The following is a 144179-nucleotide window of genomic DNA, read 5'->3' as shown; positions in this document are numbered from 1 at the left end:
ACACCTCCCACTGGATCCGGTTGCTTCAAGATGCATCGAACCTGGCCTTGAACACCTCCAGGGATGGGGCAGCCACCACTGCTCTGGGCCACCTGGGCCAGGGCCTCCCCACCCTCACAGGAAAACATTTCTCCCTAAGATCTCATCTCAATCTCCCCTCTTTCAGCTGAAAACAGTTTCCCCTCATCCTATCCCTGCCCTCCCTCATAAAGAGATAAAAAGATAGTCACGACGGGCCATCATCTTCTAAAGCTGGCAAGCAGAAGAGCTCCGTTATCCTTTGCCAAGGAGAAAACAGGCTCTGGGAAGATCAAGGAAAAGAGCCGGTGGAACTGGGGCTCCATATAGAAATCTGTAGGTCAAAGGAACAAGGACTGTCTTGGGCTGGAGAACAAGGTCTGGCTGGGGAACAGTAGTCATAAGAGTGCCTCAAAAGCTGGGGCTGGTGTGGGAAGGAAGCCAGAGAGGCTGTTATATAATTCTATCTGCTCCAGGAAAATCTCTGTGTGCTCGGAAGGGAAAAGCTTTAAATCAACGTATACATTATCACCAGATGCTGCACAGATCTTCCCATTCAAAGAGGTGTGTGATCCTGGCAATGGACTGAAATCAGATTTGTACAATATAAAAGAAATTTCCGAATGAAGAACACCGCTTAGACCCAGCGAAGCATGTGAAATGTCACTTTGCAGAAGATAGCTGTGTGAAATAAAACCAATTGCCAATGGAAACAGTAAGCTAAAGTTGCAGCAATAAATTCAGGCAGGGCGATGCAGAGGTCAGGTATCAAGCACAGTCTCTTGGAGAGAAACTCTTCAACTAAATCGGCGCTACCCTCAACTCTCTACATCTCTCCCTGCTACAGTGGTGAGGAGAACAGGTATCAATGCTTTGACTTGCCTCTGAGGAGGAGTTCTGGGCTGTTGTGAAACAGGAATGATGGAAGAATCCGAAATAGTGGGACCGGCTCCACACTAGCGGGCTGCAGAGATGAGACAGAGCCTGGGAAGGACAGGGCAGGAGAACATGGAGTCTTCTCCATCTTGCCCAGACTTGCTGCATCCCATCATGGGACCCAGGGGAATGGCAGAAAGATGTGCCAGGAGAGGTTTGGGTTGGGTATTAGGAAAAGGTTCTTCATCCAGAGGGTGGTGGAGCACTGGAAGGGGCTTATCAGGGAAGCAGTCATGGTTCCAAGACTAACAATATTCCTGAGGCATTTAGACAACGCCCACAGACACATAGTGTGAATACCGGGGTTGTCCTATGCAGGGACAGCAGTTGGACTTGACGGTCCTTATGGGTCCCTTCCAACTCGGGACATTCTATGATGCCATGTTGGTTAATGCATCCCAGTGGCCGCCCTTCCTGCATCCTCCTCGTAGTGCTGCCTTTAGACAAGACGAAGGGCCACAAGGTTGTTGTTTGAAGGAAAGATGACACAAGAAAGCTTTCACTGTGACTAGAATTTGGCAAAGAGGTCCCTCATTATATGGTTAAAAAGGCCAGATCCTTAGTACTAGGATCAGATGGATGGGATCCTGGCTTTGGACAAGGAATAAAGCATGCAGGAGTCTCTCAAGCAAACAAGAAAAGCAAGTACGATGCATGATAACTCCATCAAGGTGACCTAATAAGTTGACAGTTGATTTGACAGCACCTAAAGAGCAGACAAGGCCAGGGAGGGCTTGCTCCTCTCTCCCGGACCTGAGAAGGATGGAAACAGACCTCTCTTTCCAGATCCAGCCTGAGCTGCTATGCCCCCCCAGCCACTGGTCACTCGCAGCAGTTAAAGTCACCGGCACCAGATTTCTGCCCGCTGAGGAGTCCTGCATCATCACTCCCCGTTCTGCTTTGGGGAAAACTCAGCGTGGTTCATTTGTAGAGGTTCATTTGTAGGGTGAGGGTGGGGATTCTGTCCCTCAACTCTGCTCTCGTGAGACCTCACCTGGAGCGCTGCCTTCTGTTCTGGAGTCCTCAGCACAGAAAGGACATGGAGCTGTTGGAGTGAGTCCAGAGGAGGCCACGGAGATGATCCAAGGGCTGGAGCACCTCCTGTATGAGGACAAGCTGAGAGAGCTAAGAGTTGTTCGGCATGGAGAAGAGACGCTCTGGGGAGACTATACAGCAGCCTTCCAGTACTGAAAGGGGCTACGGGAAAGCTGGGGAAGGGCTCTTGATCAGGGGAGTGCAGGCACAGGACAAGGGGGAATGGGTTTCAGCTGAAGGAGGGGAGATTGAGATGAGATCTTAGGGAGAAACGTTCTCCTGTGAGGGTGGGGAGGCCCTGGCCCAGGTTGCCCAGAGCAGTGGTGGCTGCCTCATCCCTGAAGGTGTTCAAGGCCAGGTTGGATGGGGCTTGGAGCCCCTGATCCAGTGGGAGGTGTCCCTGCCCATGGCAGGGAGTGGAACTGGATGGGCTTTGAGGTCCTTTCCAACCACAGCTGTTCTGTGATTGTATCAATTGTGCTACCTTGGATGATGTTGCCTGAACCAGATGAGAGACTGCACACCCCAGCTTCTCCCCAGCCAGCGTTGGGTAGCAGAGTTCCAACGTGTCAGCATTTTAATAGAGCACCATGCCACCCTGAAGCACAACATTGAGGCAGTCACACAAGGGAGTAGAAATCTCTTTACAGTGAGGAGCATCAGGCTGATTTATACAATTAGACTGTAATTTTTGTAATTAAATATTTGGGATTTTTTTCCACCAGAACTTTGTGTTGAATTGGAAGGACAAAAGCATACATTTACCATTTAACTTTCTTAATTGCTTTAAATGTCACTGTGTTTATTTGCAGCATAATTGACAAGCAGCACTAACACGTCACCACTCCACCTGAGCAGGAAGGGAATAGCACAGAAATACACATTTGCATTGCATCAAGTGATTTTATGCTCCCTGCCTCCCTCCCAGCCCCTCACTGTGTGTGTCTGTACCTTTGTGGCTCCGTGCTCCTGCCCTTCTTCCTGCGTGACTGTTGCAGCCAGTTCCCTATGGATCCAGCTGCTTCATGGCAAGGGGGTTGTCTCCTGCTCCATTGGAAGAGCAAAATGAAAAGCAGTTAAACAAAGCCCAGACACTGGTTGGGGTGTGTTCCTCTCAGCATCTGTCCCACCAGAGGCTGTGCTGGGGGGAGAAGGAGAACTTGGGGATCATTAAAATCACCTCAGAGCTGCACTCAGACCAAAAACCTCCCCAGAGCACTTGAGGGGCCATTTCAGATTGGTCAGTTTGGTCACTGCAAAAACAAAAACCAGGGAATTAAAGGCAGTTTTCTGTGCTTTCACGGTTTACACCAAAGCAAGGAAAGATTAAAAATTCTTGGTTTTGACACAGAATATTTTTAAATTAAACGGCAAGTCTTGTTTGGATCTTTCATGAAACGTCAGTGGCCAGAATCAATTTTTACAATGGTTGAATCTGGAAAATAAAAGCAACGTGTATTATTTTGAGCCTTCTTTAAAATACTGGGGGTCAGCACAGCCTGGGACAAAGAACCACAGAATCACTAGATTGGAAAAGATCCCCAAGATCATTGAGTCCATTCTTATCAAGCATTAAACCATGCCCCTCATCACCTCATCCACCCGTCTTTTAAATACCTGCAGGGAAGGTGACTCAACCACCTCCCTGGGCAGCCTCTGCCAGTGCCCAGTGACCCTTTCTGTGATTTTTTTTTCTGATGTCCAGCCTGAACCTCCCCTGGCGGAGCTTGAGGCCATTCCCTCTTGGCCTGTCCCCTGTCCCTTGGGAGAAGAGCCCAGCTCCCTCCTCTCCACAACCTCCTTTCAGGTAGTTGTAGAGAGCAATAAGGTCTCCCCTCAGCCTCCTCTTCTCCAGGCTAAACAACCCCAGCTTCATCATCCACTCCTCGTAAGACTTGTGAAAGTAAGAAGAAAGGCTGCCTCGTTGGGAAAACAAACTCCACAGAGTGAGATTGTGCCAAAGAAAAGGAGCAATATCTACAGGAAAGTGATTTTCCCTTTCTCATTAGAAATAATAGAAGCGTTAGAGATATTGGATCAAAACAATTGCATTCTCAAGCTTCTTATAGCAAGTCAATGTGCCCTGGCAGCCAAGGTGGCCAGCTGTGTCCTGGGGTGCATCAAGCACGGCCTTGCTCGCTGGTCGAGGGAGGGGATTGTCCCACTCCACTCCGCACTGGGGTGGCCCCACCTTGAGCGCTGGGTGCAGTTCTGGGCACCACAGTATAACAAGGACCTAAAGCTACTGGAGAGTGTCCAGAGGAGGCTGTGGATTTGACAAAGGTTTTAGAGGGGAAACCCGATGAGGAGCAGCTAAAGTCACTTGGTCTGTTCAGCTTGGAGAAGAGGAGGCTGAGGGGAGACCTCATCGTGGTCCCCAGCTTCCTCACACAGGAAGGAAGAGAAGCAGGTGTTGATCTCTTCTCTAAGATGACCAATGATAGGACCTGGGGGAATGGCAGGAAGATGCCAGGAGAGGTTTAGGTTGGACATTAGGAAAAGGTTCTTCACCCAGAGGGTGGTGGGGCACTGGAACAGCTCCGAGGGAAGCAGTCACGGCATCAAGCCTGACAATATTCCAAAAGTGTTTGGACAACGCCATCAGACACATGGTGTGAATGTCGGGGTTGTCCTGTGCAGGGACAGCACTTGGACGGGGTGGTGAAGCACCGGCACAGGTTGCCCAGAGACACCATGGATGTTCCATCCCTGGAGGTGTTCAAGGCCAGGTTGGATGGGGCTTTGAGCCCCCTGATCCAGCGGGAGGTGTCCCTGCCCATGGCAGTGGGTGGCATCTCAAGACACACTCCAAAGAACCAGAGAGTCAACTAAGTGGTTTGCAGCAAGAACAAGCTAAACACAGAGTAGTTGCTCTGCCTATTCAAAATGCACATTTACACTTCTTTTAACAGTAGTCCAGGCGGGAGGGGGAGTGATTAGAGCCCTGACCTTACCTCGGGGTGGAGCAGCTCCCTCCAATGGTTCTAGCTGTACAGAAGGAAGAGCTTTGGGAAACTCAACCCGTTACAGCGACGTTCTTTAGGTCTTGTAGAATATTCCTTATCATTATATTATATATTATATATATTATATATATACTATATATAATTATAATTATATATATATTATATATTATATTCCTATTTTGATAGGAACGGTTGGACTCAATGATCCGGTGGGTCTCTTCCAACCTAGTTATTCTATGATTCTATGATTATCTTTTTGGCAAGTGAGCTTTTCTGGGTTTAGCTACAGAACTTCTTTTTTTAAAAAAAATATTTCTAATAGAAGAAATTTTTTTGTTTCATTTTTTAATTTGGCTTAGAAAAAACATGAGACTTTTCACTAGAAAATTAAAAAAAGTTTTATGTAACAGAGGCCACAAAAGGAATCTAATTACTGGCTTATAGTGTCAGGAACAAGGCTCAGCAAGACCTGCAGAATGTCCCTCCACACGGCTCCACAGGGTGTCAGTGTTATTTCAGTTTTGGATCATTTTACACGGGAGTTGGACTAGTTTTCTCACCCCATCATTTTTGTGAGTCTGCTCCTTGGAGAACTGCTGCCATCCCAGCTCGCTTGTCAGAGCGTGTCCCCTTTCCTCCCGTGGTCAGCACAGGAATGAAATTTATTGAAACGAAGAGACGAACACCGTCACGGTGGTCGGAGGACAAGGGAAGGATTTCAGAGAGATTTGAATCAGTGTTTAAGTTCCCCACTCCATATCTGCTACCAGTTCACTGGTGGGATTCCCACCTCCTGCTCGGTGATGACCTTTCCACAGAGGATTCAGAGCTCCAAGGGCTTTCTTTGCCAGATCTGTAGCCACAACCATGAGCGCCACCAGGGCTTCAAGACTGCTCCAACACATTCTGTGTTTTAAAGCCTTTTGAGAGCCGGCTCTGAGGCAGAATAAAGCTGTTTCAACTGACCCTTGCCAAAAATTCTTCTCCAGACACGTTACTAATACGGCTGTGCTGGAACAAGGTCGCACTGTACTCTGGCAGCTGTGCCAGATGTGTGGTGTGACGACACACAGTGTCCCCACCGCCCCGTGTTCTCCAGGTGACTGCACAAGCCAAATTCAGTTTTTTTCTGCAGGATCTCTGCTAGGACGCTCTCCAAACCAGTGCTCCCATTCTCAGGGGCTTTCTTCAGTGTCCATCAGCCCAGTCTGCCTTCTTCAAGACTTCACCTCATTTGTATGGTAGTTTTCCCCCTAACCTGTAATTCTCGGAGGCAAAATTCAGTTTGTATGTCCAACAGGGATGAATCCTGGGTTAGGAACTTTCTGCTGTTATTAACTACTCAGCATTTCAGTTCCTTATCGTGTTCATAGAATCATAGAAACACCAGGTTGGAAAAGACCCACATGATCATCGAGTCCAACCATTCCTATCAAACACTAAACCATGTCCCTTAGCACCTCGTCCACCTGTGCCTTAAACCCCTCCAGGGAAGGTGAATCAACCACCTCCCTGGGCAGCCTCTGACAGTGCCCAATCACCCTTTCTGTGAAAATTTTTCTTCCTAATGTCCAGCCTGACCCTCCCCTGGTGGACCTTGAGGCCATTCCCTCTTGTCCTGTCCCCTGTCCCTTGGGAGAAGAGGCCAGCACCCTCCTCTCCACAACCTCCTTTCAGGTAGCTGGAGAGAGCAATGAGGTCTCCCCTCAACCTCCTCTTCTCCAGGCAAAACACCCCCAGCTCTCTCAGCCCCCTCACCAGCTTCGTTGCTCTTCTCTGGACTCACTCCAGAGCCTCAACATCCTTCTTGTGGTGAGGGGCCAGAACTGAACACAGGATTCGAGGAGCGGTCTCACCAGTGCCGAGTCCAGAGGGAGAAGAACCTCCCTGGACCTGCTGGTCACGCCGTTTCTGATCCAAGCCAAGATGCCATTGGCCTTCTTGGCCACCTGGGCCCCTGCTGGCTCATGTTCAGTCAGCTGTCAACCAACACCCCCAGGTCTTTCTCCTCCAGGCAGCTTTCCAGCTGTTATTCTAAAACAGGCCATTTCTTGTCAGTATTAAGGACACCATCCCAAAGAACTTTCCCCTCTACATGCTTGCAAAGGGACAGGGAGCAAACAGGCAGCGTGCTGGGTGCCCAGCCCTGCAGAGGACGAGCTCTGCCTTGGCTATTAGGCAGTAGTTTGACAAGCAGCAGTGTTTTTCAGCAAAACCATCAATTTAAAGTTGCCCCTCTGCCGAACTTGTCACTATTTATCCTCCCATCCCCGTGCCAGCCCTTCAGTTGTGCCAGGACAGTAGCCTGGGAGGCTGTGCAGTAAACTGAGCTGCAGAACTGACCTCAGTTAAAAATCATCTGGCAACGAAGTGAGTAAGTATATATTTAACCCTGATTAATTATCCCATCTAACTCACTAACTGGCTTCACAGTAGTTGTGCCATGAGGAACGTGCACGGGAGGAGCGGTGAATGGGAAGGAGGTGCTGGCTGCTTGAACCAGCACTGCTGGCAGCAGCGATGTTCAATCTATATCTTGGTGCCTGACCTGCATTAGAGAACCAAGAGATGAAGTCCTGGAGCTCAAAAAATACAGAGGGGTCTGGTTTCCCATAAATTTCAGGGTTCTTGTGTTCCTCCTACACAAGCAACCAGCTAGCTGCCTCTGATGAATCTGTCACAAGCTCTGCAGGCAGACAAGCCCAGAGGCTGGGAACAGGCAGTTGGACTCATCATCCTCAAGTCAATACTCACTTCACAAGCTCAGCAGCTCCCAGATGTTCATTCACAGGATTACAGTTAGTCAGAAGCTGGTCGATGGGTCCTCCACTCAGCAGCCAACGTTCCCAGCTATAGCCCTTCTCAGAGACCTTTCTGTAAGGATGACCACTACCTCTAATAAACGATGACTGCTTGTTCAGTTTGAAGCAGCTGGAGGGGTTGGGACATAATGGGAGCAGGACACTCAAGGGGATAAGGACCTTGCATGGGGCAGGTGACCCAGTGGAAGGCCAAGCTCTAGGACCTACGCCAACTACTTCCAGCACAGAGGCAGCTGAGGGGGATATTTTCCCTGGCTGCAATTCTCAGAGGGAAAGGGAGGAAGATCATATGCCCCCAGTATCATGGTTTAGCCCCAGCCCAGCCCAATTCGACAACCAAAATGTGAGCAGCTGGGCTCCCTATTCCCTTCCCTCCACCCCCAGGAAAAGGGAAATGAGAAGACAGACTTGTGGGTTGGAAACTAGAACAGCTTTAATGAAATAATAATGAAGAAAATATTATTTATAAGGAACTAATAAAATATATACAAATAAATGAAATGGCTCCCTCTCTCAATGATTAAATCACCAGAGATGCTGCAGAGAAGGCACAAGGAACAGCATCTGGACTGGACTCAGCAGCAGGAGGGAGCTGGATTCAGGAATACATGGGTCAAAAAGACAGACGAAGTCCTCACGGGATGTGAGCCATCAAAGAAGAGAGAGAGACATCCTCATGATCCCTCAGCTTTAACCTGAGTATGATGTATATGGGATGGGATCCTCTGTTGGTCAGTTTGGGGTCACCTGTCCTGTCTGCCCCTCCATGCAGGTGTGACTTTCTCCACCCCTTTCACTTACGGCTCCACCAGCTCAGGGATGGCCTTGGTTTTTATAGGAATAAGTCTAAGCAACAGCCTTTCTGCGTCCCAGTGCCCCGTGTGATCACTGCCAGAGAGAAACCCTGTCTGAAAAACACACGGTTACCTATCATAAAATTAAGTTACTTAGATGAGACTTGGCTGAAAGGTTAGAAAACTGATTCTACATCAGCTCAAATCAGAACACCCCCCAAAAAAAACCCTCCAGAATGAGGGAGCATCTTGCAGAGCTTCCCCAAGAGTCCAGAGCAGATGCTGCATTATGGGTTTGTCCTGCCTGGACACAGACAGCCGGACCTTTCTGCGTTCCCCCACCGCAGCAGAGCAGGGCACCGGGCGGGCTGCTGGCCCCACAGCAAGCCCTGCTCCTTCTTGAAGCTACCTGGTGGTCTGCAGAGCATAAAAAGATTTCAGAACAGCTGCTGTAGATGGTGGTAGAGAAGGAATATTGACTGGGACCACTGTGGCTGTTTCTTAAGTCTTTAAAAAAGAAACATCATGGCAGCTATTTAGTATGGTTTTGAAAATTCAAATATTGACAGAAGGAAGTTTTCCGAAGGATGCCAGCAGCTCTCGCAGCAGCCCCAGCAGCAGAAACACACAGCGGAGTCAGATGTGGGTTGTAGCACAGACCAAAGCCACAAGCTCCACGCCGGCGGGAGAGCAACCAGCTGAGCTCCAGCAGCTCCTCACCCGTCTCTAAGAGCTTTGACTGTACGCTGGAGCAAGGGGGTGGCGAGGGCTGGAGGGTGGAAGGCAGAGGCTGAAATGCCCTGAGGAACTACAATCACACTTGCCAAATTCTGCATTTTATTGGGAAAGGGAGAGAGTGACTTCACTTTTTACCTCCCCTTCCCCCCTTCCCCTGCCCCAAACAGACAGATGTGGCTTTGCAAGAAATTAATTACAGATGGAAGCTAAGAAAAAGGGGGAAAAAAATCCCCAAAACCCTCAACCACAAGGCTTTTTCCTCTGCAGACTCGAGGATGGATGGGGTGACGTGGGAAAACTGGCAGATGGAAAACCCATTACAAATGTGAGGTTTGGAGAATAAGGCTGAGGGACAATTTGAGAGTTGTAAATTTTAAGTTTGGGGGTATAAACGCATTGCTTAGCAACAGAAAACAAATAGGAAACAAGAAGCCTCACAAGAGGGACGCTTAAGTATTTTAGAATCCCTATTTGAAGTGAAGACTACATTACCAGAGACCAGAGCAGCTACTATTTTCAGCAGCTAGAGTCAAGATAGAAAGAAAATGAGGACTTCAATCTCATTTCCACACAGAAATGTATTTAACTTATTTGGGGCAAGACAAACAAGTATTTGTTTACTCCCACAGGTGTTTTGCACGCTGTGTATCTGACAAGACCAGAATATGTGGTGTTGCCTTGAAGCTCTTTGCTGCCCAGGGAAGATTTCTCATAATGTGTTCAATAGGTTAGAAAAGACCTTTAAAATCATCGAGTCCAATTGTACATAAATACATGCAGGTGAGCTGCTTTGCTGGGGTGTGCAATCATTGCTACCATATGCCTGACCTTTGCTGCATGGTCCAATGCCTTTTTATGCTGCTGCATAAATCTTCTCCTAAAATTCCTGACATCTCAAAGGATGGCAGGGGCCTCCGTCTCAAGGGAGAGAGGAGAAGGGTGAAAAAGAACAGATCATCTGGAAACAAATGCTGCATGTTTGACACTACTTCTTCATCATGAAAAGACAAGGATGAAGGGAAAGGGAAAAAAAAGAAAAGACATTGCCAGCTTCAGAAGGTCAAATGATACCACTTCTGCTTTTTTTTGACCCACTGAAATATTAGAAATACAAAGTAAAGTGAAGCACAAAGCTTCCGAACAAGCCTGTGACCAAAACCTCACCTTCTGCTGCAAAACACCAAGGGAACTCATTACAGATTAAAAAAGAAATCCACAAGAAACCAAAACTCCCTTTAAAAATTCTTTTTCTTCTAAGAGCCTGTAAAAGTAGTTCTTAAACGCACATATATAAGCATGCACACATTTATATACAAAAAAAGTAAGCAGCAGGTATTGTCTTATTATGGGGCATTAGCCCATAATTACCTCTGGGGCATGTGGCGTGGGTAGGAGCATGTTCCCATCCTCTCCTGCACTGCTGCACATGACATCATGCTCTTTCTTTCACGAGGGAGGTCCATATTAGTGGAGTTCAGAAATAACCCAGACATTCCTGCTTGGTTTTGCTGCTCGAGCTAAAAGGGATACTCCAGATCCAAGACTGGTGGGTTTTTTTCTATCTGAAACACAACCAAATAAAACTCTTGCAAGCGTTAGTTATTTCAAGAGTTAAAACCAGTAGGAAAGTTCCTTGGCAGCTTAGGACTTCAGGCCAGTAAAACCAGCTGCTCATATATGTATACTTTACTTTCAAAATTGATGACAAAAATAGAAGTGTAATGGACACATCTTGTTTAATCCAATGGCCAAGAATACAGACAGCAAACTGTACTTGGAGAAAAGGCTTTCTAATATAAGACAAAATAGTTTGTCACTTGCACATTTCTGATTTGGAGAACTAGAAGAGATTTAAAGTCCTCCAGAAAGGGAAGACAGACTCCAGTATCAAAGGTAACTGAAATATTTGCTCAGACAGGCAGTCAGATGCAGCCTTTGGGATACCAGTGAAACCAGTTCAGAGCTTTTTTAAAAAAACTAATCCAGGAAATCTGGATGATGATTACTCTTTACTTCAATTCAAGAGAGAAGGAAGCCTGTATGGACTGCCCTGGGTCGCTTCCTCTGGTCCTCTTGCCTGTCTTGGAATCACACGGTTGTTTTAAAGGAGGTTTTTTTGTTTGCCCTTCAAAAAAGGTGAAGTAGCAACATAGAGGCCACCTGAAACTAAAAATAAAAGAGCTAACATGACAAACATCAATAAATCGGCAAGATCCGTCAGAATACTACAAACTAAGGCTACCTTGAAAGATGAGGAAAATAGGTATTTCTATATAGACCCTTAGTGGTTTTATAAGTAGCTCTACATCAGCTGAAACTACCATGGACAAGATCCAAAGAACTGATTCCAACTGTGGTTAATCTCTTAGCATTAAGAGATGCTGAAAATCCAACTGAATACCATTTTGCAGGCATGCTACAAAGACGATGTAAATCAGAAAACAGTGTCCGCTGCTACACATCTGTACACCTGCCTGAAAGCCAACACCGAACTGTTCCTGGAAGAGAGACTTTGGGGAAACGGCTTGATCTTTGGCCAAGAGAGTCATGTAAGAAAAATTCATATAGGAAAGATTTCAGATAGATAGTTCGAGCTTGGCCTGAGGGAGGGACAGAGACCCTAAGCAAGCTGATGGTAGAAACGCAGCGTGCTGAACATACTCGAGCTTGTGTTCCCCTTCCCTGTCTCCCTATCTAAACCCACGCCATCTGGACTACCGAGATCTCTTCCCTCCAGTGTCCCTGCAAAATGTGAAGGGGCATCCTATCTCCAAGTTAAAGTCTAGGTTATTAAATCACCCCTGCTTCTCATTTACCACCGTAAATTTGAGGAGAAGAAAACGCCTGCTGCAAAACCCCACTTTGCAGATCAGCACCAGCAGATGACCTTAACAAACGAGGCCCTAGCAGCTCCCAGCGTTTTTTCTACATCAGTTAAAGCCATTTGACAAGACTGTGAATGCGTGCCAGAAAGTGATGGGCTCCCCTGAGCACAGACTCCCTGCCGCTGCTAACCCAGGGCTAACATTAGCTGAGGAGTTTTACCAAGTTCCCTCAGATAGCCAGGGTGCTAGATTTCTGGCATTAAAAAGGGAAGAAAACCTGGAGTCTTACACAAAAAAAAAAACAACCAAAAACAATCAAACCTCCCCTATCATTTCCTCTGTTGTCCTCTCTCCAAAATGTACATGGATCTTCACTGCACAATTCAAGAGAGCAGAATAAATCACAAACTCATCATTCCGCCTTTCCCAGCTGCCCTTCCTTGCACTGAAGCTTGTTTTTCCGTACTATTCCCATCACAGCTGCGTCGTGAGCCTGGCTGGCATTTTCTTTTGGGAGTGAGAAGGCATTGTGAGGAATAAGCCTCACTTTGTTGGATTCTTTCCTGGATAAAGGTAGGAACTCCTAATGAACCCCAGGCTCTTGCAGCCAAAAGCGCTCCCCCGGCCAAGGATGTGACACTAGGTCACTTGACATGGGGAGCTTAACAAAAGGAAAAAAAAAAAATACTCTGAGTTTTCTCGTGCTCCTGAGCGGAAATAGGCTGCTAAAAATTGCATTCAAATTGAAGAGCATTATAGAGTGGAAACTGAAATCTCATCAGATATTCCACTGGAAAACAGAAGGAGCGGCTTCTCCAAGCACAAGACAGAGCTGCTGCTTTTGGAGAGCGAGAGGGCGCGCGCAGCCAAGGGGCTGGATGGGTTTGCCCGGCTGAACAAGCCCCCACTTCTTTTGATGGTGCTGAAACGCTGGCTTTGATAGATGCTTCATGCAGAGGGGCTGGGGCAGGAGAGAGGATGGGGAAAGGGAGCACATGGAGAGATAGGAAGGGAAAGGGGCTGCTCTGTTCCCGAACACCCTGCCCACCCCATCCCTCGTGAAAAGGCCCCTTCAGCCAGACCTATCTGCCGGCCTCTGATCTGCCTTTCAAGATTATGATGCTCTTTGATTTTATTCATTCCTGCTGGAGGTTTTGCTTAAATATAAACAGCAGAGCATTTCAGCCGGAATTAAAAAAATACAAATAAAAGAAACAAGGAATTCCCCAAACCTCCAGGCACATTTTAAAACACATTAAAAAAGACACAACAGTAACAGCTTCATACATACCACGGCTGCAGTGAGTTGGAGCAAAAGTAAGGAACACTGAATGTGCTAGTGTTTTGTTTTAAAATATGGCCCATAGAGTTCACATTCACGACCCGCTATAACCCTAACATCTCCCCTTCTTCCCTCTGAAGGAGAGTGAGAAATTCAGCGATTCCCACTCTCCCCGCTTCCATTTCTGCTCCTCTGCGTGTCGGGCAGGCTGGATTCTGGGAGACCAGAAGCTTTTGGGAGGTCCCCAGGACTCAGGGAAACACAGGCAGCTTTGCCTTAGGATTTACAACCAGCAGTTGAAGAACAACTCAAGAGGTGTTTTATTACTTGTGACGAGGGACTATCAAAAGAAGCCACAGGGTACTTTGCCAGCCGTTTGGTGCTGTTTCCTCAGTTCTTATTGGCAGCAGTCTTGGTTATGGCTCTATTTTTCTTTCCCCTCCCACTCACTTATCTTTCATCTTACGGCCTCCAACATTGACTTAATTGTAACGCACCGTACATTAGAAATTACTCCACAGAAATGCTGACAAAATTTGAGCTGCTAAAAGAAAAAAGGCAGCAGTTTAAGCTCCTGAGGCTGAGATACTGCTCCAGCACTTTATCACAGCTCTGATTGTGCAAAGAGAAAAAGAAATCCCGGTCTTGAACTTCAGGGCTCCCAGCAACCTCGAGCCAAGGATGCTCAGTAGCGCTTCTCTTCGATTCTGCCCTGCCAGCATAAGGGTTACAGGAAGACAATACAGGAACCAGAGACAGGACTCTTTGATTGAACAGCCCACAAGATCCCCTTACTGTAAAAGGTGGCGGCGATCACAAACCCATGAGCTATAATATTCCCTTTTAACCTTAATGTAGGAGCTTTTCTTTTTCCTCTGCTCAGGAAAGAAGAGTGAAGTCAGCTCTGCAAGACCCTCAAGCTACCAGTAAAGGCTCTTCCATACAGAATCTGACATTTTGACTTTCAGAAAGAAAAGAAAGATGTTAGAAAGACGACCAAAGGATGAATACTACTTCTTCAATAAGCACGGGGCTTTAACAATGAGTCCCACCTTGTGAACAACAGCAATGACTTGGTTTCCTGACTTTTTTGACACAAAAAATGGAACTAGGCGATAAGTCAAATAGTATGTAGAAACTACACGTATATACTGTCATATTCTTGAGCTTTTTGCATATCCCAAACACTGCCCCAAGCCCTCCTTTCCTGAACTGTGGGGGGCCTGGGTACCATCTCTGTGAAGAACAAAGCAATCTACCAGTTTAAGAAATGAAGGTGAATATCTACTGACACTCATTTGCACTGTGTGCAAATAAAGGGGCCCAAACCAGACCGGTTATGCTTTATAGCACCACAAACGTCAATAGAGATGGACTAGCTGCCTGTGTAACTTGAACAAAAATGAAGAGAGAGAGGTGGTGCACACTGTTGATCTATGCTGGAGGACTTTGAAGCAAATAAACCTCTATAAATCTCTTCTGGCCCATATATTGTAAATCAATATTGTAAATCAAGCTGTGATGCTCATTAAAAATAATTATATATATATATAAAGACATTTCTTCCATCCCTTCTTCACTCCAAGCAGTTCAGCAGGGCAGAGCACCCACCTTCTGCAGGTAAGCCCAAGCAAACATTCATCTTTTTTTTTATTCCCAGTCCTACCGTTATTTTTGTATTTAATCCTGTTTTCTCTTGTTTTGCAATGCCTTTTCTTGACCTTACAACCACATTAACTCACTACTACAATCCTTTCTACGATCAAAATATTTAAAAATAGGAATGGTTGGACTCAATGATCCGGTGGGTCTCTTCCAACCTGGTTATTCTATGATTCTATGAAAAAAAAAACCCCCATGCTTTGATGTAATAAAACATGAGAAAAAACCGAAGGATGGAAAACTGCAGCCCAGTGTAAATCATGATGGGATGATGATAATAAAAGAAGCTTATTCATGCCAGATAAAGCAACAAATCCTCATTTAACACACAAAATAATTTATCCTTACCCAGAAAGTCACTCAGTCTGACATTCAAACAACCATCCTTGTAAGCAGAGAGAAGCTGCCAAGTCTCCATACTTGAATGATCTCATCGGCCCTGGAAAAAAAAAAAAAAAGAAAAACAAAACATTTTACCACATTGGCTGAAGACAGCGGAGCAAAGTATTGACTTTAAAGCATTTTACCATTTTGGGTCCTAGTAGCGATTTGTAGACAAGCTTAGGGACAAATTATAGCCACAAAGTCACAGAAAAATAAAAGACCTAAACAAAACCTTCCTTAAGTTTTCTCGCTTACAATAGTGCTATCAATGGCCACCCCTAAATATCTATTTTTGCTCTCGCATGTACTCATACCAACCACAATTCACACTTGTTTCACAAACAAGGAAAATGTACACAACAAATTAACCACTGTTGGTGAAGTTAATGTGTAAAGGCAGCAAGGTTTTTCTCTGAACCATCAGGCAAAGGTGATTGGTTTTCATCTGCGGTGCCTTTCCCCGCTGGTGCCAATGAGGCATTGCTTGATCAGAAGGGAAAGGAGACCAGGGGATGACATGGATACAAGCAAACAAGAGGACATTGATCCACGTGTGGCTACCTGGGAGAAATACCTGCGCGCAGCTCCCTTGGCTTGGGCTTCGTACCGAGCACACGCACCCAGCTCAGCGTGGTTCCCAGCTGTGTACACTGGACCTGGTCCTCTCCATGAGCAAATTTCCGTAGGTCAATCAGGCTGGGCATGATGACAATTTTACCAGCTGGAGACTGGCTATGTTTGAGGTTTCTGAAAACACTGCAGTGCCTTTCATCATGCAACTGCACATGTGAAACCAACTCCGAGAGAGCACACGAAGTACATTTTAGTGTGCTCAGGTGAGACAAAAGCGAGCAGAAACCTCAGGTTTCAATAGCAGCTGATAGGTTGGCATTTCTCCTTTGCCACTTGCTAGGTCAGGATGGGCAGAATTTCCAAACCTGACGCATACTTGATCTGCCAGTTGACAAGAGAATCACAGAATCACAGAATAACCAGGTTGGAAGAGACCCACCAGATCATCGAGTCCAAAAGAGACTCAAGCAGTCCATTATACCACTGAAAATTATGTCCCTTCAAATGTTAAGCCAGGCACCAAACATGCAGAACTGATCTTAAAAAAAAACCACGGGTATAAATCACTCACTTTGGCACTCAGTGTGTGTGAACTGCATAACATCGAGTAACAACAGGGAGAAACATGGAGAGATAAGGGGAATTTTCTTGAAGTTATCTACAGCTTAACTTACTATTTCACCATACTGTTTTGCTGCTGCTTTTCATAAATGAGGAAGGCAACGTGAGACCCCAGACTTAACTGTCTCAGCATCCCTCACTCCAGCTCAGCCTTGCTGTGCTGCTCCACGGCGTTTTACAAGGTTCCATCTGCACGATGGAAACGGCACTGATATGGCCTGGGTTTGTGCATTTGAAGGTGCAGGATACAATCTCAGCTCTGTCTGTGCATGGAGACTCACCAGCGTTGCCGTGTCTGCATGGACCGAGCCGTGCTGGGCTATCGCACCTGCAGGTAGCTCACACTTGGCATACAGCTCTGGAACCTCTCTCTTTCTCCTCCCCTCTGCATAAATCAAGCAGCGGGGAGGCTCAGAAACATGACGAATACGTTGGCTAGAGTAACTCCTGCTGTAAAGACACAGGGAGGAAGGGGGATACTAAACTAACCTTGCCTTGGATGGAAAAGCAGCTGGAATTTAATGTTCTTGGAAACCAGCCCTGGCTGCTCAGACGTGGATCTGCCAGGGAAGTCCCCAGTGGAGGCATTGCTCATTCTCCAAAACTAAAATGTCAAGAGAAAGCACTGGAAATCATTAAGCACTCTGTTCAGTATTTCTTGAACAATCTCAGGCAGGGGGCAGGGAAAAAGGCCTCTGAATTGCCAACAAAACTGAAACAAATTCTCAGCGTTAATACAAAACAGAGGGGGGATCATCAGGAATCTGAAGTGGGATTTTGCTTAATCGTGTCATTCTGAACTGACGAGACATCAAGGCAGCCTTAAAAAAAATAGTCAAGAAGGAAGAGAGCAAAAAGCAGAAAAATGAGAAAAAAGAAACAAGCAGGATTTTGTTGGGCCTGGGTTTTCAGAGACTTTGCTGCTAGAACCCACCTTGTGTGACAGCCACGTCACCCACCTGTGGTGCGCTCTGCTTGGTCACCCTGTGGAAGAGAATTGGTGACTGAACAGAGCAGAGAAAACCTTCTCCTGGAGAAGAGCCAGCAGATCCCACAAAAGCCACATCTCCCTGGCACAAATCCCATTGGGAAGGACATCACTACTTTTCCTAGAGTTCAAATTAAGGAAAAAAGGAGGTAATTTTGCTATCAAAATGCAGCTTTAGTAGAAGTGTGTGTGATAGGTTTAAGCCTATACTCATTCAGACACGTACCAACTGGCTCTTATGGAAACGCGTTTCTGGAGCTTCTAATTTCCCAGCCCTTCTAGGCTGGGGGAAGCTTCTCTGACAGATGTGCCTCTCCTCCAAACACTTCACTAGGGAAGCACCTTCCAAAAATCACTGACAGAAAGGCACAGCCGGCACTAAATTTTGAAGCTGTGCTATGGAAATACACACCATGGGAACGACCGCCTTTCAGCACAAAAATAAATGACTAAGTCGTGCCCACTGAAACAACCAAAAACCCATTGGCTGTTATTGCAATAACAGAGGCAAATTTGGCAAGTGACAGGTTAGCCTGGATTGGATTTTCTTTTGTTTAATAAGATTCGAACACGCTAACAAAATCAGATTCTGTTTTGTATGAGTTGTGTAAAGTGGTTGCTTACTGTTGGCTGATCCAGTAGGTGTTGGAAATGATTTCTCTTTTTTTTCCTGTACGATACGTAGAGCAGTTCACAATCCCTTTTTGATGAAAGCTGTATGAAGGGAAAAGGAAAAAAAAAATAAATCTCTGTTGTGCTCAACTGAAGTGTTACATTTTGGGAATCAACTGCTGCTCCAGAGCATTAGAGGGGACCGAGGATCCCCAACAGCAGTCACCAGGGCAGCCTGGCCCGGCCACGCGACTTCTTTGAGGGATGGGGAAGGAAACAAGAGAAGCAGAAGTCTGAAGTATGAGAGAGGGTTTCCCAGATTTGTTTATACACACGTATGAATGGAAACGTTCCAGCAGTGAAGAGAGATATTGCTCTAAAAATCAACAAAATGAGAAACAGCCTTTGTGCATTGGGATGAGACGCCCCTTCCCAGGCCAGGCTTCCAGGCAGAAACAGCCCACGCTTATTCCAATGTCTAGTAGAGTACACTGGATCTAGACTGACAGAATTAAAATGGAATTAAGATTTCTGCTCCCACAAGCTGACCGCTATAGCCATTTTCTTCTAAAGCAGCAGATCCCCAAGACAAACATATTCACAGGGATTTCCTGTCAAAAGTTACTCTAACACAAATGTATTTTTACTAGGAGAAAATAAAGCTCAGCAGTGGGATCAGCAGAACGCTATTTCCATTTAAAATGAAAAGTGTGGCAACTTCAATTTTAATGGAAATTAAAGCATGCTGGCATCTCAATGAACTATAAAACTACTCGAGGGCTTTGTTTCATTTTTAATATAAAAAAGATACTTCTGAACGGGTCATAGTGTCAATGCTTTTACAGATGCAATCCCATTTTCCGTGTGTGCTAATGGAACCCTTACGGTTCTCAGTGACGACTTAAACTTGGGTTACCGAAAGGAATGTGTTACGACTTCAAATCTTTAGCCTGATCCTTTAGCGAAAATTAAGAGAACATTTTTCCATAGCTTGTTATTACTTATGTACAGAATATCTGTTTTTCTGTTGTTCGGATTAATCTTCTAATGCTGATAAAGGAATCAGGGTCCATCTTTGGAGAAGCCACATCATAGAATCATATAGAATCATAGAATCCCCAGGTTGGAAGAGACCCACTGGATCATTGAGTCCAACCATTCCTATCAAACACTAAACCATGTCCCTCAGCACCTCGTCCACCCGTCCCTTAAACCCCTCCAGGGAAGGTGACTCAACCCCCTCCCTGGGCCTCCCAGATCAGTTAAATCAGTAGCCGAGACCTGCACAGTTTAAGACAAACAGAAGCTTGTAGGTATTTGAAACCTCAAGGTCTTTGATGTTCTGACATCATACCTTGATAATTTTCATCTAACACACTTGACTCCTGATTGAAGGCATAAACTAAGGAAATTCTGGGCTACCTGTGAGCTCCCAGAAAGCAGCAGATTTCAGTAAAGGTTGCACCACGCTAGTCAGGCACACTTGTCCCTTCGCCACAACTGGACTCCAATTACTTACAGACTAGAACTAACACAGATATGATGAGAAGCTCGGCATGAGCTGGCAATGTGCACTCACAGCCCAGAAGGCCAATCGTGTCCTGGGCTGCATCCAAAGCAGCGCGGCCAGCAAGGCGAGGGATGGGATTCTGCTCCTCTGTTGCTCTCCTGTGAGACCTTGTCTGGAGTCCTGTGTCCAGTTCTGGAACCCTCAACATAAGAAGGAGATGGAGCTGTTGGAACAGGCCCGGAGGAGGCTCCAGAGATGATCGAAGGGCTGGAGCACCTCCCATCTGAGGACAGGCTGAGAGAGTTGGGGTTGTTCAGCCTGGAGAAGAGGAGGCTCCAAGGAGATATTATAGCGACTTTCCAGTACCTGAAGGGGCTCCAAGAAAGCTGGGGAGGGGCTGTTCACAAAGGTCTGTGGTGACAGGACGAGGGGCAATGGGGATAAACTGGAGAGGGGCAGATTTGGACTAGACAGTAGGAAGAATTTCTTCACGATGAGAGTGGTGAGGCCCTGGAACAGGTTGCCCAGGGAAGCTGTGGCTGCCCCATCCCTGGAGGTGTCCAAGGCCAGGCTGGATGGGGCTTGGGCAGCCTGAGCCAGTGGGATGTCCCTGCCCAGGGCAGGGGGTTGGAACTGGATGATCTTTAAGGTCCCTTCCAACCCAAATCATTCTGTGATTCTGTGATTTTAAAAAGGACCTTTAGAGGATGACATTTCCTTCAATATTTCACAGCCTGAGACCATTCGTAAGAGCCCGCAGCCTGGAAGAGACCTCCTACACCACTCAGCGCTGTCTCCCGATACTGCAGACACCCAAGCAGCAGAACCAATTCTTTCATGGCCTGATGAAGCCCCACCTCCCACTGCCTACAGACAGGGTCTTGCTCCCCACTGTGCCTTAAAGAAGCTGCAACAGGAACTTTCCCTACCTGATGGCGTGAAATCTCTTTTATTTATAGCCAGTTTATACACCTTTGTTCATGTGACAATCTTCTACTTTGGGTGTTTCCTTCCATTTGTTGTGTTTCAGAATGTGGGTTTAAAGTCTCTTCAAGTTTCATAATGTGGGAATTACACATTTTTAAAATACTGAAGTGAATTACGAAGTAGATGTAAAACAGCAACTTAACCTTAAAATATGGAGTGCTGGGTGCCTAAACAGCTCTTTAAAGCAACCACAAGAACTTAAAATTCATCCAGTCACCAACATTGAAAACAGCACCGATGAGTTAATCCAATTTCTTCACCAGCAGCAGGGGCACTTTAATCTAACTGCCTGTGACATTTCTATTGCTTATCTTTGACACTAAAGGAACAATACTGGGTTGATATCATCAGAGCATTCAATGCCATTACCTAAATAGAAGTGACAGGCAGAGCAATGCGTTAATGAACTCGTGCTTAACTGAAGGACTTGATGAGCTCAAGGTGAACTGGTCTGATGGATCACAAAAGCCTCCTTTGGATGCTCTTCATACACATATGGTAGGAGGAGAAAACCCCTGAGGTATCCGTTTGTTTACACTCAGCACTGGAAAAGCGGCACTTCAAGGATCAAAAGGCAACACAAAGCACTGAGTTAGAGACAACAATAAATATATAAGCCTTGCAGCATTCTTTTACCTCCTTTCACTCCTGAAAAGGACCAAACTGGGGTGAATACAGGGGTTTATGTACTTTCCTTTTTGTACTTGGATCTAATCAATCATATTTTCCTTTACCTGTTCGGTTTGAAGAGAGTATTTCACTCCTATTTCCTCATGCCACTTCTGTGCGAACAAAACTGCAAGAGGACTGGTGGCTCACCCTTTCCAAGGCTGGCAGAAGACCTAAGAGGAGCAGCAGGCTATCTCCCAGTCATCCAAATGCATTATTCATCTTCAGTAAACCACTTTTAATAGAGCATTACCTGATGTGCTCCTGGAAAGCCTTCAGCTCAGTGAGCTTTGCCTAGAGATGGTTTTCTCACAGTGGTTTTGATATTATAAGCTCCTTTGAGTGAGAAAGATTACTTTGTCTGCATGGAGTCCCATCAAAATCTCTGGGGTTCGTTCCACTTCCAAGTACGCGCACTTAAAACCCTGGCATTTCATTTTTAAATGATTCAGCTTGCCCAGTATTTTTCTTGGTCTGACTGTGTGAGAGACACAGGCAGGTCACTGATGGCTTTACCTCCACACATCATCAGTGTCAAAAACTCTGAATTAAATCAGGACAACGGACACACTTTTACCAGGAACACTGGAGCAGATGTGCTCTGACAAGTTCTTCCTTGATTATTTTATGCCTTTGTGAGCCTTTGGAAAGCACACCGGACACAATCTCAGCAGAGCTGTGCTATATCTCCAGGCTGGCGCTGTGACTGCTGCACACCAAACAACACTCACTGCTGTGCCTCAGTTTCCCCATCTGCGGCACAAGGACAGGACGATTGCTATCAGTTTTCTCTGCAAGGCCCTGATGAATCCCATGGTGAGAGCAGAGGTATTAACTGCTTGCTGATGTAGAGAACTGGTCAGTAAGGCATCTCCACAACGTCCCCTGAAATCTTATAATCAAGTTACTTAATTTGACAGCTTTCACTCAGCCAAACGTGACTGGGAGAGCAGCAGCACAAGAAATCTGATTTAAGCAAGACGTTGTTTAGCAAACATTTATCAGATACCATAGTAGCAAGCGTGATCTGTCTTGGTTTGACAGCTAGCAGATATCCTCAGATAACTAACCGGCTGAGACATTTATCCTGAAATACTTTACTTATTCCAACACCTCACATATTAAATGTGAAGATGTGCGCAACAACTGTATGTGTAGACATTACATAAAGTATTTTACTCCTAAAAATAAGTAATAATAGACAGATGTGTCTGACACGATGAAAATCAAGATTTAACACAAAGCCCAGTGCATATTTCTCAGTGGCTCTATGTTCAGCATTCTGGCCACGTTGGTTCTGCTCTTTATCACCTTTCACACACAGCTCAAGCCCCTTTCTGGTAAACATTCTTTCCAGAAAAGGGACCAAAAGCACTCGATCTCCCCTCCCTCTGTTCACTCCCCAAACACACTTCCAGCTGACAGTCACAACACCCTCCCGCAGCTTTGGCAGTGCCTGTGCTGCAGGCAAGAGACATCCTGAACGGATTCACGTTTCTCTATGTCTGTGAAATTCATAGAATAGAATCATAGAATCACCAGGTTGGAAGAGACCCACCGGATCATCGAGTCCAACCGTTCCTACCAAACACTAAACCATGTCCCTCAGCACCTCGTCCACCCGTCCTTTAAACCCCTCCAGGGAAGGTGACTCAACCCCCTCCCTGGGCAGCCTCTGCCAGGGACCAATGACCCTTTCTGAGAAAAATTTTTTCCTAATGTCCAGCCTGAACCTCCCCTGGCAGAGCTTGTGGCCATTCCCTCTTGTCCTTTCCCCTGTCCCTTGGGAGAAGAGCGCAGCTCCCTCCTCTCCACAACCTCCTTTCAGGGAGTTGGAGAGAGCAATGAGGTCTCCCCTCAGCCTCCTCTTCTCCAAGCTAAACCCCCCAGCTATCTCAGCCCCCTCACCAGCTTCGTTGCTCTTCTCTGGACTCGCTCCAGAGCCTCAACATCCTTCTTGTGGTGAGGGGCCCAGAACTGAACACAGGATTCGAGGAGCGGTCTCACCAGTGCCAAGTCCAGAGGGAGAAGAACCTCCCTGGACCTGCTGGTCACGCCATTTCTGGTCCAAGCCAAGATGCCATTGGCCACTGCTGGCTCATGTTCAGTCGCTGTCAACCAACACCCCCAGGTCCCTCTCCTCCAGGCAGTTTCCAGCCAGACTCCTCCTAGTCTGGAGCTGCTCAGGGTTGTTGTGCCCCAAGTGCAGGACCCGGCACTTGGCCTTGTTAAACCTCATGCCATTGGACTCTGCCCAGCGGTCCAGCCTGTTCAGATCCCTTTGGAGCCTCCCTCCCCTCCAGCAGATCGACACTTCCACCCAGCTTAGTGTCGTCCGCAAACTTGCTAAGGAGATCAGTAGAAGCAAGACTGGGTTAAATTAAAACTCAGCAAGTATACAGAGGACATGACCCTTATTTTCTATCTAGCACTTTTCTAGTATGTGTCCAAGAGGTTCGGTACCAAAGGATGCCAAATGGGCTGCAGAAAAAGGTCTCTCCAAGCAATTACACCTGACACATCTCAAGACAAGCTACATGATGGCTATGAGTTATCTCTATGTATCTGATTCCTCGCAAATACACAGACCGGACCCTTTCCAAGATGATTCTCAAGCCATTCAGTTGCTGCCCACTCTTTGAGAGATTCATTCTCAATGGGAGGTGAGGCTGCTGAGAGCTCCCTGGTAATGCCTCACGCTGTCAACCAGAGGCTTATGGGTCAAAACAAGATTAGAAATTGTGTAGGTATGTGTTACTTTTTAAATTATTATTTACTCTTACCTGAGAATTCCCTAGAGCTGTGCTGACCGTGGGCCTGCTGAGCAACCCAGACTGCTGGATCCAGCAAGCTTCTGGAGGAGGGTTTTCAACAGAGATTGCAAAAGCTTTTTATCAGAGGTGCCTTAATTTTCATAATCCATCAAAACATACATTTCTATCTAGGAAACAAAGAGATTAACAGAAGCATTTCCATTATTACAGCCATCACCGTATTAAAAGAATAACACTACAAAGCTTTCAATACATAAGCCAGGCATCAAGTGTCAGGAGTTACTTACCCTGCTAGAAGCTGACTCCTCATCTGCACGCTGTGGGTTACTCTCTCCTCGGAAGCATCTGCAGAACAAGTCTTATGAGGAGGGGCCTGGGTTTGTTTAGCCTGGAGGAGGCTGAGGGGAGATGGTATCACTGTCTGCAAGTACCTGAAAGGAGGCTGTAGTGAGGTGGGTGTTGGTGATAGGATGAGAGGGAATGGTTTCAAGCTGCACCAGGGGAGTTTTAGATTGGATATTAGGAAAAACTTCTTCACTGAAAGGGTTCTCAGAGGCTGCCCAGGGCAGTGGTGTATTTAAAAGACAGGTGGATGAAGTGCTTGGGGATCTGGTTTAGTTGTGGGCAGGTATGGTTGGACTTGATGATCTCAAAAGGTCTTTTCCAACCTACAGATTCTATGATTCTGTGACACAGGGATGAGAGACAGGATATTAAAACAAAAGCAGCACTGGTGCAACACTCTGGATTTCATGCTGATGCGAAACCGATTACTGAGGTGGGAGTAACTTGGGTTTAAACTGCCTAGACACAGCACTTCAAATATGTAGCACAAGCTGAAATTTGTAAAATGCTTGCTCATACCAGATATCCCCCATCAATAAATATAAGAGATCACATTTAGACTGTCTTGCTCTTAATAAACCCTAGATACATGTTTATACTCATAACAGAGCTTACTGCTGTTTCAGCCTGGGAAACTTGGAATTTGCATACTCTTTTCCCGGTTCTATCGTATAACGCCACTGAGCTATTCACAATACCACACATTTTTCTCTAAGCCAGTGTTTTGAGATTGCTCCTGAGCAAGGCAATGGCTCCCTCTTCTCATGCTTGCTCACTGCATTTTCATACATCTCCGCCTACAGAATGAGCTGCTTTCTGTATTCCAGACAGTCGTGCTAAAACACTGAAGGAATTCTGCTCAGTCACATAGTGAGCAACATAAGCCACCATTTACCCTTGCCTGTAACACGCACCTTCTACCTAATTGTTTAGCCACATAATTTGACCTTAAAATAATTCAGCCCTCATCCCTTTCCGATAATCAAAGGAAAACGTTTTCCTACCTGAAAAGAAAATGGAAGTTGTATTAGCACTGGCTGCTGGCCATATTCTTATATGAGGTCTCTTTTTAGCTTAAAAACCAGCTTGGATTAGCTTTGTGTTTTGCTACCTATACACCTCCTCCACCCCCCGTGTTTTAATCTGAAAATACATTTTTTTCCTTTTGCAGATCTCCTTGCAGCAGGCCCTTTTGAATATTTCAGAATAAAAATCGCAGTACCGTACACGCTGGGACTTTTTACCAGGTCCCTGACACCCTCTATCATGCTAAACACTATGTACAAACCACTCTTTTAAAGGGCAAGATAAAGACACTCACTAAAAGCTGGTTTCGCAGAGTCTCTTGTACCGGTTCCAGGGGACAGGCAGCAGGTTTTACTCTGGATTTGTGTTTTAAGTACCAAATGGAACGAAAATAGGGAAAATCATTCTAGGATTCTATGACTTGTTCCATTAAGGCTCACAATCTGACAAGCAGTCCACAACCTCACCCCACAGCATCGCCCCTGCGCTGTGCGATCCTGGGCAGTAAGGCTTAACAGAAAGGCACAAGAAAGTGGAGAAAAAAGGCACAGAAGATAGAGGAGCAGCCCCAAGGAAAGGTGAATGCAGTTCAAGGCTTCAGACGCTATTCATTTGTTCTGCAATTTCGGTTTACGTTCCATGCAGCTGCTTAAGTTAAGAATGAATCGGCCTGACGACTGCTTTCAGTGAGTTTAGATTTATCACATCTTTAAGTACAGAGACAACAGAAAAAAAAAAATCTGATCCACTACCACGGAGTGAAACTCGCATCATTTAACAGAATGATCTCTGAAACCAAACATAAATCTCTTAAACGAACTGTATTTTGCTGCTAGTTTTTGGATTCCTTTCGTACCAACAGACAGTGATGTACTTCAGAGGCTCACTGGAAAAAGCTACTAAAATCCCAGCTGACTTCAGCATCATTCTGAAAGCTGCCCAAATTCCATGTTGCAAAACCTGGGTGCAGCATCAATGCAGTTTTCTTATGGGAAATTAAAACGTCAGACACAGGCCATCGTTTAAATCATTTATTTCAGTAGGAAAGTTTTTTGAAACCTGCACTTAAATTCATTTAAACTAGCTTATGCAAACACACAATTTTCACACGCACACAGAGAATAAAGTATTAAAAAAGTTGGAGAACAAAGGCTAGAGGACAGCCAAACTGCACGTCACTCCATGAGATCATAGTGCAATCTCTCTGCCATTGTGACGCCTCACACCTGCAGGGAATATTACAAATGGCTTGTGTTCACTGTGCAACAAACTTGACCCCCCTTCCAGTGATGGTTGGTCCTCAAAGGATTGCTATCAAGTATACACATGATTTCTTGGTGCTTTTCACACTTCAGCACAGTAGTATTGGAATGGATGCTCCCCTGAACGCAGGAGCCAGAAATGCCTGTAAACTAAGCACCCAGAATCCTTTCTTTCAAGATGTAGTTAATCAATTTACACACTGCTTTTCAGTTTTATGTGTGAACAGCTTAGGAATGGTAAGAAATGCCTTCAAGAAACATGTGAAGGCCAGAACCTACCCAAATACAGTGAAATAATAAGCTAATCAACCACAGAAAGGAAACAGAATACTCGGGATGCTTGAGTTGCTCCAGAGCAGGACCAGGTTAACAGCCACAACCACGTTTGAGCTGCAGGAACTTGCATTTCATTAACACCTTTTGTCTCAGCAACACGAACTTCAAGGAGTCGTCAGCTCTGTTCTGCAACAGGCACGGCTAAACGCAGTAATTTGTCTCTTCTCATTTGAGATAACCCTTATATTGTCTTTGAGGAGTCTTAAAAAGCATGAGATATAATTTGAAAATTATCCTTCCTTTTCCAACTTCCAAATTTAGAAACACTGCAGTAAAGCTGCTACGATTTTATAAGGATGTGTTTCAGGAAAACAAAATGAATTGCTTAAGAATAATACATTCTTTCTCTCCTTTCCATTTCCAAAATTTAGAAAGTCTTGCTACTAAAGCAACCTCTAGCAGTTGTTGCAGCGAGGTCAGTACTCTCTACATAGTGTTTGCACTAGAAATACAACATGCAAAACTGAGTTTATGGGATACTAGGAAGATTTATCCAAGCCTTTTCTTTCTCCAAATTGTTTTTTTTCCTGTAGTATTTATTTTACATTAACAAAAAGCTTGTAGGAAATAAATCTTCTCATAAGAATACTCTGCAATGTTTAAATCAAAGTGTGGGAAGAGCGAACTCCTTTCTAATAATGTGAGCTCTTAAGTTCATGGGGTCTAGACCATGATTCAGATGACCTTTTGCAATTTTCCTCCCTACTAAATCTATTTAGAGACACCCTAAAGTAAAAAAACCCTGATTTTGAAGAACTTTGAGCTACTTCTGATAAAAGCTGAACAGGTCCAACCTACCAAACACCTCTGTGGTTTTCCCAAGAGGCTACACAACTACTGAAAAAAAAAAAACTAAAGCAACTCAAGCCACAACTATTTCGCAATGGTCAAAACAACAAACTCCTGCAGAAATGTGATGACTGTAAGGAATGTCACCCCTCGGTACACCAAGGACGCCCCAGGTGACTCTGCTGCTGTCGTACTCTCAGCACAAAAATAAAGGAATTGGTCTTCAAGTGAATAAGGCACTGACAAAAAGTTCTCCTTAAATCCAAGTGCTCCTCCTCACAATACATGACAAATTACAATGATGGTTTTAAAAAAAGGATAACTCCTGCCAACCAGTTAACTGTCCACTCATATGGATTCTTCTAACGACAACTTTCCCAAGCCAAGTCACCTATGCAGAAGCCACTTTTAGAGAAAAAAATGAAAAAGGACAATACTTAAATAACGACACAAGTTTTCAAACTTGCCCTCTGTAGGGAGAATAAGCCGTTAATAAGTGTGGTTGAGTACCAGCCTCGGGGTGTCTTGATGCTTCCAACAGGCAGCAGACTACAGCCGGCCATGGAAAAGATTGCAACAACTAATGCTCGTGAGTTACTAAACCAAAAAAGGGACAAAGTGAAGAAAAACGCTGCTGCCAGAGCCAGAAGAAACAAGCATCCCACGCTTTATCTTATCTTGATTTGGACAAGCTTTGCTATGGTTAACCCAAACCACAAGATCACTTTGTTTCTTACCAAAAAAAGGACCTCGCCTCCTCAAGGGCCTCAGCAGCGCAGGAACCGCAGTTACTCCTGCTGGGAGGGGAAGCGTTTCCTTTCAACATCTGTTGTGTCTGACACTAACAGGAGACGACTGTTGCTGGAAACGTAGAAATGCAAACAGAGGAGGCTGAAGTTGCAAGAAATATTAGATTAGATGAATTTACTTCTAGTGTGGAAAAAATAACTCATAAAATCCTGCGGTGGGTTTTTAGGCTTTCTTTTCCTCTCTCTATTTTTTTCAAATATGCATACTGCTGTAAACACTTCTCTTGGTAAAAGTTCAAATGCTCTGCAGTTGCTTTTTTGTGAAGGGAACGTGAATCAGCTGTTTCTTCAGGAGAGACTCTGATTTCTCAAGCAGGAGGTAACACACCTGCATGACCCACGGGCTGCCGGTACGCCAGCTAACGATGCCTGCCACTCCAGTGCTCTCCTTTCAGGTCCTTCTTAAGGAGGGGACCGTTTCCACAGTCGTACAAAAGAGCTAACACCAACACGCTTTTAAAGGTGGGTGCTAAAGCTCATTCATTAAGTATTCGCGTCCATTCATTTAGTATTTGTAGTTTTAATACCTACAACTTGCACCTAAATACTCAATGAATCATAACAGCCCAAGTAAGGCTCCCCTGGCACAACCATTTCTACAAAATGAAATGTGTCTGGGATGAGCAATATTTACTCAAATGATCACTTTTAAAACCTAAATCTCCTTATTTCCTTTCTAGGAACAGTGGAATAGAAGTTCGGATTGGGAAACCTAGCCAAAACAAGCACAGATTAAGTCAGAGAGATATAAGTTAGCAGTAAGTTTGCAACAACCAGTGCAATGCTGTGTATTTCTAGTGCATCGCACCAGTTTCACGGACCAGGCAGCCCCTGTTGTTCCATCTTTCCTACCACAGCGGTTAGCAGTCAGCCAGGGATGAACATCTCCACGCGAAGTCTTGCTATGAAAATCTACTCCAAATGCTTTTTGCTCCCATCCCTCCAAATCAGGGGACTGTAAGGGGCATCTTTAGTTTAAAAATCAAAAAATTAAGAAATGAAGTGACAAATGTTAGCTGGAGTATTTCAGCAGGTACTAACAAGATAAAGAATTAGAGCAATACATAAAAATTAGAAATCAAAAAGAAGATGCCAACTATCATACGTCAGGATGAGTCTTACCTGAATACCATGAGCTTGTTCCTGTCCTTGTTTTCTCAGCATTGGCTTTAATTATTTATTAATTTTTTTTAACCCTCCTTTTTTTTAATAAAAAGGGCATAGCTACATTTCTTAACAGTGTTTTTCACCTGTCTGAGGCTTTGCAAAGCTTAGCTGAGGCAGCCTTCCCTCAGCGAACAAACCCACCACCTCTTTCTGAGCACCATTTATCTCAAAATACGTAACAATTGAGTATTTCTGTGTTGCCCTGTAAGACATGTGGCTAAACAGGAGATAAACAACAGGGAAGTACTGAACTGCTCATTGTAACAAGTACCAGTAACATTTTCCCTGTCGCCATCAATCACTCCAGCTATTCTGGCTACGCATTTTAAGGAACTCCTCCCACAATATTCAATCTCTCCCATGAAGACCAGCACATCTGAGGGTGGAAAACCAAGAAAGAGTAGGAGGCCTAGGAATAATGAAAGTTGGTAACAGCAGCAATTTACTACATGATGACTTGCAAACTGTTTCCCCCCATCATCTTCCTACCATAAAACTCTAACTCAAAGCAGCTGGAAAAATAAAATAAAACACAAATGACACCTCCTGACCTGGCTGTCTTAGGCAAAGCTGCGTGATATCAGGCTGTGGCTCCCAGTTATGTGTTTCCTTTCACTAGCAGAAGGACAGATACAGTTAAGCTGCAATGAACCTATAATAGCTTATTTAAAATTTCAAAATCCACAGGCTATTATCCACAATGCTTAAAAAAGTACACACACTGTTAAAAAACCACAGACATCAAGTAATTTTTAAAATAAAAAACCAAAACAAAACAAAAGTTGTGCAAAGTCTACGACAGTAACACTGCAGCTACAAAGATGCTGCTTTTACACTGCACCCAATGTGGTTAAACTTGGGAGACGTGTGAATTGCAGAGGGATTCAGCACCAGCAACCCCTTCCCAAAACAGGTGACTCTGAGCTCAGAACAGACCATGCGTTCCCCTTTAAAACCACAAAAGCAATTGCAAAGGGGTACAAATCCCTGCGGTGCTTGTGGTGCAATCCCGACAGAATCATCCTTCTACTGTTTTCTTTCTACCAAGAGCCAGTTCACAAGAACAATTCTTGGAAACACAAATCACCCCATTACCCTCTACGCCACCACGTGGTTGGGGCTGTGTTGTGTTTTGGATTTTCAGTGTAAGATTGGATGATCATTCTTTTTTTTGCCCACCCCACCCCCTCATAAATCAGAAATTATTCATTGCCTTTCAGAGATTGATTAGACTCTGGATAAAACCCCAAAAGTGGATTTATAGGCTTCTACTCAGATGCAATAAACAAACTGTACATTTTCAAAATAACCACTACTAGTAGAAACCTTTATTAGACAGAGAACTCGGCCACAGACTGGTAGGTAGCTTATTTCTTTTTAAAAAGGACTTTTCATGGCGGACTCTGCAAGCGTATTTACGGCCACTAAACCACAACGGCAATGGAACAGTTACTACTTTTTCACAGACTTCAAAGTTCTGATATCCGAGTCATATTTTGGACAATGTTTCCTTGCTTTACAAAGATCATACTTCCAAAGATTAAAGAAAGACTAATCATCCAGGAAACTACACCTAAGTGATGTCAAGGAAACCCAAATAAAGCAGGAATCAAAGCCTTAAGCAAAAAACACACATATAAAGCATGGCTCTCTTTTTACAACCATGTTTTTCTCTGTGAGTAATTTCAGTGACCAAGAACTATTCCCATCAAGGATGGAATTTTGATAGACCCACACCTTTTCTTTCCTTAGGTTATCCTACCTTCTAATAAATCACCTATTTGCCTGAAGATCAAAAGAGCTTCTGTATGTAAGGTCTGCTTTAGGCCATGTTATCAATACCACACAACGTCAACTATTTTGACCTAGACAGATACTAAAATCAATTATTGCCAAATGAGAATATGAAAGCTTGAAACTGTGCCTCTATCTTTGTATAATGTCGAACTTTTACGTGAAATTATGAAACACCATACACTGACAGTGGTCCCTAACTGATAATTAACAGATACCCAGAGAAGTAAAACATCTCTGTGAACTATACCCCCTGGTATTGGGTTTTTTTTGTCATTCAGCCTTCATATGCAGGAGACTGACAGGTGTAGAAACAAAGGGGAAGAAAACACTCAGTTCTGACCCAACAGTGCTTTCAGTTTTGTCTCTTCCACACACACACACCAACCACCCAAACCCCTTGAACTACATTTTTAACCAGGAATTAGGTAATAACGTACCAAAAAAGTGTTTGGTGTGTAAGTGCTCAGACTTGGTACCACTCTTGGGGAATATAGTACCAAGAGTTGCAAGCTTACTGCTGGTGGAAGCCTGCAGTTGTTCCACTTCTTTTACGTGTAGGTCTGAGAGAAATAACATTGCTCCAGGCTGCATGTGCCTGGGCCAAGCTCCCATCCAGCACTCTTGGTATAGTCTAAACAACATCTCTAGAACTTGTACCTCTTTCACCCGGTTCATATATAGCTTTTGATACAACTCTTAAATACCAGCCTACCTGTTTTCTTAAGAATACCTAAAAAGGTGAGTTATTTTCAAAATTAGTATAAAGTTAAAAGAAACTCAAACTAGCTACAATCTATTTAACTCACAGCACCGCCAGAAGTTTCACACACACTATTTGGTGTTTCATGTTGATTTTCCTTTCACTCTTTAAGGCAGTGGTTTCCACAGGTCAGTTCAGAGAATATAACGAAGCATGGTCCATGGCAACTCATGTTGCAACTCCATGTTTAGTTTGGGGGATTCCGCTCCCCAACCATTAGTGGTTTTGTTCAGGGCTCCAGAGTTCAGAGATCAAGTGGACAGGCTCTGTTCTGGCACAGAATACAGCTGGCACATTTTTCATCAGGACCTCGTTCTCAATTATGAGATGGTTCAAAGTGTTCTTTTGTTGTCTTGAATTAGCCTATTATTCAAAGGTCATCAAGTTGGCAGGAACCTGAAAACAAAAATATAACTGAGAATCAACGTTATGTTGTGTAGTAGCTATTTAGATTCAACTGCTCCACTGAGAAGCCACCTGTTTAAATACATATGGTTGATGCTCATTCTATCTCAAAAACAGGGGAGGAGGAACGCAACTGTCATTCAGCAGGACAAGTATTCTTAGAGCTGTAGAAAACCCAGGTATAACCAAATATTAAACTCCTATGCGGTTTATAATTTTATTATATGGCTTTAGATCTTATTAATTTTGATGACATTTAAGATTTAAGTTGTCAGCAATGCAACCTTAACATGATAAATCTCAGCACCAAACTACACAAGCAGAACCTTCTCGCTTGAGTCCCAGCTAGAGAATTTTTGGCACACGGCTCAGTGATTGATGTTGGCCCTCTCATACTTTTAAGACTAATTTGAAAAAACGAGGCATAAACACTTGCCTGGGCTTTTCCCATAGGAAACCTGAATGCCTGCTGCAGACATCGCTCTCTTTCATGAGGATTAAAGCTAGTTTGCATTACATTAGTTTATATCCTCATTTTCTCTCCAGCAGGAATTTGCCTGACAGCAACATCTCTTGTTTACTCAGGTTATTAAAGAGCCACCACATTCCTGATGACTGTCAATAAATACTCAGTTTGGTCAGATTTGAAGCAAGCACTACTTGCTTCGCATTCGCCAGTTACCTGTAGAAACAATAATGATCACTGGGCTAAAGTTCCACCGTTAAAATTAAAAATAAGACCTATTAAAACAGTTCCCAGTGTTATTCAGCTGGTACCTATATTCTGTTAAAAAGCACATTTAAACATGCCGTCTTTCTTAGGCAGCCACACTGTTAATAAGCAAACAACACCTTTGATTTTAAACAGTACCGTAAAGAATCTCTCTAGGGACAGCACTGTTCAGGAGTCAGATCACGACCCACAGAAAAATTTTACAGGATCTTTTTCCCCCTCCATCATTTTTACTCGTTATAAACTGACCTTTGTAACCTACGCTCGCGTGAAGCACCGCTTCTTCTCTGGGAGCAACTATGCTGCACGAACCCATATAGTACAACTACACAACACACCAGAAAACAGAAAATATGCAACAAATGACAGCAGTAGAGGTTTGGTCTTTTAGTGGTAGTTTTGGGTTTTTTTCATTAATCCTCCCCTCATTTTTTTCTTTTAAGATCTCCTACACTTATCTCTGCTTTGCTGTCTCATATTCCACAGAGGCCCTGCCAAGATCCCCAAGCCTGCTGCTTTTGCACAAGCCTGACTCCTTTAAACGGGTCTGCAGTAAATTGTATTGTTGATCCTTATTGAATAAAAGCTGTTCTCACAGGGCAGTTTTCAGGCTTGCCTGGAAGTCATCACATTTTTGCCATCTCTTTGCCACTACTCCCACCTTCTACAGCCAGGAACACAATCTCCTCTCCTTTGCACTGTCTCCAACCCTTTCAAGGGAGCTTGTGCAACCCTCCTTATTCCTTAGATTCCTCTCAGAAGCAGAGCTGAACAAGAAACCACAGAAGGATCTGGAAAGGTCTTCTTCACCTTCTTCCCCCTTGAAATTCAGTAGTACTTTTGCTTTCAGAACTCCATAAATGAATGTGCAAAGAAGAAAGGGAGATTTTGGGAAGATAAAGTGGTAACTTAAAAAGGATTTTGCCGACGATAAACGTCAGTAAGAATTTATAGAGGAACAGAATTTAATAGGGGTTGGTGTAGTCTTATCTTCCTTTACAATTCATGGAAAATTCCAATCTTGCTTTCAAAATCTGTCAAATGTATCCAGGACTAAACTATGTTTTTAAAACATTTCAGAAATACATATAAAACCACAGAAAACAGGCATGCCCAACACCTGAGAAAATGGCACAACAGGGGAGTTATCAGGCATTGATATTGAATGCCATGATTTACAGCTTTTTCTGTAACTGTAAAATAGCCTTTTTAAAGTGGGAATGACAAAAATCCTACCACTTGGGCAAATATTTTAAGAGTTTTTCTTCAACTTCCCCAAATGCTTTAAATTAGCCTCAGGATAGCCCCAAATCTTTCTTCATTATCAGAGAAGCTCTGAGGACTTGTTTGTAAAGTGACAAACAGAAAGGCTAAGGCAAATCAATAGGCACGTGAAATCGATGTGCAGGCTGCTCAGAGCAGATTGCTCTTCATTCAAAGCCATCAGTCACAGCTCGGTCATTCGGAAGCTCTGCCAGTCTGGAGATCTTGACAGCTCATGTTCCTTCTCAATATCTTGCTCTTACCTGTTGTCTGTTGCTTTGGCAGGCAGTGCTCAGGTGCTTAAACCAGAGCATTGCATTCATTCTGTTCCCAGCTTGAAATTTATACGAATTTCCTAAGTGAGAAAGACAGAGAAAAAAACTGATAAAGAAATGAAATAATATTATATATTTAAATCCTATCCGTATTCAAATAAGTCTAAATTAAAACCTTATGGAAAGACTTCATAGCAGAAGGTTCATATAACTTTACAATTTGTCTGGCACAGGTGCAACTGAATTGTTTCACCTAGTGCGAGAGAAGTTTCAGCTTGCCAGGCTCCCTTTCCAACATTCTAGATTTCAACTAACATGAGTGTCAACTAGGAAAGAACAAAATGTTTCTCAGAACTATACAACAAAACTGGTCTTGTTCATTGCCATTATTGCCATTTGTTTATAATATAATTTCATCAATTTTAATGAAGTGCAAGACAGCATTGAAACGAACTCTAGAAAGCTACGTTCAAAAATATTCGAAGATTTTTCCTAAACATCCATTCCACTCAACATAATCCATACCAGACCAGTATTTTCAGTGCCTGGTGTTACACAGCGCTTGCTTGGGTTCAGAAAGGCCAAGCATTAAAAAAAAACATTTAAGGTTGCTGTTGCTGAGTTTAAGCTGGCAAGCATCCGTAATTTACATGACTACATATATATATATATCAGTGGTACTAGAATAGATGCTCGGAAATAAAATCCACTAAGACTTGAAGCAAATAAACAATGTTAACCTCCTGTATCAGAACTCCTGAGGATGCTTTTCATGTATAATTTGAAGTACTATGGAAAAGTAGTAATTTCTTCACAGTTTAAACTGAAAGGAATGTGCTACGTTGCAATAAGGGAGATCAAAGTCTCTTAGATTTTGTTGGGTTTTTTTCCCTTCCCTAGTAAGAACACTACATTTGTTTCTCACTTGGAGAAGAGAGGGTACCTGTTAAGCACCTAACATGAATACTGAACTCTTTTTATTGTTACCTACATTTTCACATATGTGAAAATGCCTCTGAGTGGTCTAAATGTAATTTAAAAGAACGCGGATGAGTATTTCCAATAAAAATCACAAGTGGATTTTTAAGAATAAAGAGCACTCTTAGAACTTAAGGAAGGCTCTAAGAATTCTACACAGACAATTGTTCCCATAGCATTCTAAAGACAAACACGAGATGTTGGAGAGCAGCTGAATAAGTGAAAGGTAACATCCTTCTGGCTTCATTTAGCTGCTTATGAATACCTTGGCAAAGCAAATGTTTATTCTGCTGCGCTCCTGCTTACCCTTTTCAGAATCGGTCAACAAGAAGAGATCTGGATGTTCGGGGTCATCTGCCATCATCACCATCCAGCCCACCACCGACACGTTCTTACTCGGCGTGGATTTGAACTGAAAACAAGAAGGCACATAGACTAAAGGAGAGCAAGAAGCTTCAGCCATGCTACACTGAACAGAACAAGTATTCAAAAGGGCAGCACTTCTTAGTGACGCTGTTAAATACATAGAGTAACTGCAAAGGAAGCATAGCACTTCATAAACTTAAAGTTTATGAATTCTACGTGGAATTAGTGAAAACAGAACTTACCACAATGAACGATATTCAAAACAAATTAAAAGGAATACCACAATCCCCCCAAATGTGTGTCAGATATCTAAAGTGCACGATACGCATACTGTAGCATTCCTAGCCACAAGGCTGTGCATGTGCAGGAAAAAGGGCATTGACAAATGTGCAGCTAATCCCTCCACAGTTAACAAACAGAAGAACTAAACTTGTCTGTGTCACGTTTATTCAATGTTAACACACATTATATAATACAGTACCCTGTAGTTACACATTGCACAAGCTCTGTAGACAAGAGAATGCAACTACGTAATTATTACGATCTGACACACGAAATGGATCAAATGAGGGTATAGTTTCAATAAAGAATTGTGCAGAACATAACATGCTCATTTATTGACAAAATGTTCATAATGATATTTTCCTGTTTGAATTGTTGCTCACACATTAACATAGAACTCCAGCCTCTCCCAAAGACATTGCCTCTCTCCTACACTGGTCAATGTCTTGACAGCTCCTTGGTCACACTCTCCTTTTCAGTCTCCTGGCCAGTATTATTTTCTACTTCTCAGCCTTCTCTCAGTTCCAGGCTACCCGTCCATTAAACCCAATTAATTTCCAAACCACAGGCTTCCTTCTCCCAGATCCTCACAACTAAACTCTCACTGCTTGCTTTGGTAGTACCAACTCACTCCCCAACACCTCATTCACTCAGTTTCTCTCAAGTCTTTAGTTGCCAGATCTCCACTTCCCACATTTGAGTCTGAGGCATACTTCTCTCATCAATCCTAGCACTCCTGCCCTCTGTAGTGCTTCATCTCATTTCTCTGCCCAAAAGGTCTGCCCTCTGTAGTGCTTCATCTCATTTCTCTGCCCAAAAGGTCCAGCTCTGCTAGATACATCCTTATCAGATGTATCTTCCGCCTGTCTAGTGAAATCCCCCTTCTAACCTCTTTATTAGCACCTATTTTGACCGCTGCAGTTACCTTAAAAACAATAAAGCTGAAATGATCTCAAGGACATTTCAAGTCATAGAACCATAGAATCACCAGGTTGGAAAAGACCCACCGGATCATCGAGTCCAACCATTCCTATCAAACACTAAACCATGTCCCTCAGCACCTCATCCACCCGGCCCTTAAACCCCTCCAGGGAAGGTGACTCAACCCCCTCCCTGGGCAGCCTCTGACAGGGACCAATGACCCTTTCTGTGAAAATTTTTTTCCTAATGTCCAGCCTAAACCTCCCCTGGTGGAGCTTGAGGCCATTCCCTCTCGTCCTGTCCCCTGTCACGTGGGAGAAGAGGCCAGCACCCTCCTCTCCACAACCTCCTTTTAGGTAGTTGTAGAGAGCAATGAGGTCTCCCCTCAACCTCCTCTTCTCCAGGCTAAACACCCCCAGCTCTCTCAGCCGCTCCGCGTAAGGCCTGTTCTCCAGCCCCTTCACCAGCTTCGTTGCTCTTCTCTGGACTCGCTCCAGAGCCTCAACATCCTTCTTGTGGTGAGGGGCCCAGAACTGAACACAGGATTCGAGGAGCGGTCTCACCAGTGCCGAGTCCAGAGGGAGAAGAACCTCCCTGGACCTGCTGGTCACGCCGTTTCTGATCCAAGCCAAGATGCCATTGGCCTTCTTGGCCACCTGGGCCACTGCTGGCTCATGGTCAGTCCCTGACAACCAACACCCCCAGGTCCCTCTCCTCTGGGCAGCTTTCCAGCCAGACTTCTCCTAGTCTGGAGCTGCTCAGGGTTGTTGTGCCCCAAGTGCAGGACCTGGCACTTGGCCTTGTTAAACCTCATCCCATTGGTCTCAGCCCATGGATCCAGCCTGTTCAGATCCCTTTGGAGCCTCCCTACCCTCCAGCAGATCCACACTTCCACCCAGCTTAGTGTCGTCCGCAAACTTGCTAAGGGTGCACTCGATGCCTTCATCCAGGTCACTGATAAAGACATTGAACAGGGCTGGACCCAGCACTGAGCCCTGGGGACCCCACTTGTCACTGGCCTCCAGCTGGAGTTAACTCCATTTCTCACCACTCTCTGGGCCCGGCCAGCCAACCAGTTTTACACCAAGTCATTAATATTAATACACAGTTCTACAATACTTTTACTTTTTTCATGCCCCACAGCAGATTTACAACATTAAGCATCAAACGTCCTCTGCTTCATTTTAGAACCACAGCTTTACCATTACAAATTCAGAACTCTGGTTCAGCAAAAGGAAGCATTACTGCTGCTGAGTTTGAGGATATCGCAAGCAAAGCGAGAGTTTATAAGCATATTCTCTATATGGGAATATAATTCTTTATAAATAAAATTTCAGTGCAAATCTAGTGTCAGCTATTCTAATCTGTGCCATAGATTACCAGGAGACCTTCAATGTCCAGGCACGTTTATCTGTCTGGCACTTGTGCAACAGGCTGCATTTAAACCCTAGTTTAAAACACATAAGGACCTAAAATGAACAAATGTTAGACCAATATTTGAAGAAAAAAAAAAAAAAAAAGCACGTAATCAAGTTCAAAATAATTTAAGGGCCCAGTCTCTCTGTATTTCAGAAACTCCTGAACGCATCATGTGTGTACTGCCCCCTCCCTGTTGTGCTACAGTTATCCTTGCAGGAACCATCCATCGCAAGTTCCTACCAGTCATGTTCAACTGACGTTTGCATAACGTTAGTGGAAATATGAAGACCTGGAAGCTTGGAAGGGATGCCTGGACAGACAGCTTCAGCAGAGAAGTGATGATGACTGCTCTTAGGAAAGATCTGCCTGCCTGGCTTCAGAATCGATGCCCTTTATTCTGGTACTGCTATGGATAAAACTGTGGGAAAAGACCATTCCTCATAAAACCTGTAGAAGCACATATACTAAAGTTCAATTAGTCACTGTGTCTTGGAGGCAGACAGATTTGGTGACACCTCACAAGAGATGGGAGTAAATCATAAAGCTCTGTCAGACAACATTTCATTACAGTAGGGACTGGATAATGCAACTTCTTTCCAAACAGAAACTAAAAGCTCTTTGGAGGGTCCATTAAGGAATTTTATCTGAAAGAAGGGATAAAGACAGGGGAAGGGAACAAAATAAGGACATAGCTCATGAGTTCTTAAACGAAAAAAAAAGTACATATTCAGAATTTGGTGTAGACATCGCCTTGAAAAATAACCTTACACTTAGAAGGGACCTGCAAAAAGCAAACTTCCAAGTAGCACTACAAAGCCATAATAGGTGATTTTCAGAGAGGTGGGAACTTGAATCCCAAAGCAGTCCTAGTAGGTTACAGATCAACAATGCACCTCTTGAACTGCACTATTTCTAGAGTTTCATTAAAATAGCACATTTGTACTTTCCCATCTTGGTTCTATATCGTAACAGTAGGTGTACAATACGTGAAATTACCATCCAATCAAAACTGCCAGAGCTTGCTTGCTTTTCATTTTATTAAAAACATCTAGTTAATCATGGTACTTCTCCAAAAAGTAAAAAGCTCCACACAAGGGAAGTGTTTCCTGCCAGCATCAATCCATCATCACTTGAAACACATGTCAGTTTTCCATCCCTGTGCGCGGCTGGATTTGTGTTCCATGTTTATGTTGTCCCCCAGGGCAGTTCATTCTCCACCGATGCACAGAGCCTTGCTAACAGCAAGTCTGCTTTGTTAACATGAAGGGAATGAAAGCCTCATTGTAATTTCATGTTCCTGGTTCCTCTTTGCTTTTTTTCCTACAGGCAGCTAGAATGACACTCTTACTACGCACATTGAAAACTACACAGCGCTGACGCTAGGCTTCACATAACTGATTTTTGTTGTTGTTCGAAGCTCAAAGGCATTTATACATAAAACTTTGAATTAAAAAAAATGAATTAAACTGTGAACGGATTTTTCACTCCAACCTTTTAGCACCTACAAATCGCCGCCTCCTACAAATCTCCTGTTGAGATTGTACAGCTTTCTAATATTCAAATAATTTTCTCTGTGTCTGAACATACTTCCTAGAGTTATGGCTTTCTTTATCATGGTATTGCAGTGAAAGTGCCAGAACTACAGCTACAGAGTTTTCTGGAGTGCCAGGAAACGGGACTAATCCTTCCAAGCCAGTAGAAGGCTTGGAATGAACAAGGGTTCATGCTTGAGTGTGAAGCCTCAAAAAGCATCTGTTGCTTTTTCAAGTACCGACAAACACGGAAAGATCTTTCATGCATGCTATGTTGTCACAGAAATCGGCAAGATTTTTCCAGCCTAATCAAAATGCCCAAGTTTTTCATGGGTGTAACTCATTTTTCAGAGCAAATGCTTCCTTTAAGACTAATTCTAAGTTGGCTATTTGTACTTTGTCCTTTTCTAAAGGTGTGCGAGTTCTACAGTTTTATCACAGAAGCTTGTTGTGAGTACCATTTCAGCACAAGAGATAAAACCTTAAGCGTTCATAGAATCACCATGTTGGAAAAGACCCACCGGATCATCGAGTCCAACCATTCCCATCAATCACTAAACCATGTCCCTCAGCACCTCGTCCACCCATCCCTTAAACCCCTCCAGGGAAGGGGACTCAACCCTCTCCCTGGGCAGCCTCTGCCAGGGACCAATCACCCTTTACGGGAAAGATTTCATCCTGATGTCCAGCCTGACCCTCCCCTGGTGGAGCTTGAGGCCATTCCCTCTCATCCTGTCCCCTGTCCCTTGGGAGAAGAGCCCAGCTCCCTCCTCTCCACAACCTCCTTTCAGGCAGTTGGAGAGAGCAATGAGGTCTCCCCTCAGCCTCCTCTTCTCCAGGCTAAACACCCCCAGGTCCCTCAGACTTGTTCTCCAGCCCCTTCCCCAGCTTCGTTGCTCTTCTCTGGACTTGCTTTGGTTGACAGCTCATTCCCACCTCCCCAGACGCAGATGACCCTGCAGCCTGATGCTGGCTCTCACCCTTGGGTTCAGGACATCCAGCCCATCTCCCCAGGGTTGCACCCAGCATAGAATCATCATGGAATCATCATAGAACCACCAGGTTGGAAGAGACCCACCGGATCATCGAGTCCAACCATTCCTATCAAACACTAAACCATGTCCCTCAGCACCTCGCCCACCCATCCCTTAAACTCCTCCAGGGAAGGTGACTCCACCACCTCCCAGGATACAAATATGTTTGGGGAACTCATTCCTTTCAGATTCTCCTCTACCATGTCTCTGGGCTCCAAAGTTCACATGCTCATTGCAGACAATTTTCCGCTACCACAGAAGTAACTGTAACTTGTTCAATACTTAGACTGTTAAATATAATGGTATAACAATATAATACATTGCTTTGTTTTTTTTCTTAGTAGATGGACCACAAGACAATTTGTCACATCCACCTATCTCCTTCCTCTGGGCTATGTTCACATCTAGAACACGCACTACCCTGGATGCAGGTCTTTGACCACAGGCCATGAGAAGAAGAGCTGGCTTGCCCGCTTCCATAACAAAGGGGATTTAGTGCCCTTTTTGCTGGATTACACTGGTATTTTTACAAGGTAATTTTCCAAAGAGGTTGGCTATTATAAGCCTGGAAGAGCTTTGAGTGTTGGCTCATTCCAAGCCCTCAGGCTCAGCTGCCTGATGCAATAGCAGCAGCAGAATGGTCAAAAGCATGCCTGTAATCAAGACACATCTACCACGAGAGCTTTAGCCAGGAAGCTTTATATAGCAGCCTGGCTTTTTCATTGCCAGCGTTCCTCCCCATGTCACAGAGGCCCTGAGAAAGGAAGCTGAAAAGACAGATGTTTTTACACAGCTCCAGAAAATGCCTGGAATATTTTACCTATGCAAACCTCAAACGTATCAATCTTTGAAAAAGAAACCTGCTTTGAAGTAGACAGCATCATCCTTTTTATCCATTTAATGTGGACAGCAACAAAACAAAACCTAGATCCAGCCTCAAACTTCTATTTTGCTGAACAGACCTCTTAGGAACATCACTGGACAGTATTTGTACAGTGATCGTGTACTCACGCATGAGCTGCCTACAGATGGTTGACTACAGTTTATCCTCTTGATTAACTTTCTTTCTGAAAATGTAACCACATGTGAATTGAAGCAGGACACTTGACACGTCATCTTCAGACTCCAGAACAAAAATTGTGGCTTTGTACAATAACCCACTAGGCTAAAAGTACAACACAGCTTGACTGGCCTAACAGCTCCTGAGCAGCTATCACTAAGCTGTTCCATAAACTGCAGCCTCTCCATCTAATTCTCCAGTCTCAGTCCCCCACCTCAAATCCAGCACAAAGGTTATTTTCTGTGTTATAACCACCTTTGGAAGACAAGTACATGTGCATTAACTGTGAACTATTTGTTTAAACAAAAGACAGTCCAAACCATAGCTAATGGGTATTCAATTATCTTAACCATGATTGTACCTGGGAAACGAAATCAGAGACCTGAGCTTCAAAACACATTTTGCATCCACAACAGAACATCTGCTGCCCTCAAAAGCTAAGAGCAAGACATCAGCCATCTATAGACGAATCCAAGGTTGTGCTGGAGAGTTCAATTCCACAAAACTAACTGTTAAAAAACCAAATCTCTTCTAGTAGTCATTGCTTTCTACTCCCGCTTCTCCATCTCCCTTTCCCAGGAATTGCAGTGCTCAAACTCCCCTCAGCATGCGCAAGCTTCTGATGGGTAACCCTGCCAGGGATATGAACTTGAACGTCACCTAGCTTCTATCTGCAAACGTCGTTATCGGTCTGTTGGCACATCCACAGACAAATAAACATGAGAACATATGGATGTGAGACAGATTTTAGCTTCTTAGGCACTAGTCTCTGTTCACCGGTATTTTTGCTGTTGTAGGTATCACAACGCATCGGTGACTTGGGGAATATTGAAAGTCAACTCAATAGATTGAGAAAACTTTTGGAAGGTAAATGGATATGACTGCATTCCAAGACAGAAGTCTTTTGCAGTAACAAAGACTCAAGAGGATCAGATACCACACTTGAACGCTTACTTTTGTAACCTTTTTACTTCATTTACTTCCCATAAAGAAGGGGCAAGACCATTTAAATGATTAAATTGTTACTCAGAAGGAAATGTATAAGCAAATGGACCACAAAAGAATGCGATATGCTTAATTTCCAAACAAGAAAATTCCCAGCTATACATTTTTTTTTCCAAGTTCTCTAAACACATGTTATTTGTTTTAAAATATTTACACACAGTACTGAAAAAGCTTCGGACAAGTATGGTAAAGTCTTCTGCCGTTCAGTACGTTGACAGAGAGTGGACAAGAGAGACCTACAAAGGTAAATTCTATTCTTAAAAGAAAATAAAATTTGGCATAAAAACTAAAGGCATCGCATCAGTAACAGGAGCAAAGTCTGACATTCAAAAAATTTCTTTTCCATTTCTCAGCGTTTCCAGAAAAAACAAGCAACGAACTGTTAGTGACATAATGCCAGCACAAATTCTCTTTTCCTCCTTTCTTTTGCTTTTGCTTTAACGCTTTGCATTTCTGCACATGGTAGCTTACAAGTCTCCTCTTTTTTTTTAATGAGAGAGACTTGTACCATAAGGTTTTCACTGAGAGCAGAGGCAAATGCAACCAAACACACACACTTCTCTAAAGACACTGAGGTCACATGCGTGGCTAACAGGCTTTGGTCTGGGCTAGCACTGTCTTCACTGACAAGCCAAATTAAGTAGGATCAGTTTCAACTTCACCCAAGCAATCAAAGCTAGTAGAGGTGGGGTGGATGGATGGTGGCAAAGAAACTATGCAAATATTTCTACAAGTAATTAGCTATTATTACATTATTCTGAGTATTATAATACTGCTTTGTAAAGAACTACTTTTAGTAAAAGTGGAAAATAATACCTTAACCTACAAAAAACCAGATTAACACACACAAACTTTCCACACAGAATATTCAAATATCTAGGAGTCTTCTAATCAAAAATCTTAAGGTTTAAACCTCCACCTCCTGAACATAAAATGGCTAGAATAAGGAAACAGTGTTTTATACTAAAAAGAAATACGATAGTGCTCTTATAAGGAGTCTAGGAGCACATCTCAGTTTGTAAAATTACATAAGCTTTATGCAAAGCAAATGTTTTCCAGTGACAGTTGCCATAAATTCTACTGAAACACTGGCCAAGGCAGCTATAAGTAATGGCTCTCAGTAGTGAATGAACTCAGACAAAGATCCAAGCATCTCAAATTTTACCCAGTTTCTTAACAGAATCTCTTAGCAGCAGCACCTTCCATTAGAAGTAACCAGTGAAAAGACAACTATGCACATGTGACACCCCTAGAACACCTACAGAAAATCCTTTTACTACTTCCCCACTTAAGCAAAGTATTTTTAGCTTCTTTCAAAAACTTGCATGGAATAAAAGGAAAGCCAGCATAATATGATATGCTAGCTCTATGCTTAAGATGCGAAGTGTTTTGTACTCCATTGTAGCTAATGGATTTACAGGATCAAACAGAAAAAGGAGGTAGTCTAATTTAATTTATGAAATCAGGACACGTTTAATGTAACATGTAGTGACCTCTCAGTCTTTCCACATCAATGCTTGTTTGGATTTCAAGTAGCAACAAACTGCTGCAAGACTCAGAGATCATTAAGATATGACTTCTACCTTGGAAAAGCAGCCAGACCCAATGACATAGTTCCTTTCCTTAGAGACCAACACATTCAAAAAGACCCAAGGCATATGCAAAGCAGATATTCTTGGTGTAGCATATAAACAGGCATGATATTTCCATTAGGGCAGATCTGTATGAGGTGACTGACTGGAAGACAGGACAGTGCTGACTAGAAATCACGCAAGTCCTAAACTACTCTCAGTGTTTACATCAGGAAATCACATTTGAATTTTGGCAGAGGATAGTGGAATACGCCTGTTTTACATACATGTTTCCTCTCTGTAGCCTTCAGGGATTTCGCAGCGTAGTAAAAGAGTTGGGTTCCACACAGTGCTACCCAGTATTTTGTCCAGGATGCTACCTAGAAAGAAAAGGTGAGAGAAAAAAGTGGAACAGTTAAGCAAAATGTTTCATAATATTGAACTGTGAAGTAGCAGGCATTTTCCTGCAAGAACACGACAGCACTAACTGCCCAGCCAAGCCATCAACCGTGTCTCCTGAGCTGCTGTTTCAAGTTATTCCTGCAGGCCTACGAATGCATTAAGAATCTTGAAGGCAGACAGAACACAAGCCTTTCTTCGCTAATCTAAGAAAAGCTTTCTGCATTTTACTCTCTACTTCCTGCAACTCTTATTGAACACCTAATTGAGTTAAGTATACAGTTGTCCCTTTCTTTTCAATTTTATGTGCTGCCCAAAGGTATCTCCCATGGTTATGAATATGCATTTTGATTTAGAATATCCAAGCATTTGCAATGCAAACGTTAAGAGTTATTATCTATTGATAAATTGGAAGGATCCACCTACCATTAGAAGGACAAAACACTCTTCTTTCTTTTAAAGTTATCAATAATTGTTAGAAATTTTATATAGCCTTGCACTTCTCTTCTGCTCCCTAGATTATGGGTACAGTCTTATAAACTGAATAAAACCACTAAACAGAAGAATGCACACTCTAACAGTGATCTAAACCTTAATCAGCAACATAGAGGAGATCTCAGATATGAATTTAACTGTAAAACGAGAATTTATTGTATATAAAACGGGGCAAAGGATGAAGGTGGGAAAACAAATTAGAAGTCTTACTGTAGGTTTTTTGCCTTCTTTCAATAAAGTCTTCCTCCTGAGAACACCTTGAATAGTAACCGCTCCCGGATACAAATGAACAGCCAGATCTTCAGATTCTAGAGAGCTGAAAGGAGCACATGAAGACTCGTGTGAAAAAATATTTTTCCTAAAGTAGTTTTCCAATCATTACCACAAACTAATGCAACCAGCTGTATTTTAATTTAGAAACGTCAACTTTTTATTTATTGGACTTCATTGTGGAAAACGACTTTGGCTGTTACAAGGAATTGCTGTTGTGGAATTTATGCTCACAAGCAAAAGTGATCAGAAAAATTAGTTAGCCAAGTCAGTAATCCTTAATTAAAAAGAAATAAAACTCAAGACACAATGAATACAGGAACAATTAATTTTAAAAAGCAAGAGCTTGAAGTACATTCACAGTGTGGATATACGTGTTAAAACCTCTTTTTCAGCCGTTGCAAGAAAGATAATTTTTTTTTTTTGTTAGGATCGCTGGAATCATTAGCACACCAAACCCAGAGCACAGCCCAAGCATGCAGAATCTTTACAACATCTTAAGGCAAGAAGAGTGGGCAAGAACAGTAACAGAGTAGAAACCCAAACCACAGCTTTAAGGTGTTTTAATGCATCTGGTGCTCCACTAGTCATCTATCCCATGTAGGATCTAAGGGCAACAGGCCAAAAAAAAAAATGCCAGGTACAGCACTGTGAAAAGAAAACTTAACTATTAAAATTACAAAGCTGACTGATGTACCAAATGTTTTCCATCAGAAAAAAAATTACTACAGGAATCATTTCAGTGTCAGTCAGAGCACAGAATGGAATTCTGACCCCTGCAATTTTCCAGAAAAGCTGAGCAATTGAACAGCACCTGAAACTCGCTTTAAAGTAAGCCAGGATTTGCTGTTCCATCCATCCTAACACTCATGTACGTTCAAAGTAAACTAGAAATCTAGCAAAACATTGTCATTGCAGCACCTACTGAGGATGATGATATGGAGACAAGTTTGGACATTGATAGACGTGAGCATGAGTTTAATTCAGTGAGACAATGCTTGCTTCTTGACATGAAAAAAGTTTCACAATTAACAGACATCTCTTTCCCAACTACAGTGCCACACAGCTGGAGAGAGCATTTGTATTTTAATTAATCAGAATAATCAGTTATATTACCTAAATCAGCTTGCAAATACTATATATGATGATTCGGGGCCAATTTTAATGGGTTACTCTTTTTAGCCCTATTTCTTCTTTCAGGCAAGAGGGGAAAATAAATTCAATACTGAACTTACAGCAAAGAAAACATCTTGAATGCCATCCGTTAGCACAAGAAGCAGCTTTGTTGTCCACACGAGAACTACCAACACTGCTAACGCAGTGGTGGGCAGTTAGAAAGCTACCTCTGTTATAAACACCTTTAAACCTTCACATAAAGATCCAATGGTTCAGAATTTGAATTTGCAGACCAGAACGAACAAAAGCCTTTATGGAGAGACAGATAAAGTCAGAGAGGAGGAAAGCTTTAAGTCTGAAGATAAAGGTGTCTACCTTTATTTTGACACGTAAGTTAGAAAGATAAAATCAGAAAACACCCACTTAATTATTAAACCAAACCAAATCACCAACACCAGAGGGAGTCTGACACCTCTGTGTGCAGTGGGGATTGTACCTGCTGGCCTTCATGTGGCCTCGATAGCCATTTCGTGACAATCTTGTCCCCGGACCGAGAGAATGGTACAACCTGTTCCTGTTGGATTCCATTATAAATTGTACGTATTACATATACTTTCATTCACACAAACAGTATGACTGCTAAAACAGCATTGTATTTTTTTTTGTGTGCATACGACAAAGCCACTTCTTCCACATAAGATACACAGGATAATTTTACTTAGAACAATGCACGCAGGGGTGGATATCATGCGTTTTATTTCACCAGATGTTCTCTTTGTCAGTACTCATAATACTGAAGTATTTTACTGGCAACGGAGAATAATAAATTTTGAGAGCAAAGCCTGCATTTAGTTCTTAGAGATTAGATCAATGTAAACGAACCATAACAACAAAACTCGTGTGCCTTCAATTCTGACTATAGATATTACTACCAAAGACTAACTCAAATTCTATTAGTATTCATGCAAACTGTTGGGCTAAAAGAAATCAAAAGCACTGTCAAACTATCCGACACTGCTTAAAATACTGTTACATTAAGTAACATTAAAGTAGGCTAAGCAATATTTTAGCTCTCCAGTTCATATAAACTTTAAACTTGACATCGAAGCTTCGCCTTTTATAGTCCTGAACCCGATCTATACTGTTACCCACAGCCAGGATTTGTGCTCTAGATCTGCCCTTTGAATGCTGCTTTGCTTCACTTAACCTTGTTCTTCTGGATCAGGTCACTTAGGTGACCGAATTCCTTTTAAGTCAAAAGAAGCATATGCACCCTTTGGTTTTTAGACATTTTTGTAGTTGCTCGTGTGGTGTGGAAAGACTGAACATCAGCTCTAATTCTGCAGAAGCAGGCAGTTAAGTACAAGATTATGAAAATTTTAGAGGCAAAAGTCTCCTATGTAGTATAAATCTAACACACTATCACCTGTGAGAGGGCTTTTGCATTAGCTGGACAGGGCTGTACGTCTCAGAACGGGAAACCTAAACAAGCAGCATTGTCATGTTTCAGTTTATACTCAGAGCAGCAGGAGAACAAAACAGTCCTAAAGAAGGGACACAGTAAAGGTCAGCAGCATTAAACAAGAATGCTTGTTGTTTGTTAATTTTTGGTTTGTTTTTAAAGCAGCTCAAACTACTGCCTTTGCTGCAGGAAGAATGATCAAAAAGGTACTAATGAATTACCACCTACTAATCTATCCCAGAATATGCTATCATTTGTTTTTCAACATAATTGGTATCTTTGAATTTATTATTTTTGCTTTAAAATACATTCAAGTAATAGACAAATAAAACAATAATTAAGATGAAGGAAAGAACACGTGTATTTGTATGTGTGTATATTTTGCATACAAATGAAATAGGTTTTATTCTTACCCTTAAGCTTGATATTTTGCATAATAAGGAGGCTGTTACTCTTGCATTCAAGCTATTTGAGGGATGTCTATTCAGAGACACTCAGGATGACAACCTATGAGACTGAAGTGTCTCTTAGTATACTTCCCTTAACGTGATATAACTGTCAAGACTTGGAATTAAAGTCTCAAGCAATTTTCATTAGCCCAAAGGGACACCCCAATGCTGAACGCTCTAAGTCGAGTTTCAAACTAAGTTTCTGTTGCACGTAGAAACAGTCAGTGACTCTAGTTCTCATCCCTCCTCCACTTCCCAGTTACAAATAGCAGGAGAGGCAGGGAAACCAGGAGTATTTGACACAATTCCTTCTGTTACTGGGGAATCTGTCTGTCGAGTACCTAATTACTTAGGCACATTGTGCAGATTTAAGTCCTCCTAACCTAAGATCCTGTTCCTGAATCACTGGGGAATATTGAATTCCCTCTCGCGTTGCACAGGGAGTAGTGATTAATAAGACTGGAAATATCCCAGTTTTGCCAGTGGCTGTTAATCCCAGACAACTAATGCCTCTCCCTCACTGAACATTCTTCACTCTTCTAGTGTAGAAAACCACTGTACAGACCAGAACTACAGAGATGAGAGATGCCCTTGCTAATTTTCTTAAATTAACATTTGCATTTCAGTGTATTACCTATTAAATTCCAAAACATGTTTCATCATCTAATAAACCAAAGAATAAACACAAGGTTGCTACGTATCTCTCAGAATTTCATATGTTTTCAATGTCTGCAAGGAACCCATAAAATAAGGTGTGTGGTAACATGTCTCAACCATGAAGTTCCTTGATCAAAATTTCTACCAAATACAACTTGATAGCATGGCAGAAGTCATCATCCATCAAACTTCTGAAGCTGAACGACCTGAAATTGAGTTACGGAAGCAAACTACACACTGCATGGTGCATCTCACTGAGTTGTGGAAAGATGAAATTTCCACCATTTACAATATTGAGGTACAGCTCTAGGTCTTTTTCCACATTCTCAAATACACTCGGGAAAGGACTGAAGTGATCACTGTCACCTGAGCATTTGCAAACATTATGATAAGGAGCAAGATGTTAATTCTGAACCACAAAACCTGACACTAGCAAGGGGCATTGCTGTGCTTTCCCACGTAACATGGGCAAGTGCCAATGAAGTGAAGAACAGATGCAAGAGACAAGAGAGGTGACAATGACAAGAAAAAAGGGGCTGAGAATGGGCAAAATGTTTTAGGGAAAATGAAAATTTAAACAGGTAGGTCACATGAATAGCATACACAGGATATGCTAATATACAAAACAAAATCATTTGGGGTTTAATGGTACCTTGCTCGAGCTATTTAGAAGAAAGTGGTGACGACTGAGCATCCTGAGCATCCGACAAGACAAAAACCCCATTAGCTACTAGAGAGCAGAAGCTACTTCTCTCCTGCGTTAACACATCCAGTGAACTCGATACAGTTTATTAATATTCTTATATACAGATCACTAAAATAAAGCATCACTTCCAGGACTGAGTAATACTGTAACTAGCAGTGTCTTAAGAGAGAAATGCAGTTTCTGAGTGGCGGCTTTTCTTACCTTTCAAACGCTGGCCAGGAAGTCTCTTCACTGAGTTCAGAACCATCACTACTACCTTGAAAAAGATAAGAACGAATGATGGTTTATTTCACCATTTACAACCCAACTATTTTAACTTTATCTGTTTCTCTTCAGAATAGTTAAGATTAAGCACGTAAAAAATACTTCACTAAAATACTAAAATGAGAATACTTTGTGATTTGCCCCAGGAATTTCACACTGACTGAGGTAGACATTTGAAGGCATTAGGTCTAGAGGAGTGCTAATAAATGGGAAAGGGGTTTTCAAAATTTAAAGAACATCCTAATGCATATTGGCCTGATCAACACAACAGGTGCTTAAAAAGAAAGGTCACTTATTTAAATAATTCCTTATGAAGGCACAAATAGTCACAGCAAAGAGGCGCAACTTCACAACAGCACAAACTCATGGCTGAACCTCCAACATATCAGAAGGCTTTGCTAATTTGAGAAGCCTTAAACAAGCTTTTTAAAGCTATCTCGCACTTACTACGAGATTACAATAGACTTTTTCTCCTTCTGTGCTTTACAAGGTAACGCAATGTTATTACAAGTATTTTAATTTGAACACTAAAACTAGAGGAAAACCAGAAAATCCAAGCATCTGAAGCACTGACTCATGGCAGGTCCACAAATAAAATACTAACTTTACAGTTGCAGTAAATTCTATCAACCTGAACATTAGTATTGAAATACAGACACAAGGTAGAGTTACATGTAACATTCACAAAGAAACAGTAAATATAACAGTATACAAACACTGTTAAAGAGAGCTCAGCAACTTACTAGCCATACTATAAGCAACATTCAAGCTGTTGTCCTGCTAGCTCTTTGCCTTTCAGACCCGATCGGCTTCCCACACCAGCTACCACCCTGCCCTCCACTTCGAGCCAACGCACGTTTTCAGCTGCAGACAACCCCAACTCCTGAGCCCCAGCCTAATGCCACGCCAGGCACTGTTAAAGCCCACCTTTTGGCACACTAACGTGATGGGTTGTTTTTTCTGCCTCCTGAATATCCGTATATAAAAGGAAGAATTGATTTACAATGATTTTCAGACAAACAGGGGAAAAAAAAAAGTGAATCAATGTACTTTCCTTCAGGGTTCCCACAGAGAAGCAAATGCTGAAAATGGGAACAAGTTCCCTGTAATTTTGCATAGAAAATCAGCAGGGGACAGTGGAGCCCTGAAGAATAAAGACAATCTGTACAAAGGTAAGTCTGGATATCCACTGAGTAAACACAGTGTAAAGATGGAGGCAATAAAAATTCACACGCAGCAGGGGTAATTCCAGCCAAGAACCATGAAAACCTCAGCACGGACTGAAGTTCTCTCTGTGCAGAATCCAAGAAACAATACAGGCCTTTGTCTGCCGGCCAATTCAAGTTAGATGCCTCTTTTCCAAACATTAGCTAAACATCCTCATACCAACATGATCTCTAAGGGACACGGGGTAATTTGCTCTCAGTTTGTCCTGAGCTTTTCCTGATAGAAGGTCCTAACCTGGATCACACTAACATTATCGTAAAAGGGATTTGGAAAGCAGAAGAAGCTAACAGACAGGAGGAACGACAATTCAGAAGGTACGTTTCAAAGATGATGTTTCTCAGCACGATGACTTTGCAAGAAAGGGAATCCAGCACCTGGGACTGTTGCAAAGACAAGAGTGCATTTCCCGAGCCATCTAAACACTGAGGAGCACAAAAAACAGACTGGCATGAAAAGGAAGCGAGTATCTGATACGACTACCAGGTGCACTCAAATCAAAGTAAAGTGTGGGCTGAATTACTCTAAGCAGATGTAATAACCCAGAACAGCAGGTCCTGGAATGTTTCTTAGCAGGCCTGTTCCAGACCTGTCCAGCAGAGAACCTGAGCTATTTGTTTCATTATTCCATTTGCTTATGGATTTTGTAATAATTCAGGCTGGAAGGGACCTTGGGAGGCCATCTGGACCCACATCCAACTCAAAACAAACCTAACGTGACAACCGGATTGATGAGGACCTCATCTAGTCATGTTCTTCAAGGATACAGCATCTACAATCTCTTTGAACAACCTGTTACTGTGTTTCACAACCTGCCTGTGAAAAAAATGCTCCTTGCATGTAACCAAAACTGTCCTTGTTGCTACTCCAAGCAAAACACGGCAGTAATTCCCATTTTCTCTAGTCACGCAGCCAACGCTGAAGTTACAAGGGACAATTACAAGTCTTGCTTATTTCCTTATTAATATAAAGCTAAATCTATGCCATACTAAGAAATGCAACTTCAACATGACTAGAGCTGTATTTGATTGAGGCCCACGCGATAGAAACCCACATAATTAGAACCCACTACCAATAACGTATTACAAAATAAATTTTTCATTTAAAACAGGTTGATACATTAAAATTTTATCCAAAGTGACATTTTGAGGGCAACTATACTAACGTCGCTAAGAAATTTAAGTGCTAAGTGCTGTACAGGAAGATTTTAAAGCCAGTGTTGCTCCTTAGAAACGCAGAACAATCCAGAGCAGAAGAGCTGAAATGTCCTCTTTCAGAATGTGATAATTCTCGTTACAATATCAGTACAGTTACAAAAGTTAAATGACTTTGGGGGATTCATAAACAAAAAGTTTCATTTTAGAAGCTTAATCTATACAGAAATTGCTCATTATACTTTTAAAAGCAAGGTTAAACTAACAAGAAGTGCGCCAAACATGACACTTACTAATCTAATGTTCATATGGATGCTTATATAGGCTTTAAAAAATTGTAACAAAAACCTGGAAGAGGCTGAATTTTGGCATTTGAACATCTCTTTTTATAGAGTATCTCTAACAGTATTTTTTTAAATTCTAAAAAAACTCCAGAGGATTTTTTGCACGACAACAGTTGATACTAAAAAAACCCATTCCTGAAAAGCAGAAGAATATACATCACATCCCTCTCTACAAAACAAAACAGTGGTGTAAGGAGCTGTTTTTAACTTACTAAAAGTTTGATCCCTGGCCAAATTCTGTTTAAACATTAAATGCACTATTTGACTATCCCCTCAACTGGAAACATTTCATTCATTCAGTACTTCAAAAATATATCGCCTTCTTAAATTCTTCTCAAGTACGTACTCAATATTTGAGTTTTTCCAACAACCTCAAGCAGGTCTTCAGGTTAAACTTCATAACAAGTCCTCGGTAGCACAAATCCTTTCTAATAAGTCAGGTTCTACACTGGTTTTGGTTTTACATAAGAAGCTGCTCAACAAATCATCATATTCCTATTTTTTTCTGTTGCTAATAAAATTAAAAAGTTCTCGTACAGGATAAAAAAAAAAATCAGAGGTCTGTTTATCTTTACGACATAACAGGAAGGCTTTTTCCTGTCTTAGGAATAATAGCAGCTGACAAAAAGTCTTTATCTGTAGCTGCTGGTGATTATCTGAGAAGTTTCAGGGCTGCACACAGACCTCTAGCACTGCTGCCCAACACAGACATGACTTTCTGTTCCCGTCTGTAGATAGGCATATACATACGTCCATGCTATAGCCAACAAACAGCAGGAGGCTCCGTTCCTGGTTATGCGATAGGGAAGGCCTACACCATCGCACACCCAACTCCCTCCCCGGTCACGGCATCCACTCACTGCTGAAAGTCTGAGGATATTGAGCGTTTAACACAGGCTTCCTTTATCCTGAAGTTAGTCCCCACAGTTAAACAGGTGTTAATATAAACAAACCAACCCCAAAGAGTTTTAAAAAGTATTCAGACTAAAAATTCTTTCCCCTTCTCAAACCTGCAGCTGACACTCTCTTGGCTCCGGTTCCAGTGTGTTTCCAGAGCTCTAGTCACTAGAGCTGATGACTGACCTGACAGAGCTTGAAATTCTAATGTGAAAACAGGAAAAAATTGGCCTTGAGACCTGAACACAGGTCTCCTGTAGCACAGTACAGGCCAGACAACTTTCAAGGCATAGAATCCATCTCCATGATGTTATGTCCTGCTTTGTTGAGTCTATGACCACAGCGAAAATCCTCATGTGTATTTGAACCAGTTCATTACCATTTAACTACTGTACAATAAAGTTTAAACAGTTCACCTTTGGCTTGCTAGTTAACCACATAAGAACGCTGTGAAGCCTGGTGAACGACTCGGGTGATACAGTGCCAGAGAATCAAACAAACACCTAATGCCATCACTGATAATGAGTTTTGTCATGAAAAGCTAACGAATAACCAAATGGAAGAAGATACGGTAGAAAAAGAGCATGTTTAATTTAGAAAAGGTAGCCCTGTTTCTAGAGCAACAGGTTTAAATCCACATTTATGGGCAAAGCGAGGAATAACATTCTTCAACGCACACATTCAGAAGTTTTCTTGACCAATTTTGAAGCTGTGTTGGAGAATACGGTAAACCTCCTCTCTGCTGCAGTGACTGTACCGTTTCCAAGTATTGAGTAAACAGACTACTTCAAACATGAAAGAGGAATTTAGGAGCTTCAATCAACTTCCTTAAATCCTGCTGAAGCAGCAATACAGAATGCCAGAAAACCTACATTTCCAAGAGTTCTTCTGTAACAGATACTACAAGCCTCCAGAACTTACTCTCTTCCTTCATACATATTTCTAGGATCTCTACTAACCTTTTGTGTCACCCTAACTTTCATAGTCCAGCAGCAGTGAAAATAATAATGATGTTAGACCATCAAAAGAGTGATAAAACTGAAGAATCCTAGGGAGGTTGAAGGAGGAAGAGAATGGGAGCAGAGAATTTCTAAGCACAAATGCTGATCTTACACGAAATGCATAAGTGATTTATAAAAGTCTGTTCCAGCTTTTAAGGGTGACTCCATAGAGTTGGTAAGTTCATGTCTGAGCTCAGCAAGTAAACCAAGCTTAAAAATTCTGAGATGAGACAAAGTAGAAAACCCCTGTATTTTCCAAAATGTCTGCGTCGTTTCTGGTTCTTAATCGCACCTCATGAAAAACTGCCCGTCAGCTCTGGGAAACCTTCCCTGTGAGGCTCTAAGGAGGTAAATAATTTACTCTGGAAAAAGGGATCAACACAGAAGTTTCTTAGATTTCTTAGAAGTTTCTTAGACAGGAAATATCAGTAAGAAAACTGCAACGAGGAAAGGTGAATGCTACATCTCAACCACAATCACAGAAGCGTTCCCCCCTTGGTGTACCCAGCATAGCGCTGAGAGGACTCCGTTTGGAGGACAGCACGTGCAGGAGGAGCTTTAGTCTCCTGTACAGTGCAATCCATGAGAATGCAAGCTGTGTGCACGCTGATGAGGGGTGCCAGTCCTGCTGGATGAAACTGAAATGGTTGGAGCAGACAGCCTGTAGAAAACTGACAGGCAATATATATTTAACGGTAGAAGCTGCCTGATGTGAGCAGGTTCAAACTACTTTGGTCTAAGCTAGTTCCACAGATTTACTCATTAACATAATTTTTTTAAACTATTGTCTCCAGATGTTTGACGATTTCCACATAAAAAATATATTAAACATTTGCTAAGACTATGTCCTTCTCTTCAAGAAAACACCTGAACAGCTCCTGAAAACAGCATAATTTGGAACCGTGTGACCCGCTGCTCTCCATGAAAGCTAAAAAGCAAAACTGTTTTTTAAAACTGTTATCCAGAGAAATGCATAACACTACAGAAATCTTGTATTGCCATAAACACATAAAAACTGAACAGCACTGAGTTCTATCAAGCTAATTATTTTGAGAAAAAGGATTGAGATAGAGATTCCATTTCTCAACCCTGGGTGCAGTTAGCTGGATCCAAAAGGCACTTGCCCTGCCCTTCCTCAAGGACCTGTTCATAACAGAAAGACCAACTGCTGTCACATAAACTTGGGAAGCATAAGTTCTCAAAATAAGATACCCTAAATATTTCAGGATAAATAACTTACCAAAATGAAGTACATTCTGACATTCAGAAGTATCTGCAAGTTAAATTGCTACCTACTCCTGACAAAAGTAAGGAGTATTTACAAATTAAGCTCTTGGAGCGTGAGCAATTTACAATGCTCACTATCAGTTTGATATGGTATTTAAATAGAATTCATACCACAAGAAATTTTTAATTTGGATTGACCTTGGGGGTCAGGAAAGAGCACAGGAAATGGTGCCCTGAGCTTCCCCCTCCACCCCCTCAAGGAAGAAGAGGAGTAACAGTGGTTGGATCATTGAAGGTGACATAAAAAAAACCCAGATTTTTTCCAAACCAGATTTTTTCCGTTAGAACAGTATCACTGCCGCCACAACTGCCAACTAACCATGCCAAAATCTTTATTCAAATACCATGTACCACACGGGTATGTTTACAGTTCCTACCTATTGAAATTCCACTGGAAAGGGTGGAGCTTTCTGCTTGCCCTCGGGATGGGACATGAGGCTCCATGACACTGTCATCCAGTAGATGCCTTGGTCCTGCGTTGGGGAATGTTGCGCTTTTAAATTCAGCTGTGTTCATTTTGTGTATGAAACTAGAGATAAACAAGGACAAAAATAGTTACAACACTATCTTTGATACATTTCAAAAGCTATTGCTTTAACATCCTGCAGGACTGCAGGTAGCGTGTTCTGAATACCAAAATAAATCACCGCTCAAATCATAATCAATTGTGCACAAAATATTTTATCTACAGGAACTGCTAGCTTTAAAACTGCACAGCACTCTTGGAGCAAAGATAAAGTCAGAAGTACTTGAAAAAGTTACTTTCAATACCTTAAGGTATTTTTGTCTTACTATATCACTTACATAACTGAACTCTAGAATTCTAGCTCATAAAAGGTTAACTTACAAAATACAAGTTAAGAGATTAATTACTGCAGTTACAATCGTGTATTTTTAAAAGATGACAAAGGAATTGGTGATACAATGATTCAAATATTAATTAGAAGTACACTATATATAAGCTGTTACTACACAAAGCTGTAGGAAAGACTACAAAGGAGGTCGCATCATAAAAATACCAACAAAGCAATTATTTCAGCTTGTGTTTGGAAGAACTACACTGGCACTGAGCTGTGACTGTTATGTCATTCACAAAGAGCCTATTTTGGCTAGCACACTGGCAACTCTTAACATCATTAACAGGTGCACTGTCCTCCTATTCTGACCAGTTCTCTGTCTGGGACACTATTGTTCCAGTTCCAAGCTCGCTCTCCTGCCACAAGGTGCTCTCCAAGTGAAGTACTGCGTACGAATCATGCCACTCATTAAAAGCGAAGCTTTTGCATTGACACATCACAAAGCTGAGGATGTTCAGGTTAAATAAAATGCTGACTTGTATCCCAGGCTGTGACATTTCCTATGTCCATGCGGTATCAGGTTCCTTGGTGAAGGGGGTGTTGGTGGCAGCAAAGCCCCTTCAGCTGCAAGATTCTTCCGTCCACTTTGCGGAGACGCACCGACTTCAGAGCCTGGGAACAAGAGAGACGTTATTCCCCAGTAACTTTGAAACCACTGGCAGTTACTTCTGGGAAAATTGCAAAAGTGTTGCACAAAACTTCCTAACCTTGATTTGTAAAAGACAGCCTGTAAAAAAACTCATTTATATACTGATTAAAAAAATCTTGAGTTTTTTTGCACAGAATTAAAAATAAGCACACATATAACAGACTCTCTAGTTACAAGTATTCTGTAAGTCCTAAAGGTGGCTGCATTAGCTACAGTAACATTAAACAGATCCTATCGAATCTACGTTTTGAAACTCCTATCTTCAACTACTTTTGGCATTGATCAAAAATTGTGTACATTTTTGGAAGTACATTATACCATGAAAAGTTCAGATGAGGTCCCTTCTGTCCAGATGCAACAAAGAATGAATATTTAATAGCTCTTCACCCCAAATGACACTAACACACTAGTGCCACAATACATACAAGAACCTAAAAAAATGACTCAATTCCCTGAAAGAATTTCTTCACAGATCACCTTCAGGTTTTCTATTACAAATATACAGTGTTTGTACTTCACACTTCTTTATTAGCCTCAAGCAAATATTATCAATGCTCCCAACTCAAAAATAATGCATTTGACAACCTGAATTCTTCTTACATTTATTAAGCATTTACCTACTAAATCTTCTCTGGAGGCAGCAGAGTGTGGGGTGCTGGTCCCTGGTTCGATCTTTAATGAAAGTCTGCATTAAAGAAGCATCACATATTACTTTATCAGGAGAGAAGTATAGAAAAGCAAGGTTTTGAAAAAATAATTTTTTTAATTTCCAGTTAGAAGCTGCTTGTTTCTACAGTTGCAAGAAACACTGTGATATTAACACAAACCAGGCAGGCACCTTCGCTCTCTGAGGGCGGCTAACGGTGCATGGCCACGTCCCGTTGTGGAAGGAGCTAGGGAAGAGGCCACTGCTTCGCGTTGGCACCAGCCTCCAGGGAAACTGTAGCCACGTGTAAGCCAGGACCTAGCACATCCACGAAACTCAATGGCAATACCACTACTCTCGCATAAAAACTGGGAAGAATGAGGAGTATGCAACTGGCCCTACCTGGCCTAAAATATTCACGCTTAGTGCACTTCTCTTTAAATGGTTGCATAAAGTGCACTAGCACGGCAGGCCAAGCATGTCTTCACTGGTCTAAAAGCCAAAATCCTTCTTTTGTATTTTGGAAAATACCTTATCAACTTGACTGCATCCATAATTCAAGTTTTTTTATTTCTCTAACGGGCACTTTTTAATACTATTTCAAACAGCACCACAAATAAGGCAGACTCCAGGAGCAGAGAACTCCAGGAACATCAAATATGCCCAGTCCACACAGTCTGCAGAACTTGAAATTAGCAGGGTCAGAAAGGCATCTACTTAATTTGCGGGAGAAGAAGTTTTGAAATTTGACAGCTCCAATCTCTCTCATCCCCAGACACTTCAGCAATAATCCATTAAAATTAAAAAAAAATAAGTTTTAAAAGTAAAATAAAATCCTTTGGAAAGAGAACACATGTATTCGAGCCACAATGGCTGTTCTGTTAACTTCAGTCTTTTTGCTGAAACCCTAGAGGATTAAAAAAATATAACTGTCACTTACAGCAAGAACAGTTCTTCAAAACACACTCTTTCCCAATAAAAAAAAAAATTCAGTTTGGAGATGGACAAAAGCCATAGTGTAAAAACCAACTTTTGAATAGCAGTCATATTTCTGCATTATGTGCAAGTGTTTCCATTCCTTCCCCTGCTATGAAAAGGTGGGATGAAGAGACTGTAGCTCCTTCAGCAGTAAAATTCCCACTAGAAGAGTCCTAACTAGTGAAGGCAGAAGGTAGTGTGAATTCATGAAGACAATACAGCACTAAGAAGCAGATGCTGCAGTTAAAAAACCCCAACAACCCAGTTTTCTTTTGTCCTTCAAATGTTTGACCACAGAGCTTTAGCCTTGGTGATAAGCCAGCAACACTTCGAAAGTCAGACTACGGAACATTTCAGCAAAATGGTAAAGCTGGATACTTGCACACAAAAACTCAAAGAACAAATTACAAATCTTAGATTGCAACACGTGAAGGGTAGCCAAGCGTCTGAGCTCTCAGTTACTCTTCTTTGACGTAAACTGAAGGGTCCCAGTTAGTTGCTTTTTAGTAAATCCAAGTTACGGCTACTAACTGGTAAAGCGTATTTGATCCTCTAGTGCGCGTACTCCTCCCACCATTCAAATATCACTACACAAGCAACCAATTCAACCCAACTGAGGTGCCAAACTTCCAGGCTGGGCAGGATGGGAATGTGTGGGGAACTGCCTCAAGCCGATCAGTCAGTGAACAAAAACTTTCTTCACAGGCCACAGATTTGCTGTTGTTTTTTAACTATCCTCATCAGGACTTGTTCCTGCCTCTTGCCATAGATTTCTATCCCTCAGTTTCCCTGGATGTCAAATCACTTAATACAGTAATAATCTTTTAATTAAGGAAGTAGAAACATCTGTTTGGGGCAGTATACTTGGAGGAGGAATGGGTAGGGACACAGATGACAATATCTCGCCTCTCAAAAATCACGGGTTTGCATTTTACTCACACTGCATAACTCAATCAAAGAGAAAAATATAAAATGACAGTGAAATATATATGAAAGTCTTAAGTCATCCCAGTAAGAACATGGGGGACTAGACATATAGGTGACTATGTTCTGATGGAAAATGAAAAAAGCTCTCTCCAATCATGGGTTCCACCTTGATCACTGTTACATGCAAGCCACAAGTACTGAGTATTCAACACCAAATACTCCAAGAGATCTACAGATCAACTCAACAGACCAGACAGACCTGAAAACCAGGACTTGATGCAGTCAGGCACAGAAAACAAAGATGTGCCATCCAGAATGCTAAAAACTTGAGCACGGGACCCTGCTGCAACCTTGCAACTGGTATGTCTGAGATGCATAATCACCTGATAGAAACACAATCTAAAAGCACAGGCCTTGTGCTATAAGAGTTATTTTGTAAGGTGTTACAAGCAGTTACAGCATTTCATACTTACTTGTAATTGTCATCTTCTACAAACTTCTGTAGTTCTTCTATGTACTGAACTGAGTTTAGATATTTTTGGACATGAGGCAACAGAGGAATATCTGGAGAACAGATGACATGCATTATCACTGTACTGTTCATAAGTGAGCAAGCTTATTTTCCAGAAACTATTTAAACAGGATCAGATCTCTTGCCTTTTCATAGAGATGGAGGGACAAACTACAGTCCCTACTGATGCTGAAATTTTTGTCCCCCACAGCAATTCTCATGTGTTGACCTGACACACCCTGCATCCATAAGGCTGGGTTTGTACCCTTCTAGAGCTGCTCTGCTTACCAGAGCTCTCATCAGGGAAAAGTGACAAGAGTGTTCCTGGAACCTGGAGGGTTGTATCAGACTCCTTCACAGCCTATGTCCACGTTATACTGAATTTTCAATGCAGCCAAAGTCCTGTGCTAGTTCATACTCACCATCACAAACACAATCTTATGACTTTACCAGAACTAGAAGAGGGCTGTGAGGGAGACCATTTTTCAAGAAACAAATACGTTATATGATCTATGGACAGAACTATAAATGTCCAAAAGACGAGCTGAATGTATTCTATTGCCTCCAGAAAAGCACTACTCCAAAAGCAACCCTACTATCTTTAGAATTCATAGCCATAAAGTTATGAAACACAAAGATACAAGTTTATAACGTACTAGTAAAACTATTGTTAAATACAACATATTCCACGTTTTTCATCAGAAAATATGTACTGCAGAAAACGTGTGCGATGTAAGAAAAGGGCAATTTTATTTTGTCTCCTCACAATGATGCTCTGTCATAACAACAATATTAGAGCAAACTTAAAACTCTTGGCCTGAAAGGGCAACGAAGAGCGTCAGTGGCATTCAAATGTGTTGGGCCTTACTTACATGGTACTATAGAAGAAAAATAAAGCTTTTGAAGTTGTTCCCTTTAGTACTGCAATATTTATACACTAGCTTACCATATTCACACGACTGCTGTAAATCTGAGATAATTCGGAGAATGTTGTTCATTAAATTAGTTCTTTGCTCGCTTTCCAGAATGCTGCCGGTTGATGGGTAGGCAGAGTCAATATACGTCAAGTCTGACAGATAAATACCTGAATAAGATTAGAATGAAAAGTTTATTTAATGTCTTGCACGTAGCAGAAAAGACTCAAACAATACTTCAAAGAATTGCTGTTGTCGCTGAGTAAAGTGCACACAGGCTGACAATAGCACGGCCTCAGAACAGTATTTTGCATTTACCTGAGAAATCATTTTGACAAGATCTCCGAGACCCTTCACACCTCAGAGGAAAACAGTAATAATGCCTGGACATCCAGGAAAGAGCATCACTGCGTTACGCCTGCCTGGGATTGACTCTGCACTCCCCTCAATCACTTAATCCTCAGTTTTGCCTCCCTTATCTCACCGGTATTTGCAGAAGTTGAGGGTGCGAGCACAGCTCGGCTTCTGTGTGCAAGCTGTCACTCTCTGTATGACAAACTGCAATGGAAGGCAGAGAGGATCCTTCCCCCCTGCGTCACACCAGGCAGCTACTAGCTGACTTCATCTTTAACAGTGCAATTTCTAAGTCTGAAAGTAATTATGAGCACATGCACAACTGCTCATCTTCTGCCATATCGCCAATTAACTATTTCCTTGACAAATAAGAAGCATCTGAAAAATTTTAGCACACTGCTAAAATACATGATCAAAATCACTCATCATTTTAAGAAGTCTACTACTTCATTTCTCCAATTCAGCAATTAAAAAAATAACAGAAGGAGAACTCACATTACCTGTTACCCTTTAAGCTGAACAGAAACTCAAACTCAACTTGCAGCAACACAGGAAAAGTCAGCGAGGCAAGAAGTGCACTCATTGAAATGCGGTACAAGCCCTGCGGTTGATAGGAACTGCAACTCCAAAGATTCAACAGCCTTAGGTAAGTGTCAAGTCTCCTACCTGCTTGCTTCCCCACCATCATTGTAACATTACTCGTCTTCCAACCCCTTGATCATGCAGAGAGGAAAAGCCTCCTCCTTACAGACTAATGCCGTAGATAAACCACTTCTTTTAATCTAAATTCAACTCAATTTCTTGAACTTCACTCAAAGACCAATCATTTTCACCTCAACACATCCTGACCAACTCTACTATTAAAAGGAATTGCTCCTCATCCCCTGCATCTCCACAAGAAGTAAAAAAAAAATATATATATACATATACAAACTTAACTAATATTTGAAAGAAACTTATTTTGGTAATGGGGAATTTCTGAAATTATATTTTGCTTCGCTTTCAGCCTCGTAAAACCAGAATCACAACAAGTTTGGCTTTACAGGTGGAAGGGCTATTAATACAACCTCACAAGAACAGCAGTTGTGTTTGTACAGCACCTCACCAGCACAGCCTTCAAATGTGAGTTAGGAAACTCTGGGCATCATTCCAAAATCAAGAAATACACATGCGTATGCGCACACACAGAGAATCATATTAAAATACTTGTGGTTGAAAGGTGACATGTAAAAAAGTGAATAAAAAGTTATTAAACATGACCTGATATACTATTAAGAGTCTCATTTTTCTATTCTGTTAATATTAGCTTATTAAAAAAATAGAAAGGATAATCAGAAACATCAGACATTTCATAATATCATCCAGAGTGCATTGGCTATACTGAACCTAACTTTGCTAAGCAATGGCCAAACAGACCTTAGAAATCCCAGACCTCCTCAGTCTTCCACAGAAAGTAAATCATGCTTACTCATTATAATTAAAGTCATTCACTATAAACAGGCACCTGAAATTTTATGCATGATTTTATAAACCAATGTAAATGTAGGATTATCCTTTGGAATGACTCACTCAAGCGCTGATTTTTTTTTTTTCTTTTAGCTAAAGCAAGAGCTCTTCTTTAGAGTTGTTTCTTAAACTTACTTGATACATTTCCGTGAAGTCTGCAATAGTTTTCTTTCAAATGTAATTGGCAAATCCTTTTTGAAGAAACCAAAAAGATCAATAAAAGCAAACTGAGTGCACTTAAGGGCTGGTTGACTACTGGCAGAACCAAGCCCAGGACCCTGCATTCCTCCCAGGTCATAATCTCTCTGCCTTTTGCTACTTCTAACACTAGTCAGATGTTATCAAATATTCTGACACCTACCCAAACCCCTCACACACACAGTTTTAACATTTTCCACATGTATTGGAGACTTCATATGCTTAACAACTGGAACTGTTTCTTATTAAGTGAATGTCAAGAATTGAACGCGACATTCTGCTCAACATTCTTCTAGACTATAAGTGGTTCATTTTTCCTGTTGTATCCAGCCAGGCTGCCCCTTTTATTCCCAGCAACACAAATGGAGTTTTATCAGCCTGAAAGAATCTTTATTCTAACTGAAGCCCAGCACTGTAATAACTTGAAAGGCATCTTTAGGCAGCGTAGTAAAAATGTTTGATTTGTAATTGCCTGCTGAACTCTTGCACAGGCTGTTGCCATATGGTACCCTCCCTTCTGCTGGCAAACAATCTTTCCTTGTTCTGAACTTCACAGCCTCCCTGCCCCCTCCTTTTCTGGAGGGTATGGATAGGAAATCCGAAGGAGGAGTTTCTTCTGCTCTCAGTGTGTTCACGGTGACATCATAGGTGGGCTGAACGTCTAAGGCGAGTGTGTGCGTGTTTAAAAAAAACTGTCCAAAAGTGATGTATATGGAATCTGGGTCAGCTGTAGCTGGTTAGAGCACTTCTGCATGTGAAAGTAACACACTGCAGCTTCAAACAACATTTCTTTCTCTCTCCTGGAATAAAACGTACTGGAACATTACTTTTATCTTTTTTTACTTTTTTTTTCCATGATTAGTTAGCTTGGTTATCGTATGGAGAAACCCAGTTCCTCAGTCCAGCTTGGATGTAACAGAGAAAGACAAAAGCGGTTTTCAACTCCAGCTGCAGAATAACAATCCATAGCAGCGGGTAACAAAGGAAGAAAAAGCAACTTGGCCTCTGGATTTCCCATCTACCACAGAAGCAAAACAGCTGGAAGACTTTTTTCTTGGTAAGTTCTGAAATTATTCTTACTTGAAAAAGTTTAATTTTGAACTATTTGTGAATTCTACATACAAATCCCTCAACGCAATTGTGAAGAAACTCAGCCTGAGAAAAGTTTGACCACTGAAATAAAAACCTTGCTTTTGTGGCATTTGGTAGACTTTGGAAGCTTGGAAAGAATTAAAAAGGACTCTGCATAAGTGCAGAGACTAACTCATTGCAGTTGTGAGGATGAACGAGTTTCAGTTGTTTAGCTGTAAATCTTCTGCAGATCTCATTATATACAGTTACAGAAAATTAGTACTCCCGATTCTCTGCTAAGCATGTAATTTGGGTATTGTGAAATTCACTCATGTGAAATTCTGATCCTACCAGAGAGCAAAAGCCAAAAATCCTACTGACTTCAGGGAAGCTGGATTTCACCCAATGCCAGAGTACAGACCTAGCATTACTAGAACAAGAAAAAGGATCCCTCAATAAAACCACTGTAAAAAGTCCCAAGCAAATCAATGCACATCTGTAAGCAGCCATCATTGTATATGCTTTCAGCTGAATTTTTGTGTTACTTCTGAGCAGGAGCAGCAGCCTGACATGCAGAGCCAAGTGAGAAACCAGAGTCGTGCACTGATGCAGAATACAATGAAGTTTGTAAGCACAAACAATCGTGCAGCTGAAAATGCAAAGAGATTGCTGCAACAGGCACCGATTCCTCCCTGTAACAGTCTGGGAACGGTGGGGAAGTTAATTGTACCTCCACTGAGCAGCAGTGCATTTCTAAATAAAGACTCATTTCATGAACATGAAACGCAACCTAAAAGGCTACGCTACATTAAGTGGAAAATAGCAGGTTTTGTTACAGTTGTTCTTCGGGGGGAGAGAAGGGGAAGGATGCAGTTGCAAACCAAGGATAAAAACAAGAAAGCTGTTTACAAACAGAAGAGGAAAGCACGGATAAAAACAGAAAAAAAATAGCTAATACATAATTTTCTACTTTTTTCTTTCTTCATGCTGACTTAGAAATTAAAATACAGTAAATGATCCAGAACAATGGAAAAGAATTTAAGTTATGTATTTGCATTAACAAACTCTCAGAAACATCTGACATGAGAGAATGAAGGAGCTGATACTGAAAGAAGAGACAAAGCGTTAAAAAAAACAAACTTAATTACGGTTTAGTAGTTACGTGAGGGAAAAAATAGTCTGAGACAGCCTTGACAAAAAAGAAAGATGGATCCTTTCCAAGTTCTTGAGCCCTTTTCCTTACTATCCTTTTGTGCTTCTCTACACATTAAAGAGAACAACCTAAACAACAACCCCCATTTGAAGCCTGCACTGTGCGGTTTGGACACCAGTCTCCATTCATTCATGATTAGCCAAGGTTTTGATCTACTCTGTTAGAACAATTCTGAAATCTTTCACAAATGAGAACAGCTGAGTCAATAATTTTAAAGCAATAAACTGGCCACGTGCAAGGTTTTAACTCTCTCTTTTGCTCCCTTCCAACTTCAGAGTTAACATTTTTAAAGCCTTATTTTAAAGGAATGAGGGACTACTAATCTTGTGCCGGTGCCGCAAGAAAGATCTGAGGTATGATGGAAAAATATAGCATTTAAAAAGTTACAGGAATTCCCTCTGAAGAGTGGAAATTCTGAATCTTTAAACTTCTGCCAGTACATACATTGCTTTATCAGGTTTTCATTATTTTACTGGGCTTAGTTTGTGGTTCGTAACATGCTCTGTTGGTCTGGTCCTTAAAATCTCTACACCAATGAATGAAACAAAGCTTCCCCTAGCAAACATCACTAGATGCTTCATGTCTTCAGTAAGTCTTTTACAAAGAAGTTTGGAGCCCTTAAATAACATTTCCAAACACAAAATTCCCCCTCCACACTACCTGCCAGGTAAAACGGTGCAAACACACACAATGGCAAACAAATGTAAAAGGACCCTCACAAAGAAACCTTCACAAAAAAGAGTCTGGAAGTGTATATTTCACTGTGTTTGCAGAATATCCAGTATGACAAATCTCTTCCACAGAGAATTTCTAAGAATCTGTCATTTTTAGGAGTGTCACATTTTCAATGACTGCTTCAAAAGCCACAGAAGATTTTTAGATTGCCTTTTAGAGAAGGAATCGGGTCCCCATTAATCTCGGAGATGTAGGATCCTGTGACTCGATATATCATGTATCAGACTAACAAAACCCAAGAATGTATTATTCCTGGATCTTGGTCAACATAACTGAAAGTAATCCTGTTATTTCAGCAAAGGCAGAGGGACTCAGCGGAAAAGTAGTTGTTTATATAGAAGAGAGTTACTTACAGAAGTACACAGATAGAACAAAAATCCATGAGAACGCTTTTCCTGTAACAAGAGTGCTTTCCTTACAGCTGTATTACTTCTGATGTTATGGATCCAGTTTTAAGCTAAACCAACCCACAGACTATACTACATTCTGTATAAAGACAAGGCAATACAGTTGGGTTTATTGATTCTTAGCTGCTTCGACAAAGCTTAACCGAAAACGGAGTATGCACAGCATCAATATCAGAGCTTTCAGATTAACTGGTATCACATGCTGAGGACATTTATTCTCAGTATTATCATTTACTTTCCCTAAAAATCCTGTTTGTCTTCCTGGTTTATGTGTTTATAAATGAAGGTTTATATAAGAGGGCACCATAGTAACGGCCATATTCTTTCAATAAATATACTGAATAAAGAAATGTACTGAGACTGCACTTTCCATACAAAGGGAATCCTATATTCACACTTACCAGCAACACTTCCTTTACGTTCAGTTTTAACAACCTACACTGCCCAGGGAGAAACTGTCTTCGTCACTGCTGAAAGAACAGATTCTACCCTGTGTTGTGGATCTCCAAATTCTACATCCTGCTGAACTTGAGAGTCACAGCAGGACAACAAAGAACAAATAGCTTGCTGTACAGAAAGTTAAAAAATACCAAATATATGCTAGCTTCCACACTTCCTCATCCTTGCAACTCTAATATTTGGAATTGATACAATATTTTGGGGCAACACAGTCCACTTCATACTAGTTTCTCAGTGAAAGTTAAAAATAGTAGTTACTGGTTTATTTTGCTCCTTTAAATTGGAATTTTGTTCCTTTAAGCACTTCTAAAAGTAATACACCAAGGACTATTTTGGAAACACGAGTGGTTTTTTCACATGGGTATTAGCCTGAAAAAGAAAGAAACCAGAAGAAAAGGAACGGCATTAAACACAAAATGGTATTGCAGCCCTACCCAGAGCTCTGCATGTTTTTAACATGATGACAATGAAGTATGTGTTGCTATGAATTACTGCACGTTTTTTTCCTGCAGAAGCAATAAAAGATCAGCATGCCAGAATATACGTAACACCACTTCTACAGAAACTTGAGACCCAGACCTGGGTGACACAAACACGACAGGACCAAAGTGACAGCCTAATTTAAAAACCACAACAGTTCACAGAGAGTTAAAAAATGTATTTTAAAGCAACTCTATCAGTCATCAACCTCTTTCTCACTTATTTTCCAAGGTCTGCTTTTGGGTATTTCAACAGCCCCTCTTACCACAAGCAACTCCAGACTCACAAGAAGGGTCTGAGATTGGTTCTGTCTAAACTAATCCCTGAGCTTCAATGGTTTTATATCCTAACAGTGCCAACACTACCTAAGCACCCAAGCTTGGGCATCTGTAACATAATGCATATGATTAAAAACCCTAACACAATTTCCCAACTCTAATATTTGCCCCTTCAATGCATTAGATATTAGGCTATCATTCTGTGATATTTTGGATAAACAGTTTGAATTTTTTTAAGCTGCTTGCCCAGAACGCCAGGAAATTTCTGAAACAGTATTTTCATTTCCTTCTAAGCTGATTAAAACTCCAGGTATTCTTGTAGAACAAGTTAGGCACTAAGCTGCTCAAACATACCAAGCAACATTGCTAGATGTTTAATTTGTTCAACATCAACATTTCCATGGAACCACACATGTTCCCTACCATACAGATTCTCCGAAGGAACTCATCCCTGCTTATACAAATCTCTCAGTTTAAGACAAGACACTTGAATTATTTCCAAGTCCTAGGGCAAAACCTCATGCAGCTGTTGTATTTGGTTATGCTGCATCAGACCACTTAATTCATTTCATGGTCTGACAGTACATGGACACAGGACTTCAACACAGAAGCACAGAAGTTCAAAATGAACACATTTAATATTAAAAGAAACGTGGGAAGCACACTGCAGCAGAATACACCAGGGCTGCGCTGCAAAACGTTCGGGTTTGAAAGATTCATTTAAGTCTTAATGTATTTCAGGGGAAAAACGTGCTGCCGTGGGGAAAGCCTCCAGCCATTCATTATTTAAGTAACTGTACAGGGTCTTTAAAAACTACCAAGAACTAAAGTCTTATTCACCATTTTGGACTATGCAGTAGCTATTACACACTGGGAAAAGAGTGAAATATTCATCCTTAACCATATGCCATGAAGCCACTTGCCCTGCATCTGCAAACACCGAACATAGCAGTATCAATACAGAATTTAGGAGATGTGAAGAGGTTTCAAACTTCAGACAATTAGTTCAGCTCATCCTTGTCAAGTCAGAAACCACAGCCCTGTTTCCCATGCGTATACCGTGATTCATGTGAAAAATTAACCTAACGAACTTCCAACTCTCAGCACTGCTTAAGAGACCAATATTTTAAATGTCTGAAATTAGCAAAGAATAAATACACAATTAGTGTTTGGTAGGAATGGTTGGACTCGATGATCCGGTGGGTCTCTTCCAACCTGGTTATTCTATGAACTCTATGAACAATTAACTCTGGAGAAAAGTGATGCTTTTTCCTACCTTTCCTTTAACAAAGCAGAAATTACGCTTTGAGCAGAGAAATATTAACAAAACTTGCAACCAAGTTCTGGTTTTGAAAAAAACATTTACTAGCAGACACCACAAAATACTTATTATTACATGCTAACAGTAAAATATACAGAAATAAGTTTTAAAACATAAACTTTCAAAAACTTTAATGTATTCTGTCTAGTTACGTTAAGTAAGAAACTATTTTCAGCATTTGTTAAAAGCAAGGAACAAAACTGTCAGCCAAAGAACAAGTTGGTTTTGAGGCAGCAGCAGAACATTTGATCAATGCCCCTAGATATAATTCTTGACTGTATGTACAGCATAGTTTGAAGTTTGTAACCGCTGCTCTTAGTGAAGCCAAAAAATAAAGGGTTGACATGCTTACTGTGAGGCTGGGCAGACATCGCCTGCAGCAGTAACATTAAAGCCATGAACGAACTGGGATAAGTAACCTGACGCAAAGGTCACCTTATCATTTGTAAATGGAAATGGGGATGGAAACGGAAAGGGAGCAGCACTGCTCTGCTTCTCCTTCAGGGACACCCTTCAGGACTGCCAAATGCGCTTGGCAGGAGCAGCACAACAACGATTAGCTTTCTCCAGTTTTACTTTATTTGTGTTCGTAACTACACCAAGGCCACCAGACGATGCCTTGCACAGACACTAATCACAGTCTGGAGAGGAACGCCAGATCAACAGCTGAGATAAGAACAAAGAGCGCTTTGCCTGACAAAGCAAGTAAAACACGAAAAATGAGAGGTTTTCCACCTGATTTATCATTTGTTTATCATTTCAAATATCTAAAAAATAAAGTTAAAACCCTTAGGTCTCTAAAAAAATTCTTGGATCTTTATCACTGCCTTTTTAATCCTTTCCACAAAGTTAAAAGAAATAAATTATTTTCCTTTAAGAGGTGAACAAAACACTTCAGTTACGGTATCTATATTGATAACACACCTGGAACTTCAGGGTTATTTGGATAAAAATGTTCTCAAAGATACAAAAGTAGTGTGCCAACAATTTAAACGTTCATCTCAAAAGGCAACTAAGTAGGGACAACCAGCGCAGGAGAAACAGCATTATGGGCTTTCCTTACAAATTTGAAGTTACTTGAGGACGTAATTTTCAACATTTAAGAGAATTACGTCACACTAATCACCTGCCTGACACCAATGTCCCAAAGTCAGCGTTTGATACATCTGTACTTCCCAAGTCTGCTATATCTGTGCACATATGAATAGGTATGTGTATAGCATTTAACAAGTTATGCATATACAAAGCTAAAAGAGGACCAGAAAGGCGTAAATAATCCAAATTCTAATATCTAAATGAAGTTTCAGAAACGTTATCAGTCATGACCGTTCCCCTATTTCCCCTCCATGCAGATATTCTGGAAGCACTCTGGACGTTCTATAAGCTTGTACATTTAATTGCAGCGAGTATACATCTAATCAGGCAGATCTATAATGAAAGCATAAAGCATTCTCTGCAGAACAGTGTTCCTGAAAGATTACCCATTGTAATAACTTCTTCATTAAATCCAAACCCTAAATTTTAGGGTTTGTTTCAAAATAGAAGACTGCTCTTTGAAGCTAATTTCAAGGTTGCAAAGACTTGTCTGCATACATGTGAACATGGCAAATCCACTTACGTGTTTAGGCAGTTTAAGTAACAGTTATGGCTCTGATTGAATTATTTTATCTTTTATCTGTTCAATACTGTCTTCTAGCAGTCATCACACTTGCTTCAAAATGAAGATACTTAAATGGACTTCAGGTGTGCTCCTGTTCCTGCTGTTGTCTATCGGGCGCTGTACAGAACAATCTACACCCAGTAAAACATCTCAGCGGAGGCAGCCTCGCTCAACAGACGGTGGAGAGGAAGGGAAGAAATGTGGTTACACATTCTTGGTCCCAGAACAAAAGATCACGGGGCCAATTTGCGTGAATACTAATGGACCAGGTACTGGCAACAGAAAGGACGAAGTCACACGAATGGACATAGAGAACTTGAAGGACGTGCTGTCCAAGCAAAAGCGGGAGATTGACATTTTGCAACTGGTGGTGGACGTGGATGGAAACATTGTGAATGAAGTAAAATTACTGAGGAAAGAAAGTCGTAATATGAACTCTCGGGTCACTCAGCTCTACATGCAACTTTTGCATGAGATAATTCGAAAGCGTGATAACTCACTTGAGCTTTCCCAACTGGAAAACAAAGTCCTTAATGTTACAACAGAAATGTTGAAGATGGCAACAAAATACAAAGAGCTTGAAGTAAAATATGCAGCACTAACTGACCTTGTAAATAACCAGTCTGTGACTATCTCGCTGCTGGAAGAGCAGTGCTTGAGAATCTTCTCACGACAGGACCCCCATGGGTCTCCACCTCTTGTTCAAGTTGTGCCACAGCACATTCCTAACAGCCAGCCATATGCTCCTGTTCTTCTGGGAGGCAACGAGATACAGCGAGACCCAGGTTACCCTAGAGACAGAGATGTAAGGCCACCACCTGATCCAGCTACTTCTCCTACAAAGAGTCCATTCAGAGTACCACCACTGGCTTTAATTAATGAGGGTGAGTTACCTATCACTATTTACCTAACTTGAGATTTCTCTGTTTCAGAGGGAAACTGTCTAGGCTACAGAAACAGAACTAAGAAGTTAAAGTATCAGATACAGCCTGGCCTTTCTCCTGTTTCTTATTTCCCTTTCCCCCCAAGGAAAGCTTTACTTTGCCAAACAGCCTAATGCTTAAGCTAGAGCTGCATAAGGCAAATTTGCTGAAATAGTTGTTACTCAAAAATTCAATCTGAAGAATTTACACCTTTGAATCAAAAAGTATTGGGGTTTCTGTCTCCAGCTAGGTTTCATTTATGGGAAGGAAGACTCAATATTAGCATATACTTTCTAGTATTTAGCCCTGTTTTTCTGAAGGTATGTACTGGCTACATGTAATACTGACTGGCAAGGGTGAATAAGAGAATCTAATTAATCTTAAATAAACAAAGCAATTTTAAGTAGTTGTCCTTGATGTTTAGCACATACACACTTTCCATAAGTTAATCCCACTAGAAGAATTGTACTCATTCTGTTCTGAGCTGCTCTAAAGTGAACATCTAAATCCACCAACACAGTGGTGCAACAAGTCTTTAGGAGTTTTGTTGAAATACTCAAGGGAATCGGCTAAGTTTGAAAGGATAATTGAATCAAGGCTGGATCCAATTAGACGCCCTCAGCTTTCAAAATTTAAAATTGGAAACTACACCCCAAGTAGGGGATGGCACGGTAAACTAATACCGTAAGAATTATGAAAATACATTCAGGAGACTATCACATCTTCACGTGTTACACTCTTCGGGTCATTAGACAAATTCATTTATCACTAGAAACAAAACCAGTGACAAGAAAATTAACCAGCTCTGAGCCGCCCTGAATTCTATCATGATTCTCACTTTATTAACATGTTGACAAAACTGTGATGAAAAAAAATTAAGGATTCAGAAAAACAGAGTTTTCTCGGGTATCTATTCAAGTGCTTGCTCTTGGCCTCTGTCAGCTCACACAGCAAAGGGGTGTGTTTTTTGGTTTTTTGGCTTTCAAATTGCTGTTAGTTACAGCTGGAAGTTCAACTTGGCTCCTAAGATGAAGACAAACATTTATTTATTTGTGACTGTTCTGCAGCATTACAAACAAACAACTGCCGATGTAAAGAACAACTATTTTTATTCAAAGTCTGCAGAAAATTCAGGCACAGGCCCAACTAAAATGCCAGATGTCATGAGAATTTAAGTCGCACATCATGACACAAAGAAAACAGCTAATATGAAAGTATTACACGAATGTTTGGCCAGACAGCAAAAGTGTAATTGCAGAAAACAGTGACTTCCTGGTTTTCGCTAACCCTTCACCCCTAAAAGTTCAGAGTTTGAATCCATTTTTGCAAGGGAATTCAAATCCCAGGAAATTTATTTTAACAGTGTTCAGCTTCCTTTATTTACTATTAGATTCTTGAGCTTTACGTTCAAATGTTTCTTGCTGTGCCTTGGCAAATGAAGGTTGAGAACTGCTACAGCTTGTAGATCACTGATCATCAAACCATAAACTTCAGAGCTGCAGCAAAACGTCCAGTTATTATCTGAGTTCTCAAATTAAGGTAAGCATATTTAATAGTGCAAAGAAACAAGAGCGTCTATGTCACAGCAGAATGAACTTTCTGGTTTAAAAACCATGCCTATTTATAATGTATAAAGCTGTCAGAAAAAGACCAAGGAAAACCAAACGACACCATTTAGAAACAGACCTGTTGACAACTTGGTTATAAAAGAATAAACTGGACAAACAAGTAGGACCTTTCCCCCACTGTACCTGATGAAGTTGTACCTAACAAATACTTGCAGGTCGCAGAAGTTTATAGAAGGCTCGACATGCATACTAATATTGTGGCTGGAGAGTAAAACTCTAAATTTAGGGGGAACAGAAGGATAGGATCTTATTTTCTGAGGAGTATTTTGGTTAATTTGCTTTAAAATTGACCTAAAAATTGAGGAAGAATAACGTATCTGGAAATTACAGCTTTCCCAATTGCCTTAATCCCTGGAAAAACAACCAGTGTAATCAGATTTTGCTGCCATTATGTTGCAAAAAGTAACTTCAAGTAGAAAGAGTATTTGAAAATTACACACACAAAACCCACACTGCTGCTGATGTCTCTCAGTTAGCAATGTAACTTTTCCTTAAAAAAAAATATGCCCAGTTTTATTTTGGAATTTTCCCCTACCGTTGCCCAGAAAATCCTCTATATGAAGCTTACGTGCACAGCTTCTATCTCATACACTCAAGATAACATTTTGCATGTTACAATAGGATTCAACTATCATTTTATTAAACTAAGCTATTTCATCACTTTCCTTCTCTACTCTATTTACAATAGAAAATTACCTGTACTAAATCATCAGTTTAAAGCACAATTTTATAAGTGAAATAATTGATAGGTCCTCTTCTTGGAGTACATCTAACTTATAGCTGCATCAGCAACTTAGTGTACACAGACTGCTACAGAAGACTAGAGGCATGAGATATTTATTTCTTACATAGATAACATTCTGAACAGAAAATGGGGTTTTAATGTTTTTTTCCTCATTGACCAGAGAGCCCCCAATCACACAAGCACTGTGGAGAACCTCAGTTTCACAAGTCTCAGCATTTCCACTGAACGTGAAATGGATCTGGTTTTCTACTGTGAACTTAAAATAATTGTGTACAAAGAATTTACTTCTCAAAAGCGATTCAATGATGTACACCGCAAGTTATGGGGTTTGTGGGATTTCTTTACACTAAGGGGAGAAGTTTGCTGTGCCCCTACTACAACATTAATTTATGATCAGTGCACAGAAACATCTGAGTATACAAAAACCAGACAGTTCGCATCCTGTGACCTTAATGCCAGATGAATTCCAAGAGTGATCAAAGTGCATTATATAAACAGATCAGTACAATTCTGTCTGCCTTAAATGCTACCTAAAATCACTCCCAAAAATTTGCTTGGGTCTCTCATGGAAAAAAGGATTCCTCAATTCCTCCTCCAGTAGAAACCATACACAATAATACACTGCAGATCTAACCGAACTATTCTTAATATTCACATAAAAGTAAAAAAATACTACTTGTCTGTTTAACGTTTTTCTATTGCAATAATTGCTTTACAAGAATACTTCTAGAACAAACTCCCCGTTCTGATATACGGTGCCCAAATGTACTTATGACAGTTCCAGGAAAGACCCAACTTAGCTCAGGAATTATCTATCCACTGGGCAAACTGCCAACGTGCACAACCTGTGGGGAAGATTTTAATTGTGAACGAGAATGAAAGCACTCATGTTCCACAGCGACAGTATTCCTTTCCTAAGCTACCACTGCATGCACTGCAAGAATGACAACAACATCCCCACATGCCGACAGTACAGTGTGCGGCAGCACTCGGAGCGACGGCTCGATGTCTGCAGCATTCTGGGTAGCACTGTCACAGCCAGAACCTCCAACCAGTCACATTCGTTAGATACAAAAGCTTTCTGCAGTCCAATTAATAAAGAATGCTTCACAGATGTCTTGCTAACTGCACACCTATCCAAGTGGCAATCACTACTTCAAAAATCTATAAAAAGCGCAACCTTCAGTTTGCTTTTGTCACGCAACCTTAATCTGCAAAGGTCACATTCACTTGACATCTACTTTTGATTAAAGAATAACCTCAACAACTGTCTTCTATGCTGCTTTGCACATCAACTTCTTCCATGACTGATGAGTTTTCTCTGAAATTCCAAGTAGATTTGAGAAAGAGTCTTCTAAAAGGAGAGGAAAGCTGCAAGTAATTTATTTTCACATTTACTGAGTACAAGTTTTTGGATACATTTAGGGCATTCACCACTAAGTAGCCCTCAGAACATGTCCTGCATTTCATTAGTAAACAGCTAATTTACTAAATTACAACAGCACTGTCAACAGCAACAACCTTTTTGTAGAATCACAGCCCTGAAAACAAGTATGTGAGCCCTCTCAGCTGCTCAAAAGTCCTTCTCCAGTGCTTGCATATTTTCCTCATCACTGTCCATCCACATGCATCATGCCAAGATAACACATGACATGTAAAAAGACTCCTACCCGTAGTTACCAGGTGGTCCTAGAACTGAGTAAGTGCATAAAGACAAAAAAGTTACACAGTATGAGAATACTCTTTCACTCAATTCCACGTCTGTGGACTTTAACAGTAAGTATTTCTTACAGCAGCTCTCGAACTGTGTATTGGGGTACGTGTGTGTGTTTGGGTGTCTTGGGTTTGTTTTGTTTTAACCTTCAGCAGTTTCAAATGTATGCACCAGAACCCTTTTATTTTTTGTAAAAGCAGTACAGGAGAAAGTAGTAATGAAAATCATATTGCACTTCTTGCATATTAAGAATCAGAGTATATTACCTGCTTAGCAAAATGAAGGTTTTGTTTATTTATATTTATTTACAATTTAACTAAGACAGTAAATTTTCACACTGTTTTCCATGGTGGTTTTACCTTAATTGAATTACCGACTTTCCATTACAAACTATTCCTGAACAATGTGCACTCCATAGCCAAGCTTGAATGCTCACGATATTTCTTTTCAAAAAGGTCCATTCAAAGACTGCCAACAAGCCAAGGAAGCTGGGCATTCCAACAGCGGGATTTATATGATCAAACCTGAAAATAGCAATGAGCCGATGCAACTGTGGTGTGAAAACAGCCTGGACCCTGGAGGCTGGGCAGTTATTCAGAAGAGGACAGATGGATCTGTCAACTTTTTCAGGAACTGGGACAGTTACAAGGTAAATTCTGGAATGCAAAAAACCAGCTGTTTCATTGCAGCGTGGCAGTGATGCGAACCGTAGCAATCAAGACAGTGCAAGTATTTGCAATGCTTCACGGCAAATGGTTGTACTGAATGTTAAATGCTGAGGAACTGGAAACAGAGAGCTGCTGAAGTTAGAGAGTGAAGTTAATTTTACAAACAAAAGTAAAAAGAATGGCCAAAGCCTCAGAGGTGAACATATTTCAGTGGGGATATCCTATTGCACTCAATGTATTACTTAACTTAGGATGAACTCTGATTGCCTGAAGCAGCCTGGACTGGTAAAGCCAACACAACAACAGGGCACACATTCATTATCCTAGACAGTGACAGGGAAATCATTTATTAGAAAGACCTAACTGAACACATGATTTCTATTAAACACACTGAGAACTACAGCAAGGACTTGAAAAGCTTAATTTTCTCCCTTATGAATAATCAATTTCAGCCACTGGAATTATTAATTTAAGCAAATTAATATATTTGCAGGATCTCACCTTCAAAACATTCTTAATAGTTTAAAAGGTAGAAATTATTTTCTTTAATTCAGGTTAGAAATCTGAAGTTGTAGGGCTGGTGAAGGGAAACAAATTCTTGTGTATTACTGTAATATTATGCATTAGCAGGTGTAGTACATAGTGAGACAAACAGGCTGCTTTGGAGCAATTACATGCTAGATGGGAAATGTTAAAATCTGTTTTGTTGAGTTTTTTAGATATTAATCATGTGCTGACTTCATACACAAAGGATGCAGTTTTTCTCCTACAAAGCTGCACTTCAAGTGGATCTACAATTGTCACGTGCATTGTACCTGGAAATAACACGAACTCAATTAGTAATTTGAAAGTAATACCACACAAAGAAGTGACAAAATATGACGATGACGATTTTAACTTTTTACATTCTTGGATTTTAAGCATTCAAATGTTAATCAACCCTTAGCAACTATTATTCAAAGTCTTTACTTGTCAGTAAAGATCTGGAGTTTTAAAAATATTTTATAAGGTCATTATGGGGTGCCTTACATATTTGCCATCAACATTTTGAACATAACACAAAGGAAATCGACTAGTATAAGTGGCATTTAATAACACCTTGATCTCAGGCAAGATTTTGCTCCAAGAGATTTCTCATTAAACAGCATGGCTGAAGAGGGTGTTCTTATTGCCTAACTCCAAGCACCTGGAAGTGCCTCTGAGTGACCGGTGTTAAACTAAAGGCTGAACCACTGGTAATAAATGTCTCCCACACCCACATTTCTGCTTCTTTCCCCACCTTTGTGTAGCTGCACAGCTACAATGCTGACACAAGAGAAGCATTTTAAATGTGGCTGCGAGCCAGGAGAAAAGCACTGCTACCATTTTTGGCAGCAGTGTGATGCTAGACCAGCTTAGACCACTGGTCAAACTGCAGCTTGAGTTAGGAGCCTGCACTCTTTGTCTACAGGATGGAGGCTTCCCCCGAATGTGATGGAAAATAGGAAATCAACTGCAGGTCCTGCAGAACCAACGGCCTGAGAGGGAGGGCAGGGAGACCTCGGAGGCCAGGAATTCTAACAGACAGCTACAGTGTGTGAGGCACCTACCCTAGCTGCAACACCACACAAGAACAACACTGGTCAACTCAGGGACAGCAGACATGAAATGTCACTTCACAGCAACCATACGGGTAGGCTGTGACTGAAAAGGAAAGAGGTTCAATAAATCTAGTAAAAAGTATAGATGAACTATGTGATTAAATTTACAGTAAAAATCAACACTAGGTGCATTAAGAAGGCAACGAAGTTATTGACTTTGAACGCTAAGACTGCTGAACTATAAATACCTTTTCCAACATGGAAATACACCCCCTTGCATGCCATTATTCACACATTCTCTCAGCTTTGTCAAGAAATACATTCTTTCTTTCCCTGTTCTCATTCCCTTTACCTTAATAAGAGGAGGACATCACAAAAAACAGACACCTTTACTAATTCCAGTAATACCTCACGCAGCTCGCAGTCCTGTTAAGCAAATGGCCAAGTGCAGTGAAATAAAGCACTTAAATGCGTGTGCTGAGCTGTTACTCAGAAGCTTAAAGCCTTTTGGAACCCAAGTTCCACTGGTTCATAACATTCCTGCTGATTAATGCTTTGACAAAGAAGTAGAAACCTAACACCACCTTCTGATCCTCTTCTGTACAGAAAGGATTTGGAAACATCGATGCAGAGTACTGGTTGGGACTAGAAAACATTTACATGCTCACCAATCAGGATAACTACAGACTATTAATAGAGCTGGAGGACTGGAGCAATAAGAAAGTCTATGCAGAGTACAGCAGTTTCCGTCTGGAGCCTGAAAGTGAATTCTACAGGCTACGCCTAGGAACATACCAAGGAAACGCAGGCGATTCCATGATATGGCATAATGGAAAGCAATTCACAACGCTGGACAGAGACAGGGATATGTATTCAGGTAAGAAAACTAGTGTGCATGTGACAAGTGAATACAGCAGATTCCAGTACTGATATCACCTTTAAAAAAAGAAAGTAACAAAGTATGCAAATTCAGATTAAATAACCCTTTAGAAAGATGCTTCAAATTGATAATGATAAATATCCCATTGACAGGGCTCCCCTTCAAATCCCTGCACCATTCAGAAACTCCAACTCTATTGCAGGCACACATGAGCAAGCTTTCTATTTAGCTCAATGACACCCTTATCGCTTGCACATGACTGCAGTCAGAACATATTAGCAAGTGAGTAGATGAGGTCTCAGGAAGAAATGTTTTTCTGTGAGGGTGGGGAGGCCCTGGTCCAGGTTGCCCAGAGCAGTGGTGGCTGCCCCATCCCTGGAGGGGTTCAAGGCCAGGTTGGATGGGGCTTGGAGCAGCCTGGTCCAGTTGGAGGTGTCCCTGCCCATGGCAGGGGTGGGAACTAGAGGGGCTTTGAGGTCCCTTCCAACCCAAACCATTCTATGATCTCTCAGAGTAGTGCTGTGGCCACAGAACAGTAATCACCACGACCTAAAGCCTCTGAACAACATGAAAGAAACTGCAGTTGTGCACAGGCTTAGTCATCTACCGAGGCTTGAGAAAGGGGCAGATCACCATTTCATTCTCCTTAAAGGACTTTTTTCTTCATTTCCATACTCTTCCTCCAGCTTTCCCCTTAAAGCCTCAGCAGTAAAAGGCTGGGGAGTGCAATACTTCAACTGCTTTTTCTCAGCGGTCAATAGCCATAAAGCTGAACAAATCTTGCAAACTCATCTGAGACTGTAACAGCAAATACATAAGTTACAAGCAAGTCTTTGTGGAACTGTGCCCTGAACACTGCTTGGGACTGTATCAACTCACATTGCTTCCACTGAAGTATTTCTAAACAGTACATAATCAGAGTTCCTTGAACATTAGCTCACAGGCACGCACTGCTGGTAGTCTGGGAAGAGCTGAGCTCCTTGGTTTTCAGCCATCACATTAAATACCCTGTTAATGATCATCCCTCCAGGCAACAGCTGCTGTTACAACAGAATTCATCATTTCAGCCAAAGCAGCACTTGATTATAACCACAACAGGTTATGGAGTCCTTCAAAGTTCCCTCTGAAACTAAGCAAGACTACGGAAGTGTTTGCTCTCCCCTACTTCTCTTTAAAGCTTAGGTTCACCCATTTCTCTCTCTTTTGCAGGAAACTGCGCTCATTTTCACAAAGGTGGCTGGTGGTACAACGCTTGTGCCCACTCCAACCTCAACGGGGTGTGGTACAGGGGAGGCCACTACCGCAGCAAGTACCAGGACGGGATATTCTGGGCTGAGTACCGGGGAGGCTCCTACTCCTTGAAATCAGTTCAAATGATGATCAGACCTATAGACTGAGGAAGAGAATTCCACAGTGCTCAAGTGGTCACGTATAAAACTTCTCAGCACTTGAGTTGCAGAAAAATAAAACGTTACTTTTTAATCATTATTTTGCACAATCTGCCCCTGCAAAAAGCAGGTCTACAGTTTTCCTGTTCCCCCTTTTCCCCCCCTGTTGTGTTCCCTTCTCCTTATTTTTTTAGAAACTTTTTGTACTGTGACAGACGGTGTTTTTTAAACACACATTCACAAAAGCAGATGTTTGTGCTTGCAAAGCATATTTATCTTTGTTCAAGTCCAACATACTTTATGTAAACAGTCATTAAAGCTGGTAAAAAATTTCAGATGTAAGACAAGATATAAGCTTTTTCACTTAAAAAGCTTATGCTTTTTCAGGTTAACTCAACCCTTAAATGTAAATATGTGAAATTACATTGTCTTGCTTTAATGTGAAAATGGATTAGCTATTTAACAATTTATTTAAAAATGTCAATATTGCTTTCGATAAAAATCTGACTTCACATTACTGTTTAAAGATTTACTCCATGAAGTTACACAAAAAATTGAAGACCTTCTAAGCTTTGCCAGCAGAGAGATTTTTGCAACAAATAATTATTTCAAAATGAAGCGGTGAATTAAACAAAACACAAAGTTTCTTAGCGCTGTATAGAATTCTGTAAGATCTGCATAACCTACCTTCTGTAAAACACTTAGGCAAAAATGTTACTAAAGTAAGAAAAATAATTGTAAGAAATTATGGATAAGCTTAAGACAAGCAAATTGCTTGGGACTTTTTTTTACCTTCAACCTCCATATCCAAGCATCCTAACTAAATAAAAATAGCTCTTGATATTTGGAACTTAAATGGCAAAATGAAGAGTCCTGATATTAAAATCATGACCTGACACTTGGAGAAGACTGCCCTGCTCCAACTAGGAGTGGTGAGGTCTGACCAAGCGCTCACACACGTTGATTTAGAGAAGGACCAAGCCTTTGAATGCTGAAAGTTTTCCTCCAATACAGCTTTCTGTTGACAGAGTGAAACACAGATTAGAGATGAGCTCTGAGTATTTTCTCCCTGCCACCCCAAACTTGAGATTACTCTTGTGACATAAAAGTTCCCCTTCCCCTTCACGTATGCAACCTTTGATACTGTCTGTGTCAAATTTCCTACTTTCCAATATCAGATTTCCATTGGAATTAATATGTAATTTAAGAAATTAATTAGAAAGTACTTTCCCAACCTGTAACAGAAGCCATATAACATTCTGCATCAAAACAAGAGAATTCCAGCAATGGAACAACAACAAAACATTTGCTGTAGGTACCACAGTCTCTGACACTAAAGCGTTTTCCTAGTATGTAAAATTATTTAATAATTGTACTTAGCCACATGGCTTACCTAATTTAACTTGATACTACACAAAACCTAAATATGCTGTTCTGAACTGTAACCAACAGATTTGTTTGGCACCTCCATATGTGCCTTCAGGATATTAAGGAACTTTGCCCCTGTTTAATATAATCTCCCAGCCCGCCCCACCAAGAGCCAAAAGAATAATCTAATATCATTGTTATGCTAAACTAGTCAGTACCAATTGCTGTGCAAAAGCTCATTTGTAATTCAGAGGAGAGAAAATAGCATTCTGTTTTCAAAACAGTCTCTGGAGTTGATAAAGCTTCATTGATAATATCTGGCTGCAAGGGCTATAATTAATTCTTTGGTCAGAGATCAAAGTCAACAAATTTCAACAATATTTAATTGGGGTTGGTGGGGGTGGGTGAAGAGGTGGGGAATTAGACCCAGCATATTCCATTACTGAATTCCAAGAATTTTAACTGACAAAATATTTAAGATCACAATTCTGAAACTGTTCTTCATATAAGGAATATTTGTTTGTTACAATTATCGCATAGACCTCATTGACTGAGTGTTCTATAAAACGCTTTTTACTTGTAAATGCTTAAAATTCAGAGTATCTGTAGTCTATTCTTTTTTCCTATGGTAGCTAGACAGAAAAGCAGTTCATGTAAATTTAAAAGCTGAAAATGTCCTCCAAAACATTCCGTTAATGAACACTTCTAACAGCTTTGGTTCATTCAAGCTTGGAAGAGATCTTATTTTACCACAAGAATCTCTGGCTTGCTACATGACCAGTGTTTGTTTATTCAGTGCAGCCAGTGAAAGGTGTACTTTGCAGAACCCCCTAAGTAAAATTAGCTTGCACTCAGCCTTTAAATTAGATCTTATATATCAGACATCTAGAAAGTGAGTCTTCCTTAATTTAAAGCTGCAGGATGACGTTAACTAAACACTATTACAAAACGTACCCAGAAAGCTCAGACCGCATACTGTGCTCTGAAAGGAGAAACTTCAAATTAAAGTTGTCACTTTAAGACGATGAGGAGGGAAAGCTCAGCTTGTAACTATCAGTTCTCAGCATTTGAGTCAAATTTCCTAAGCAGGGTAAAAGAGGCTGTAGCATCCCTCGAGCTTATTACACTGGGTGTTCAGAACTAGTTTGTCCGTGAAGGATACAGCTTTCACCATTCCTGGGCTACCAGTCTGAATTTAATCAAGCAGGCCTTGAAAAAGTCTAACCTGTACTAAACCTGAAACAATTTTCATTTATCTTTCCAAAGTCTATTGTAAGCATTATCACTGAAGTAGCTGAATATTCATCAGATGAATACTTCAATAACCTATTTTCAGCTTTTCTGTTTCTGGATATACTTCCTAAAAGACAGCTATAAAAATGTTCCACAAGGTAGTACTGCTTAGTTAAATAAAAATCTTACTTCAAGAAACGGCTCAATTGTTTCCTTGTGCAATTTCAAACTAATCGGAACTCCATGACAAGATTCCCTCTGAGAACGGGTTTTCATTCTAAGGTAAAATATCACATCACATACATGATTCCCACTTGATTTGGCTACTTCAGCTGGCAGGTTGATACCATAGCAATGACATATCCCACATCATTCTTCACAGAAAGGGTCATTGGGCACCGGAACAGGCCGCCCAGGGAGGTGGTTGAGTCACCTTCCCTGAAGGTGTTTAAGGGATGGGTGGACGAGGTGCTGAGGGACATGGTTTAGTGTTTGATAGGAATGGTTGGACTCGATGATCCAGTGGGTCTCTTCCAACCTGGTTATTCTATGATTCTATGGTCATGTGACCAAATGCTGAAGGCTTTTATTGGTGTTGCACAGCTCTGAAGTGAGTCCATACTGACCATTTGCTGCTCTCACCTGCATTTCTAGAACTCTGGAATCACATCACACTTATTGCTGCAAGGAACTGGAAAATATTATTTTCCCTTGCTTGAATTCAATGTGGAAGGACATCTTTATCTTGTCCACAATGAGCAAGCTATGACAATAAGAAAACAACCCATACTTCTGTGGGTCCATTCCCATTGCAAAGACCACACAAAAAAACCCATTTAAGGTTTGTGTCATAATGTTAAGATTATAACACTAATCAGCACTCTTCTGAAGAGCATTTTACAGGAACACAGCAACTGCAGGACCTCCAAACCAACAGTGAAGAAAGCTCCACTCCACCCTTTCTTTCACATGTGAGAGGCAATGGACCTTAAAATCAATCCCCTCCCCGGCAGACTCCATCACCATTTCCAACTGTGAAATTTAAGTAGATATTTCTACACATTTTAAACCAGGAGCAGCACTGATCTCGTATTTGATTTTATACCAGAAGTAACAGAAGAAAAAGATCCTTTCAGGAATGATAACCTATAGCTGGTAAGTTTGAAACAGTTAGTTAACCCAGCAACTTAAGTTACTTCTGTTCCATAAAACTCTTAGATCAGTAAAAATGCCTCAGGAAGGAAATTTTAGAGATAATACTCCTGCAAATCTGCTCAGGTCTTACTGAAGATTAAAGCTCTGATCAAATGAGAAAAATTGGAATCAGCAACCAATCTTCCAAGAAAGATCCAGATTTATCAGGACTGTAGTTTCAAGACAACTTTGTTCTTTCTGCCACTTATTTAAAAAAACCAAAACACACCAATCACTTCAAACAAATTACATCGAGACATTATGTAACAATAGATTAACTCAGCAACAGAAACAATACATGTTAAACACACATTTATCTGGTTTTCACATAAATGGGAATATAATTTACTCGCAATTATTCCACAAAGCTGAGTCAGCTGTAAAAACCCACTTTCTCTCATCACCTTAATACAATTAAATACAGTACTATCTCCAGATTTTAGCATGTTCCAAACCCTAAGATCTACATTTATTTTCTCTTGCAGGTCGGCAATTTCTACCCTCTCATAAATTAAAAGCCATCATTGCTGAAACAGTCAAATATGTAGCTCTAAGAATACCTGCAGGCATTACAGTTTAAGTACTTCTCCTGATGTCTATCAGTATCTATACAACATATGGGAAAATATTTCCTAGAAAACTGATACTGCATGTAAAACCTGAAGTATTTGTGAGGTTTAATAGGTATTTTCTTTCTGAAGGCACTAAAGTTATTTCTTGCCCTACACAGAGTACCCAGAATCAACTAGCAGCTATAGATTCTTGACTGAAATAATAGAAGTTCCATGAATGCTTAGAAGCTGGTATTTAGTTTGTGTAATTACTGGAGAAGCATGTTTGTCATTAGTGTTTCCCACTAGAAATATTCGTCTTACCTAAATAGGGAATACAAGGAGTCATCTTCAAGCTGCTGATATAGTCTCTAAGCCTTTTGTAATTATCTTCTTTACTCATAACATACTCCAGCTTTTCAAAGGTGGCTTTATCCTTCCGACTCAGCAACTAGAGAAAAAAAAAAAGAAGCCAAACCCAGATGAGCGTTAGGTTTGATCATTATGATTTCTCTATTACCCTTAAAAGCACGGATTTCCACAACTGCCGCCTCCTTTTTTTTTTTTTTTTTGTAGTTGGTTTGTTTTCAAATACAACTTCTTCAAAATTAAAGCATTTCCTCCTTAAAGATGAGTATTTGGAGTACTCAAAATGAGTATCCAAAATACAGAATGGTATTCTCGTCACATTTAAACTATCCTTTTAAAAAAAATAGCCAGGTATGAACTCTGGGGTCCTGGAGGATACTTAATATGTTCTCATTCTTGAATTGAGAGCTATCTCAACAAATTCTTTTCCAAAGAATAAAACAATACCATAAAGATTTGATAAATATCTTAAACTAAACTTCAATTCTAGAAACAATAAGTGTAGATTTACATATATCACATACTTGAAGGTCTGGAAAAGAGTAAGGATTTCCTCCATTTTTCTCTACAGGGGGCGTTATGTACTACACTGCCAACCAATAACTTTACCAGCTCTTAATATTACTGGAATGCCCACTTCAAATGCAAAACTAGGAGTCACAGATGTCTTTCATTGTCCATTCTGCCTCCATCCCTGCTGGCCTTTCTTCCTTTGACAGCAGTAACAGCAACTAGTCTTTCTTCGTACGACTGGGAAAGTAAGTTAGGATATGTTTAAAACATCTAACTGAACTACCGCTACAAAGCCCTATTAAAGGCTTAATTTCAATTCAGAGCCAGAATTTAAAGAAGAGTGTAAGACGTTCCCACTGAATGCTTTGGCAGAAGACTCAGGGCTCTGGTTCCAGTCACAATTTTTCCCCTAGAAGATAGCCAATAGTGCAAAAATAACAAGGTTCAGATTCCTGTATTTTTATGCATATTCCCTTTTCTCTTTCAATTAAAGATCAACCAGTGTGAATATGATAGAAGTGAATATTTTACATCTTTAGCTTTGGTTGCAATATTTGGATGAACAAGAATCTCGTGTTCATTAAAACCACAGGCATCTGCCAATTCTAGGACAAGGAAACAGCAGACAAGCATGACTTCTTTCCAACCAACAGAACATGACACATCTTTTGATTTCCTCAAAGATGACCCCAGTTTAATCAGCCTACATAAGATTGACTTAAATAATATTCTAAAATATTCTGCCATCATTTGGCATCTGGAAGGCTTTTGTAATTTGCAGATGGGAAGGTAAGACAGGGCTAACAGATACAATGATGGCCTAAATTCAGACTTGAATGAAATTAATGTTATTTTCCTCAAAACATTTTGCATGATCTTGCTTAAGTTGGATACATTATTTTAGACTCTGAATAATCTCTAAGCAAGCTGATCCTGTATGACTTGCCCTGTGCTCACAGTGCAGTTCACATCAGGTCTCCATTTCCCACATTCACACAGAAAGTAAAGAACCCAACACTACTAAAAGTGTTTCTCTGAGGGCAAATAAGGACCCAGCAATTATTTCTCCACTTTTGAAGCTGCTTCTTTTTCTAAATAACTTTTAGTCCTCTGTCTCTTAGGCTCAAATGATGCAAAGAACAGGAAAGAGATGTACATATGCAGGGATAACAAAAGCTGAGTCTGATAAGTTTACAGAAGCAGGGCACAATCCAGAGCATTCCAGACTGCTCTTGGCTTTCCAATTCAACTGCGCCAGCGCTGAAGGCGACCTTTGTGAAATGCTAGAAATGAGAGAGGAGGTTTCAGGGTGCTGGCAGAGCAGGGCAGGATTCACTCACCCAGCTTCAGACACTAAATGATTATTTGCTTACGTTGTCCAAGTTCTCGCTAGTCATGTAGACTTTCCTTTACATTAAATGGAGAGAAGTAGAAGATTCTACTCTATGTAATTTCTTGGAAAGTTCCATAATTCTTTTCACATTTTGAACAGGGCAACTCACCCTTTAGAAGCATTTGTTATTCTCCAGAGTTCTGAGGGTGTGCAGACAACGAGAGAGACAAATTCCAGACATACCATTAGAAGACATGAATTTTATCTTTTTTAGGAACATTGGATTACCAAGCAAATATTTAATGACTCTTGTCAGCTCTAGATTTTTTTTTTTAAGGGAGAGAGTACACTTGTGGTTATTTTCCCGAGTTCATGAGTTGTGTTGTTTGCTGGTTGCTACCAACTGTCTCAGAGACAGAAGAGAACATGCCTTGTCCAAGGCTTTAGAACGTTATCACATAACTTACTCAAATGACTTGGTAACTTAAAGAATGGCTTGGTGTGCCTTTCCACATGTTTTTTCTTGCTTTTAAGGTACATAAAGGTAAAGGCTTGGAATTACTTCAAGACTTTATAAACTGAACTTCCAAAAGAAAGACATCCATATCAGTCTGCAGTGCACGCTGCTAGGAGCTATGATGCAACTTGAATTTAAAAAGGCTTCTGTAAAATGATGAAAAACAAACCTGCTTGGGATTGTATGAGAAATTAAACATCTGTAGAAACATGACAGAAGTTCTCTGGCATTCCAGAGGTTGGAAGGGGGGGCAAACCTATGAATGGCATAATTATGGTAGTAATTAATATGGCTATATTAATACATGGCTATAGCTGAACCTGTTTGGAGTCATCCACAAAAAAATTTGGCACCACAATTATAAAAAAGGCATCAATTCATTGACATGACAAAACCAGAAAAACAACAGTTCTTGAGATAATTTTGAAGTGTTAATTTAATTACGGTTTCCACATTATTGGTAATTTGAAACAACGTCTTATTTAATGGTGCTCTTGCAGAACGTGCCCAGAATTCTAGATGAGTGCATTGACAGGAGTGCATTATATTCAGTTTTGGTAACATTTATCCACTTAACATTATCATCTTTCAGTTACCAGACAAAGAAACACTTTTTGTAACGTGTGAGGATATGTTGACATGTCTTCAGTGGAAGATTTTGGCTCTTTTTGATGACCTATGTACATGGATACCCCACTCAGTAGTATTTCAGCCACTTAATTATTTCTATCACACTTGAAAATGTCACAGTTGATCATTAAAACAACTGGATAACTACACAATGTATGGCTGAATCAAGCACAGCACTTTCTCAGCACTGAGCTATCAAAGAGTCATCCTAATGCTCTTCTGATCAAGGTCACAACTACACAAAAATGATAATAATTTCAATCAAAAAACAGGTGTCAAACAAGAATGTTTCCAAAGAAGGTTTTTCTTTCATAACGGTACAAAAGCAGACCAACAAATATACTGCGTAATGCAGTTGTTACAGCTATGAAAATAATCCTGAAAACAATCCTGAAAACTCTGAAAAAAAACACTAGATTTAGCTATTGGTCAGAGAAACAACAAATCTCTTCATGGAAAGTGAATCAAGAAGTTTCTGGACATCTGCTCTCCATAACAAAAAACATTCCAAGAGTATAAACCCCTAAATGATTAAAGTATGACCCGCTTTGGCATTCATAATTTTCCAGCAACTAAATAGAAAATAGCTTCTGGCCAAATTAGAAGCCTCTGCATTTAGCAGAATCTGCAGGGAACTATTTTTCAAAGGAAAATATTCCTATGCCAGAATGGAAAGAAAACTCGACAGGAAATCACAGACGTAAGAAGCACAAGAAGAATTATGTACACAGTACAAGATTAGAAGTATCTGTAGTAAATACTGTATCCTTCAAAACAACCTACAGAAGGCTATATTCTCCTATGAATAAATATTCCCCCTTCACTGTCCTGCCGCTCACTCACCGCCCATGTTTTTGTCAGCCTGAAGATCGGAGCGCTCTGTAGGCCCGACACAACTGCCATAAGAGCGTGCAGATTGTTCAGCTCGTACAGTTTCTGAGGACAGAAATATAGACAAGAACAATCAACAACATTCCAAGTGCTGTCCATTATGGATACAGAATAAATAACAATCTCAAAATGAGGAAATCTCGTGCGTTCTCTAATGAAGAGTCAGTTACGATGCTTTTACGCTTTTACGATGCCTCCTAAATTCTTATTGCTGCACCTATACAGGTTTGGATGAGCCTACACCATCTGTTTCACAGTCAGAGAAATCTCTTCAAAAAAAAAAAAAAAAGAGTCTCTAAAGGCACACACCTTGGGACATATTATCAAATGTGCCAGAAATGCTCTGACATTCAAACCCAGTGAATTCAGTTCGTAACATCCAACAGAATTTCAGAATTTAACACGCTGTAAAGCATAACCCAGTTGTGAATGATATAATTGTGGCAGTATTTAATATTGCAAATGGAACTGGCACTGCAGCTTCATGTAGCTACCAAGGCTGCACCAAAACACCCAAAAATATTGTTTCAGGATGAAATAAGGCAGGCAGATGTCAAACACCATGCACCTGGGAGTACTCCTCTCACTGAAAGACAATTTCTGGTGTATGACAACTGAAACCAACCAGTGGAAAGGAACAATGAAATAGAAAATGAACACAGAAAACATCAAGGTAAAAGAATTGTATTGAAGGCTATCAATACAACATTGTGCATAATGGCATTTTCTTACATATTCGGAATTTGCCTCCCCTCTTTTTCTTCTTGTCTCCAAACCCATCAATCTGCCTTGGCCAATTAACTGCTGGCACTACTGTTACAGCAGCTTAAAAATGGCCTAGAATCAAACATTGTTTCTTAAGCTCCTCTGCAATATCAATTATTGTGTTGGCTATGAGCACCCAGAGCGCTGAACTACATTCAGGGATTTTTGGTGGAGCACACAAACTCAGGTTTTATCCCAACAAAAAGATGACACTTAATCACAGGATTGCAAATCCTGTTTAATCGGTTTGGAAAATTCACTAAGATAGGTTAGGATTCCTGCTAGAAACAATATAATAATATAAGGAACGCTTGCTATTCAAGAAATGGTGGAAACAGTTTTTCCTTCTTGAAACTCATCTTATCCATGTTTCCTTAATTAGGAGGCCTTTCACAAGATAACAGGAAAAAAAATAGACAAATTTGATTCTGGATAAATGCTGGCTGTCAGAGGGGCCCTTACATTAGGGAGGCCAAGAGCTATCCTGCAGGGATGGTTTTCCAGGTAGCTGTTTTGGAGCAGGGCCAATGCTCCACAGAATGATGTCCTCACAGGTGTTACTCAGAAATGCCACATTCTAATGTCTATCCCAGATCACCCTAGCAGAAGTTTCAGTCTGGGTGCCCACCACCCTACAGTTCCTACATGTCTACTGACGAACGAGAGTCTTCCCACATCTACCAAACCAAATAAGGGTTCCTCTCGCCTCATCTGCATTCAGGAGGATTCTTTAGTAACCTGGTTTAGCTACACAGAAGCCAACATTTGCTGACCCTTTTCTTATGAATGGGCTTACGAAAGCCCTTTTCTTATGAAAAAGGCTTTCAGGAAGGTATTACAGGATGAGAGCTCTAAAATGTTTCCTGAGCTTAGGAATGTTTTTGGAACAACGTTATTAGGTTGACAATATTCACACCACAATTGGAATTAGAGATAACACATCCCTTTCTTCCAAAAGAAAAAGCAAAGAAGCTATTTCTGTTCTGACTAAGGTTGCTTGAACCAATTCCATACAGCATTTAGATTTAACCATATCAGAAAACTCAGCCGGTAAATTATATTATCTAAATAAACAGGATTTTAAATAAGGCATCATAGCTTTCCTTAGTTAAGCTGTTTTTATCAAGGAATGCCTACATTTTAGGACTTCCTCAGTATTTGACAACTTTGTTTCATGCACAAGACAAACAGTTCTTCATGTCAACAGATATAACCACAGGTAAACCAGGTGTCAGATAAATATTTACCCATCTGTATTTTTGAACTAACCAACTTAAATATAAGAACTATCATCATGGTGAATCCCGTCACCCCCACATCCCCATATAAATTCTTACCTTCGCAGTTTTAATATAGTGGCTCAAAACCTCAGCTCTTATTTTTAAAGTCTGTGCATGTAGAATCTCTCTAACAACCCAGAAGCTTACCTGAAAAGGAGAAAAATTGCCTTTTTAAAATACAGAGCTTCAGCATTATACTTTTAAAATTTTTATTTCAAGAGTAATACATTAAAAGTCTCACAGCATTCAACTTCCATCTGTAAGGTGAATACATACTAGAAGATGCAAATGCTTATAGTATCAAATCCCAAACAATATAATCCAGATACTAATAAAAAGCTTTCTTCAAAGTGTTTTTTGCCCTGTTATTTTGCTCATTCGTACCCAAGACACCTACATGGTGGAGCAGTCGCTTAAATCAAGTTAATCAATCCAATTTACGTTTAGAATTGAAACGTCATCTTGTTACTCTCCTCGCCTTTCCCACTTCCTAACTGGTAGCCACGGTCTCCAATATTTTGTTGGAGAGTGCATGTTCTGGTCCCTGCTTTTCTCAGGAAGCGTGTGGATGGCAAGAATGGATCACTGTAAAGTCTGTCACATTAGTTAGCTAGGATCTGTTTTTCTGAAGAGGAAAACCCTTCTGCTGCCAGTACATCTCAGTACCCTCCGTGGAATCAGTTACGCACAATCCATGCAGACAAGACACCGTTTCAGGGTAAGTTTGAGGATGAGATCTCACAGACGCAGGGCAAACAGCAAAACTCTGAAACTTCCAAACACTGTTCTCCCAAGAAAATAAAATAATGAAGAAATTTTATTAAGAGAGTCTACAAAGCGCAGGAATATAAAAAGGAAAATTCAATTTTATCCTTTGGTTTTGCTGTGCTACAACTCCAAAACTGCACCACCCAGCTCTCAGATACAGCTTCAACCACAGCTCACTGACATCCACGCTTCTCAACGCCTCAGGAAAAAAAAAAAAAAAAAGTCAGACCAGTATCACCTCAACAAAATTTGAAGATAAGTTAGGAAGGTTCCGTTTGTGCTCTCTGCGCCGGCTACACCAACTCCCTGCTAACGGAAAGGACGCCACCATACTCGCTACTGAGCTTTTACAGGACTAACTTAACTTTTGTACAAAAATCACTGCTCGAGTCAGTATGCTATGAAGGATGCTTGCTGCATTTTGTAGCTACGTGAATGCCTCCTCAAAATTGTACTTGGAAAATGTTTTGCTAAGGTGCCTCAATTCTCATCTTCTCTCTCCCCTGCTCCCCCCACACCCTCTGCCCTCAAATACTTCAGCACAAAATGACAGCAAATAAAAACCTTCATAACTGTAACAAAACAGGAGAAAAGAATTAGCAAATGTTAACAAATACTGTAGATATCGTTCACGGACTTACTACAAATAAAGAAAAAACTGAAACAACTAGTAAGATGCAGCATGGCCGATGCTTGGAAAATAACGTATGAAACTAATGTATGTTCTCATATGTAAACATCTCACAACCTGTCACACTGCTTTGATTTTTAAGAGTGATGCTAAACTGCTTCTTATAAACCAACTTGGCATATGTAGTCAGGTCCCTGCCCAAAATTTCAATTAAAAAATTTAAAAAAAAACAAAAAAAAAATCCTGGTTTTTTTATGTTTCACTTTGTACAGTACACCAGTTCTTAATACAGCACAGCATGAGAAGATCCACATCTCCAAAAGAATTAGTTTCAGTGAAGTTAGTGACCTGATGAGAACTGGGATGTCAAAACACAACAGATCTTTGGATCCAGAAAATGGAAAAATTGCAAAAAAAAAACAAACCCACAGAAAAAGCCACAAACGTCTTGCATGACAACTTCTTCCCTTTGCACTGTTTGACTACAGCTGAATTAGCCAGGAAAGAATTAGCTACGGAGCTCAGTTTTCTTTTTCCTGTCTTTTTTTTTTTTTTATTTTATTTTTTAAAGTAAAGTATCTCCAGATACATCGTGACCCTAATGAATATAAAAAATGCTTCTGTGCAAACAGCATTATTGACATAAGAACTGAATAACTACATGCAGCACTTCAAACTATTGTCAGAAAAGTTAAACACCAGTTTGATATTCTGCTGTAGCTGCACACCTTGAGGAAACCATCGCTTCCCCTGACTGATAGATGGGTTTTTAAGGAGAGGCTTTCGCTTTGGAAATCAAGTGAATTTAAACTTTTAACAGACTTTCATATCATAAAGAATCAGGTAGACAACAGATGTGTGGCTATGCCTTAAAATCCCAGATCTCTTTGGTCTCAAGTTAACAAAGTGTCAGCAAAACAGGGGCCTCCTTGCAGTAGGCTTTGTAGACTTTCAAAGTAGACTTTGAAATGCTTGCTCCAGACACAGAGCAACATTCCATCATTTCCGTGAGGATGAGAAGACAAGCCACTTACTGTGTTGGCCCTGACTCCTTTGGAAGTTCATGGTTATCACCGTGACACAGCGCCGTGCTGCACAAGCACTGCTGTTTACTCAAGGAAGCCTGGGTTCCATCCCAGTCCCAACCAGACTCAGTCTTAGCACTTCCAAGTTCTTGTAGGAAAAACAAATCAGGACAAAGTGCAAAGCTCTCTTCGAAGCTTAGAGCCACCCAGTCCCTTCAGGGACACAGTAAGCAGAAGGTAAAGAAGTAAACATGATTATTTCCACTCCAACCACCTCCACTCCCTCTTGGTCTTTATACTGGCACTGACGTTTTTGACTCATCTTGTCTATTCACTGCCACCTTTCGATAGCACCCATTTATTCCAAATATTGAAAATCAAACAAAAAGTAAACCCTTTTATTTCAATTGGCTACCTTTTTATTTTATCCAGGTTTGTGCTTTACATAAATCTTATGCATTTGTTCCATATATATTTGGTGGGTATTTTGCTTCAAGTCCTTTCTTGCTGCAGTTTAATGTTATTTTTATCTCATACTGTCTCACCAGTATCAGTCAGACGACCCACAGCCTCTGGGCATCAATGCCTTTGATATCAGATCAAGGCAGCATTTAACCCTAGACATAATCTGTGTATTTATAGCCTTCCCTATTGAGGCCAACCTAGAAATCCATGCTTAACCTTTGAACATATCTTTTCCTGAATCACAGCTCAAACTCTTCAATTCTCCCATGTTTGCCTCATCTGAAACACTAATTTTGTTGCACTGGTGCTCTTAGGTTCATAGTCATTGGTTTAAAACTAATTGTGCTTTCTGTGCTAATTAGTAGATAGCAAATTCATAGAATCATAGAACCATAGAATAATGAGGTTGGAAGAGACCCACCAGATCATCGAGTCCAACCATTCCTATCAAACACCAAACCATGTCCCTCAGCACCTCGTCCACCCGTCCCTTAAACACCTCCAGGCAAGGTGACTCAACCCCCTCCCTGGGCAGCCTCTGCCAGTGCCCTATGACCTTTTCTGTGAAAAATTTTTTCCTAATGTCCAGCCCGAACCTCCCCTGGCGGAGCTTGAGGCCATTCCCTCTCGTCCTGTCCCCTGTCACTTGGGAGAAGAGCCCAGCTCCCTCCTCTCCACAACCTCCTTTCAGGTAGTTGGAGAGAGCAATGAGGTCTCCCCTCAGCCTCCTCTTCTCCAGGCTAAACACCCCCAGCTCTCTCAGCCGTTCAACATTGTCTCTTTAATAGAGTTTCTGGATCATTATATATATCTGCTAAAAACATTGTCATGTTACACAAAAACCGCATATGTAAGCCAGACAGCAGTGATTTTTGCATCATTACAGCCAAGGTAGAACCCCTGTCTTGTTTTGGTTTGTTTCCAAAGCAGCACCCAAGCCTCTTCCCTGGTCCACTTTTTAATTTCTGGTAACCCTAGTGGAATTTCACTATCCCACTTCACTGCAACTCCACAGCACTACAATATTAAAGACAATCTTCCTCTCCTACATAGTATTTTCATTTGGTTTTTAAAAAAAAAACCAACAAACCACAGTTTTGCAGAGTTAATAAAACACAAAATGTGCCTGAATTTGCCTGCCTGAAAGGTGGGATCTTTACATTTACAGTTGTTTCAATGTATTGAATCCAGTTATCAAGTTTCTCTAATATTTTAAGCTCTGTGGCAGCACGGTTCCACCTCCATTTAAATTAAAACCTCAAGAAAGAGGTTTTTAACACAGAGAATCTTATAATTGGAGAGCAAGAGTTACCTTTGCATAAGCTACAAAATGTGTTCACATCAGTGCCATTTCCAAAAGGGAAAGAATGATGGTTTAGTGAGTATGCAAACTGCATGATTATGCACTCTGACAGATTTACCGGTTGCAAAAATCGCATACAAGCATATGAGTAAATTTCAGAACAATGCTGCAAATGGCAGATATCAGAGTTTTAAAAAAAAAAAATGTAAAGAATTTACATATTTTAAACCAATACTTAATAGTAGAGGTATAGATCTATGGAGTACCGCACAGCAATGTGACAATGTGACAAGAGTCCTGGCACGGAATGATACAATCGATTTCTCTTCCCTGAATTTGATCTGTTTTTATAGGCACCACATGTAATTTTCACATAACTAATGCTGGAAATACACTGCTCCAATCTCAGTGGACTGCAATCAACTGCACATAATCACTGCTGTTTCCAAAACCCTATCAGCAGATCAATTTTCTGTGAAGCAGCTGTTAGTGATTTAATATTCTCTTTACTTACAAAGTGAGAGCTGTTCACGATTTTCTTTTGGCAAGTTGGGCAAAAAGGAAAGAGACAGATGCCCAATGCATAATTTAAACCCAGTGAAATTTCAAAGGTTAACAGAAGTTTGATGAAATGTATTCTTGCCAATAAAGCCAAAAGTCACAATGATTTTCCCAATTACTTATTATAGGTCTAAGCATTAGAACCCCCAGGTAAGCAGGGCAGGTGTCCAATGCTCCAACTCCGCCAAGCAAGCACATGGGGTAGAACTGAATGTCGAGAAGGCAAACCAGGCAAGGAGGTGAAAATTGCTATCCCACAGCAGTTCTTGGGTTTCACTGCTTCTGGAGGGATGATGAATCCAAAGATGACATGACTATTGGAATGAGTAACTCCTCTGCACTGATGCATTTGGAAGCGTAGGGTCACACCACATCAGAAGTTAGTCAGAGTAGTCTCTCAGTAAGTCAAAAGTTGAGGCGCTAATATGAATAATAGGAACCTACGACTGCAACAATACTTGCCTCCTCCACTGCCCCATTCGGTCCTGTCCCCCCAAACAAAGGTAAGACTGATTACTTTCCTTGGTGCCAGAATAAAGGCTGATATAAAATCCTTGGAGGAGCTTCTTGGAACTGCTCTGTCCCTCAGCCACCAAAGCTGCAAGCAGCGGCTTCCCAGAAAATTGCTTAGAGGCAAATTAACCCATTGTCTGAGCAGCTGTCAATAGCTGGATGGACTGCCTCTTTATTACCTAGTCTTTGACTCTTCAAGGCAGAATTTCTCCTACAGGCTACTATGACTCCTCTAGCAATGTTTTTCAAATGACACCTTACAAAGAGCAGAAACAAATAACAAAAAAGAAGTAGGAAAGAAGACCTAGAAATGCCTCAAAATCTTTTGGCTGTAAACATAGTCCAAGAGACAGCCTAAGTACTGCAACACCCGAAAGAGATGGTGCCGACAATGCAAAAAACAGAAGGAGATGCTACTTGTCCTGTTTCAGGTGATTTAATGGTGAATTGCAATGGCTCCAAGTGCTTAATGTCTGTTAAAAAAAGACCTTTTTCATTTGAAAGTTAATCAACGGAACAGAGCCTCAAACTGGCCTGTCTTCATTGCAGTGGTGACTCCACAGAACTCACTGGCACAGCAGAGATGTTCTGGATTTTGCCTCTACTCTTGTTTCAGGGGCATCTCAAGGACAATTTTGATTTCTGGCAACTTATTTTCTTTAGGCGTTAAAAGCAGCAAGAACAGGCATTTAAATAAAGGAGTCTTCTGTAGCAGCCAACGCAACATCTGAAACACAGTAAGGAAATGAAAGCCAGGAAGGGATCCTGCCAGAATAGGTCTTTGTTGGAGCTTAAAGACAACAGAAAACAAATTTTTCCAGATATTACAAAGACTTAAGAAATCGTTAGCAAAGGTATTTTCAGTGAAGGAATCTGTCAGCTGACAAAGAGGCACATCCAACTCTTATGGCTGTAGGGAAAGCACATAAATAGGGTGATGCTTAATTATAAACCCTATGACAAGAAAGTCTGCAACTGTATTTGTGTATATCAATACATTGACATCAAAAGAGAACCATAAACCATCTGTCATGGTATCTATCTTAAAGGTAACGTATTGTGTTTGGATGCTTACTGCTTTTCTAGCATTTCAGAAAAACAAGCCACAGAAAGGGGGAGTTCACACGTAAGTCTTGGTCCTTTTCTGACTGCATCATTTCTAGTGAGGCCTTTGGATGTAAAGCCAAAAGGAAGGAAGGAGGGAAGGAGAGAACAGTACAAGGAATTCTACTAACTGGCTTCGAGCAGCTGTCCGAGGGTTGCATTTTATTCAAGGTTCCCTGTTACCATACTGAAAAAAAATTAAACAGCAACATGTTTCTTTTAGTCCACTGGAACATACTGAACAAGTTTAAAGACACTACAGACCTTTGAGAGTCACCTAGTTTCAAAATTCCATTCAGATTGACCTGTCTTTCAAACAAGTCCCTTGAAACAAAGGAAGCACAGCAAAGAAAGGAAATTTAGGCAGATGAAAAAGCCTGTGACTCAACACCTAACGTGTGCTCTGCGGCACTCAAAATACATCAGGTTCAGCCATCAGTGCTATCCAGGAAAATAACTACCAACTATTATGAAGAAATGTATTACTAAGAGGTAGGTATTTCTAGCATCCCTTTCTCCTTATTGCCTTTGTTGTATATACAAGGCCAGTTTTGCATGGACTTTTACAAAAACTAAAACTGAACAAACCAAAAATTATCACGCATCAATTAATAATCGAGTGAACAGGTTTGGTAAGTGTTCCACAGAGTAAAATACAGAAACAGCCCTTAGAATCTAAAATGATCACAAAACCAAAAAGTCATTAGAATGAATAAGAAGGGGAGACTTAAAATTACAAAATAAACTCATAGGACTTTGCCAGCATGATGGAATTCCTGTATGTTAATCTAAAAATACTGTGTTTATGAAGGAGGAAGGGGAAAAACACTTAACATTTCCTTGTTTCATCAATAACTGATTTAAACAAAAGTTAAACACTTAAAACAAAGCCACTGCTATGTCTTCAGTACAGTTTTCACCTTGCTGCACATCTTGAAGACAAGGGACTCCTACTTTTAAGTTTTGAAGTAATCAACTGCGATCAGTAATAAAAGCGATGTGCCAGAACACTTAATTCCCCAGACTTTAAACGTGCACATGTAATGACACTGGAAAAAGTAACTCACGTGATTGAATCTTCTGGTGAAAGCAACAGCATTTGGTGCAGAACTGTATTTCTCTTTTTTATTCCAGCCACAGCTTGCCAGCTCCTGGGAGAACAAGGGTGAAAGGTAATTTTTTTAATTAACGCATAACAGACGTTCAGAGCCAAAAGTAGAGAGTGAGAAAGCTTAAATGTTTCCAAGTAACTTTTCAGAGCAATAATACATTGAAGTTCTGAATATATAGTTACGCTTTTTCTGATTTCTTCTGTAAATTGAGATTCCACAAGTGTCATACAGCAATTTATTTGAATGATTAGATTTTTATAATCATGTTTTGATGGATTAGAGACTTTTTTAAAAAATTCAACTCTTATTAGTAACCTAAGCAGTGAAATAATTCAAGATTCATTTTGTTACTGCAGGAAATCCTGCTTTAGATGTGAATCTGAGCTAGGGAGACCAGGACGTTCTTTCAGTTTTAATTGCTTTCTGAAGATATTTATAGTCTACTGAGAAGATACACATCATTAACTCAACCTAGACACGTCCCATTATTTTAACTTCGTATGTTGCATTCAAGATATACTAAAACTGTCACATTTTGCAGCAACAGTATGAGAAACACTAATTCCATTTTTCCCTCCCAAAGGAACCAATTGTATTTGAAGTTGAGCAATACTTAAGCAAATAGTTTTGTGGAGTAAAAGGGTGCAAAGAGACTTAAAAATCATAATCATAAAAATCATATAGTTCCTTGAGTCACCCTAAAATACGGAGGCCTCAACAACTAATGAATCACTTATGTAAGGCCTGAAAAAGCCTTACTTTTATGACAAAGTTGCAATGCCTCTTGTCTGTAAACTTCTTCAGCAGTTGGGCGACTAAATCATCTTCCTTGGTATTTCCTACCACTTAATACACAGTTTTAATTCAAATCATAAAAACCTAAATGTACCAATAAGCTCTTCTGTTTGTACACAACAGCAAACAATAGGTCCAAATACATACAGCACATGACCTATTCCACAGTGCTCCCATGAAAAATATCCAATACAAATACAGCTTAATTATTCAAGTGCCATAAGAGTGAAGTACAGGCTTTCAGTTTATTCATTTATGCTTGTTTTTCACATCACCCACTATGAAGCATTTTCCATTTTATCACCACACTGAGAACTATGTACCAGGACCAGCAGCACATGGTACGTCCAGCTACCATGTAATGTAGGTAAGATGTTTCAACATGTAACCAATGATTATGCCATTTAAGACAGTCATAGTTTAAAAGAATTTGCTATCTGGACATCCAAGATTGGTGGTTTGGTTTTTGTTTTTTTTAAATCAGAAATGTCTTAATGTCTTTTCAACCGACGTCCCAACACTACCAACAAGTCTTGTGCCTGTTAAGAGGCTTGAAATTCCTCCATTTGTTGAAGTTTGTGTCATGCTGGTATTTGTTCAAGAAGACTCCACCGGCACTGGGAAGAATGTGGAGTCACTAGCTTTTTATTCAGGGCTACTCCTTCAAATTTCACTACGAAGTTCTGCCACCAAACCTCTAGTGGAAAACACGAGCATATTCAGCACAGGGATGCACATGCCCATCTCCTGACATCTGCGCACATCCATGACTACACACAAGACAATCGTGCAGCCCTGAGTGGCTGCTGTTGCAAAGAGGAGTGGACCAACAGAGAAGGAAGACATCCATGACACTCTTGTTTGTATCACAGAATCATAGCATAGTTAGGGTTGGACCTTAAAGATCATCTAGTTCCAACCCCCCTACCACAGGCAGGGATATCCCACTACATCAAATTACCCAAGGCCCCATTCAACCTGGCCTTGAACACCTCCAGGGATGGGGCCGCCACAATCTCCCTTGGTAATCTGTTCCAGTGTCTCACTACTCTCACGGTGAAGAAATTCTTCCTAATGTCTAATCTAAATCTGCTCCTCTCCAGTTTACACCCATTCCCTGCTGTCCTATCACCATAAGCCCTTATGAACAGTCCCTCTCCAGCTTTCTTGTAGGCTCCTCTCAGGTACTGGAAGGTCGCTATAAGCTCATCTCATAGCCTTCTCTTCTCCGTGCTGAACAAGTCCAACTCTTTCAGGCTGTCCTCATATGGAAGGTGCTCCAGCCCACTAGCCCTCTGCATCTCCCAGTGCTGCAGCTTCCATTGGGATAACAATCGCAGCTCTGTACTTGGCAGAATTGATTCATCTTTACTGGCATGGGATGATTATAGTACTAACATTAAAGTCAAATTTATATTTACACACCCAAAACTAGAGGTCTAATATCTCATTCAGGCTGTGAGTGAAATGTATATATATTTATTACTGGAAAGAAGAGGTCTCCTTATTTTGACAGGCTACTCAGACAACTGAAGCCTCTGTTCCAGAAAAGCCTTGCTGAGGTTATTGCTACCTGAACGGCAAGAGGAAGCAGCGACTGGTACAGAATAAATGTTTCTGTAATTTTTTTTTGTTTCCCAAAAATGAAAATTAAAATCATCTGCTTTCATCTCCGGTTATTTTAAAAATTAAACATCTTGGAATATGTATCTCAGAACTCTTATCTGGGACAACAAAAAGCCATTAAACGCTAAAAATATTAATTACTACATAATTCTATCGAGTTTTGGAAGTAGACACAGATTAACAGCCTGGTTAACAAAGATTTGCTGCTGCATTACAACAATCTATAATAAACACCTAGTTTTTAAATCTTGGCACACCAGGAAAGACGTTGTTCAGCTCAAACCACACTTGTAGATGAGAGCTGTGAAATTTGATTCTAAATAAGAGTATCTACAGGCATCGATACAAAAAACTCAAATTCTATCAATACCTTTTAGTCACTCATTAAAGTCTCTGTTTAGAAATCCTTTTACACAGGAGCAATCAGCTCAACACTGTTTTGTTTTCAAATTACAAATTCACCAATGTTTGAGTGTATACGTCAAGGTACGTGTAAAGATTTACAACTCTAATCAAGAAATGGATATGGCACACAGTTTGGTAGATACTGGGGAAAATAAAACCCTTGGAAGCCTACAGCACTTCATTACTCTGCTATCAAGACACCTTTAGGCAAACTAAGTGTTCCATCCCTGTTTTCCTCATCTGCACAACAGGAGGAAAGCACTTTGATAGTGTCTAGCTTTTTTGGACCTGGGGTTTAATCTGTACGCCCCTTTTCACATAGGGGATTAACACCTTTTAGAGGCACGTCACATACAAGACGACAGACCCGTGCCTACCTGTGAGGAAGCACTGACACCGATCAGACTTGCACGCTGTCAGAGCCTTCAACTGCTTTTCTGCAAAAACTTGTCAAGTGTCAAACAGCTCCCCTTCCTCAAAGCGACATTTTTTCCAATTAAGGCATCACGTGAATTTTTCTTATTCAGTACAAGGAATTACACTCTAGACACTCACCTTCTCTCTCACGGTTTTTCTTCTAGATGAGTTTCATTATTTAATTCTGTTTTCTCTCTTTATGGCTTACAATAACTAGCTAGAACAGCCAACAAAATTCAGTGTGCATTCTTGACATGTCTTTTCATCTCTCAGAGGCTTCCTGTAGGTCTGCTCATACAACAGTCCAACCCATAGGAGCATTAAAAGAGTAACAACTTATGAGCTATGGGCACTGGATCACTGCTGCTGTCTCTAACTTCCTTTCTTGCTTCCTTGTTGCTCACCCTGCACAGTGCTGGAAGCAGACTGCAAAGAACAAACTACCACCCAGCTCAAGCAGTGGAGCTTCTTTATGAGCAGGTCATTAGCAAAAGTCTTAACTAGTTAAATTGGTGGTTTGATTAACATCCACTCCTTTGAAGCTCAGTGCAACAAGAGATGAGGCACTACATAAAAGCACCCAGAAACTATCCAACTTCAGCACGGGGGTGGGGGAAAAACTACACAGCAGTAACGCTTAACATTAGAAAAAGCAGTACACAAACACACATGTGAGGAGAATATTTAAAAGACTCAGATAAAAGAGTAAAATGCTTTAAAGTTTTGGAAAAGAGATATCCTATTAGAAGATCAGGATAAACATATCCTGCCAATCAAGAAGGCTCTAAGGATGCCCAGCAAAAAAAAAAAAAGCTAGAGAGATCAAATGGGAGGCTTTTCGAAGGATTTAAAACAAACAAACAAAAACCCAATCAAAAATCCCACACAAATCCACAGGGGCTGGGAAATAGCTTGCTGAAATCATGAAAGCTAAACCACTACAATGTTTTCACATACAGATCAAAAGGAAGACTTGAAATATTTGTGGCTACACAAATGATTAAATCAATAACCACGAGGGATACAGCAGGTTTCTCCACTCGAAGCAAAATATCCTTCAGGGATGCAACAAAAGCCTGCTACCAATCAAATAGCTTCCGATAGTCTAAAGGTGACTGATGAGTGGAAAGACTTCCACAGTACTGATAAAGTGGACAATAAACTGAAAAATAAACCTTCAAAAGTGCAAAGCAAGGCCCACAGGAAAACACTCATCATAGAGAAATAAAGATACACAAATTCATCATTTATTATAGTCACTCTCGAGATTCTGAAAACACTAGTTCAAGTCAGGCTGCAATCAGAAAGGAACGTGGCATTACATACAAACAAACCAGAAGACAGAAGTCAACCTATTACGTCAATATACCCACAGATCACGCCCCTCCTGAACACAAGATGTCCCTACAGCCAGTTCTGTTTTTCCTAAAAAGATAGGAACAAGTTAGGAGAACAAAGGACAGGATGAGATACGGCATGAGGTATCAGGAGCTGAAATCTAAAACATTATGATCAGAATAGGTAAAACAAGACATTTATCATTCAGAAACATTAAACCTCAGATACTTCATCTCTAGCACTAGCTGAACATAATTGAATAACACTTTACTCCCCAAACAAACAGTTCCAGACATTTTTGTGTCATAAAACCATCTGCTTCAGAGCTATACACACTGGGACAAAAAAAAAAAAAATAAGATTCATTGACACAGTCACACTTTGCCATCACAGAATTTGTATAATGGCATAACTTCTTTTCACTTAATTTCGAAAACAAAACCAGTGAACTGCTTACCTCTGGCTGAATTGCTTTAAATACAGGGACATCCATTAGTGTTATCTGACCCTGAAATAAAAAAAAAAGTATCTTAAGTTAAGCTCAAAATTAGCCTTGCATTCCATTAAGTTGCTATGCTGTACGAGCGCTGCATTTGTTCCATTTCCTTTTATTTCTTTCCTTTTTACTTTCCTTTTCCTTTCATTTTGTAGCTAATTTCAGAGGATTTGGTTCCTACCACAGAGCCGTCCTGCAAAACCAGAGAATAAAGTGCTTCTCACAAACAGCGAGAAATTATCCTCACAGGCATAATCCTGCACTCACGTATGCAAGTCACAGCTTAAATTCAGAAATATAAGAAGCCATCCAAGGAGCAAAGAACGAACTTCAGTTGTTCAAGGGCAATTTCTCTTCAAACTCTGAATCTTAGTTTAGGTGTTACACGATTCTATTGAAACAGCCCTAATACTACTGAATCAATACTAGGACCATATTTGTAAAACTAGGCTAAGTAGTTGTTCAGATGCACAGCAGCAGTTAGAATTAAAAACAGCCACCTCACTTCCAGCGATCAGAACTGGAAGTACCTTTTCATTCCATGACAGCTGTTTAGCTTCGGAAAGGATTATAGAGGAACCTACAGTCAAAGACCAGGTTTTGCTTTTTGAGACATATTCACAGAGCCTTATTTTAAGCATATGATTTAGGATTGCTGCCTGCCTATGTATCCAAAAGAAAGAGAGCATCTCTTTCAAAGAGTGTCAGGTAGCCCAGAAACACCGGTGCCCTCTGAGTTAGCCATCACAAATACTCTTTTAACAATGAAGCCAGGGACCTTACTCAGTTTCCTCAGAAGCAAGCTGCGCAGCTTTATTCCCATTTCCTGAAAACCAGTGGTTCCCCACTTACACACTGCTGTGCTCCAGGATTCTCACAAACTGCGGTTTCCATTGAATGCCCTTGTTGGGTTGCACAATAGCTTCTTGGATGAAGTCTGAAAGCGCAGAAGAATTTTAACTAGGATGCTCTAGTTGAAAGAAAGCAGGTGTAGAGAGATGCGCCTGCTCTAATGAGTCTCAACCCAAACAAAGTCATAAGTTGTGCCAAAGATGAGTGAATCTACGTTTTGTAGAAACCTTCTCGACTTCTGAATCTATTTTTAGATAAGAATTCTGGCAATCAAACATGACGACAAAAAAAAACATATATAAATCAGCCCAAGTCTCTGTAACCAACACACGGGACCCAACACCACAGACGGAACAAGTGCTTTACCAGTCTCCTCTGGACAAACCTTCTTGCCAGGGCTCTGCTCTAGTTGGCTGCTTATGCTTCCAAGCAATGATGTTTAGAGCTACATTAGATTTTTCTAGTCTTGGGCTAAAGCAAGAGTAAATCAGATGACTTTTAATGAATCCACACACTCAACTACAAAAAAGACAACACACGCTCCCAAACGTGCATGCCTGAACATCTTTGTAACAGTAAATCCTGTGCAAACTGACATAAACAAGACATTCTTGGCCCTGTAACATAAATACTCACATGTGATCTGAAGCATATGCCTGCTATTCATTAATACCCAGAAGCTAATTTTTAAGTTGGCATTTAAATAATCTCCAATCCTACTACTAAACGTGGTTTAACAAGCAACTGCATCAGCTGCAGCACCTGTCTTGACAGTACAAATTATACTGTATCTTAAAAGTTTAAATGAAGCCAAGGATATCAGATACATACTCCACTAATTTGTTTTAAGCAGCAGTGATTGCTAATAACAGAAAAATCAGGAACATAGGAGGTCAAAACACTCTATTCCCTTGCATCCGTAGCAACTACAGTAAAATATATACAATAAAATTTTGCCAAAACCAAGAGATGCCCTTCAAACTGAAAGCAACCTTGCTAACAGAAACAATTTTATTCTTTTATTAGGAGGCCTATGAAAAAAATTATTCTTGAGGGAATAAAAATGGTTTCTCTTCCTAAAATCAAAGACCCTTTCAGCATTGCAATGCAGAAATCTTCACATGAAGTCTTTTTTGAAGAGGGTTTTTTTATCTCACCACAAGAATACTGACAAGAAGAAGTCATTCTTAGCAAGGGAAAGGGACACATTTGTGAAATTGTGACCAGACAACATAAACTATTCCAGCTGTGGTTAACAAAGCTTTGCTTTTGAAGGACTTAGAACAACAACAGTGGTACTTCTTCGTGCTGTTTCCCACCTTTTCCTAACCTGAAAGGGAAAGGAGTAGGACACTGGGACATTGACAGGAGTTCCACCTTGCGAAGAGCCACAACACACCTGACCACACCCTGCTGCAGGTGAGGGCTGGATCTTCACATCACTCAGAGGGCTTTAGAAACTTCTAAACATGTCAGAGATATTCTGGGTTACATTACGCTGCACCTGGGTAAGCAAATACGGCTTAATTTTGACAATTTAATAGCATGTCCTCTTACTTCAGAGATCTACATACAAGGCTCTTTTTGAGGAAACAAATAGGGAAGGTGTGTCTTGTGGGCAAGACACCCAACAAGTAGAGGGAAGGAGATTTTTCAGCAAAAGCATGGTATTCAAGCCGGGGACAGGGAAAATCTAGCTACCCAACTTCTAGAGTTAAAGTGAACTTCAAGGTAATAACCATGATAACCTCAGGGAACACTTATGCTAGAAAGAGCCAAGGCAAAACTTTATTTATTTATTTCTATATCTTACGTAAAAATTTAAGATTATTAACTGAGCATTCCTAAGAAGAGGGTTTCCCAGTGAGGGCAGCACTCATCTAAACACAGAAGGTCAGTCTCTAGTCTCCTGTTTGCCTGCTGAAGTATACCAAACTTTCTCAGAAATGTGTTGTTTTAGGTAAATACACGTCTGAATGAGTGTATTGCTGTGCTTCCCAACAGGAGAAATAAGTAAGAAAACTGGATAGGGAAGGTGAAACCAAAGGAATGTGCACTTCAATAAAATTTGACGATACTATATATTAAAACACCCTTACAAAAGACCCGGGCGCTTCAATAGTTAGTAACATTTCAGCGCAAATCCTCCTCACTAAAACAAGATTACAAGACAGGACAAAAGTGAGTCAGACAACAGATTAATTGTTTTAACACTTAAAAATAAATATTGTCCTTCTTCCCAGCCCTTCAGAATTGGTCATATTAATCAACCTGAGCTGCCTTAGCTAAACTAGGACATTACTTACTTCAGTAGTGACTCCTAAACCAATAACTACTTCAAGACAGGGTCAATACCCACTATTTACGAAACAAAGACTGCAGTTATAACTTTGTACCAGAATTCACCCATCAAGACAAATGCAGACGTTTTAAATATGGCACGGCATATTAATACTGGGGGAAAAATGCACACACATGCCTAAGTTCAGAATTAATGTTCATTATTAAAAAGATTTTAAATTGCTATTAAGAACATTAGAATACAAAAAAGCAACTCTAATTACTAACAAAACCCAGTAAGCTTTAACAAAGAAGCTTCCTTCTTCTAACATCACAGTGGTGTCAGGCTGGGGTTTTTTTGTTGTTTGCTTTAGGTATCTTGATGCTTTCCATCTAAGAGCAATACCCTTCTTCAGTAACACTGCATTTCATTACTCCTTGTTCAAGAAACATCCCTCACCGGGGTTCTTTTTCTTAGAGAGCTTAAGAGTTCCATTATGAGTTCCAAGCACTTAAACAGTTCACAATTCAGAAGCGACTGATAGCTGAACACCTGATGGATAAGCAGCCATTAGGGTTTGTAGATACGGCAGTGCACCTCATAAGAGTTTAAAAATACCTCATTTCAAAAATTTTTTGTCAGTTAGCTTACTCATAGTTGTAAGTTTAACACTTAACTGAATTTTTACCATTTTAAGGGTGCTTGCTCACTGCTAAGTAAAAATAAAGCAAGTTGAAAGGCTGGCACTCTTAAGTAAGAGCATCTGAAAGGGCAAAACTTAGAAAATAATCCTATATTCATGTTAGATGCCATTGCTCAACTCTTACAAAAAAGTAACTTCTACCATGACCAAATCACGGGCAACTCGATCCCCAATAAACCAGCCACTAATTTGGTTCCTGCAGCAAAGACATACAATGCACTAACTTTTCTCATACCAGCTCCTTAGCCGCGCCAAAACAAATTCCTGGATAGCTCCCTCTCCTAAATGTGGTTTAATGCTCTAACACCCACCCCCCAAACTCTAAGCATTGACATCAATTGAAGCAAGCCAACCATAACCTCTCTGTTCTCTGAGCTGTCAGCTGCATATATTCTAATAACTAATAAGAATAAAATCACATATGTAATATAAACCCTTGACCTTATTCTCACTCATCATTTAAACAAGCATCTTGACTTCACAAAGACGGGGAAACTTGATCTCTTCTACCTTTCCAGAAGTCTGCTGAGTTCATTTACTAACTGAATAATACTTGTATTACCATTGTCCGGGGGTGGGGGGAAGGAAAGATTCCTGATTTAAGAAACAAATTAGAAAAATAGTAGCTATTTAAAGAATTTCTTCATTGTTCACACAATGAAAGAGCCAAATGGAAGTTGTGTGTCTAAGATTACCCTAGATACCAGATAACAGTTCCAGAATATCATTAGAAGAGGTATGCTTTTAATGTACAACTAATTACATTTCCCAGTGCTCAATCACAAAGCACCTTACAGGAGAAACCCATCTTTTAGGAACAGCGGATGACCATCTTGCAATTAAGACACTGGAATGGGAGTGGGGAGGTTACTTTGTACCCTCCAGTACAGTCATGGCAGCTCTTCCGTGGAGCTGAACGGCCTTGGCTAGGGACAGTCCCCAACAAAATACTTCAGCACTCCTGTGTGTTGAGATGTTGGGCTTGTTAACGAGTTCTTCAAAATACTCAACTTATTAACATACAGCTGCATCTACAGTCAAAGAGATTCACTCCTCTTCTCAGGCAAAGTTGTCAGGCTAGAAATTAAGCCTCACGTTTCTTTCTGCTTCTTTGAGGAATACAGAGAAGCTCAATGAAGTGAAATTTTAAAATACACCCCAATTTCTTCTCTCTCCTCCACAACACATGTGGATCACCCTCCTTCAGAACTCTGTAGCTGGATTAAATGCCACTGCATTGAGCTCCTCTCCATGCCCATCAATACGAAAGTTCCCATGTGATCTGGACTATAACACCAGCTTTCTACTCTCCAGCTGTTCTCAAGCATGAACTCCTCGTCAGGCTACTTGCTGAACAAGTTTTCCTGCCATGTACCTACTGTGAGGACAGCACACTGCCCGTAAGGCTCCTGGACAGAGACTCTCATTGTGAAAAGAAAAACTAAGCTTCTGTCTGAAATGCAAAAATTGAAATGCCTACACTTCGCTTACTGAAGAACACTGCCATAATCTGACTCTCCTCGAAGCCACGTTGGTTCAAGCAGCACTTCATAAATTGTTCCTTAATCTGAATTTTTAGAAGGAATTATATTTAAGCCTTCCAACTGAGCTTAGCACTGTCTCACCGGGCTGTCAGAATCATTTTCATCACCGAAAAAATAGCTAAGCCTCTGTTAAGCACTGCATCGCAGGAGAATAATTCTGCTGTCCAAAAAGAACGCTGCGGGATTAAAATTCCTGTGTTGAAACGCTACTTGTTTTCTCACAAACTCTGCTCCAGAACTTTTATCGCTAATAGCTCCTCCACACGCTACAATAAAGTTGCTTCTTGCTCTCACCGGGAGCGTGCTTACTCTCTAGCATTCTTCTTAAAATAAAGCTAACGGGGAACACACCAGCAGAAGCCTTTTTCACCAAGAGCTCCTAGGGTCCAGTCCTCCGCTTCGTAGAAGCTGCTTTCAGATGCAGCAGACAGACTCGCCTCAAACTCCCCAGTCCACCAACAATCACCCCCAGGAGAGACCAAAACCAGCACTGCTGCCAGGAACTGGGTCACACAAACCACACCAGTTGCTGCGCAGGAGTTTGCAGAGGGGACTGTGAATCTGCCAGTCTTGCACCAGAGAAACTTCTCCTGGGGACAACCCCAGGCCAGTTTAAGTTATTTTGTTATGTTTTTTATTATGTCAAAGGGGCATAAATTGTGTTTGTTGAACAACATACACCAAGACCTATTTCTGTACTTTTATTATATATGCGATGCAGTTCCAGAACTCGAGTTCTGCTTCCTTTACAAAACACGCTCTCATACTCCTTTTTCAGATATAGATAACTAGATATTTAACTGTCATAAGAAGCCTCTGAGAAAAAAATCCTTTTTTCACCCTAATACTTTTAAAACAAAGTTTGTATATGGTTTTTAAATTAAGCAATATTCTTTTTCTCCAAATATCCATTGGACAAATCTTAACTGGAACCAAAAATAACAGAAATACACATACATCTTAATGTAAACTTACTTCATAGTACTTCCAGAGTCTAGGCAAAGAATAAAGAATCCTTCTCAGATAACTAGGTGGAAAAAAAAAAGCAATGGATTTATACAGCTGTGCTTCCCCTAATTCTACCTCAAATATTTACACCACCGCGGCTAAGTTGAAGTATAAAATGGAAAAGTGAGTTCAAAAAGTAATAAACAGTCAAATAATTAAACAGTAGCAGTCTAAGGAATTCAAATTTACTGTAAAGCAAAAAATAAATATTTCTTCAACCTGAGGTTTGTCAGCATCTTAATTTGGAGCTCCTGTCCCCAAAGCATGCTCCCTTTTCCTTCCAGTATCGCCAAGTCCCCCTTTCTACTGCCACTGTACCAGGAACATATCCCTGCCCCACAAATTGTGCCCTGTGCACTCAAAACCACACTTCCCCCTGCCATGAAAATGGACAGCATTCATGGCAACTGCGTCTGCCCTGTACACACACAACGGCTCCCTCGGCAGGGCCAGACACCAGTGGGGAATCCTGGCACCAACTTGCTTTGTGGCTTCGCCGTTTAATGAAGAAGTGAACAGTGATCAGCCTAAAAGCAGGTATTTAAACCAGAGACAGTCTCCTCATTAGTTACAGCTAGAAAGCTGTCTGTAAAAGCCTTAGCAGAAAGCAAACGGGTTCCATTTCACAGTCATTGAATGGGATTCTTTTTTCCCAAAATTTATGAAGCATGCAGGCATTCAATATAATCCCTGCAAACTTTGTTTCGGGTAAGCCGCAAGGGGATAGAGAAAACTAAAAATTTGCAACAGCTGTTCCTGGAGATCTCACCTGTTCCAGCTGTAACTTGGCCCTTTCTAAAGGAGATTTCAACCTGACAGAGTTTAGCAAATCCAGTTAGTAACAACTCATACATGGCAGCAATAATTTCCATTACTGTTCAAACTAGACTTCTTGAAGGGCAGGAGTAATGGCTCCAGAGAGCTAGCACGAGGCCGAACAAAGAACCATTACATGAAACAGCACAGGACTGTGCATTCAGGATAGCATTAGGTGATTGCCAAAGCAAAGAACGTGGAAATAAAATCACCAGAATTACTTACACTTTGGCTTCTCTTCGGCTTGGTAGGCATCCTGTTGAAGATACAGGATTAGCTTTTGTAGCCCAATTTCTCTCTTACCCACTGACTAAAGAGATCAAATTTTGAAATAACAATGCCTCTAACACAGGAGGAATTAAAGACGCCTCCGTATCTCACATTGGTACTGAAAGCACTAGCACTAATCCTATTTCAAGTACCTTTCAAACTTTATTATCTGCCAGGTTTTCCTCTTCCAGTATAATGCTAGTTGCTCCATCTGTACATTTGATCAAAATGAAACACAACTTACAAGGTACAGGATGAGACTTCCCAATGCTGATCTTGATGTTATCAGTTAACCCACATCTTTATCCTACCTGTGCACAAGAATTCTTCTTCATTTGAGCCAAGGTTTCCCAAGTAGCTCTTGTGCACCAACTTGCTTTTACTGCCATTTTACTGGCTTTATCACATTCTCTTTTCTCTCCATGAATAAGGTACTGACTCAGCCCACAAATTATTTCCCCAGGTGACCACTTCAAAAAACAGTATTCACACTGCAGCTGGTAACAGAAGTCAGCCTTCGCTAAGTCACAGATGTCAGCAGTCTGCACTGCATCCGTTTTACAAGAAACACCACTAAGCTAGAAGATTTCCCCTACTTTGAAAAAGCAATTGGTACCACATCCATGTCCAGCCTGAGGGGTACATACCCACTATTTTAATGATAACCTTACTAACACAGTTTTGTATTCTCATCAGCGCTGGCATCCTCACTAGCTTGGCTGCACTGCATCCCTCTCTGCTTGTCTTCACATTAGCACTGAAATCCAGATGAAGACTTTATACTTCTCTGTTATGGTAGGACTGAAACCAGGGAGAATAAGGAAATGGCCAATAAAATAAAAACAAGTGTAAGAGTCAAAGGTGCTTTTCCTCCAAGGTACCCAGGGTTTTGGCAGATTTACTTATTTCTACAACCTTCAGCAAGAAGGATCAGAAAAAGACAGTATTCAAAGCAAGCAAGCCCTACTGGAAAAGCAGATAGACTTGCCTGAGGAAACAAACATTAAGGAAGAAGTACAGCTGTGTACAGAAACAAGGAAAAAGAAATGACATTAAATATAACCTTGCCAAAGGGCCAACCCCAGACTAAGGGTAACTTTGCTCAATTGTTCAGAATTCAGATACTTCAGATCCATTTCCAACAAATGAAACCTGATGTGAAGAACTAGATACTTCAAAAGAGAGAAGGCTAAAAGTAAAGATGTTTTCTTTTGGGGAACTGAGAAAACATAAGAAATACGCTAGGTGGTATAAACCAAAAATATGTAATTGTAACGTGAAATTTTTAATTGAAAGATTCTTGCTTGAGTGGAACTCTACTCAGTTTAAGGAATAATATGAAAAGAGTAAAACCACTGGATTTTAATAAAGATTTTTATCTAGCCAAGATTTATCAAGTAGGTAGCATTTAAAACACACATGAAAGCATAAAGTTTCCACACAGGAGAGATGAGGATTATGAGCAAAAGTTAGGAAAATTGATACAAGGCAAAGCACCTGTATACATTTTGCTGTCCCAGGGAGTGACAGCAACTTCACAAAGACTGAGTGATCTACTCTGCCACTTAACATCAGCCACCACTGACTAAACTGCTGAGCCATTCAAAGGAACTTGTAGCTATACTTGCCTGAATGTATAATTCCACTTGAAATCATGTCCCTTGCCCCAAATTCCCCCAGTACTGAGGTTTCCTTTATGTAGAGAAATCCTAAGATAAAACTGAAAGGACAGCCAGCTCCAAAAACACCTTCCCATGAAAAACAGGAGATTCATTGCCCAGCTGTTCCTGACCATGGAACAAGGAAGAGGCCTTGACTACTGGATTTAACCTAAGTCAGGAATAAATCCCATTAACTATCCAAGAAGAGTTTAATGCCTAAGTACTGCTTATCATAATCCAGATGCTTTAAATTTTTTAAGTGCTCATTAAAATCAATTTAGCCATTAATAATTAACAGAAATAGTTATTAATTATTAAAATATAGAACAAAGTAAAGGAAATATTTTGTGATACTACCACGTATTGATAATCTTCTCAGGATAACTCATCACCAAACTGTATTGATAATTCAAGCGATGAGCAAGAACAGTATCTTGTTAGTTGTCTTTCTAGTAACACACTCAAATCACTTAACTAGAGGGGCCACCTGACTTCTTAACCTCTACAAGGTAAAACCAGAACAAAACAAATCACCTTGTGTTTTGGATAAATGCTTTTACACATTTGTTCTTGGGGATGCAGGATATCCAACTCATTGTTTTGTACCATTGCACCCAGAAAAAAAAACCACTCCTTAGGTGTAAGAATTAACAGGAGTTAAACATTAAAGCACCTCCAAAAAAATACAAATACAGGTGTAATACGTTCTTTCAATGAAAATATGTATGTCAGAAATAAGCTGCATCACGTATATTTACGAAGCTTTGGTGTAAATTACACACAAGAGTGTGAGAAATGCCTGGATAGTACAGCCCAAAACAATCCCTTAACAGTGAACAGAATGTGGACAATAAAGAACTAAAGCACACGATCCATTTTTGAAACCCATGGACAACAGAAGTTAAGGCGAAAACATGCATGGATGGGGAAGCAGAGGGAAAATTGCCGAGAAGATTCACACACAAAGTAACAAGCCACTTGCGTTGCTTACCGCATATTCTTCTGGTGTGACTTTTAGAACATCAAATACCACTGCATCAAAGCTCTTCTTCAGTTCAGCTGAACCTTTGTCACTCAAGGATTCAGAGCTGCTACTCTTCTGCAAAAATACAAACAAAAACATTGGTGATATTTGGCTTCTCTACACTTTTTTTGGTTTTACACTCCCAAGAGCAAAATTTCTGTTCAAACATCACTATTCACAGAAGTTTTCTATTGGGAAAACTATGAATTAGGAGTCAGTCACTGGACAGGCTTTCTCCTGACAAAGACATCTAAAATAAAGGACGTGCAAACTGACTTCAATGGATATCAAAACTGCTCCTCAAAACACACGTCACATTTCAATGTGTAAATAAACTGCAATTTTGTTGACGGGACAGGTAACAATAGAGTCACACTGAGTTCCAAACAAAAAAAATACCACTACAGAGAGGAAAAAGACAAGGTCTGCCCCAAAAGGAATAGTTAACATCAAAGAACAGTATCAATCTCTTCCTGCTTCTCTTAGCAGCTTTAAAACTTAACAGGTTTACACTGTGAGCTACATGTGCATTCCTGCTGAAGACACTTAGTATTAGCAATATTTTTTTAGAAAATGCTAGTAATTCACACTTGCAAAAAATACAAGAACCTAGAATACTATTCTGTGAATCTTTATCAGAAGTAAAGATTTAGCTTCCCTGCAAAATAAAAATACGGTTCAAAAAAATGAACACTTGGTATTAAATCAACACTCCATACTGCTTTCATAAGTTTCACATATTGTTTTCATACGCTTTATATGAAAACAATACATCTATGCCCTGAGTATTCACTTCCTCTAGTACGCAGAGGCAAATCTAGATTCTGTTCAGTCCTTACAAGAAAGAAAGGGTTTTTAACATCCAGATGTTCCATCTGGATGTATGCTTCACATCTGAGCCCAAGCATACTTATTTCAGAAATGTGCACACAGCACACGATCTCTGCTGCCCCACATTCTCCCCTGAAGACCTGAAAGGTCACGCTTCGTGCTCCTTAGTTCCTTCTCACCTTCGGAAACCTGGCATAAAGCAAGCTCTCGACTAAAAATGAAGAAAGAAGATGAGATACATGGACAAAATCATCACAAAGGACTACAGGTACTACAGACAGCAAGTGTATCAGGTTTAACTCCTCTTCTCCAGCAAACAGCAGGCTTGCCTAAAGACAGTATGGCACCAGCACACTTCTGCAACAGCAAGCCTTGACACAAGTGGTAACAGAGATCCTACCACCGCCTACCACATCATGAAGGCACTTTCACAGCCTGCATAACCGTACTGCCAGCATTAAAGGTTTTCAAGACCATGGATACGGGTCATTTTTAAAACACACGCATGAACAAGCACTTCACCAGCTCAGTTCTTGGGGAAGCCAAACTTTAGCACTGCTCCACTGTGCTCTCAGTAGCACCTGCATCGTGTCAGCTGATGCCGAGGCAGGAGGGAAGATGGCACACAGTCACTAGTGCTGGTAAATAGTTCTACTGAGCTGATGTTTTCTCCTGAAAATACTACAAGTGGTTCAGAGGCACCTATATGTTTTGATTTTGTCTTGTCACTCACAGAAACAGGAACATTTGAACTCCTAGAGAATCCAGACAGCTGAAAAACTCCTGTCCATTGTAAGCACTTCTGTTATAAGGACATATAAAGAAAATACACACTCTTTTAATAATCGAGTCTGGGTTTAGTTATGTTCTTCTAACAGCACCACCTCTCTGAAAAACCTAACTTTGCAAACACCACCAAAATCTGCAAACCAGACAGGCATCTTCAGTAACCAACACACAGAAACATTTTAGTTACAAGTCCTCCATCGTCTCATTAGATAGGAAAAAACCCCAAACTCATCACATATCACTTGCTCAAAGTAAACTTGTGTAAATCTCCCAAAATACATTGCACTCAACATTATCAGACATCATGTAAACACTCATTACTCTTGTTGAGTAAAAAGAGAACTTTCCTACAGCACATTTGTCAGCTGCAAGCCGGCAAACGGCCAATCGACTCATAATACAATAAAGGGAAGTACAAGAATCCGTATTAAAAAAATACTGGTCTGGGAGACTGATGCCAACTTTCTTGTTTAAATCTTGACAATAGGTGTGAAATTGTGCTGGAGATTATTTGATTCCTTTTGCTAACACAACACTCTAGCTTTCCTTTCCCCTTGTTTCCAGTACTTTCCATTTCCATATGCCCGTGGAAGCGCACACATGCAGCTCTGCTATCAAAACACACGTGTAAATATATAAAACAAAACACCTTTGGTATGGTCCAAAGATTCATTCGAGGAAACAACCGCTTTTAGGACCTTTTGGCTCTCACCACTACTGACTCTGCAGTGTTCTTGAGTACTTTGTCTTTTAAACAAAAGAACCAAAGAAAAAAGACAAATTGAAATCCACAAAAGCAAAACCATGCTTCTAACTGTGGCAAAAGCAATAAAAATAATACGCATTGACAATAATGTAACCCTGGGCAGAAAGCTTAGGTCAGCATTGTCCATCTGCACAAGCCAAGAACGTATTTAGTTCCACTAGAGAAGACAGACAGTGTGTCTGGAAAGATGACTCAGACACTGAAGGCAGATTTTCACTTCCCTGCATCCCAGTACTACAAGGCAATAACAAAACAAAAACAACCCCAAACCACCAATCCAACAAAAACTTGAAGAAGGAGTAATTTGCAAGTCTTCTGAACAATAACAAAAAAACTCAGATCTTATAAATTCTCCAACACTGTTAAGAATTTAGGAATCCATCACAAGTCTCATAAGCTCCTCGTGTCATCCTAGCAAAAAGTGAAGGAGTTCTGGCGCTAACTTCACCCTGCCTCTTTTCCTTAACAAACAGATGACAAATGGAGAACTCTGTTAACTTCAGGCTCGAAGGCGGCAGCCCAGAGGCCAGTCTCCATTATCTGGCTCAGGCACAGGCTCTTAACTCACAAGCTCTTCACTTACAGAGGGCAGAAACTTTGTTGGACGGGAGGGGACCCACACCAGTGCCTGAATGTGGTCCAAGGGAGAAGGGGAGCATCCTTACTTCATTATTACTGTTGTCAGACCACCTCGACACACATATGTATCTGTCAAAGAAAAGAATGTTTCCCACAGGCTTTGCCAGCCCAGCTTGTTGCACTAGGAGCATCTATTGATGTTAAAAGTTGAAAAGAAAAGCTTCCTTGTCTAGCAGTGATGGAAGAGACCATAAAAAAGGCAGCTTTGGCTAGGGCAAGGCTATAAATGTTAGCTCATGCTTTATTTTGGTATACAAAGTTCAGAACAGAGTTACTTACATCTAAACAGGGGCATATGAAAGCAAGACACAAATCAAGAACCTGATGAATGAGATCAGTTAAAAAACCCCACTTTTTGGTGCATTTAGAAAAAATGGAGTACTTATGATCTTAAGTCTACAGGACACGAGTTTTGAAATCCTTACCTCTGAAGCAGTAGCCGCAATATTAATACTGCTTGCCTGTCCGTTCATTAGGTCCATACTGCCCACACCATCAATCTTCAGCCCTACATTTACAGTAGCAGGATCATCTCCAAGGCAACTGAATAACCATACCTACAAAGAGCAAAACGTCATCAGTTTTAAACAAGACTCAGTATCTAAAATTCATTACAAAAATAAAGTACTTCCAAAACAGCTGTATCACATTGGGGCCCAAACTTTAAGTTCGCTCCATAAAACAAACACCTGAAGGTTCCATTGCAATCCATTACTTACTGGATGTACAGGCTTCCATACTCTTTTCAATACTATTTTCTATATACCAAGTATCAAATGTGTGCATTAACCCTAACTAAAAGTTCGTCCTGCAGCATCATTTCATGTATTCTCCTCTGATTACCAACTTTAAGAAGTATATCCCAGATGTTAACTCTATTACATATCTACTATAAGAAGTTATCCAATAGCTTCTTATCTTAAACACCTATTCACCAGCTTCAAGTGGAAATTCCCACACAAAAAGCAGTTTAAGAGTACAAGTGGAATTCACACTTTTCTCCATAACAAAAAAAAAAAAATCCAAGCCACACATAAAGGAAAACTTCACACACTAAGTCTTAACCCATCCTCAGAAGAACAGTATTACTTTTACTTTTCATTTCTACAAAGGCTGCAAAGAAATGGAAACCTTTGGCATCCACTACAAAAGCTTTAGTAATAGTAGTAAAAATAATAGTAATAGTAATTTAGTAATACAAAAACTATAAAGACTATCCAATAATCATGTGTCAGAGAATAAAAATCGGTTTGGGCTTAAATTTCATGAGATGTTAGTGCCCTCTAGTGTGAAAATGATTATAAACAAGTTTTTATAGGTGTATTTTTATAACTAGCGTGACTGATACCAAAATTACTGCTTATGAAATTCACTTTCGATATACAGTTGTACTCGGAATTATTACACAGCCTGCAAATAGATGGAGAAGGTAAGTAGCAGCTAACTGAGCAATACCACATGAAAAGACAGCATCTCATGCTTAAGACTTCTACATAATGAAATAAATAAAATAAACTAATTCAGAAAGCTCTTTCTCCTCAGGATTTAAACCAAGTATGTCAGACAACAAGCCTGGAAGGCAAGAAACCGCAATATTTAATTAATAAAATATCCTCAAGAGAAGCAGCAGCTTTAAAGTGTTGTTGCAGGAACACCATACAGGAAGGAGAGCGACTGAAAGAACCACGCTCAAACCTCAGCCAAAAGCTACAGCTTCTAGGTATTTTGGGGTACTTGCAGTCCCCATCTGACCTACACTGAGTTGTACTTCTGCCGTTCAGAAGTCATTTACGTGCTACTCTTTTCTGGTTTGTTTTTTTTTTAACAAAATCTCATGGGACTGTATCATTCACAGGGCAGAAGACGCTACCTCTCACTTCAACATTACACTCCCAGCTCATAGGCTATAATTGTGTATATAACTGCACTCAGATTTTAGCTGGTATTATACCAACAGACCATACGAAGGGAAAACCCACATTATCTTTGGCTTGCTAGTGTCACTGCTGTCCTGTCCTTTCCTATCCCAACCACCCTTCAGATGCCTCGTGTAGAGTATTTCCAAGCGCTCTGCTCCCCAGTACCTGTTTCCTACAGCCTTTTCACTTAGGAAAGAAAACCAACTAATGTGTTCTAATTCTCACTTGTGTAGTGACAGCAGACGACAGAGGTATCACACCTCCAAAACCAGTTTCAATTTCTCCATGTGTTCAAAGTGTACTCTTGTCCCAATTTAATCATCATCCCTGCTGAAAAAAACTGCCCTTTAAAAATGTGGGGGTTTTTTGGTTTTTTTGACTACTGTAATTATAAAGAAAAATCAATACTTTGCCCAACTTTATCATGCTACATGGTCCATAATTGTATCATACAAAACCAATCTTAAACTACAAGTTATATATTTGACCCTTGTCTCACATACACTTCAGGTGTTCACCCTCCCCCTTACTAATGGGGAGTGACACTGAGGAAAACTAGAGTAGAGCCCTTTCTGACCAAGGAAAAAGTAAAAACTGAAGTTTGAAGTCTTGTGGAGGATTTGGATTGTGCTATTTTCAAGAAATCAAGCGTACCAGAGAAGCCTATGAAGTTTGCAGAGCAGCCTCAGATATACACGAGCCAAGCAGCTCCTCTGTAAGCCACAGAGTTAAAGACCAGTTCCCCCATCACTGGTCTCACATAACACATATCCACCCGTGACAAGCCCAAGCAACTTCTCCCCGTTTCCTAACGCACTCTCTCAAGCCTTATCCTCAACACCATAACGCAACAGCTCCTGTTTGCTACCTGTTGCCTAAGCTACTCTGAGCTCTGTTTGCATCTGCCCACCCATTCCGAATGCCAGACAGACGGCACTTATTCCTGTTCCGTCCAAACACTGTGCGTCTCATCCACCTAGCAGCAGGCTAAATGGGACTGGTGAGCCTAGACACCACGTGTCAGACTTTCTACCTCAGAGGATTGTACCTGCAGGGTGCAACCGAGACACACATGGATCCAGGTTTTGCTTTGCTACCTGGTTACTCACTACAACGAAACTGTGAGAATTCCACCCCTTATGGCTGAAATCGGCCACCACACCGAGAAGAGACTCCCATGAGGCATGGAAAATAAAAGAAAATCACTTAGAAAAGCCTGACAAGCAAAAGAAATCAATTACAAAATACAACATCTGCCAGGCAGGCTGCATCATAACAAAGCTGTCCACACTATGTTAATTTTGTACCCACTGCTGCATTACAACAGCATGTTTGAATACATTTGTACTCTTTCCCCACTTGGTGGAGATGGAATAAGGAGCAGAATTAGCATTGAACTGCTATAATCTGGAATTTACCAACTTTAAAGTTCCAGAATTCACAACATTAAAAAAAAAAAAAAAATCTGCATTAGACATGAGAATATCACCAGTCCTACAACAATGAGAAGTCACAGCAACAGCTTCAGTCAGTGTATTGTTTAAGGCAGACATTGAACAAAACCTAACACTGGAATAAGTAAATCATTTGCTTGTCACACAATCCTTCTGCTCAACACCAAAATAAGGAGTAAATGGCAATATCAGAGAGATAACAGCTCCCAGCAGCGTAGCTGGATACGCAGAGTGGCTGTTGTCACGCTGCAATAGTGAGTCACACATTGGTTTTCACTGCGTGCCCTGTGTATCCAATTACAACAACTGAATTACACTGAGTAATTTGAACTTCCAGTCTGTTCCTCTTCATCAATTCAACAAATGCCTTTGTGCTCAGAAATCCATTAAATGTGGAACCGAAAATGTCTTACATGATGCAAAAAATACTTAACCATGTGCTTATGCCAGCCTGAAGCCTGAAGACACTACCTACCTTTTCATGCCATGCACACAGTACAGTAAAAAGCCAACTAAACATATTGATAAAAATATTCATCACAGCCAAAGAATGAAAATGTCTAGACTAAGCAGCGTCTGCTGGCTCCAGTGACTGCGTTTTTCTGCAGATTCACACAAGGCTGTATTTAATGATCATTCCATCACAGTGACTGACCTATACACCCCCAAATGGAAGGCGGCTCGGTGGAGAGAAGGGCAATGCGTCCATGAAGCTTGGAGTAACGCAGGGTGTGACTGACCGCAGCTGTTGCAAAGAAGCTGCCTTTATCTCAGCACAAAGGGGACCAGAGGGTGGCCTTTGTTTTAGATAAGCAGCTCTGTCAGTTGAGTAGATCATCTGACTGTATTGCAGTCCAGTGAATTAAACAGCAGTGCAAATGTCTCTCCCCGAGTTCATTCAAAAGCGAATGTCTCCCCCAGTTCACTAGCGAGTAGGTGGCTCAGCTCAGAGCAGGCAAACTAAACTAACAAAGGAGTCTCCAAGAGAGTGACAGGCTTGAGCTGGCTTCAACCCACATATTCCTTCCTGGTGACCCAGCAGCGTGATGGTGAGCACACTCTAGAGACCAGTAAGGGCGATCACACTGGTGTCATGCTGGAACATGATGTTGCAATTGCTGTATTTTGCTAAGAATAAATGGCATCTGTATTATTATTTCAGTATATTTTGTATCACTTCGCTAAATCGAAAATCCTGTATAACAAACTATCTTCAGATAACTAAATTTAGTATTTAATTTAATATACCCTCCATGCGTGGAATATCTAGAAGAACCTGCCCAGAGAGTTTTTTACTCAGCTAAGTGTGAATCACTTCCACAGGAAAAAAACAGGGATATTCTTGTCTTAGGTTGAATCAAATAGATCTCCAAAATATACTGAGCAAGCAGCATTTTAAAAGAGAACGCTAAGATTACATTAAAAACTTCCTGTCCTTAACAGTACAAAAGTTTTAAGGAAACACAGCCACAGCACAATTTTATGAATGACTCAGGAGTCACAATGACCAAGATCCTCCTTGTTTGTATTCACAATGTCCGCTCAAAATGTCATTTGTTTTGATCACAGACCCCCACAAAGAAAACAGAAGCGCATTGCATGGATTAATGACCAAATCTGAACGCGAAGCCACCACCAGGCTTTGGGGACTCAAGCACGGTAAGAACCAGGAGACTGGTTCAAAGATCAACCTGAGCTCTTGACCTTGTACAAACCCTCACTTCTATTCTGACAACAGTACAGAAAGGCTATTTGTTTCTCAACAAGAAATAGAAATGCATTGGGCTGTGCTGAATCTGCACTCCCCCATGCACAGTACACCCTAGCATGGAAACACGCCTGAAGATCAGAAGAAAGCTTAGTGCCTAAAAGGGAAAAAAAACCCAAACCAAGCGCAAACCTACAAACCAAAACACGCTGAAATATGAAAAACATCCCAAACCAAAACAACACACACACACGAACGCCCCACAATTAAGCAGAAAGTCATCAAAGAACAGGCAACAGGACAAAGAATGTCCATCCAACTGTGAAAGATTTTCTCAAGTCAAATCGAAGTGCAACTTCCAAACTCTGTTCTTCAGCTTTACACTTGACCCGCCAAAACTAGAACACACAACTAGGTTACTGGGCTGTAAGAATAAAGATAGTGTGAACACTGCATTAAAAATGAAAGCCACCTAAACACATGCTTTAAATTCAGTTTTCAGTGAGCACGATAATACTAAGAGGTAATACAAAATAGCAAAACTGATAAAAACAAACTTCCACAATGGAGACGAAATAAAAGCTCAAGCAACTTAATACAATGTCATTCTCCTGCAGGAAATATATGACTGAAGATAAACTCCAAATACAAACTTTCACACACTATGAAGTCTCCAAATGAACGAATCTAGGCAAAGCTGCCACTAGTGAAGAGTGAGATAACAGGCATGAGTAGAAACACGCACAAAGTAGAGACACGGCAAAAACAGAGACAGAGGAGCATAATATTAAGAGTAGTAAGAGATTACTAACAGCTATTAAATGTGCAACACCAGTACAAATACCAAAATGATAAAAACATTGGAAATATAGGAACGCAACATAATAGAAGTCAGACAGAACTAGCTGATGGACAGAAGAATGAGAAATGAAAGTTAATCGCTAGAGGATCTTTTGCATTGATGCCTGTAAAACTCCTGCTACAAATTTCAGCACATCAGTTGGAAGTGACTGCCACTGATGCCATAAGCATTAAGTAGCCACAGAAGATCAAGACATTCGCAATTACAGAAAAATCCTAACTCCAAAACATTTCACAAGAGACCTTGATGCTGTACTCTGCAATTCTGGTCACCTGGCTTCCAAAAGATTTTTGAATGAAACAAGTGCAGAGAAGGGCTTCCAGGCTCATTGCAGAAATAGAAACCAGGAATCTTGCCTTGCTAATGCTAACAAACTGAAATCTGCACAAGAGCCACTGCTGGCTCATGTTCAGCCCCTGTCAACCAACACCCCAGGTCCCTCTCCTCCAGGCAGCTTCCTAGCCACTCTTCTCCTAGTCTGTAGCACTGCACAGGGTTGTTGTGCCCCAAGTGCAGGACCCGGCATTTGGCCATGTTAAACCTCATGCCACTGGTCTCAGCCCATGGATCCAGCCTGTTCAGATCCCTTTGGAGCCTCCCTACCCTCCAGCAGATCCACACTTCCACCCAGCTTAGTGTCCTCTGCAAATTTACTAAGGGTGCACTCGATGCCTTCATCCAGGTCATTGATAAAGACATTGAACAGGGCTGGACCCAGCACTGAGCCCTGGGGAACCCCACTTGTCACTGGCCTCCAGCTGGAGTTAACTCCATTTCCCACCACCCTCTGGGCCCTCCAGCCAACCAGTTTTCCACCCAGGAGAGCGTGCGCCTGTCCAGGCCAGAGGTGACAGTTTCCGAAGCAGAATGCTGGGAGGAACTGTGTCAAAGGCTTTACTGTAGTCCAAGAAGACTACAACCACAGCCTTTCCCTCTTCCAGTAGTCGAGTCACTTTGTCATAGAAGGCGATCAGGTTAGTTTGGCAAGACCTGCCTTTCATGAACCCGTGTTGACTGGGCCTGATCACCCAGTTCTCTTGCATAAGCTGTATGACAGCACTCAAGATCACCTGTTCCCATTCTACCTTTCCCCAGCACTGAGGTCAGACTGACAGGCCTGAAGTTTCCTGGATCCCCCCTCTGACCCTTCTTGTAGATGGGTATAAATTGAGCTCCAAGACAGATTAGATTAGAATCCACAGAATAGCAATAAACAGAACAAAAAAATGGTTTTAGTAGATTGGACAATAAAGTTCTCAATAAAATCAACTTCATTTAAATATGGTCTTTAATTTAGATTCTCTTCTGTCATCCTAGAAAAGGCTTTACCTAGACAAACAATTTGGTGAAATTGTTATTCTTAAGGTACCCACAGAGTTTTCACCATTATGTGTGTGCTTGCCTTCTGAACAAAGGCAGCAATAAGATGATTTTGCTTTGCCCCTCATTCTTTGATTTGGAGGGTGCCAGCAGGAAGAAAAGAGAGAGAAAACATTAAGGTAACACACAGTAAGACTGTCTCATTCATATCTTACTCTGTTTCCAGCTACCAAGATACCTTTCTGGTGCTCCAGTACACAGTGCACTCCTCAACCTCAAGAGCAGGTACAACTCAGCTTCCATTTGCTCAGATGAGATAATGAAAAAAACATAGAAATGCAGAATATCCCTCTCCAGCTACTTATTTACCAAATCCTACGAAAAAAATAAAATTATTAGCTCTGTTTGTAATCAACTTGCAACAGCAACAAAGAAGTTAAACTCAAAATGGAAGGTTTTTTACATGAATTACACAGAAATAGGATGGAGATTCTTACCGGTCCAACGTGTACCGTCTGTACCTGCTGCACTGACTCGCAGACAATAGTTAACTGTTGCACAAGGCAACAAATTTTAGCACTAGCCCTGGTACACAGCTGCAAGCAGTAGCAGATCCTGGCCCTCAGACAATGCAAGCATTAATCAAGCCGAAGGAAAGCAGCATTGCAGGCAACAAATGGAGTAAGCCAAAAATGTGAACACGTGTATATGCCATTTAAGTTTAGCCTGGGGTTGCAAGAGGTTTGCTTTCTTCTAACACAAGTTCTCTCCAGAAGAGCTTGAGCATTAGAAGACAAAACGTAGGTTCACTAAGTGAATAACAACTACAGAAGTACTGAAGAAGTTCACTTGAACTGCTTACGAATTACCAGGTTCCCAAAGCTGCTTTCTTTGGAGATGACCTACAAGCCTCTATTCTGTTCTGCAGTTCTTTGGAAAAGATGTTGCACACAAGGCCGTATTATTCCTTTGGATCAGGCTATTATTTCACAGTTGCTGTCAGAACAAACTGAACATCTGAAGTTACAATGTATGGTTTGGCTTTCTTCCCATAAGCCAAAAAGGGAAGCACCAAGGAACCAAATTATTTTGGCACATAAAGTACATGGGGTATAATAAGATTTTACCTTCCTCTGCCTAACTCTCCAGAATTCAGGCCAACCAACAGTTTAGCCTGTTCGAGCAACGCTCCAAACACAAAACATGAGAAATCACAACCTGAAGACATTTTTGAAAGACAGGAACTGCTGATATTTATTTCCATGAAGAAATAGAAAATAAATAGGAATTATTTGAACAAGAAGCAGTTACTTTTAATTAGGTAGCTCTACAAGATTACAACCTCTCCACAACTGGCTTTTCCAAGCCCTCCACTACAAGTCCATGTAGCTATCGGTTTTGCTTGCAAGAAGAGGAATAGTCAATAATCAACGTCAACTTGACTAACTGATGTTCAGTTCCAAAGTACTTTTGTCACGGGTTAGATGTGCAGGCAGGGTATCCATGGAATGAACAAAGGAAGAATACATCTGTGGACAACATTCTGAACAGAAGAATCATACTTAAGAGTGTGCAGCAGTGGCACACTGAATGCTGATAGCATGACCTCCAAGATCCAAGTACTCTTTTCAGAGAATCATAGAATAACCAGGTTGGAAGAGACCCACCGGATCATCGAGTCCAACCATTCCTATCAAACACTAAACCATGCCCCTTAGGCACTCAGGTTCTTTGTTTCTGGATAATGCAAACAAAACACGAATAGGGAAGCGTCATTATAGACTGTGCACCAGCAAAAATAACACAACACGCTCACTGTGAGAAGTCTCTAGAAGCTTCCTTTTATAAAAAACTTTTATTTTTAACAAGACAACACTAAGAATTCCAGCAGAAGATAAACTTGAAGAAAATCGCTAACAATCTCAAAATGAACCTGTGTGGGTGGCATTCCTTCTCTCAGGTTGGAGAAAATACTGCACAGGAAAAAGATTTGGGGATAATATTTAAATAAAACTTGACAGGCAACTGCAGGCTTGCAAGTTGTGAAACAGAGATGACACCTGAACAGCATGAGCTTTGTTACTGGCAACAGGCTATAGGAACTCTGTCCCCAACAATCACCACAATTCACACGCCAAAAGCACTAAGACCAAGTATCAAGACCGAATATTCTGTGTACATCGACACATCAGACGTGGACATAAAGATAATTCGTATATCCATGCAACCTGTTGAATGATCATCTGCAGGCCCAAAGTGCTACAGTCAAAACTGAACAGCCAAATCAAAACCAGGATAATCAAACCATACTGGGATAGATTCTTGACAAGCAGGAGATATAGTGCCAACTTGCTGAGTAACAGCCTCCAAATCCACAGAACTGAAGACTCAGGACATGCACCTGTCTCAATTTCCTTTGTACAGAAAGACAAAAGATTCACATTTAGGGGAAAGAAGGCAAAACTCCCCCCACATTGAATACTTGACTCTCATTCAGGAAGAAGAGAATACCGTACAGAGAATATTTAACCTTGTTCTTTGTAAAGCCACTAATAGACAATGAGGATCTCTCTTGAACAAAAGGCACAAGATCTCAGTCTGTTTTAAAATTCAGCTTGCAGAGAGCTGAATGAAGTCTTTACCAATAACACCTGTGATGACAGCATTTCAATAACTTTCTCTATAATTAATTTTTTAACATCATGCATCTATATAGAAGTTTGCACTGTTGCTATAGAAATAGTGCTAACAGGAAAAAAAAATAACAGCATATGAACTGCCTATATTTGGTATGACAACAGTTACATGGAACTACAAGAGACATCTGGGAAAGAGAGCTGGATTTTCTGCCTGTGCCACAGCCCTGTATTAGTTTATGAACGTGTATCAGGCTCAGAGTATCCACCTTCTACAAACCAGTTATTTATCCATCCAAGCATCAACACCTTTCCCACATTAACTCTCTGTGGAAAAGCCTCAGTAAATCAGGTAACTAACAAGAGAGCAGGTAAAGACCCAAATACCTACAGTTTAATATTAAATACTTTTCTTCATCCAAGACCAGTCAGTAACTGCCGACCACCAAAACATCTGCCTGATAAAACATGTTAGAGAAACTAAGCAAATCCAAGTTAATTCACCAAAACCCAGGACTTCAACAAACCAAATGGATGTTGGAGCCCTGTTTTAAATGTTCAAGAACAACCAGATAAATCCACTGGGGATTTGTCAGCTGGCCCATCCGGATGTCAATGACCTACTCAAAGCACCTGAAATTGGAGCCCAACCATATGTTTGCTTCAACCAAAATACTTCAGAGTGAACATTTTCATGAAGGCAGATAGGGTATTTTTTAAATGCTATCTGCCTTTTTTTCTTGTTATCAGAACAAAAGCTTACAGTAGATTGCAGGGAAATCTTGCTTCTTTAGACACTCAATGCAGACAGGAATTTATTTGAAGGCCTGAAATTCTTGTATATCCACCTTATTTCTCGTGTGTGCACTAACAACAGTTGAATCACCACAAAATCTAAATGCAATTTCAGGTAAATAGACAGTAAAAATGAGAGCCCTGCTGGAGCTATTTCTAAGCCATCTACCTACATTATTGACGAAAGGATTTGCTCTGGAGAAGGAATGACAAAAGAATTATCTTCAGAGTTTATAGAATTTGCATAACTGATGTAGAATACAATGGTTTCCAGAAGACATCAAAGAGACACCAAGGCGCAGCACAAACACTAACTGGCAGATCTTAGCTGGCAAAGTGCAAGAACCTACTATACTAAAACATTTCTATACCTCTAATGGCAGTAAAGGCAAGCCTCAAATTCTTTGTTACAAAGCAGGGAAAAAGACAAATTGCAGGAGAAAGGTTATCATGTTCTTCATTGCACACGAGAACTTTAAACCAGGAACCAAGGAAATAAAGTTATTTCTGCAAGGACTGGAACAGGCTGCCCAGGGAGGGGGTCGAGTCCCCTTCCCTGGAGGGGTTTAAGGCATGGGTGGACGAGGTGCTGAGGGACATGGTTTAGTGTTTGATAGGAATGGTTGGACTCGATGATCCAGTGGGTCTCTTCCTATGATTCTATGACCTCCTAAAGAGGTAGAGTCACGCTGTGTGGTTTGCGATCCATGGCTTCAAATGAGGAATGCAACAAACAAGAACTACTAGAAAGGTGCATACATCCCTTTGCTCTGCACTGGATTTAGTGGCAATATGACCGACGCGCCAGGAAAGGAGAACACAAACCTGGAAACAGTTTGCTGGCCTTAGAGTGAAAGCACAGGATGCACATGTACACACAGCGCTAGCTGCCTGCATGGTTTGACAGGCACAGAAAGGCTGCAGGCACGTAAGCCAAGTGAGAGCAACTAAACACGTTCAGAGCAGGGACAAGCATTTTCTACCAGACCTTACAGGAAGCATGGGGGATCCTGCAATGTTTATATGCTTTTAAGAGCATGGCAACTGCTGACAGTAAGAGCATTTGCCTGTCTTTTCAGTATTTAGGAGTCAAGTGCAGCTCTTTTACCCATCCCCCAAAATTCCAGTATGTCTTCGATACAGTCTGTCAAGCAGGATTTTTAAGATTATTCCAGCCCTACGAACTCAGCACTAAGTCCATAAGTGAAATCCTATCCAAATTCTACTTGGATATTAGAGATATTCAGTGGATGACTGGATACTTCTTACTCAAACACATCCTTCAGCTTATGAAATGCAGCTGTGTCCATTTGTGCCAAATCGATGCATGCAGGCATTAAAAACTCACTTGAGTGCAGATATATGCAAGCTGAAAACTTAGGTCCAAGAGCAATGAGAGAAAGACAGCCTGTATATGATATAGTTTTGGTAGAGATTTGAAAGAGAATGGTGTTTTGAATGTAAAGCTACTGTTTTACAGGAGATAATGCTATTTCTTCTTAAGCAAATCATGCTGTTTAATGGTTCATTTAACTGAAAAGAAAATAACCTTCATCTTTGTTAATCTTTTAACTGATAAAAAGTAAATCTAGAATGCTGCAATGCAAGGAAGTCCACACTATGGCATGGCAGGGTATTGCAATTAGGAATACAGAAAACATTATTATGTGACCATTCAGTGACATTAAGTGTACCTTTAAAAAAGCTCAGACTGGCACCTTAAAAAAAAAAAAAATTCACTATGAGCATTATGAACTGCTCTTTCTGTTAGCACTAACAGCTGAGATCTCTGGTCTTGGCAGACTGCTTACAAAATACTTTCCTTTCCTTTGTATGGTCACCAAAGCCAGCACAATGTGAAAACAAAGGAGGAGCGCAAATCTTGGTCAAGTCTCAAACAAAAGCAAAGATTCTCAGATCCTAAAACACCTACCAGGTAAGCTTTTTTTGTCCTCTAGGGATTTCTGGCAGGAAACTTCTCAGGAGTTCTGCACTAAATCTTTCACTAAAGTCATTTTTCCCCCCTCTTCTACAAGCAAGGGGATGTTCTGGACCAGACTAATCAATAGCACTGGCATACCCTTAAGCAGCAGAGACTAGCCATTCAGGACAAACAGATGAAAGCTAATTCTCCACCTCATCTAGATGAAAATAGAACATTTGTTTGAGCCCCTGTCATGCCCCCTACTGCTGCTTGAGGAGTTTTAGCTAAAATAATTCAGCCATCCAAACACACCATTGGCCAAGATGAACATTCTTGCTGTCACACAAGATTTACCTGGAATAGGAGGAAGAACATGAAAAAAGGTTATAGTTTTTAGACATTTGGAATCAGCGGCCAAAGGTACAATTTGTACGATTGATACCACTCCATCGTTATTGATACTAAACTGTCCTTGTCCTGGATGTACAAGGAAACCTGTCAACATAAGAAATATAGCTGGCCACAGCACACCAAAGAGGGCAAAGCCTTGCTTGAAGCAACAAAAAGCCCCAGCAAAGAAAAATCTGTGCTGAGAAACTGAGCTGGGAGAGCTGGACAGGGATCCCAGTTGCCAGTAGGATGTTTTGTGGCCCTGCAGAAGCAGGGCACTGCCCTCAGGCTGCTACTAGGGAACTCTTGTGCAGAATTCTGTGCTTTCAAATTCTGCACCACTTAAGCACTTTTAAGGCTCGATTATTGTGAGTTTAAGATGAGTTACCTTACAACTGCAATATTGCAGCAAGGAGTGAAGTAGATTCCAGGTTCAGAAATTGTGTAAATTTGCAATTCCAGGAGGTTGATGAAATACAAGATACACTTCACATTGCAGTATTTTCAAAAGGTTTTACTAACAAACTGTCTTTGCCATGCCCTGAGCAACGGTGTGGACCAGGTAACCCCCAGGTATCCTCTCTAAAGTATTGTGCTTCTCTAGTTTAGGGAAAAAACAAAAGATATTGACCATCTAATTAAAACAGTGCGCAGGCTCAGAGAGAAAGATATATATCCGAATATACCGATCAGCTAGAATCAAATCACGCAATCTGCTTCATTTCTTTCTCTACTGACAATGTGAATTTCATGTATAATCTTTAGATTCCAAAAGTGGATAAAATTATTAAAAAAAAAAATGGAGATCTGTTTGAGCGCGTTTGAATCCCCCGTTTGTTTCCTTCTAGAAAGATTTGATAAAATTTGGCTTCAAGCCTCCAACAAAAGCATTCTACTTCATCATAAATACAAAGAAGATCCTACAGAATAGGCAGAGTTTCAGCCTTCCTGTTGAAACACTACTGAAGTCACTAGCCACAACACAGAGTTTTTGGCAAGTGGTATACTTTTGAAACAGCTTTATCACTTAAAAGCTAAGATATTTTAATGAGGTGCACAAATTTATCTTCCACTACCTCCAAGACAAAGAAAAACAAGCACAGCAGAACCAGCAAACACAGTTATCAATTTAAATCCAATATTTGTATAGTCATTTAGAGGATCTTTCCAATCTAAGACTCTAGTTTTTTTCACAAACAACAGAGTAGAGTCTTCCAGCTGAGATGCATGTGGCTGATAAGACACTGTAAATCTGACAAGGCTATTGGAGAGCAGGCAGCTGGGCTGCTCTGCACAGAGAGTGCTGTGTAAGCCAGCTCCCCGGCTGAGGAAGGAAGCAAACTCAACATCAGCTCACTCCGGGACCCAACCGCATGCTCACCCCAGCCCCAGAAAAGACCGTGTCACCTCCAGCCTCAGCAAGACCCCTTTTTCTCTTCCAAGATGCATTTTCTGATTTTGAGGAGTGTTACATTAAAAAAGTCAGCCCCCCGTGCACTAGAGACTATGCCAATTATGAATTCCAAAAGACTGCTATTTTTTTTCCTGTAAGCAAAGCATTTCTACCATCATTAGGAGAATCATAAATACAAACGAAGCCACAAAGAAATGCTGATCAGCAAGTCTAATGATAAAATCATCAAAACGCCCTATTGCCCTGGGGAAAAAAAAGATATCCAATTCCATTAATGATCTGGAATGTAATAGGGAAAGATGACACCACAGAAACAGACCAGCAACAAAAACTTAAGTTGCTGAAGCCCATCGCTTGTCCTCATCTCCTCCTCCCTCACTCCAACAAGTAAAATCAAGAAGATATACATGATACTTGGTATCACTCCACACAGGAACCTGACACCTAAAAGCAAGACAGGAATTCCAACAAATCCCAGGACTGGAAGGGAAGTTTGTCTTTTTTCCTGTTCCCTGGAGAGATCTCACTTGTGTCCATGTCCTTAAGCATCATTACCGTCTGACTCTGTTTTCCTCTTAGGACGATTGCTTTGTAGAGAGAGAGGAAGAAAAAGCAAGAAAAAAAATCCACTTTTACAATGTCAAGAAATAAGAGCTAGCTTTTCATTTTTTAAAAAAAAATAGGTACAGCAGAAATAATTACTTAAACTTCTCTAAAATATACCTTTGTTTACAAATACATGAGGGATTTAAAGTTTTGTGGGCCCAATAGCTTAGCAAGACATCTTTAACGTTAGCTACTTGCGTTGCTCATCAAACAAGCTGCCTTTTTTAGCAGTATCACTTAGCATAGGCTAACTACAGCTCTGCATCTAACTCAGCGTAACACAAATCCGACATGCTTCCAAACTATATTACTATACAGATTTGCAAAACAGATGTCACATTTTCCTATGCTACCCTTTACAAAAGGCTTTTTGGCCTCAGCAATACTCGTTCCATTAATGTTTTCATTGTCTTATAACTAAGTCATAAAATTCAGATCAAGAATTATTCCTCCACAAAACTGTGCCAGCCTCTAATCACTAGCACACATGGCACTGTTACTCTAATTCTAAATTTAAGAATTCATACTCGTTCATTCTGGGCTGAGAACGAGCACATGCTCCAAGTGTCCAACTCTGCTTCCACACCCACAGAATCACAGAATCACAGAATAACCAGGTTGGAAGAGACCCACCGGATCATCGAGTCCAACCGTTAAACACCCATAGGTGTTGCCATTTTTTCCCCATCAGCTAATCAAATCGTACAGTGAAGACACACAATTTCACAGGACAAAAAGACACCCAAGATTTTACTGATTTTCTCTAGATGCCCTGGATAATGTTATTTTAAGCACTTTAAAAGTTTCCATTGTGTACACAAAATCATCTGGGATCACGTAACAACAAATACACAGATACTTCTTTTCCCTCTCCCAGTCATATAGGATTTGTTACCAAACAGAGAAGAAACTAAAGCAGTTCTTATTGCTGGTCTCTAATAGAGTTTTTAGCCATCTCTCTAACAACTCAAATGCCTCAAACGCTAGCTTAAACAGATTTGTATTAACAAAGTCTTAAGAGAAGTGAAATTACCTTGCCTGAAACATGAATCGGGTCCCAGTGAAGAAGTCTTTCCACCACTAAAACAGCTTCAGAAAAGAGTTGAGATTGACTCTTCAGAAGTACTAATGACAAGTCACAGCATGAAACACAGTTTGAGTTCTGTCATCACACCGACCCTTATCCACATTAAAAAAAAAGTCAGCAAGTTAATTAAGAGCCGGGGCAAGTCATTACACGAAGCCATTGACGGAGCTATCTGCCAGCAGGTCCTAAAGCACACTATCTGCTTATGAATAACTGCTGTTCTTCAAAGGTAAAGAAATACTGTACATCAAAAGCAGTTTTCAACTTCTTTAATATCACTTCAATATGCCTTCGACTTTATAAAACATGGTTCTTCTGGCACCATCCTTAAGTGAAAACAGTATCAAGCTTGCCTGTTTATTTGATCTCCTGATTACAATTCAGCTAACATCACTTTCCTCTCCAATTCCCTTTAGAAGTACCCAGGGTGGGCACTTTGAACACTTGAACAGATATTGCCAGTACAGCCGAGCAACGTCCACCAATAAAATAACTTTCTGCCAGCATAGCTAGATCTAAACAAGGGTATAAAAAAAATAACTAAAGGATCACAGTTTCATACTGCAATTAGATTTGGTACTATCTCCTTGGATACATTTATAATGAAGACCTTGTCCAATGTAACGCAATAAGTACTTGTTTACAGTACCATTAAAAAATTAACCATTATTGTGACTAGAAATGCCATGCAATAGACTGGATCAGAAAGAAAGTTATTGTCCACTAGTAAGGAGAAAAGCATTTTTAGCAAGGCATAGCAACAAGAACACAAAAATCTAGTATCAAGGAGTTGTCAAAATAAATGAAAAAAAGATCCAAAATAGGCCCAGATCGGGAGGGAAAAAAAAAACCAAACAAAAAGGGAGGATTAGAAGAAATTACATATGATCAATAGGGCAATCAACTAGCACAGGGTAGCTAGCCAAGCACTTCTCAATCAGTAAGCAGCAAAAATATTTCTGCTGCAGAACTGCATTTGCTCATAAAACAGAAAGCAGTTTCATTAGGAACTGCATGCCTCACACCGTGCATGCACAGCGTATTAGACAGTAAATAATAATAAAGCTTTATGCCTAGGTAATGTTTATCCTCCTCCTACCTTAAGGCAGACCTGCAAGGCCCAGGTTTTATCTGCTCTAACAAACAGCTCGAGTTTCAGGCTGCTCACGGTCCACTGCATCCGTGGTTCTCAGAAGCACGGGGTTCGTGTGTAGCTAAGAAATCTTGCCACGCCTTCAGTAATTTCTCACTCTGAGCTCCAAAAGATACCTTGAAGACCATCGCAACAGCATGGAAGGACTGAACTCAATAGGTTTTGCTGTACTTATACACTACTCCTTTACAAAACGCCTGCTGGTATATTTCCATAAAAGTCTAATCAACAAGAATATCACACTTATTTAAAGGTACTTACCAGACAAGCCTGACAACTAACACCCAAACAAACTGCTCAGTCTAAAAGTACGTGACTATTATTCTAAAATAAATACAATAGATGCCACTACTCAGGTATACTTACCAATAAAGCACGTGGGAAAACTGGCTGGTAACCAAAGACAAGGCTGTTGGCAGGGTGGTCTGGACTTGCTAGCAACAGCAGCACAGTTCAGGTGCCCTTTAACCATGCAGAGAAAGTTAAATTATGTGACAGAGCAGGAAAGGAAATAAAATGATTGTGAGTCATCCACTTAACCAAATGTTTTATCAACGCACTTCATATTAGACTTACTAATTAGTGACAGCACAAAACAGTAGTGCATTAATGGGAGAGCAGTCCAAATCTTTGGGGCATATTTTCTTTTACTGATTTAGCACTTCAAACAATTTATGTGCATTTTGAAATCCAAAGTGTATCCCTAAGAAACTGGGTGGTGCTACCAGCCTTCCAACACTTCACACAAGCAAGCTGATTGTGGATGCTTTTGGAATCCCCAAAACACTTCACAGGCTTCTTGATTACTTTTTCTTTGATCAAATGGCTCTATCACCAAGCTCCCAGTAACACCATCACCATTTCCAACTCATTCCGCCAGCCTACTGTAAAAGATGCAATGACTGTTAAGTCTAGCTCTATATAAAAGAAATTATTAGAAATGTCACAAGGATCCTATAATACCTCCAATATTTCTGCGTGAAACCTGAAAGTAAATTTTTCCCACATTCCCAGACTTGCAAACTCAGCTAGGGATTCAAGCTAGAGCTCAGCTTATGTCCTAATGCTAGAAATCAGCACTAAACAAGCTCAGCTGCAACCAGGACAACTCATCCACTTAACTGATCTCAGCTGGCTTATGGGGACTCTGATTTTGTACTTGCCAGTCATCACCATCATCAGTTGCTTTTTTCCCCTTTCCTTTCTCTGCCATGACACCAGCACCAAATTTTGTATGGCTGAAAAATGAACAGTCTGGGAAAACTATCAAGCCTAAAAACTAGGCAAGGGGGAAAAAAAAACACACCAAAAAAAACCCCAGAAAAATCAAGCTTAATTTGTTAGCTAAGTTCCCTGAATGCAGTTCACTCTACCAGTATTTCTGCCAAAACAGTGAGCAGTCAATAAACAAGTTGCCCCTCTGCGTGTGTGGTCATAATCTAATTTAATCACAAACCAAGTTAAATTAGTTACAACTGTGGAGGACCCCAGTTATCAAGCAAGTAACATATCTTAGCAACAATTAGAACATCAAACAACTTGGCAATCAAACAAGCAGACTAGAAACACAAGCTTTTTACAGAGTTCACAAAGTGGAGACGTACATGGAGCTAACAAATCACACGTCTGCCTGTGCTCACATGGCTCTTTAGATACAAATTCAGTACATGAAGCTTCGAAAGAAATTCAGTAAACTGGGACTTTGTTTTTCATTGGAGGCTTCTGCCTGCCTATGCATTAACCTGAAAAGGCTGTATCACAGCAGAAAATTTGCTTTCTGCCAGTCCTGTTTATTCTCTTGCTGGACCAACTCCAGTCACTGTGACATAATACCACTAAATTTAAATGAAAATATAATACTATAGTTTAGACAATTATCCCAAACCCTGGGCACCTTAATAATGTGATAAAAGCAATCCAATTTACAAACTGCATTAAAATCATTTTTTTGGGATCTCTGCCAGTTTTATCTGACTGCTATAATCTAAGAAATACACCTGAAACTTTTAAAAAAGATCAATATTCCTCTTCCCTAGCACAATCAATCTGAGCCTGCTCAATGAGAGCATATTCCACAAACTCAAAGCTGTCCCTTAATGAATTATGAGGGAGGCACAAATCAAATAGCTTTTAATGCCACGCAACTACAACAATGGCCAGAGAGCTGAGAGGCAGTCCTAGGTCTCTTCAGACTTAATTGATTGCTGCCAACACCATAGCTCCATCAAAGAAAGAGAGAGGTAATGTGTACATATACCAAAGCATCAGTGCCACTGACTCCTACCGAGACAGCTCCAAAGCCAACAAAACCTTCTGCACCACATTCTGCCTCCAGATCACTTTAAAATGGAGTTACAACATGAAAACCAGTGAGTCTCGAGCTTCTCCTCTGCCACTCTGAGCACTTCAGCCCTCGCTCGGACAGCCCACGGATATATGATACAATAAACTTCAAGTAAAAAGATTCACAAGCTGCAAGAAGTTACTAAACTACAGAGGATCCCACTGCCATTTCTGCGTTTACCTGGGATGCTGTTCTTCCTTAACTGATCCAGGCTCTGCCTAAATTAGATTTCATTATTTGCACTCAGAACTGTTATAACCATGTAAAAGCCAAGGGCGGAGGGGCAGAGACTTCCAGCCAGCTCCAACAGGTTAGGAAGTCTCAATCTCCTAGTCAAAGATTTAAAATACTGATTTTACTGCTTCAGCACTGTTTCTAAGATCAACTCATAAACTAAAGTCACCAGGGGGCACTAACACTTCTACCTAATAGCAAATGCACTCCTTCATTTAGGAGGGCTGATAATTACATCGACATCAGCATGTATATTTTATCTGGATTGAACTTCAGCCAGCTTGTTCTAATCCATGATCAAATCTCATCTACGTGCTGATGAGGCACTGAGCTACATTAACTGTTGTGGTCACACCTGTGATACCTGGGGGAGACTTCCAGTCTCCCCACACAGACCAGAGAAAACAGGGCAGGCACATGCCTCTCCCAGTTCACTTGCAAGCTAAAGCTTACCTTGCCTAAGAAAGGTATTTGGATGCAGCTTACAAATTAAATTCTGCAACAGGCACGGAGAGCCGGTCACAAGTCTGACACCTCAAAGAAACAGAATAAATAACTATTCTTAAGAGTTTGCACCGAGATGCATCGTATCATAGTGGACTTCAGGCAATATCTGTTCTCCAAGAGAAAAAAAGGGAAGGCCTTCCACTTAACCCTCAAGCACCAACAGGTGCACCATTCCTTAAATTCAGCATCAAATCAACTGCCACTGACATGCTTAATCGTTAACAAAAGAAGCTGCTCTTTACCACTAAGAAATAAGCAGGTTTTTAAACCACAAATACGATGCATGTGAGGGACTGACAAGAGTGTTTTCTCTGCTGCACACCCAGAGATTTCCTGGGTCAGGACACTATGACTTGTTGATGCACCCGACAGTCACAAAGAGCCAAAACACAGCCTGTCTGGTGCAGCCCTAGGGAAACAAGGGCAAAGCTTCTGAGACCTGCAAGCTACACAGCTGCCTCTTCCCCCCAGCTTTACTGCCCTTCAGTACTACCTAAACTGTTCTCCTTGTAGCTGGAACTGTAAGACAACACAGGCAGGGGAAGAAAACAGGAATCCTATCCTTGCTTACAGAGAGACACACAATAAGCACGGAGGCCACCACTTCTCTGCACTGAAGTTACATACGTGGAAAACGTTACACTGGCAATAACGCCGGGACAAGGATTCTGGGAGTGTTCTCAAAGCATCTCCATGGCTTCAAGAACGGCAGCATTTCCACCATTTGACAGCCTACAACCCAACTGGAATCCTGTAGGGAGTTTTGAAAGCCCAGCTGTGAGCGTATTAGAGAGCAGCACACCAAACAGTGAACCCAAGAGAATAAGCATTAACTTTTCATGCATGTCAGAAACATTGTATTTTAAAACACGTACTACTGGCCCACTAGATTTCCCAGTTGTTTATTTTGTTAATACTCTTAAGATTCAGCAAACAGGTCAGTTTTCCTAGGCAAGCTCTCCTACAAACAGAAACAGTCTGCCCCTTCCTCAGCCAGCAAGTTGGTTCAGTGACCATCTTTTACACCACGCTGCTTTCTGAAAGTCAAAGCAAGGAGCTCCAGCGTTCAGAACACACCGTGCTGCTGAATACACCCTCTCCTTCTTCGCCTTTGGGCCACACTGACTTTTCTCCCTGCCTTTCACAGCTCCTTCTGATGGCACAAAGCTGATGCCACAAGCTTAGCCCAGTGACCAGGCTGCCATGGCAGCAGCAGGAGTCGCAAGCCCTCTCTGAAGCCCAACAACCACCTTGCTCCAGCTCGGATTTCAGATGTCTCCGTTCTTGCTTGGCAGAACAACGGCTGATAGGAGCTTGTCCAGAAGGAGGATTCCAACACCGTTTTCCCTGGAGTCCTACGAGGCCTTTAGGGATCTTTGCAAAGGAAAGAATTGCAGCCGCACATCTGTGTGTTCTAGGGGACTAAACAACCACCATGTCTACCTAAAACACCCAGCTGCAACATTAAGACTGGCTTGCTTCAGCAGTCTTTTAAGGTGATCATCTCATGAATCAACAAAACACAAAGCCCATAAAGCTTCTGTTCATGCAATAAATGCTACACATACACAAATATTAAAAGATGATTTCTACTGCAGCAGTTCCAGGTATTTAAACGTCAAGGTTATTAACAGAAATGTTTTCTCCTTATTTTGAAAATGCATTTTTAAGTATCTTTTCTAACAAGGGCTGTAAAACAACACTCCCATCAGAAATACACCATGCCTTTGATGCCTTAAACTTTGACAAAACACAACCGGTTACACTCCCCAACCCTAAAGGAAGTTTCCAACTCAGCTTTATTTATTGAATGAAAGGAGGAGCCCAAATGACTCAGCTCCAAGCAAATACAGAGGAAAAGATTAATCCCTAATCTCAAAGCAAAATTAGAAGAAACTGTTCAAGATGGAGGTGTGTCCTTATCAATTCAAATCTTAATATGCAAAGACATGTCGAGCAGAACATTAGCACACGGAGACTTCATTAGCTTCCTGAAGACGTAAACACATTTATTACAAACATACCCAATTTTAAAATCAAAGCTTACATCAGGAACTGAAGCTAAAGAGTTAGTCCTCTATCTTCATGTTTTTTCACTGGTGCTGAGCAGCGTCAAGGTCAATGAAATATCTAAATATTGGGATTTTCAATCTGCACGGTCACCAGCAAGATGCAAGTGTAGAAGGGGAAGATCTCTCCAAAAATTCTGCACAAAGGCAGGCTTCAGAGGGAAAAAAAAAGCTGGCATTAAACAGGACAACCCCTTGAAGAGGGTTGAGGGGGGAGTGTCTCCATTAGACTGAGCAATTGCTCATCAAAATCCAATAAAACAAATTACAAGGGAGAACTTTTCCAAAGGGAGCTAACAGATACAAAGCGACTGCTGTGCATCTTCCTGCAAGGGACTGCTTGTCCCCAACCTCCGCCACACCACACGAGCATTCCAGGGCAGCAGACACCTCCCGTCTCGTAGGGAGGAATATTTACTCTCCTAGCAGGATTGCTCTTCCCATGCAGACTCTCCATACAGATGTCACCAGAGGGCACTATCAACTCCAGTGACCTGGCTCTAGCAAACTTCTGAGCAAGACTGCAGACAGCCCATGCAATAATAGTTTTGCTTCTGCAAGAGATTGCCCTTAAAAAACAAACCACTACCAAACATCAACGAAATATAATTATTTGTCCCAGAGGCGTAAAATATTTCTCAGAGTAACCAGAAGCTAGTAAAGATCACGAGCAATTATCAATTTCTGTACTATGCTACCCTGTGGCACTTCATAGAATCATAGAAAAACCAGGTTGGAAGAGACCCACCGGATCATCGAGTCCAACCATTCCTATCAAACACAATTCGCTCAAGCAGTTGTGGGACTCGTGTTGGTCACATCACTTTACAGAAGCAGAGCCCAAGCCAATACAGCCCAGGTCGAGGTGCCTGTGAAGTCCTCTGGCTGTACCATCATAAATACTAAGCCTTACAATAGCACATCAAAAAATGCTTTCGTGTTGTCAAGAGAAGGCTCTGGGGAACACGTATTTCCCTACTTCTCACTGTTGTGCATTTGATGCTGTTTTAAAGAGGGTCAAAAATGAAACCATTTACATAAAGATAATCCAAAAGTATCAGCGGTGTCAATGGTCTGCGTATCATTTTTTGTGGCCTGCTGAGACATAATAAAGATTAAAAAACCTGGGCAGCTGCAGTTCAATTAACAAAACATGCATAAAGGAGTAAAGAACACAACAGGCCATGAACCAGTGTTTGATGTGACAGGAAGTTAAAAGCCTGTTTTGCTTAGAAACAAAATACCACCACAACATTACTAAAATCAAGTCAGCAGCAGAGGCAGGCAGTGACAAGAAAAAAAAAGAAAATAATCACTGTGTGTTCTATGATGTCTTCCAGCCTTGAGAGAAGCTCAAGAATCATAGGCCTGCAAAACATTTGATTGCCTGCTTATCCACCTATCCCACTCGGATAAGATATAGCCTCCACCTCTTCTAACTATCCGTGATAGCAAAGCCCCTTTGTTTATAACAGGAACAGAAGGTGGGGGGGGCGGGGGGTAAACAAGACATTTGCAAAAGCACCTGCTGTCAACACAGGGATCTCTGGAAGAGATAGACCTATCCACAGAATTTCACCAGATCAGTCACTACCATTAAACCCACAGGGACAAGTTACTTCAAACTATTACCTATCATCACCACGCATCTCAGTTTAAAATATATCTATATAATTGCTTTTCAAGCACCTGCTCCCAGGAAAGAAACATGCCAGACCCTCCTGAACAAATAAACAGCACCTGTTTACCCATCCTCTGAAGCAGATCCCTGCCTCCTGCAAGGCAATGCACTCCCACTACTCTGAACTTATGTAGGTTTATAGAAAAGCAACGATAGGTGGTGTGGGGACCCTGGGTGCCCCCCAATCCCTGCTTGGGGGCTCCGACAGCCCCAGCACCCCAAGAGGGGCTGAGTTCCAGCCTCCCAGAAGGGCTACCCAGAACCTCACGGCCCCGGCACCCCGGGATCCGACAGCCCCGGGACAACGGGACCCAACAGCTTTGGGACAACGGGAGGGGCTGCCCTGTTAGTGGGTCCCTATGGCCCCAGCACCCTGGGCATCGGGGCCTTACGGTCCCAGGGCCCGGGGAGGCTGCCCAGGACCCCGGTACCGGACAGCCCCGGGCACACACCGGCACATCACGGCCCCGGCGCTCCGGGAAGGGCTGCCCAGTCCCTGAGCCCCGGCACGCCGGGCACCAGGTCCCAGTGGTCCCAGCACGCCGGGAAGGCCTGCCTGGACCCCAGCCCCCGACAACCCAGGCAGCCCGGGCACTGGGTTCCATTGGCCCCAGAATCCCGGGAAGGGGCTGCCCGGGTGCCGACGGCCCCGGCGTCGTGGGCACCGGGACCCCACAGCTCCGGGATGCCGGGGAGGGGTCACCCGATCCCCGCTGCCCCAGACCGCGGGTCCCCCTGGCCCCAGCTCGGGGCTGCCGGTACCTCGCAGCCCCAGCGCCCCGGGATCCCCTACGGCCCTCAGCATCCCGAGAAGGAGCTACCCGGCAGCCCCGGCACCGGGACCCCAAGGGCCCGTCATCCCGGGAAGGGATCGCCCGGTCCCCGACAGCCCAGCCCCCCCCCCCCCCCGGGGCACCGGGTCATGCCGGCCCCGAGAAGGGGCTCCCCGTTCCGCGGCGGCGGCAGTACCTGCGGCGGGGGGGAGGGGTGTCCGCCGGTCTCACCTGCGGGGGGGGCCGCCCTGGCCCCGCGCTGCGCCCCGCCCGCCGCTCCGGGGCGGCGCCGCCCGCCGCGAGCACCGACACGCCGGGGGGGCGGGGGGGAGCGAGCGGGGGACTGGTGGAAGGAGGGGGGGGGAGCCGCACTGCGCCTGCGCAACAGCCCCCGGCCCCACCCCCGCCGCACGGAGCTGCGCGGCGGCCCCGTGATGGGGAGAGACGCCCCCGCCCCCGAGGCCCCGCCCGCCTCCCCGGGGGGTCCCGCCCACTTCCGGATATCCCCGCCCACTTCCGGAACTCCCCGCCCACTTCCGGAACGCCCCTGCCCACCCGCGCCCGCCGCAGAGGCCACGCCCACTCCTGAGGCCACGCCCACTTCCGGCGCCCACCGCCGCTCCCCACAGGGTTCCCGGGCTCGTGACACAAGGGGGTGAGGGGAGCCTGCTGGGGCCTCGTTTGCTCTTCCAAACGGTCTGATCCCGGAGAAGCAGCCACCCGAACACCTGCCCCGAGATGCGGGTGGTTAATATATATAAACACCCCGTTATCTGCCCCGAGATGCAGACGGTATCGTCTGCTAGCACCCTAACACCTGCAGCAATGCGCAGACGCTTCACTGTGGAGAGGAGGGAGCTGGGCTCTTCTCCCAAGTGACATGGACAGGACGAGAGGGAATGGCCTCAAGCTCCTCCAGGGGAGGTTCAGGCTGATATCATGAAAATATATTTCACAGAAAGGGTCATTGGGCACTGGCAGAGGCTGCCCAGGGAGGGGGTTGAGTCACCTTCCCTGCAGGTGTTTAAGGCACGGGTGGACGAGGTGCTGAGGGACATGGTTTAGTGTTTGATAGGAATGGTTGGACTCAATAATTCAATGGGTCTTTTCCAACCTGGTGATTCTATGATTCTATGATTTACAGGCATCCTAATAGCTGCCCCGAGACAC

General features: G+C 41.3%; 2 protein-coding genes across 5 annotated transcripts; one reads left to right on the top strand and one right to left on the bottom strand.

Annotated features, from left to right (window-relative positions):
• Nucleotides 1-27522: 27522 nt before the first annotated feature.
• RALGPS2 (Ral GEF with PH domain and SH3 binding motif 2) lies at nt 27523-143296 on the bottom strand. 3 transcript variants are annotated; one of them, XM_069862638.1, is made up of 20 exons: nt 143241-143296; nt 118559-118690; nt 115076-115183; nt 104911-104961; nt 99828-99911; nt 92448-92537; nt 90298-90390; nt 86417-86543; nt 62571-62708; nt 61587-61677; nt 59180-59247; nt 58390-58525; nt 57434-57585; nt 51087-51141; nt 48108-48185; nt 46436-46541; nt 45619-45711; nt 36448-36553; nt 35152-35243; nt 27523-32883 (listed from the first exon to the last, which is right to left on the bottom strand). In XM_069862638.1, the coding sequence occupies exons 2-20, from the start codon at nt 118613-118615 to the stop codon at nt 32854-32856; spliced, it is 1755 nt and encodes a 584-aa protein (XP_069718739.1). In that variant the 5' UTR covers nt 118616-118690; nt 143241-143296; the 3' UTR covers nt 27523-32853. The 3 variants fall into 3 exon arrangements, with proteins under 3 accessions (XP_069718739.1, XP_069718738.1, XP_069718740.1); XM_069862637.1 differs by lacking the exon at nt 143241-143296 and adding an exon at nt 141955-142047; XM_069862639.1 differs by lacking the exons at nt 48108-48185; nt 143241-143296 and adding an exon at nt 141955-142047.
• ANGPTL1 (angiopoietin like 1) lies at nt 64727-83097 on the top strand. Of its 2 annotated transcripts, none has more exons than XM_069862641.1 (5): nt 64727-65653; nt 72260-73104; nt 77686-77879; nt 80085-80355; nt 81568-83097. In XM_069862641.1, exons 2-5 carry the CDS (start codon nt 72279-72281, stop codon nt 81753-81755), a joined length of 1479 nt encoding a protein of 492 aa, XP_069718742.1. In that variant the 5' UTR covers nt 64727-65653; nt 72260-72278; the 3' UTR covers nt 81756-83097. The 2 variants fall into 2 exon arrangements, with proteins under 2 accessions (XP_069718742.1, XP_069718741.1); XM_069862640.1 differs by having other exon boundaries at nt 72257-73104; nt 81568-83096.
• Nucleotides 143297-144179: the final 883 nt, after the last annotated feature.

The sequence above is a fragment of the Phaenicophaeus curvirostris genome, chromosome 8 (assembly GCF_032191515.1).
Source record: "Phaenicophaeus curvirostris isolate KB17595 chromosome 8, BPBGC_Pcur_1.0, whole genome shotgun sequence".
Classification (NCBI taxonomy): Eukaryota; Metazoa; Chordata; class Aves; order Cuculiformes; family Cuculidae; genus Phaenicophaeus; species Phaenicophaeus curvirostris.
Note: the sequence above shows the minus strand (reverse complement) of the source record. Positions and strands in the feature narration are given on the sequence as shown.

Coding starts and splice junctions, on each gene's coding strand:
- ANGPTL1 (XM_069862641.1), top strand. CDS start 72,279: ATGAAGATACTTAAATGGACTTCAGGTGTGCTCCTGTTCCTGCTGTTG. Junction 73,105..77,685: donor ACTGGCTTTAATTAATGAGG/GTGAGTTACCTA, acceptor CTTTTCAAAAAG/GTCCATTCAAAGACTGCCAA. Junction 80,356..81,567: donor AGACAGGGATATGTATTCAG/GTAAGAAAACTA, acceptor TCTCTTTTGCAG/GAAACTGCGCTCATTTTCAC.
- RALGPS2 (XM_069862638.1), bottom strand. CDS start 118,615: ATGGACCTAATGAACGGACAGGCAAGCAGTATTAATATTGCGGCTACT. Junction 58,526..59,179: donor CTCCAGAGAAGATTTAGTAG/GTAAATGCTTAA, acceptor TCTTGTTCCCAG/GCTCTGAAGTCGGTGCGTCT. Junction 46,542..48,107: donor GGCCACATGAAGGCCAGCAG/GTACAATCCCCA, acceptor TGCTCCTTTCAG/CTCTCTAGAATCTGAAGATC.